Below are 119,520 nucleotides of genomic sequence, written 5' to 3'. Positions count from 1 at the left end.
CTCTAGTCTTCTCGAATGTTCTGTGCCAAAGCAAAATGTAATTTTCCCTTTCTTTGTTTCTTTAAAAAAATCCCTTTTGGAAATTTAAGAGGATCAAATTTGAGGGGAGCATTGTCCATTTTAGATTTTAATAGTCTCCGAACCAAAGATTGAATACTTAGATGATTGTAATATTGTCCAACGATTTTGTGTGAAAATGCATTAGGCATTTAATTATTTTCTATTCAGATTTCAGAAGGGGAATGACCCACAAATATGAAAATTATAACATCGATTTTTTGTTTAGCTAAATTGAGATTTTGAGATCACCTAGTTGGAATGATTTAACAGAAATTATTCCAACATTTCTTTGTTCAAATTAAATAGTCCCCTCATCAAACCAAAATTAAACTAGCAGCTGTTAAGATAAAAGACCAGTTGCTGAATAATTTTCTTAACAATAGCCCCTAATAAGGTTTAATTTTTTTTCTTTTATTATAAAAATATTAGAGAGAAAGGTAGTCTTTTTTTTTTTTTGAAATATAAATAGAGTAAATATTCCTAAATATCAGAAAGAGTTAAAATCTAAACAGCATTATATAAAATTAACTTTGATAATTTTTTTTATTATCAATATACTAATATTAGTTTAAATGAATTATGGTATGAGCAATAATATCATGTAATTAAAAAAAAAAAGACTACCTATTAGCGAATGTCGTTTGTGGGCTTTGAGCTGGCGCGTGGATGGGCAAGCGATTTCGTTTGTTAATCACTTGGGTTGGCTACATATCTTATAGCCATGTTTATCCCGCACGCACCAAAAAAAAAAAAAAAAAAAAAAAAAAAAAGCATTTTTTCAAAAAATCAAATGAACTTTTGTTTGGTGTGATTTTCTTCAAAAAGACAATTTGGTCATGTAGAATTAAAAATTGGGAGATGGAGAATTAGTTTGTATGAATAACAAGAGGAAATAAAATGCAAATAATTAAAAATCGTTATTTACGGGTTATGGGGTTTATTAGAAATAAGTAAAGAATAGAAAGAAAAAAGTAGAGGAATGTATATGAAGGGTACTTTTGGAATTAGATAGGTACTGTTAGAATTATTTTTATTTTTAAAATTTCTTAATGGGGAATTTTTAGAGGCCGGGTTTGTTAGGAAATTTGAGGAGTGTTAAAAGCTCAATACTCTTTGATTGCATTGACAAGAGTCATGAACGTTTATCTACATGCATATTAGCCCAAATATTTAATATTTGGGTTTACATTTTAGCCCAAAAATCTGAAAAGTACGCATTTTATGGCCCAGTTTTATTTTACATAAAAACACTCATAGCCCAGCACAGCAATGTCCAAAATATATGATCTGAAATTGTTCTTCTAGAAGCAGAATATATAAATCATTGTCAAAATCGACGCGTATTTTGCGGGATATTTAATCAAATATGTCGTAATAGTTGAATTATCATTAGATACGCTCTGATTTTGTGATGGTATTAAAAAACGTATGATTGATAGCTACAATAGACTGCAATAAATGTATGCGTTAGTAGATGATTATTATTCAAATTCATTCATTTTCTAAAAGGATTGGTAGTTAAAAAATAAAGAAAATAAATAAGTTAAATTATATCCATACATTATCATTTAAAGACACATGGCACAAAATCTTTAAAAGTTCACGAGATCTCAGATAAGGAGAGAATCTTTATCTTTTAAAGAATCAAAATAATTTAAAATATTTATACTCCCCTTTTTCATCAACATTCATCAAACTCCTATATCGGTATGTGTGTGTGTTTTTTAATTTATTTATCTTGTAAACGCACAATTTACTCAACATACATGACTCAGGCCCTGTTTGAGATTGCTTTTGGGAGGCTTAAAAGTGATTTTAAAAATTTAAAAGTTAATTTTAGTGTTTCGTAAAAAAAAAATCAAAATCACTTTTGTCAAAATCAGCTATAAGAAGGGTTAAATAGCTTTTAGATTCTAATTTTAAAAATTAATTTTATTCTTTAATACAATTTCATAAATATTTTTAATTATTATCTAAACCCAAAATTATCTTTATTCAAATTGAAAAGAAAATCAATATTTTAATAAATTTTTATAATAATTCATCAATATAAATTTATTAATATCAATTTGTTGGTCGAATTATTATTAAATTTGTTTCACTATATTATAAATTTAATTATTAATTGTTTTAAGATAAAAAGTAAAAAGTAAAATCAATATATTATAAATTTTATTTTTTAGTAAAAATTATTATAATACACAATTAAAAATATTATATGTACATGTTTTTATTTGTATAAGTAAATTTTATCTTACATTATGTACATTCTAATCATTTATTTTTTCTCAGCAATTTAATAGTAGAATTTACCAAATATCTATAACTGCTTTCAAAACTCACAGTATTTCTGAAAATAAAATTTACCACACACTTAACTATTTCTTTTCACAACTGATTATTTTATAGTACAATTAACAACAACTATTTTAAAAGGTATAATATTTCCAAACTAGCCCTTACTCAATTGTTTTTTAATGTATTTTTCATATAAATGAAAATGGCTCACAACTTGTACCAGGTATAAAGTATAAACAACTTAATCAATGGGTGACATTCGAGAATTAGTTTAAAACTTTTAACTTTCATCTAGATTCTGCATATGATATGTATTTGGTTTTTTTAATTAATTAATAAAAGTAATAATATATGCATATATAGATCAGGTTAATGTTCAATAAAGCTGGCATGTGCACACATACATTGAAAAACTGATCGTGCAACGCATGCAATGCTGCATTTTCAAAATCACCGACCACCAGTTGGATTAAATTAATCATTTTCGAATATATGGGAAACCTCCCCTAAACTATTAGGTCTTGATAATTTAGTGGCAAAGATTCCCTTAATATTAAGAGCGATGATAGAGCCACAAACGCTTATACAAACCGATGTGGTATTAATTTATTGGTTGAATGAAAATATAAAAAAAAAATAAATAAATCATGTGGGTTAAAAGATATTTAATTCAACCAATTTTATTATGCTACATCAGTTTTTATAAGATAAATTTATACAAGAGTTTGTAGTTGTATCATTACTCTAATATTAAAACCCTCTACCAAGGAGAATCAATGTTTGGAAGGCGCTAGTTTGTTTGGGGTACAAACGTAAATGTGCATTGAATTTGAACTATAATAACAATTCTTTTAAATTATTTTTGCCTTTATAATATGATTCATCGTTGTATATATATATATTTTTTATTCAAAGCTATATTGGTCTTTTACTACACTTCATGCATTAATCTTGACAAATTTTAAAATCTTTTTAAGGCTTCAGGGTCAGTTAACAACACTTAGAGTGCGTTTGGGAGTGATGTATTATAATTGGTCTACCAAGTTTTTGGTAACACCTTACAATTTTTTCCTCAATTCTACTCTACAGCTATAACTTTTATTCTATAACAGCTGCAACTTAAAAGTTATAATACCTCACTCCCAAACGTACTCTTAACAATCTATTATATATATAACGGCAATAGCCAGCGGTGGAGCTTTTTGATATTTAAAGACAACTTTGCGACCAAAGTGTCGCAACCCGATAGTCCAGGGAGGTTTATGAAAAATAACCCAATATTTTGCAGATGTCAGTAAATGCGGGGATTCGTATCCGGTATCCTCCCCAAATGCCACATTTATCGGGTACTACAAATTTACATCTATATTAATTTATGGTATATTAGACGATATATTTTAAAATTTTTCCCAAAAAACGAGTACAATAAACTATTGGCCATTATATTAATTAATGGATGCTCGTGTTAGATTTATTGAAACTAAAATAATAATAAATGCATACATTAATTAATCATTTAGCTGAGGTGCTTAGCTGGTCAAGTCCTTAATGGTTGCCTCGAATTTCAGTGTCTTCCAATTCTATATAAACCCTTGAGTACCTTGCTCATCTCCATCACAAACTCAGGAACAATCTCTTCTACCTCCAGTGCAGCAAAAATATATCCATTTCTTTCTCTTTAAGCTAATAAATTATTATCAACATGGGTGTCACTCGCTTTGAGAGAGAGTATCCGGCTGCTGTTGGTGCATCAAGAATGTTCAAGGCTTTTGTTGACTCTCCCAATTTGTTGCCGAAGGCCACACCGCAAGCATTCAAGAGCATCGAGGTTCTCGAAGGAGATGGAGGCGTTGGCACTGTCACGCTGTGGACCTTTCCTGATGGTAATTAAGGACCTTGTCGAATGGGGGGTCATCTTTACGTTCCTAATATTAATATTAATATGAATATAGAGCATTGCATTGCGCTTGTAATTAATCAAGTATATTAATTAGTTCGTTTCTTAATAAATGTGACTGACACAGGTGGTCATTACAAGCAAGTGAAGCAAAGAATCGACGCACTTGACAATGACAATTTCACATGCAAGTACACCATGTACGACGGAGATGGGATCTTGGCAGTTGCAGAGAAAGGGGTGTACGATGTTAAGATCGAGGCTTCTGGCAATGGGGGATGCGTTTACAAGTTTGCCGCGGAGGTCTACGTGAAGGATGGTGAAGAGCTCAAAGAAGAGCACGTCAAGGACGCCGAAGAGAGAGGAACGGGATTGTACAAGGTCCTGGAAGCCTATCTAGTGGCTAACCCTGATCTCTACGCCTAAATTAATTAATCAATCATCACCATGCTTTGGCTTTTCCAGTTTCGATCGTCTGCTGCTTGCTATTTGAATAAGTTTCGGTGACATAGTCATTGTAAGCTTTTAACTTGATTTGTTGTGTTGGCTCAGCTTTGGTCGAAGCTTGAATTTTTTTTATTTGTCTGTTTGTTCAATAATTGCGTGTGGTCAGTTAATGTCCAGTACCTGCTCGATGTATATCGATCGTGTGGGTACGATTCCCATTTCGAATTTATAAATGCATGAGAAGTTTTTTTTTCCCCCTATTTTTTTCTTATTACTAATTCATCACAGTTTTTAGCAAATCACATAAAAGTGAATAAAAATAATCAGTAATACATCACCACGGGGGCAAATATAAGGCCAAATTTATGAATGAGCATGACTCATACTCATCACCCACAATGAGATTTGAGATCATCTGATTGGAACGACTTAACGAAAATTATCCAAACTAAGTAGTTTCCTCATCTAATAATTAAAAACGGTAGTAAAAAGCATATATTAAGTTTGAACTTGCTCTCCCTAGACTAAACCTCTGGCTATATCCCAAAGTGAATACTGCTGTAATGTCTCTTCATATGTATAATAATATGTTTCAACTTAATGTCGTTCATGCATGGGGTAAAAGCTTATTTAGTCCCTATATTTTAAGATCAGTATCTATTTATTTCCTATATTTTTAAAAATGCCTTGAAACATCTCTGCCGTTAAAGTATTGATACCCCTACCGTTACTTTTTATTTTTTTGGCTTAATTTTACAATATTATCCTTTTATAATAATTTTTTTGTTTGGACATTAATAAAAAAATAATTAAATTACCAATTTAACCCTAAAAATTTATATTAATTTTTAATTGTCAAAAATTAAATTGTCAAAAATAGTATGCAAACTACCAAGTGTGCAAATGGTGCTTGCAAAAAAATTAATATAATTTATTTTTATTTTTTAGGGTTAAATTAGTAATTTAATTATTTTCTTTTTATTAATGTACAAAAAAAATTATTATAAAAGGGTAATATTGTAAAAGTAAGCCAAGAGAAATAAAAAGTAACGGTAAGGGGTATTAATACTTTAACAGCAGGGATGTTTTGAGTTATTTTTAAAAATATAGAGATTAAATGGACACTAATATTAAAATACATGGACTAAATGGGCATTTACCCTGCATGCATGTACAAATTAATTTAAGGGTGTCTTTGAAAGCATTGCTCTTGTAGATATGGATATGAAAACATGTACATGTATAAGTTTAAGATAATTATTGATGTCGAATGATACAATAAATTATACACACACACAATTTGCATTCAAAGGAAAGGAAGTATATACATATTTGGGTGGAAGAAGCAAAGAAGTAAGCCCATTAGTTTACATTTTTTTTTCTAATGTCAAATATTAATAGTGCACGTCTTTGATGTCATTTCCCAGGAGGATGAACACGGACTTTTTCTACCCGTTTCTAAAGTATGATGAAAACTGCATCTGAAAAGGATATATATGGATAGGATCAAGCAATCCCTTGTTTAATTATCTGACCAAATAATAATAATAATAATAATATATATTTAATTTGGAGTTGTTGACTTTTTTATTTTGGATCAAGCAATCCCTTGTTTATGTGACCCAAAAAAAAAAAAATCATTCTTATTTTTTTATTTGGAGTTGTCCAGAAAATCTCAAATAGATCAACTGGACCTTCCTATGCAGATATTCAATATACATATACTATCATAATTGCGAAATATAACACTAATTAGGGCAAATGAGAAAAAAAATTTATGAACACAAGTATGTTTTTATTAAAAGGAATTATTAGAATTGTACTACGGGGCAGGGCTGCCCTCAGACCAAAGGATGCTATTGCGCTCCCCAAGGAGTTTGACAAAATCCCTGAATTTTTAGATTAAAAAAATGTAATTTAGGTGTAAAATCTCTGTTTTGACCTGTACACTTCTTCCACTATATATTGAAGAATGACATACATCCCATTAATAAGCCCCATTTCAACCCCATCAAAACAAATTTTGGGGAGGTAAATTTACCATTAATTTGAAATTCTTCGCAACTTATTGAATTGTTTAATTTTTATAAACTCTTGTGTGAGATTAGAGTGAACTCTCTATCATTACTCTTTTTTTTTAACATTAAAATGGCCCTATTAATGCCACACATATATTGAAATAAGAAACCTCTTATTGTAAAATTACTCGCTCTCTATACAAGTAAGAGTATAGGATATCAAGACTTCCTCGTAAGTCTTAATTAATTAAAATCACTTACCAAAATAGAATAAAAATTTGGCGACAATTAATTCAATCTTGAAAAGCTTGGATTAGAGAGGAAGGCCACGACCTTCCGAAGAGTAAAAGCAAACCATATCCTACCTTTAGCACACCATTAATATTACGTAGAAGCAACCTTTAATCCAATATTTCTCTATTCCCTGCTTGCCAATAAAACTCATGCCCACTTGCCAATCCCCCAGTATCTCTCTCACTTCTTTTTATATCATCCCTATAAATACTTCTCAATATCTGTTGCAAGAAACACAAGAAGTAAGACTAGAAAACGAAAACACCTTTTCACAGCCAAAAAGCACTCACAAAAATGGTGGCCAAAGATAATTCCATGACAGGCAAAACATTATCAGGACTCGGCAACCTCCTCAGGCTCCTTCCAACAGGAACTGTCTTCGTGTATCAATTCCTCAATCCTGTCTTATCCAACAACGGCAAGTGCAGCACCGTTAACAAGTACTTAACAAGCTTTTTAATAGGCCTCTGCGGCTTGTCTTGCGGGTTCTCTTGCTTTACTGACAGCTACAAGGGAAGCGATGGAATAACTCATTACGGAATCGCCACGCTAAAGGGTCTTTGGCCGTCTTCTCGTTCTGCTTCGGCCTCAGTCGATTTGTCGAGTTACAAGATTAGGGTTGGTGATTTTGCTCACGCTTTCTTTTCCATCATTGTGTTTGCGGTTGTGTCGCTTTTGGATGGGAATACAGTCCAGTGCTTTTATCCTTCTTTTGAGTCTACTCAGAAGGCTCTGCTAATGGTGTTGCCTCCGGCTATTGGTGCAGTTTCTAGTGTCATCTTCGTGCTTTTTCCCAACAAACGCCATGGAATTGGGTACCCTGCTTCAAGTGATTCATCGGATAGTAAATCTTAGATGCTTGCTTGGAAAAGAAAAAATGAAGATGATGTTCTCTCTTCTTTAATTGTTACACTATTTTCCGAGAAAATTTGGCTTATTCAAATTTCAAAGCTTGTGTGAAAATTTGCCATCTCTTGTGATTATGTATTAAGCTGCATATTTGTGTATTAATTATTGAATGTTTAAGCTAAATTAAGATTCAAATGTTTGTCAAGTACATATTGATTATTTCTTTCTAGAGTCAATAGTATTTATATATGCTTGCACGCAACATAATTTAGTTAATTCAGTTTTGATCATTTCAATCTATCTACAGTGCAACCATAGGAAAATATATAATAAGCGGTTTGACATTGTATTTCATATAAGTTTAAAATATTGAATTGTCTAGTGAAACTAAATATGTATGTACTTAATGTTAAGACTCGTATATCTTTAATTTAACATCAATTAACTAATTAATGTTGAGCACTTACGTATCAACCTAAAATGTCAGGTCAAGTCATCATGACTTTTCTATCATTTTATGTTTAAGAGTCAAGTCTTGTATTTTCGTATTCACCAAGTGCAAACTCTAACTTCAATTTCAATTTCTTACCCAATCTCTGGCTATAGGAACTGTTGTCTCGCTCTGTAAATACACCTATTGAGACCGATTGTTTTTATTACTAACATTGGACGGAAGAAAGAAGACCATTTTTTATAATACAATCTGTTGATGCTGAAATCTACTTGCCCTTTGTCCGACCAGATCGTTTCACCAACGCTCGTATGTTCAATGGAGAGGATGCTGCCCTTTGTCTCCTTCAGCAGCTGCAATAGCTCCAGGGATTGGAATCACCCTCTTTTCCTTCTTTCTAATCCTGCACTCACAATAATAGATCAGAGACGCTGGTGGTTTTACCGGCGTAAACCCTCCGATGCTTAAGTTAGCACAAGGTGTTTACGGGAAAACTATGTAATTTAAATTGTCTGATCTCTTGTAATGTTATCAAAGATTTTGTATAGAATATAATCTGGTTTCAATTTGGCAGAATTTTCCCTTTACTCTCAATTTTTTCGTCCATTTTTTCATCGGTTTTCCGACTTCTTATAGCCGTTGTTCCACGTTTCTGCGCACTCTTAATGCCCCCCTTTTTCGGGTGATGGCAGACCCTCATGGGTCTCCAACCACTGGACTGTAGGTAAACGTGGGATGCCATGTTTCTCTCGACGGTTCGGAGCATAGCGAAACTGTCGCGACTTCGTGAGATTGTGTGCCCTTTCTTTGGGTGATGGGTATCTAGTCGGTATACGTCTCTGGTCGGTACATCTCTCTGGTTGGTATGTGTTTGTATAAGACGTTTTACCAGGATTGTTCTCGTGCCATTCAGCTGAGGAGATTCGCCCCAGAGTGAGAGATGAGGGCATGACCGAGCTGGTACTTTTTATTACTTAACACAATCTCTTTCTTATATACATAAATAAAACTCAATGTAGCATTTATATATTGTTATAGAATCTGTCATCAATTTTTCTTCAAGACAACATCGTTGAAGGGTTTTATTTAATTCTTGCTTACATTTTTAACGAACAAAATGGAGAACAAAGCAATTCGGGAAAAAAAGGGAAAACAAAAGATCGAATCAATTAAAAGGGTTTGAGTACATAATTCTTCCTACTCTTCTGAAATGGGAAAATAAACTTGCTGGTAGATTATATTTTCAATCTTAATGCACGTTACTCTCCTAATTAATAATCTTTTTTCTTAATATATAGAGATTTAGTCTTGATGTGTGTCATTATTCAACCTAATTAAAATTTCTTCTGAGTCACATATCCGTGATTAGACGATCATTCATAAGAAGTTAACGAAACGAAAATGAAATAATTGACTGAAGAGCCACATAATTAACTGCAAATAAAGTATGTCATTGCCTGCCTGATATAATTTGGAATATGTCTAATTTTCCTTTTTTTTTTCTCCCAAAGGATGGCCCGTATAGGTCAAAAATCCTCGTTGTTGTAGTTTTTCTAATTCCTAGCTTACGCGAGAGAACTAAATTATTTTACGTAAGCAATTCTTTCTTCCACGTGCAGAGAAATTCATGAACCAAACCGTACACTCAAAATTTTCAGACCTCCTCAAGCAATGAACCAAACCGTGCACTCAAAATTTTCAGACCTCCTCAAGCAACTTCCAATAGGAACAGCCTTCATGTTCCGCAGTTGCCAAACCATCAATAAGTAATCAACAACCTTGCTGCTGTGCTTTTGTGGCTGTTCTTGCTTTCTCTCTTGCTTCACTTACAGTTACAGAGATACCGACACTTGGGTTCAGTGAACTTATGGCTTTACAAGCCGCGATGTGCTGACTTTGTTCATGCTTTCTTGTAAGTCTTTGACTCTTTTTATATCACTCAACGTTCAAGTGTCTTTTATCCCTCGTTTCAGACCGTTTGGTTTGTGAAATGGTTTGCCTCTTGTTGTTGGTTTTCTTTGCTGTGCGTCTGCCTGTTTCCCTAGTTAACACCCCCCATGGAATTGGTTATCTTCGGAGTGATGACACTATACTTTGATCGGATGATTTGACTGAGAGGTTTCGGATAGTTTAGTTTTATATCTCTTCTTTTTCAGTGTCATGTTGGTTAAATAATTGCAACCTTCTTCCTAATTTGATCTTGATTTGGTTGATGAATTTTATTGTTTGTCAATTAGCATATCTTGAGTTTGTTTTTTTTTTTTTTTTTAACCACGAGGTGGTCCTGAGTAAGCTAGGAGACAACTTTAAACTACTTTACAAATATATAGATATGGACGAATTATCATGATTAAATTAATTATGATGAAACATGATATAGCTCACACATCAATAACTTCGAGGCATTCTTTGAGATTATAATGTGTATTACTATATCATACCAATGAAGCTTAATTTCATAATTTGTATGTCTAGACAAATTAAAAAAAAATTTGACGAGTAAAAATAATATTAACATCCCATCAAACTCTTTTTTTTTTTTGAGTGGTAATATATTATTTTATTTCTGAAATGTAATAGAACAACAGAAAGTAAATTTAGGTAATGCATCCACTACCTTATTACAATTCCTTCAGATGTGATCAAATCGAAAATCTTGTTTTGGCAACATCCCCTCAAACTTATGACGGCAAAGTGGACGTACTCTCGAGTTTGGTGACATGTGATAACTGGGTTTTAGAAAGAAAGAAACAAAAAAAGAATCATGTACTTATATTTAATATCTTCATGGTTAATAATGAAACTAAAATTACGTACTTATAATATTCAGCTTGATATCATTTTACCAAGAGGACGTTGGCTTAACCAACTAAAACAAAAAAGTTGATTTGAGGATAATGGCTGCCTTATTATATTTGAGGTGTTCAACAGTACGATGGAGGAGATTAGTTAGGTGAGTTAGTGTTTAATAAAAAGGGAGAGAAGATGAGATGAAAATGAAGATGATCACCACCAAACTTTAGCTAAATGAGTCCTGCAAAATAGAGTCAAAACTAGCATTAGAGATAGAATTGGCGGTGGCCCGCGACTACATCTGATGTCAAGTTAGATTTTGAGTGATAAGTGGTGGCCTAAAGGTTAAACTGGACCTTTGAGCTGCCAACAATGATGAATATACTCTAATGAAGAAGATGGGTGAGTAATTTTTGAGTAATGAAAATTGGTTAGTGTTTGAGAGAAACCTTTGAGCTTTTGTGGATTATGCATGAGGGTCATTTTGGTAATTTCAGATACGTGGCACTTAATTAGTGGTTAAGGGGGGACATTGGTGTAATTAGCTTTGGGTCCTAAGATGGTAACATTCATAAGTTTGGAAGGTAAAAAAACATTTGAACACCTTTTTGCCTCCAAGATGAGGCACGCTGCAGTCTCTTCAGCCTGTGGTCCTACTACTTTTTAGGGTGTTACAAAGGGTGGTTAACGTGGCATACTTTCATTACCCAACCAAAGAATCTCCTTTCCGACTAACCTCTTTTTATTAGCCAAAAGGAGATATTTTTTATTTCTCATACGATAGCGTGTACTATTCACGTGCGGCCTCTAACCACCAAAAATCTAGAATTTGAGAATGCCATTTGATATTGCATGTTTTATTGAAACTGTCCTTTCCTTAAGGGAGCTTACCTCCTAGTCCCTATGAGCTACCTTATACTTTGGTCAAAAGAAATACCTCTGCTTGGTTAACTCATCTTACCATGCGTGACTATGTTATTGGTCCACGTTTGCACCCATATTTCCCCAAATATGTACATTATTAATACAGAACAATCAATGCTTATTTATTTGACCAATTTGTTGAGATATTAACAATTCCTTTGTGGTAAATTAAAAATAATATATATGGGATTAAAGTCTCATTCTCTGCACAAGAAAATAATAACATTTAGCAGCAGTGGAGGAAGAGGAACTATGTGAAAACGTGGACCAATAACATAGTGAGTAAAGTGTGTAAGTAGACGTAATCTTGAGTTTGGTGAGATGTAAATTGTAATATCTAAGATTCAGAAAGAAAGAAGAGAGAAAACAAATCATGTACTTATATCTAATTTCTTCATGGATAGTGAAACTAAAATTATGTACTTATAATATTCGGATTTGATATCATTTTATCAAGAGGATGAACATATCAAAATACTAAATTGGTTTAAAAGAAAGATGAAAGCTGAGACCGAAAGGATAAATACTTAATACACAACAATCAATGCCTTATTTATCGGACCAATTTGTTGAGAAACTAAAAATATGACATTTAGCAGCAGGGGTGAAAGAGGAACGATGTGAAGAGTTAGAGATTTAAATGAAATTTTATCTATTTTATTTTACCTTAGTTTATAGATTTTCCATTATGACTCTGTCGAATCAAAATCTTATTTTTGCCTGGTCTGGGAAGTTAAAAGATTTTTCACAAATTACAAATGGAAAAACTACTCTTTAACGTAATCTTCCTTGATGGTTTTTTCTTATTGCACATTATTTTGCTCAATAGTGGAGTCTAGTTGCGTGTCATTGTTCTCCTAATTGAGATCACTTTACTCAATTATACTCTTACCTACTTCCACTATAAATTTGATTACGGATCTTTATTAAAGTCTGTCATCAAGCATTCATCTTATAATCTTTAACAACGAACAAAATACTCTTTTTTTTTTAAGATATTGTGGGCTTTTAGTTGCATTGCGATCGGAGGTTGAAGAAAATGAAAATGACACATTTGACTGATCGATCACATAATTGAATAACATTTGTATGTCATTCAATAGGTGGTCTACTAATATTAGGACGTATGTTAGCAAACTGCTATGTAGCTGGTTTGGTGGTCTGTGGTTAAGTGTCCCTGTTGTTAATATTAAAAGATGTAAACATTACCCATGTCAAAGATCTAAATTTTTATATAAAGTTAGTAGCTGTTGTTAATATCAAAAGATATATATAAACATTACTCAGGTCAAAGATATAAACTTTTATATAAAGTTAGTAGCAGTGGAGTCTCCCGTAAAGTTAGACATATTCATGTCATAAATAAATAGGGGATTTACCGGCAATGTAATTGTACAAATGCTCCATGAATTCATATGAAAACTTTGCCTAAGCAATTTTTTTGTTTAATTTCCATACACCTACCGTGGAACAAGGGTTGGTCAGTCTTATAACCTTTTGTTTTGGTCTTTGAAGCAGCCTAAACGCGTTCTCACTCACTTTTGTAATATCAACTTTGACTATGTGGTGATCGGATGTGCCTTTGGATGAGATGACAGAGTATGAGCCCGGAACAAACTTGTACGGTGAATCCGGTGATGCCAAAATGTAGTCCACACGCGTGCCGTACTTGCATGTTCCCTGCACATCTGGTCGAACAAAGTCCGTATTCAATCTTAACATCCGACAACAAGTAAATTTACTACACTGATTTAGGAAGAAATTTAATTAGGGGGAAAAGATCATTTACTTTGGCCTTTGGCAATAATGACTACTGGCTCACATTCCCCTGCAAATTCCTTTGAATCGACGTACTCTATTCCCTTCAGAAGCTTCATCACTTCAACCCTTGGGGTAGGCTTTCCTATGTCCTCATAATACTGAACATCATTAAGAAGAAGATACATGGACTTACTTTTGTATGCGGTTGGTAAATTTTGTTATGACTCTTCAGAGGAGAAAATTGAAAAGGTTGAAATTTTACCTTCACAATGTCCATCCATCTTTCGGCTGAGTAATCTGATCCATCTAAAGAATTTAAACCTCCGGCCAAGATGTGGGGAGAGTCATTTGATTGGATTATTGCACAAATTTGCTTCATCCTCCACTTCTCATTTAGATGGTCAAGTTGGGTGCAGTCCACATTTACTTCTCCTGCCCATGGCACATCAACCGTGGCCTTTAGCACATTCCTGCATCACACACAACAGGGTTGTGGGATATGCTAAGCAAATGCAATTTGATGAGGAGTTACAAATAAAGATATCCACTAGTACCTGAAATCCTTATCGTCGGCAATTTTTTGAACTTTCCATCTCTTAATAGGCCATTTTGACAAGATGGCATTTCCATACTCTGGAGCCCAGCTCTCAGCAAACACATACTTCATTCCCAAAGCAGCAGCCAAATCAGATAAAGGCTTCATATCATTCTCTTCCTCTGCCTTGACATCTTGCAAGGACAAAATATCAGCATCCACCTCTCTAAGCACTTCTGCGATGCTTCTACTGCATTTTGCGCTTTCTTCCATCCAAGTCATCATACTAGTAGGAAGGCACACAGGGGACCTCATCAAAACATTACTGTTTGCTAATGAGATCTCATTATCAGGAAGATTAATTGAAACCTTCAACTTTGATCTCGAGACCGTCTTTTGCTTGGAGAGATGCTCCGGACTAGTTAATGAAGTATGCAAAGGAGATTGCTTCAATATGCTCTTGGGACAATAACTTGCAGCTTTGGCCTGATTCTTCATCTCCACTGGACTCTTTAATGCGAGACAACCCTCCTTTTCATTCCTATACAGAGCTAACTCCTCAGTGCTTGAAATGGCAGGAGCAAGTGAGAACATGGCAACGTTGAATGTGGCAATTCGTATTGGTATTTTCGAGTTAGAACAACCCAATTTGCCATGCAAATGAACAGGGGATTTCTTGACGCTGGGGTCTCCGTTTGGCAGACCTTTTGAGTTCAACTTCCCAAATCTCCTGATGATAACTTTGTTCCTTGGACGCCTCCGTATCAGACATTGTATTCTCGAGCAAAAGCGCCACAATTTCCTTTTGAGGGCCCTTAAAACACGAGATGTCTGGCTGTTACAATATATAGCTTGAACCATTCTCATTTTCATTCTTCCGGGCAATGAGAAGTTTTAGGACTCACCAGTTTTGAGTTCCGATTAGCTTAGTCCAGAATTTCCTGCTTTTAAGGGCAGGACAAAAATATTGGTGAGAATTGGTAATGTCAAATTGTCAATAGAGAGAGAAAAGTAGTTATAGAGACAAAAATTGATCCCAACTGCTCCATTGGAGGTTGACAAAGTGGCAATATTGTTGAGCTCCTTTTCCTACACGCGAAAAATAACACCAACTGCTACAAATGCAAAGATTATTGCTAATATTTATTTAAATCCACAAACAGGAAAATAAGAAGCTAGGCTTCTGTCTCCAACACTATGATTAAACGATTATCAGTGAAATGCATTTACAAAGAAATACAGCTGGAGTTCACTTTTCCACAGTAGGTCTAAATGCTAGCCTCAAGAATTTCATCAGTACTTTGTTGACTATCAATTGGAAATGTGGAAATGGTCCAGACTTTGGTTCTCGTGTGATTGGATGGATACATGAAGCACTTAATAAACAAATGATTGGTTCCTTAAGTAGAATATAATCCATAATGCAAAAATGAAAGCCCAACTACAGGTACACAATAGTCAAAATGACAGTAATTGAGTATAATGATTTCTTGCTTTCGTGTGTTACATGGTTGAAAGTAAGTGTCTGGAGTCCTAGTGCAAGTTGGAACAAGACATCAGTACTAAGCGAAGAAACTCACGTCAGTTAATTAGTTTTTGGGTTCTTGGACAATCATTCTTAAAAGTTTTTCTGCAAGATGAAATCTACATGGAATGTGAGTGCCGGGAGACAAGCTTGAACAACACTCAACATTACAAGATACGAAAACCTATGATAATTTGATCCTTCCAAATGCTAATACAAGCAAGATTAGGGTAAATTCATTTGAATAATGAAATCTACATGGAATGTGAGTACCGGGAGACAAGCTTGAACAACACTCAACATTACAAGATACGAAAACCTATGATAATTTGATCCTTCCAAATGCTAATACAAGCAAGATTAGGGCAAATTCATTTGAATACCCTCAGACACTAATGGTGGTAGTTGCAAGGAATTCTCAATTGGCTAACTTGCAGCTTCCTCTACATTGTACTTGTTAGGGTTGTTGATTCCAATGACCTCATCTCTTTGCAGACTTGATAAGTTCAGAACCTTGACCAATGAAGCCTTCAATGTTAGTGGTGCCAAAAGTTGGTAACTGTCTCAGTCATTCATCAGCGAACAAAGCATCCAGGTAACTGTCCCAGTCATTCATCAGTAAACAGAGCATCCAGAAGGCTAGAAGATGAAACATCAGTTCCACTCCCATCAAAAAATCCATTAGAAGCATTTTCCCTTCTAGATCTTCTCATTTCAATGATAGACTCTGGTTTTTCAGCACAGAAACTTTGTCTCACCTGTCTCGCAGATCTTTCTGCCACAACATACTTGTTGCCATCTCGTGTTCTCTCAGAGAAGCCTGCCCAAACTGCAATAGACCATATCTGAGAAATTTCAAAAGTTGCAATGCTGAAAGAAATTCATGTATAACAGACTTTATTTCCTTTCTTTCCTATAAGGAGCTTCAAGTTTTAAGTCAAAGATCTTTTGGCATATATTAAAAGATACAAAACCCCCAACACACCCATATCTAGGGATATTATGCAGTAGCAACAAGCTCATTTAATTGCTTAATCAAAATAAGTACTTTAGGCAATGGCAAAACAAAACTCATACAAGAGTAACATACACTAGAAATAAAGCTCATTGAATTGATCAGTTAGAATTCCCTAGTTAGAGTTGTGTATATCATTGCCCATTTATCCCTAAGCACAGAGCTAAATCTCAACCACATTGGCCGTAGAAACTCAGAAGCAATTTGCAATAGTTGAGAACCAACTGATTGGAAGAATAAAGTTCAAGAATTTGAATAACATGTTAGAAGACAGAAGCTTGCAAACAGAATCATCTTGATAAGACAGACGAAATATCTCTTGAAAAGGAAAAAATAACCAAAAAAAAAAAACTGAAGAGACATATCTCTAAAAAGGCTTACACAGTCACAATATGCGTACAAGGGATTAGGGAATAAATTTTACACTCAATTATGGTTTAAACCTAATTAAAAAAAAATTAAGTATAATGGATCAATTACACACATATTATAATAAGTGAGTAAAGTGCATCTCCTGTATGGAATTCAAAGTAAAATTATTATCCCCAGTAATTACCTCCAAAATGATGCAGAACAATAGAAGCTGCAACTGTAACATTCAACGATGCAGTGCCACCCCCATATTGTGGAATGTAAACAAAGAAGTCACATATCTCACACTCCTTAGCTGAAAGCCCCATTCCCTGAAGAAGATTAAAAAATATGCTTGTAACACATAATGCATTCAAAAATTCTAATTGGGTCACTTCCGTTTCACTAGAATTGATAAATTTTCAAGCTTGCAACATTTCACTTCTCAAGTTCCAAACTTTCAAGCCAAAATAAAAAAACCCATAATCTGAAATCAACAACACAATATAAATTCATACAAAATATTTTTCTTAAAAAGGAAAAAGAAAAAGAAAACCTCGTTGCCAAGAAGAAAAGCTGTACTTTTCTTAAAAGGGTGTTGAGTAACATCGACGGCATTGTCAGTGATTTCGACTCCACAAATATCACAATCTTTGCTCTTGAGAAAGACCCGCGCGTCGGATAGAGAGTGAAAGTGCCTGAAATTGACGTGAGACGTGGAGCCATGGCTCCCAAATGCGTTGAAGTCTCTGCGGCCGACCAGTATCATTTCCGAGACGCCGAAGGCAGTGGCGCTTCGAGCCAACGTCCCCACGTTGTGCCGCTTCGCTATGTTGTGTACCACCACGTAGCTCTCGATCATCGCTTTTGCTTATCTCGCCACTAATGTGTTCTCTTTACTTCTTGGTAAAATAACGAGAGGGCTTTAAGTTTAGGGTTTTGTTGGTTCTTTTGAATTGCGATGTTTTTCTTCAACACAGAGATCGACCAAATATCAGCCCAGCTTCAAACGACGCCGTTGTCCTTTTTATTCATGCCAAACCGGTTCGGTTCGGATGTGGGTTCAAGCTAGTAACTTGAAAGATTGCACTGCATTTCTTTGAAATTCATCTGCAGAATCTCTATCTATCACCAATTCTAGAGAATACCATAAATTCACAATCATCTACACTTTAATTCCATTATTTTGCAACAAAAAATGAACATCTAATATTTGAAACAAACTGAAACAGAAATATTATATTACATTGACATTTGAAGATTGGAGAATATGAGCACATATTATTTTACAGAATCCATTGACTTTACAAACCACATTTTAAGAATTTTAGAAGTTTTTGTGTAATTTATACTAAATTTTGATGCCCTCTTCCCATTACGAGGAACAGACCCTTATTTACACTTCTATTATTCTACATTGAGGATCTTTTTTTTTTTTTTTAACTTTCTTTTAGCAATTCTTATATGCAGTTCTTTATAGTAGTTATTATTTGTATGTGCCGCCTGCGAAGCAAATTATTTACAAATGCAGCGAGTCAGCTGAAAATATCGTTCACACGGCGACTTGAGCAGCTGCTAGCCTTGCAATTGGAACCCTGTTAAGAGCATTTAGATTAGTGACGTATCAAATGTTATGATCTTTGGCATAGACTCTATATATTTTCATATTGAAAAGCATTTTTTAACCTGAATGGAGAACATGAAACATAGTCAAGTCCAGCTTCTGCAAAAAATGCAACTGAAGAAGGCTCTCCCCCATGCTCTCCACATATCCCCACCTGTTTATATCATCATCATCACCCATTAACACAAAGAAGATATCCGGAACCCGATGGTTACCTAAAGATGAGCGGTAACATGATTTGAGCAGTGTAATTGCAGCAAATACGGACTATATACCTTTAAGCTAGGCCTAGCCGCACGGCCCCTTTCTGTGGCAATCTTGATGAGTTGGCCTACGCCTTTCTGATCAAGAACCTGCAAGCAATTGCTTTAAGTGACTATCCTGGGAATCGAACATTTCTTCCTTCACTTTACCTTCAACTCGAGAGGGGTATGCCTAACCTCGAATGGGTCACTTTGCAGAATGCCTTTGGATAGGTATACAGGGAGGAACTTGCCAACGTCATCTCTACTGTACCCGAATGTCATTTGTGTTAGGTCATTGGTTCCAAAGGAGAAGAACTCTGCTTCCTTTGCAATCTATAATGTTTAGAAAAACAATATAAGAACTCAATTGGCAAAGAACATATGAAAAAAAGTTAATTCATCTGAGCATACCTCATCTGCCACCAGGGCAGCTCTTGGGATCTCAATCATGGTCCCGACCTTGTAGTCTAAGGAGGAACCCATCTCGGTGAACACTTTCGTTGCAACATTCCGTATTAAACTAATTTGATGTCCTAGTTCCTGCCAGTACAAAATGTCAAACTTCTGTATCATGTATCTTTCAGTGCTTAAGTCTTATAAATTTAGAAAGTAGCAAGAATTCCACCATTTCTCATTAAAAAAAAAAAGGATAAATTTTTGGCAACACTAAACTTGGTTTCACGGTAGAGCTAATTTGACAAACAAAAATAAGAGTCGACAGAAGAGCAGAAGTGTCCTTGGCAGCTTCAATGGATTGTTGTAATTTTCTACTGCGTATAAAGCATATCAGATTAACATAGCTTGAGAATGAATTAGGCACAAAAGCAAGAAGGAAATTCACACCTGAGGTGTTCCAACAAGGGGAACCATTATCTCTGGAAAAACTTTAAATCTATGGTTGCTCATAGAAACTGCAGCCTGAAAGATTGCACGCACTTGCATCTCTGTTAATTCTGGGTATGATATTCCAAGCCTGTTGACACATCAGATAAAGTTTCAAGTGGAAAAATTCAAGCGCACTGTTAAACAAGTATTGATTGTAACATTTTTGTTTGATTTTAAGCTCAGAATCTATTTTGTTGCTTTTTGTACCAATGGAAATTGACAAAACCACCCAAAAAGTACGTCTATTGCTGAAGCTACTAAGAACAAATATTTGAGCAAATACGAGAGTGAAAAGATCGTAAGATGGAAAGAAGACCTGCAGCCTCGGAAACCCAGCATGGGATTGACTTCTGATAATTTCTCAATTCTTGAGAAAACTTCATCTTCACTCATGCCCGTCTCTAAAGTTAATTCATTTACTATCTGCTCTAGGTCCCCTTCTGGCAGAAACTCGTGAAGTGGAGGGTCTAACAGTCTGATTGTTACTGGAAGGCCTGAATATTATAATGGACATGTTAGTTAACTGAAGCAAGTGAACTTGGAGGGAAATGATAAAATTTTATATGCATTCAGTATCAAGAATACTTTAGTACCAAGCAGTGCACCAATGTCACCAAAATTTGTAGTCTTAAAATCGGACAAATATTTAATTAATAAATGAAACAGAAGAAAAATACCATCCATTGCACGGAAAATTCCCTCAAAATCAGATCTTTGATAAGGAAGCAAGAGGTCCAATGCTGCCTTCCTTTGTTCGGGAGTAACTGCCATAATCATCTTTCTCACAGCCTTTATCCTCTCATCTGAAGCGAAGAACTGAAAGACCCCAAAAATGAAGAAAACAAACAACTTAACTAATCTATCAGGTGCAACATTTCAACATTTAATGAAACCCCAATAATTATTGAAAAAATGGTTACCATGTGCTCTGTTCTGCAAAGTCCAATTCCTTGAGCCCCATTATTTCTAGCCGTTAGTGCATCATCTGGTGTGTCAGCATTTGCCATAACCTATTCCAGCATCAGATTACTTAATCAGTCAAGAAACCTGCAACAGTTATTGTCAACATGAGGCCTTGAATGAAAAGAGATGTAACACCTTCAGACGCCTGATTTCATCAGCCCAAGACATAAAGATTTCTAGATCACCACTCATTGCAGGAGGAGCAAGTGGTTGTTTTCCCAATATCATTTCTCCTGTCGACCCATTGAGTGAAAGCCAGTCTCCTTCACTTATAACCATATCCCCAACAACAATACTCTGCATATTTTATGAGATTAACCCATTCAATGACAATATTTTCACTGAAACTCGTATGATATGGGGAAAGAAAGAATTGACACTTCACCTTCTCATTGTCATTTACTCGAATATCAGAGCAGCCGGAGACACAACACTTTCCCCATCCACGTGCTACGACAGCTGCGTGAGATGTCATGCCACCCCTAGCCGTCAAGATACCAGCAGCTGCATGCATACCACCAATATCCTCTGGACTGGTCTCTGTCCTTACCTTCAACCAATAACAATTGTGAAAGAGTTCAGTTCCCCAGCAGTATATGGGAAAAGGGAATTATGTAGCTATGGCGCTAGTCATTCAGATGGTTTGCAAACAATTTACATTTTCTTAAGCAACGCCATTCATCCATCAAAATTATATAAGGGACAAAAGGTGAGAACAGAAATATGAAAACTTTATATATACGGCGTTTAATTTATTTAAAACAAATGGCCTTTGTGAAAGAAGATGTGATTTTATCAGTCCGACAGAGTACATAACTTACTAATATGCAAAGTAACATTATAAAAGCTAATAATTTATAATGAATACAGATAAATCAAATCTCCAGGGTTTAGATCATGGAAAAAGAAGAAAAGTTTAAAGAGTTGATGAATATGTGGATACCAAGATGACACTCTTTCCTTGTGCATGCCATGCTTCAGCATCTTCAGCACTGAACACAACCTGTCCTACTGCTGCTCCTGGAGATGCGGGCAAGCCCGTGGCTACAACTTTGTCTTTGTAAGCAGATGGATCCTCAAACTAGTCAAACAAAATCTTAATTATAGAGAGAGCTTTAAACTGTATATATACAGAGAATTTTGTTGTTATCTTAAAACAATGGAAATAGAACATCTAAGCTCCAGTTTATGCCAGTTTATGCAGACTGCAGATAAAGAATACAAAATTCCTTTATCCACAATTGACCAATGTCCAAGTATATTTTGCATTTACTTGTATAGTTATTAGACCAGATTGTTGTACAGTTAGGAGATATACCTGTGGATGAAGAAGTTGGTCGAGATGCTGGGGTTCCACCATCTTGACTGCAGCACGAGTATCAACAAGCCCTTCATTAACCATGTCTACTGCTATCTTCACTGCAGCTTTACCTGTACGCTTTCCTGATCGACATTGCAACATCCACAGCCTATTTTCTTGAACAGTGAACTCAATATCCTGTATTGCCAGAAAAGTATCGCTATCTTTTAATTATTATAGGTCATAGATGCTAGATTGCTAGTAAAATTGGATAAAAAGTAGAAAACATCAACTTCAAAATTTAAAACGAGATCTTGCTGTGGGAATCAAAAGAATTACCATCATATCTTTGTAATGTCGCTCCAGAATTTCACAGTTTTCGACAAGTTCCTTGTAAGCTTCAGGCATATAACTTTTCATGGTGTTCAAATCTTCTGGTGTTCTAATTCCAGCAACTACATCCTCTCCCTGACCAAAGCCATTCATCAGCTACAATTGTAACACAATTGCAAACAACGACAGTGAACTAGAGATAGTTCTAGTATATGTATAGATCACCTGAGCGTTAATTAGAAATTCTCCATAGAGCTTGTTTTCACCAGTGCTTGGATTTCTAGTGAACAGAACACCTGTCCCTGAAGTATTTCCCATGTTCCCAAACACCATGCATTGAATGTTCACTGCAGTTCCCTTCAAGCCAGTTATCTGATTGATGCTTCGATACTTGATGGCCCTGGGGCTGTCCCAAGAATCAAACACTGCTTTAACAGATAACTGCAACTGCTTCTTTGGATCTGCGGATTGATACAGTTAAAACCATAGAATTTCAGAATTTTTGCACAGCTAGACATAAAAAAATATGCAGTAGCTGTTATGATGAACTTTGTACCTGAAGGAAACTCTTCACCCTTAGTTTCAATGTAGACATTTTTGTACTGTTTCACCAGTTCTTTAAGATCAGATGCTGATAGGTCAGTATCAAGTTTAACTCCTTTTGCTTCCTTCATGTGCTCCAATTTCTCCTCAAATAATGAGTGTGGAATGCCCATTACCTCCAATTAGACAGAAATTTAGTAAATTAATCGACGCCAGGATTAATAACTATGTGGAGCAAATTACTTGGGAAGCAAGTCATTAATCGTGAAGAAGTGCTGAAGTGCTAGTTAAGATAACTCAAATTTTAAAACCACTTACAACATCTCCAAACATGTCTAGAAAACGCCTGTAGGAATCATAAGCAAAACGTCCTCCACATTTTTCAGCCAAACCAGCAGCCACTTCGTCGTTTAGTCCAAGATTAAGGACCGTGTCCATCATGCCAGGCATTGATATCTACACATACGAAAAGAAAATATCGATTCAATATACAAGACAGAGCTAACCAATAAAAGCAAACACGAAAGAAGTTGACCCGACATATAAGTACCGCAGCACCAGAGCGAACAGAGAGGAGAAGAGGCTTGGAAGGGTCGCCGAGAAGAGCTCCCATTTCTTTCTCCACAGTCTCCAGGCCTTCCAATACCTCTTCCCACAAGCCTTCTGATAGCTTCTTTCCATTCTGCTGATACTCCTGGCATGCTTCTGTAGATATGGTGAGTCCCGGCGGCACAGATAGTCCAATGGTTGACATTTCCGCCAGGTTTGCTCCCTTGCCCCCCAGCTACATTGCACAGACACATTCATGCGTCCATCATAATGTAGGATTTTGTTTTAAGTTTGCAAAATAACAAGTTTAACGTGAAGATATATGCTTGCAGACACTAAAGTATAGAAGAATAAATGCTGACCAAGGACTTCATGCCCTTGTTGCCTTCACTCCTTCCTTTCCCGAAAGTAAACACCCGCTGCATAAACAAGAGAAAAGAATTATTAAGTACTAGAAATTTAATTAATCACCCCAAAAAAAAAAATGCTTCGTTCCTGTTTGTATTTGGGCTTGGGCCCATCAGCCAATTAAAGGTGCAGGCCATGGACTAATTTGGCTAAAGTCCGACATTACCTTTTCTGTAGTTGGCGATGTTGCGTCTGAAACAGGAGTGAGGATTGCTTTTGGTTTTATACGACAGCGTAGTGCTGGTACCGCTGCTGTTGCAGGCCGAGGCTGGTCATATCTTCCTGCCCCTGCCTTTGTTTCTAAGAAGCATTTGTTACCCGCATGTTCACAGCGAGTGCCTCTGCAAGAACGGCTCAAACGAAGTAGGCATAACGAATGGTTCTCTCTAAGACTGAGAAGATCGGCGTCGTCCGCATACTTCGCCTTCAACGTGTACAGCCTCCGAGTACTACTGCTGCTGCTGCTGCATACGTCTGGTGTACTTCTTATGACCGTTCCCTTCATATTCGTTATTGAACACATTTTTTTCTCTTCTACTACTGATATACTAAACAAAAGAATAATATAAAATAATTATACATAAAAAAAGAAAAGAAAAATTAAAAATATAAACCATATGTAAAAATCAAGCGTGTCAATGCCATCATGCAATTCTTAAGGTTTTAATTACCTGCAGAAGATTGAAGGAGAAAGGAAAGATATATGGGGACGTCTGTGTGCGTGTGTGGGTTGATGATGAAGTATATATTCAGAACAGAGAGCTGATTTCTGGAAACAGAAATGGCGCTTGGTGATTTCTTTTTCTTTTATTTTGTAAAATTTAACTGCAAGATTTCGTTATTGATATGAGTGGACGATATTTACAGTTACAATGCCGAGTTGAGTTACGTGACCACGGCAACATATGCATAGTATAGAAGTTTTGGCATGGTTCGTGTCCGGAAAACGACAGTGTTGAAACAACGTGAAGTGCCGAAAGTGCCCTGTTTTGCTGTAAGCTTGATTTACTGTTGTTTTGAGAATAACTGCCATTTTTTGTACCATCTGATGTTTGATATGGACTAGGGATGGCAAAATACTCTACGGGTTTGGGGTTTTATGGAGCCCCACCCCAAACGGAGAAAATTTTGAATAATTTTTGGGGAATGGGGTAGGGAATGGGAGAAAAATAATCCCTAAATTCTTAATGGGGTAGGGTTTAGTTTTGTACTCCTCACCCCACCCCCACCCCAATCCCTATTAAATATAAATATGTTTTTAATTCTTGTTTAATAATTTTAATTTTATCAATTATAATGTCAATTAATATTTTTTTTAATTTTTATGCAATATAATCAAGATATGAATGAAAGAAAATCTTATAATATTTTTCAACTCTGAAACATTGTTATATTTTATTTTCTCTTTTAAGGTGATACGCTCTTTAAATATTTTTCACTTTTAATATTATTTTAAGATATTGTTTTAAACTTTTAGATTTTTTTTTAAATAATTTAAATACTTTATAATATGATGATTATTTTATTTTAAGTTTCTAATTTTTAACTTACTAAAATAATATATTTATACATATTATAAAATAGATAAATGGAGAATGGGGTGGGGATGGGGAAATCATTCCCCACATGGGGATTCTCCATCCCCACCCCACTAAATTTATTGGGGAATGGAATGGGGAATGAAGGCAAAAATTTCTAACGGGGTGGGGAATGGGGTAGGCCTCCCCACCCCCACCCCACCCCATTGTCATCTCTAATATGGACATGTGGGGACCTTCCAGGCACGCAATTTTATGCCTTATCTCATTCCCTTTACAAAGATAACCTACGAGCTCCTTTGCTGCCCAACAATTTTGTTAATCTTCATTTTTAATATATGTATGTGAATATTAATTATTATTAAATACATGGCCGCCAGCCATAGTTTAAAACATATCATATTTAAGTAAATTTTTTCAATACCAACTAGTGAGAAGTTTCGATTTTTTGTGTGTTAGTTTGATCACCTTATTTTTGTCTATAACATTAACACTAAGATCATACAAGAATGAGCGAGAATGAAATGAAATATCACTCTTTAAATGTTAATAAATAAAGTTATTACGTTGTTCAATTAAATATGATGTCACATAAATTAGACTTTATAATTACTCTCACATAAATTAGCGCTAGCGTAGCGTTGAGATTCGATTCCCCTGTATAATAAAGATTTATTTGTCTTCTCACATTAAAATAGAATCAATCTCCTTCTAATATTAATTGTTAGAGTAAATTTTCCTCTAATTTTAAGTGAGGGTTGACATTAATTAGAGATTAGTTGAGACTCTCCTAAATAATTCTATTACAATAGAGTTCTGATTGTAATAGATCAATGAATATAAAAAAAAACCATAATCAGATTATACATAAACCTAAATATCCCAAAAATCACATTCAAAATATCCAATATCCAATATATTTCGGGGCAAAAAAGGTTATTGCGGAGACGGGATTTAACCTGGCACTACTAATAGGAAGTTAGAGGATAATTTAGAGATTTCAATTGCAATGTATAGCGGTCGGAATTGCTGATCATGACTGACCAAAATGCGGTTACGGTGGGGCCATTGCTCTTCTCTGGGAATCTACTTTGAATCCAAGACCTCGTGCCACATGGCAAAATCTTGGACACACAAGATGATGCAATCCAGCTCTCTCCCTTCTTATCCATGATTCCACATTATTGGTCAAATTTTCATTGCACTTAAAATTAAAGAAATTGCTATACAAATTGTCTATATTCAACAACTCTAGAAGTTAGAAAATTCAAGAAACTAAGAAGAACCAATTCGGGAAAAAAAAGAAAAAGAGTAAGTTTTTTAATTATGCTCAATGGACTTTTTGACTATATCATAATTCTAATGTTTAAACTTCTAATAAATCCCTAATTTTAAAAGAATACCTTCAATTGAAAGTTTTGATTCTTCAAGTATTTTAAAAAATAGTAACAAAAATCATCTTTTATAGCGACCCATCCCACGATTCTAAATCAACAGATTGGGTAAGCAATTCTTGAATCAACTAATATTAAAAAAATACTAAAAACTATGCCATGTAACTTTGAGGAATCGCTTCGATTTTGTATTTTAATTTTTTCTTTTTTATTGTATCAAATACATTTTCGACTAAAGAGTGACCATATTTTCATTTTTTTTAATAATATAATTTTCTTGAAAAAAAATGAAAAGGGAGTTTAGAAATTACCCCTTCTCTTTTTCTTTTTCTATTTTGTTTAGATTGTTTGTTTTTTCGTTCTTGTTTTTGTTTTTTTTTTTAAAACTCTTTGTAAACAAGGAAAGTGTAAAGCGGTTAGGTGGTTGTACAAGGCGGTCGTCAGTATAATAATATGATACATTTTAAGCAAACAAAGATTTATATTTGTATAAAAAATACTACTTTTATTCAAGGGTGATGGAACTTTCAATACATGCATAGCATTCCACCAAAGCTGATCTTGCAGTCCAGAAACAGAGACAACAAAATGGTGAGATGCCTCATAAATAAACAGAGAGTTCAAGCTTATATACTGCCAAAGCCCATTAAAAGATGGGAAGAGTACACCGACGCACCAACCTTGCAATGCAAGAAAGCTCAATTGTCTGAACTCTTTAGAGGGTATCTTAAATGGCATTATTCAATTCAAAGGAGTCTGACAACCATTATTATTCAAAACACTCAACTCAACAGAGAACTTGAACTAAGAGCGAGCATAACGTACAGGAATACGCCGCTGGATGGGACTCCTACACGAAGGGCAATCCTTCATCCCCTGTTTCTCGTGCAGCTCATTGCATGTCGTGCAAACAACTTGATGGGCACAGGGGAGAAAGACTACAGACATCTCCTCTGATAGGCACATCACACACTCACGTTCACGTTTCACACCACCTGTCCCAGAGAAGTCATGATAATCTTTCATTACTTCAGAGATTAGAGGGGTCTGGGATTCCTTGTGCACTGAACTACTTTTTATGTCTGTAAGTCTGCCTGCATAGCTTCCATCAATGCCCCTCCGAAGAGCAGCAATTTTTGAAGAGTCAGTCTTCAGTCTCAACTGGGAGATTTCTTTCTCAAGCCTGTGGATATCATCTTTGTACCTCATTAAATTCGTTTCTGCTTTTGATTTGATCATATCCTCCTTAGATTTTGCTGAAGCCTCAATCTGTTCTCTTTCTTTTCTTATCGAGCTGGCCTGCATAACTAGCTCTTCCTTTGCCTTCTCTTCCTGTCGCCATCTAGCCTGTGATATTTTTCCTTGTCAATGAGTAAAGGCCCAGCAGTAAAACCCATAATTTCTAGACGCACATGTTGGGACTGGAAAGGGCACTTTGTTGAAACCAGCAAGCATTATAATCATACCTCCAAGGGTCTGAAATAAGTGCAGTTTCATTCGACATTTCCTACTGATTCACAGTTTGCACACAAATAAATGTTCATATATACTTTCAGGCTAATGATAATGGCCCAAAACTTTTATTCAAACATAAATTTTGGTTGGCCAAAAAGAGAAAACATTCGTAAAACATTAAGAAGAAAAGGGCAACATTCTCGGAAGGAGTTTGAAAAGACGAAAAGACATAATTTTCAGTGCGACTGCAAACATTAGTAGATTTTCTTTTTAAAGAAAAAAGATACTGAAATGAGCTTCCTACTTCTGAAAAATATGACGACTCTTCAGCGGAAGTATATGGCATAGCTTAACGAGGAGAATCCCAACAGTATCCATAAATGTTAACATCTAAACCACCTGTCTCTTGTCAAATGAATATAGATAATTAAGTGCTCACATGACCATCGACAATATAATATTTCCTTCATGTAGGACTAGCCAACTGTTCCTGTTTTATTTATATGATGTGTGAGTGGCACAAGGAATGCATGTGAGACACAGCACATAGTTGTTATTGTGATTAGCGAATATTTATAAATTGAACTAGAAAAAGTCCTAATCCAGATACCGATATCGTTTAATGATTGGAATGACCCAATTTATATGCATGCTATGTTCAGAAAGTAGCTGGCAGAGAATCGATACAAAATATAGCGTGTCTGTCCTTAATGAAGGAAGATAGGAAACAAAAAGGAATGGAACTAGTTAAAAGAAAAAAAAATACCTCAAGTTGTTCCTGGAGAGCTTTAGCTTGATCTAGTTCCTGTAGCAGTTGTACAACTTTACGTTTTTCAGTCACAAGCTCTTCCTGAAACAAGGCTTTCTGCTTCTCCCATGACTGAAACTTCATCTGAGTCTTCTTCTCCCTCTTTGATACTTCCTGGCAGCTTGCAGCAGACTCTGCAGCTCGTAATTTAGCAGCTTCCATTTCTTGCCTAAGGGCAGTATTCTCCACCTCAAGCCTACGAACAGCAGAATTAGCTCGCTCCACCTGCCCACTGGCCTTACACAAAGCATTCTCCATCTCAGAAAGCTTCTTCATAGTGTTTTCCTCCAGAATTTGCTTCTCTTTCTTGAGCCGTTCAACTTCTTCTTTCTCTTGCCTAAGTGTTTTAAGTTCTGCCTTGTCCTTACTCAGCCTACGAGCAGCCTGCATAACTTTCTGATTAGCCCACTCAGTCCATTCATGAAGCTGATTGTGCAGTTCCCGAACTCTTGGAATGAGCTTAAGAATTATCTCATCCCTCTTGTCCTGAGGGACCAAATGCTCCAGAGACGTATCATCAGAAAGTATGCCAGCATATCCGCAATTAGGTGCCACAGAATTAATACCAGCAGGCATTTGAGTTGAATTGCTTTTGGTAGGCAGTGAAAGAGAAAGCTCAGTATCAGCAGCCGACAACACTGGCAGGGTATTGGCCAGAGGTAACACAGCTGGTGTACCACCAGGAGGGAATGTGGATGGCATACTGGTCTTAGGCAATGCAGAAATGGCATTAGCACCTTGTGAATGAAACGTTGCGGGTGAAGAGGTTCCAGGACTAGTTGAAAGATTATGACTTCCATTATCTTGATGCACCTCAATTGCCTTGCTTATCTTTGAGGATGCATTCTTTAAGTTTACAGAAGTAGTGTCGGACACAGATTTTAGTTTCTTGTCCAATATTAAACCACCCAAACCACTCAATTTCCCGGCTCTTGAAGAACCTTTAGATCCATACGTTCGGTAGTGTTTCTCCAGATGAAGAGACTTCTGACGAAGCATGTATTCTCTCTTAGAACTACCTGAATGAACCTTTCTGCTACCAACAAACTTTTCCTCCAATGCAGGCGATTGAGATGTTCCTGCAACACTAAAAGTTTTATCTACATTATCAGATATGGAATTAGTACCGTCCTTTTCTGATATCTCACTGCCAACATGAGAATTCTTTGATTTTGTTATATTAGGAATTCCTGCCACGGTAGGTGCCTCGGGTTGGGAACTATGGGAACAAGGGATTGAAGGAACAGGCTTAGAGGGATTTGGAAGATTCAATTCAGAACATTTTGCCTCTGTTTTCGTCTGAAGTTGAGTGGTAATGTGTGAGTTCCCATTTGAAGCTCCATCACCGGAGAAACTACTCAAGGGATCGCCATCCATTGCACATGCATGTGACACATTCATGTCACAAATCAATAAACACCACATTGCATCGCCAGTACTGAAGAAAGGCCTAACTTCACGCAAAACACAAACCAGTTCAGCCAGTATATACTTCTCTAGCTGCGGTAAATCCTGAAAATAGTGTTCCCTAGAAGAATTTATCTCTTGGCCACTTCTTAGGAATGCTAATGTGTTATCCACTATATTTGAAACAGTGTCCTTACTGCCATAACAAAGGCCAGACCTCAAAACAGCCTTTGTGGCTACTTCTTCCATGTAACCACAAGCAACAATCTTTTTTATTGCACTCTTGAAAATTGCATCCAGATTGCTCAAAACTAGTTCTTCCAGCTGACTTTCTGTAAGATCACTCCAATCTGCATCTTGAAACTCCTCCACCTCTAATTCTTCTCTAGGTCGGCTTGGCCCAACCTCAGACGAACCTACAGCACTAGACAATCCGAGGTCAAGTTTTAAACCATCAGAGTGGTCTTGGTTAACACCACACAAGTCACAGGCACCGGTTTGTCCATGACCAGGGGTGATATCAAATTTCTCAGCTGTGAATTCATAAGTTGGGCACTCATTCTGAGGCGAAGGAATAATCTTATTTGGTTCACCTAATGGCGGATCAGCTCGAAACTTCCTCTTATTTCTGCTTCCTTTTTCTTGTACTAACATCAGCGGGGACACTTGACAGCTACTACTACTCCCCTTAGCGACCAATGATGCCATTTTAAGCTGCACAAAACAATATCTCAATACACTTATCAAAACTGATCAACCATTTATCAATTCTCAAACGCAGCACCAAACACCAACCGAAATATTCCATCCAAAAAAAAATACAAAACCACATAAAACGCAAAATTCAATGCCAAACTGAAGCAACTCAAATATTACAAGAAATAAGCGTACCTTTATTTCTCACAACCAAACTTAAACGGATGACAGTCAAAATTCTGCATGAAAAACACCAAATCAATAAAAAAAACAAACACTTCCCGGAAACAAAAACTCAAAAACCAATGCGTTAACAACATACCCAGAAAACAAAAACACGTCACTTCTGTATAAACTTTGTGAATTCAAAGACAAATCAAAAATCAAAATCGACCCATTAGATCAACAAACCATGAGAGCAAAAATAAATTGAATTTCACAGAGAGTGTAGGTAAATAAAGATCGTTTAATTAAGCACACAAATAATAGATTTATGAAGAGAATCGAACGATCGAGAGGTCACCTGTATTTGAGCTATTGTTCGAGCAATCTAAGGTATGAGATGACCAATCTCACAAAATCGGTGAAACAGAGGCAAATATATAGCTCTCTTTTTTTTTTTTCTTTTTCTTTTTCCTTATTGATTTTTATTTTCTATTTTGCCACAACATGTCAACATTGAACGCTTTGTCACTCTCGCTCCATCCCCCTCTCTCCCTCTATTATTATTATTATTATTATTGTTTTTTTCTTTTTTGGCTTGGAGGAATTTTATTTTTATTTAGTTATTCATCAATGTCTTGACCAAAACCAAGTAACCATTGTTAGCGAAATTGCCTTTTCCAAACTAACTATGGTCAAGGAAAATCAGCCACTATATATATTTTTTAAAAAAAAAAATCAAGCACAATATTGACAAAAATTAAAAAGAAGAGGTAACGATTGGTTTTATAATAGAACTACCATTTTTCTTGTTTTTTTTTTTTCACAATAATATACTTACAAGAATAATGTAGCATATGATGTTAAATTATAAAAAATTATAATATCACATGACTGCCACATTCTGAACCATATAAAGGTTATATGTTTATTGCGTTTGTTAAGATATAAATTTTGTAACTCAACTTCATAAGTGCTATATTACATTTTTATTTTTAATTATTATTATGAAACTTTATTCCCATGAGTCAAAACAATATTTACTAAACTAAAATAAATAACCAATGAAACGATGAGCAAGAAAGGTTAACACCTCCAATTGTCAGCTTTCTACCACTACTTAGGGTTAGTGAAAGCATTCAAGCGATCCTTACCCAAAACATAACAGCAATGAAATGACATAATTAAGGTTCTGTCTTATATTAAGATACTGTAATTTTTAAACTATAATTGTTATAAAAAAATTATAACTATAAAATAAAAATTAATAGTATGTAGTAAATATAATTTTTAAATAATTATTTTGATAGAATTATTAAAGATAGAAAAGATTTTTCGTTTTATAAGTACAAATCAACTGAACTTTTAAACTACAGTAATTAGTGTTTATTAAACACTTTAGTACTATAACTTTTAAATCACAAATGTCAAATTTTAATATCAAATAAGACATGAGCATGAAAAGTTAATAAGATAAAATAAGAACACGTACCTCATCGAAAGATTATGTTAACCACCTAAATCAAGAAATACGTGTCTCAATCAATAATTTAAGAAGGGAACCTAATTTTCTTTTTTCTTTTTTCTTTTTAAGAATAATTATATGTAAATAGTGTGGCGTTCCAACTAAAACTATTTTTCTAGAAACCTCTAGATTTGTTCTCTTTTTCTCTTGAATTTTCTCTCTTTCTTACTCATTTTCATTCGAGCATGCTTACTTGATCATCACAGCGTCCTTTGTGGATAAACATAATACACCAAGCCCATGATACTAGGATTGAGAGAGAAGTCATGGTCAAATAGGTAATCCTTCCGAATTATGTTGGTTAATGACTTAATGTTCTTGGATTATGTTGTTTTTAGTAAAGCTCATTTCTCTAATGCAATCTCATCTAATTTAAAACATCCAATTCTCATTCATTTTGATGTTGAACCAAATGTCATGCACATTTAATAGAATATTTTGCAAGGGCATACCTAAGGATATTTCGGTTTCTTACAATAAAAGTAAGAGGTCCAAACATCAAATTACAAAAGCCTTGTGAGCTTATTTACTTTAAGAAAATGTAAGAGAAAAATAAGAAAAACAACAAAAATTTAGAAACTATTTTTTTTTTAATTTTTACAAATGAATTAATTCTATCACATTTGATTATCATTTTTTTTCAATTTTTACAAATTATTCTTTTATTGACAATTGTTGAGCTTTCAATAAATAGAAAAATGTCAATATTAAGTGTCTGCCTATTTTCTTATATATTCAACAAGATTCAACTTAAATAAAATTAACAAGATTGAAGCTTTATACATATTTAATTGGAAGAAATTAGAGGAAATGTGTAAATGCATTGTTTGATTGAATTAAATTACATCAATTTACGTATAAGCTTGTAGGTTTCAAATTTTTTCTTTAAATTTTTGACTTTTACTAAAGTCACGAATGATAATAACGGCCCACGATTGTTGGTTACATAATCTATGGGTCATGTCATGCTCCCACAAGCTCGAATCTGAACAAAAGAAAGTGAACCCATTTACGAAAACGACCCAAAATATGGACCGATCAAACACAAAATCCGACCCGAATCAATTCCGGGTTCCGTCATCGCCACCTCTTCATCAGTCCGACGCAGACGATGAGGACGAGAACGTGAAGCAGCTTCGAGAATGCTCTGCTCTTTACCTGTCTTTACAGGTGACCAAACATATTTTCTTCATTGATTTTATCTTTTTAACTTGAAAGACCTAAAACCCTAAACCCTAACTAATTTTAATTTTTTTTTGCAGGATTGTCTTGTTAACAACAACAGGAATTGGAAATCTTGTCAGATGGGTATAGTTTTAAGGGACAAAAATTTAAAAAAAAAACAAAAATTTTGTGTTGAAAATTCCAATGCACGAAATCAAATATACTCTCTCTCTTTTTTCTTTTCTTTTTTTTGGCTTTAACTAATATTCTGAAGTTTTTAAAATGCTGTTGTATTATTATTATTATGTTTGTTTGTTTATTTATTTGTTTGTTTTTAACTTTCGGATATTGATGAATAACAGAGGTTCGAGCTTTGAAGGCGTGCAACGAGAGGAGAAAGAATGACAAAGGGAAGTGAGAACGAAGCAAATCCGTAGTATGTGTTGAAGATTATCTTACTGTACACATGGAAATGTGATTCCTAATAATGCTCATGTAGGAAACAATTTTGGATAACAATAGGCTTCTATATATTATGCATTATGTTGCGATTAATCAAATGTTTCTTGCATTGCAAGGTCAAATTTAAGGTGGGTAAAGGGATTTTTTAAGAAATAAAACTCCCATGTAGTTGAACATGTTTGGTGTAAACCATTTTCTTGGTTAAATCCTGTTTGTGTTTTGCTTGGTTTATGCTTTTTTATTTTTCTTGGGTAGGATGCTTCGTCAATAATTTTATCAGGTTCTTTCTCTTGTCTTTTTAACAACTGGTCTAGCTGCAATTTTGAATAACTGGTCTAGCTGCAAGTTATAGACCCCATAATATAGTGTTTTTGAATTCAAACAAGTTATTGTCAACAGAATGACTTTGGATTTGGTTTTTATGAAGATGTTATTAGGTGAACGAGCAATGTACAGTTCTGTAAAGGATATGCATCTGAGTGCAACCATTTCTTGCTGATACACTGCCGTTTAATAGAAAGTCTTTGAGGAAAGCCATGACCATGCTTGGAAGTTGAAGGATTTTGCAGGGGAAAGTTCTTGGGATCCTTTCCGTTACTCATTAGACAACTTCTCCTTTCTCCTACAATAGGCTTTGGGATCTGTGATTGTAAATATTTGGCTACTAATCGAGTTTACCTAAATTCCGGTTTCCCACAGAGCAAGGACAGTGGCTTTTACAATAGCAAGTACAAATCACTTGTAAAGTTGTAGAGTTAAAACAATCAAGTATTTCACACTAATATGGCATAGCCCCACAAGCAGGCCAGCTTAAAGTACTAAACAACACCATGTTTAAGATATTAATGCTGAAGGTTTAATGGCGTTGAAACCACAATTAGTCAAAGTTGTTCAACAATCCCATCCCTTGAGTCCACGGTCCACCTAATGCTTGCATTGACATTGTGACAAGCTTAATGAGCTTCTCAGTGAAGAAGATTAGATCACCACATGAGGGGTTTCTATGAGAGGAGAGTCCAGAATTCTTATTGATGGAAGAAGATTGACTTTGATAGTCGACTCCATAATAGAAGAACAAAGAAACAGGGAAAGCAAGATAAGTTCATATATCTAGATGATGATGACTTTATTTGGATGAATGGTGCCATAAAGAAGATAACTCATCACAGAAGTTTTAAGGATTTTGCAGGGGCAAGTTTTCAGTATCTTTTCTGTTATCCATTGGGTAGCGTTCCTTTCCCATAAAATGGGTCCAGGCTTAGAGTAACGGTAAAGGTAAAGGTTTTGGCTACCAATCTTGTTACCTAAATTCTGTATCCCACAAGGGTAACAGCATCACAAAATTGAAGCAAAAGTGCAAACCAAACAAAGTGGTTTATACTATGGCATAGGCTAATATTGGCCGCGTAATAATTATACAAACAACACCATGTCTAGGACATTAAAGCCAAAAACAATTGGCAGAAGTGACAAACAGTCAAATCTTATTCAACAACCCCATGACAGTCTTACATTCTTCATGATGAAGCAGGAGCATCACCTGGAATAAACTTAATTGAAACACTATTGACACAGTGGCGTTCATCTGTAGGCGTTTTGAATCCCTCCCCTTTGAAGACGTGACCCAAGTGACCCCCGCAAGCAGCACAAGTTATCTCGGTTCTCCTTCCATCAGGATCAGGCTGAAACAAAATCATCAAATTTCAAAACTCATGGTCAAAGATCACGTTCACTGCCAAAAACATCTTGCAGCAAGAACGGAAATCACTATATGTTTACCACTACTTTGTATCAGAAAACACTTACGGAGCGATTTATGGCTCCAGGAAGACCTTCATAGAAAGCTGGCCACCCACATCCAGAATCGAATTTGGTAACAGACTTGTAAAGCGCAGTTCCACAGCCAGCACAGTTGTAAAACCCATCCGCATACAACTTGTTGTACTCCCCAGTTCCTCGCGGCCTGTGCATTATTTAGCATAAATGGGCATGATTGACACTGAAAACAAAATTCAAAACTTGCTTTCCGTATGTGTATACATAAGTGAAGTTGTATCATCTAGATTTATGAGTTCTAAAGTTTTATTAAATAAGAAATAGTTTATCCATTAATATTATAAGTTACATGTTCCAAACAGTTTTGGATATAATGTATTATGTACAAAACTGTAAAACTGGCAACGTATTAACTATTCTATATACTCTAAAACCCCATATAATCAGTAATTAACTTGAAATTGAATTGATGATGAATCCAATGCGTATAAGGATTGCATCCATTTTTAAAGGGGGGGAAAAAATCAAGAAAGGAACAAAATGAGGGAGGGATTGGTTACTCGGTTCCTTTCTGGCGTAGAATCCTAAACTGCTCGGGGGAGAGAATGGCCCGCCATTCTTCCTCGGTTTTCTGAACGGAATCTGCTGCTGCAGTCATGGGGTTTGGTTTCAATCTTTTTTTACCAGCGTGTGTTTGTTGTTGATAGATTCTGGAATTGATTTAAAAAGATTCGTTGGAGATGAAGGTGGACGGGAACTCGGTCAATGGGGGTGCTTCCTGTCACCTCTATTGCTTCAAGCTCAACTTTTTTGGCCCAAAATGAACTGACACTGGGCCTTAGAATGGTACTATCCAGCCCCACAATTTTTCTTCATCACACCCCTATTATTATTATTATTATTGTTATTGTTGTTTAACTTACATTTAAAATAATAGGGTTATAGATAGATTTACAACTCTTATACAAATTTATGTGACATAATTTAATTATTTATGTTTAATACTTCTTAACTCACATGATTTATTTTGATTGTCTTCTATTTTCATCGAAGCAATGAATTTATGTCATATAAGTTTGTACGAAATAAGTATGTATAAGAATTTGTATCATTATGAGACGCAAAAAAAAAAAATACATGAATAAATGTTATAAATGAAAAAAAGTAAATATGAGATGTAAAAAAAAAAGGGATCCAAATTCAAATAACAAATTTGTTTTTTAGTAAAATGAAAAACAAACACTATATCATAAGCATTTTTCCACTTTTAAAAGGAAATAAAAAGATACTGTTTTTCTGTCTTTTCATATTTAACATGGTGGATATTTTCAGGTTGGTTCGTTTCATTCAGATCCTCAAAAATTGAATCAAAATTAAAAAAAAAAAAACAAAGAATTGACGATGCATTCTATAAAATTCAAAGTGAACCCTGGGAATATGAATCACTGAAAACTTAAGGCAATGAACGTTGGAAGTGAGATTCAAAAATCACAAATCCAAACGACAAGCCTACTTTATAGTAAAATGTTATGTATCAAACTAGTATTTCTTCCACTTTCAAATTATCTTTTAATATTTGCAAAATAAAAAATGCCGGGAAGAAACAAGCATATGCACACCCTCTTTTTTGAATTTTTTCTACACACATGCAAGAAATAAGCTGATTTTTTTCGAATTCAAGATTGGGAAATGGTGTTGAAGGATGGGTGCTTTTGCACCAGGAAGATATGGCTAAGCCAGAATTTGATGAAGAGCTTCTTGCGTTTGCTACTATGGTTATAAGTCTCGTCTCTATGAAATAATGTGATTGTGTTTAATCAAAATAGTGCCCCCTTTTGGAGTCCGTCACTATAATGTATGTTATTAATATGGACAAAACCACATATTATTATTATTATTTTTATTTTACAGCCATCCCCTAGCTTTAAAAAATAAAATAAATTAAAAAATTATTATTATTTGTTTTTACAACTTACTTATTAGTTCGAGCTATTGCTAATAAGATCATTCTATAATGCTTTCAAATTTGCATTTTTTGAATATTAGTATAGCGAATTTACTTTAAATGAAAAAATAAAATAAAATACCATTGACACTAACAAGAATGCAACAATAAAAGAATTGCTTACCTCCACTTGAATGCGCATGCAACAACATCCGGGAGCCTATCGTACGCTGCCCATGGAACTAAATAATAAAGACTAATCGAGATCGTCAGCTTAGATATGTGCTTAGGCTCGACCTAGTGATTAGTGGGGCACGAAGAATGAGCGAATAAGCGCAACAAGAGCAATAAGACGGAAAAAAGAACGTCGGATAAGCTTATCAAGAGACTCCGTAGGAAGGTTTCGTTTGGGAGTGAGATTGAAATTCAATAAACTACTTATTTAATAATCTGTGATAAATATAGTACTTGATAAATTTTGTAAAAACTTCTTATTTCATAATTTTTTTCATTTTGACAATAACTTTTAAAAGCAGATAAGGGGATTGTTTTTTATAAGCAGTTTAAATAAGCTAACATATCTTTTTGATGTTCCTATTATAATCTTAATTAATATTTTAACAAAAAAAATTATGTTATTTTTTCTGTACACTCTAATATGTAAGCCATCAGATATCATATTACCACCACAACTACTACATATTCTCTCCAATATCAAAGTTTTAATCTAGTAAGTTCATTTTTTTTATATTATACTTGTATTTTCTATTATAAGATTAAAAAAGACTTGCATATAATTATACAAATTTTTTTGAACTATGAACAATTTCACATGAAAATTAACCACAACTTTTAAAATCAATTTCATAACCATGGATTTTAACATTCAATTTATTTATATTTTTTCTATAGTTATGGTATTTATTGCAACAAGTTTAATGTGAAAGTAGTGCATATTACTTTTCTATTTTTATCTAAATTATTAGTATGAATTTTTATCTTATTTTATATAATAAATTATTAAGTTTTTTTTACGTGGTTTAAAAAGAAAAAATATGTCTAAATATTATTAAACATACTTAAAAAAAAGAAGGTAATTTCAACTTATGTCGATTTTGATCATTATATGATAAAATAACACATTTATAATAAAATTTACCAAATACATGTACATTACTTTTCAAACTCACATCAATCGCAGCAACACAGTTCACTAAACACCAAATTACTTTTTTAATCAACTGCTTATTTTAAAATTGTTATTTTTAATCAACAACCGCAATCCCAAATTGACCCGAAGACTGTCTTTTATGCCAATCATATCCCAAAAAAAATTGATAATAGAAATAGTGATAATTCAGTGATAATTTATCTTTTTCTCAAATAACTACTAAGTGAGCGAATTAAAATGGTTATTTTGTAATGGCATTTTTTCACCTTTTTTTTTCGAATATCATTTGCACACTAGAAGAATTGATAGGCAGTGACACAGTTCAGCAAATTAAACCAATAAAATATAATAAAAATCTTTCCACTTAAAGGCCGGACAAAGAGTAGGCCTTTTGGCACCTCTTAAGTATTTTTTATAATCTCTCTTTTTAATTGAAATTACTTAAATAACCTAACACATATTAAATAATTTTTGTTTTAAATGAAAATTCAATTAAACACTTATATAAGTTATTCTTTTGACAAGATATTCTACACCCACCTATTTCATAATTTATATTTTAAATTTTAATTGAGAAATATTTTTTTTTGGGAGAAAGTGATTAGAGTTTAAAATTATGAAAATAGAAATTATATGATAAGAAGAAAAAATTTAAGATGAATTTAATATTTTAAAATAAATAATTATTTTTGAGTAAAATTTTATAGGAAGATGGTTAAATTTAATATATGAATTTATATTTTACCAAATTAACATGGGTATTATTATAGGATATAAATTGAAAAGGGGTGTTACAAGACATTTAGAGGGATGTTTAAAAGATCTATTCCTGGACAAAAGGTTAAGGCCCAGCTGGTGAGCCCAATTATTTTCAAAATTTAGCCTTGTTAAGCTTAGACTCAATTACATTATTTATACTTGAACCAAAAACAGGTAACTTATAAATAATTATTAAACAGACGCCGTTTATAATTTGAAAACGGTGTCTGGAGCTGATACTTCCGATCCGCAGTCGGTTCCCTCTCTCTCTCTCTCGCTCTTTCCCGATTCAATAGACGACGCAGTATTACCATCACTGAGATACACTGATGTAATGTCATAACTGATGCTGTAGACGAAGAAGAAAGAAATAATGGCGTCTAATAATAATTCAGGTGCAGGATTTGGGAAGGCATCAGGGCCATCAGCTCCACCAAAGCACGTACCTTCTTTTGGTCAGTTCACTAGTCGTTCTGCTTCTCCTCCTTTCCCCATTCTTGCGTCTGCTCCATCTCCCAGGTAACCCCTCTTCTTCTTCTTCTGTTTTCGCTCTGTCTTTCTATTTCTAAATTTGTAAACATCTGGTTCATTCTGTAAGTTAAAGATTGGTTTTTTTAATTTGTTGATTTGGAAGTTTGGTCTTTTCATTTAAGAGTTTTTGCAAAGTCATTGATTTTTGTATTTATGAATTCTATTCGTAGCTGATTTGTGTGATTTTGGTCTGATGATCATTAGGTTGCCTGAAGTTGTAGATATCACTCGTTCACCTCCTCTGGGTGGTTTTGGAAGCTCTGTCCCTGCAGCGAGACCTTTTCAAGCTTCCAATGCAAGGTAAGAAACCCACCCATCAAACTTTAGGGCTTTTCTTAACCTTTTTCTTCTATAATGAGAAGTTTAGTATGCTTCTAATTTATCTTGTATTGTGGTATTTGAGAACTGATCTCTCCCAAGCAGAAGACAGATGCACAAACAGTGTTATTATTCTGATTGTGGTTATCTCTTAACAATTGGGTACATGGGAATTCTTTGTTTCCAAAATTGGGCAACACTCATCTGTTGGTTGCCTAGGGAGCTCTGTATTTGAGGAATTGCAATTATACATACACTGCTGGGTCTAGCAAAGAATTCTGGTGCAATTGTGGCTACCTTCACAAATTGACAACTGGGTGTCCTTGTCGTTTTAACATTTGGACACTTGTTCATGTTAACATAAATGGCATGATTATGCATTGCAAGTTGTTCTTTTTATTCCTTGTGGGTGAGGGAAAAATTTATGATTATCATTCTGTTAATATAACAGACCTGAGGCTCTGCAGAGAGTGGCATCACCTCCTTACCCCTTTGACAATTACTCATCTGCAGGAGTCCACAGGTAACTGTCTAACAAAAAATTGTTTGGTTAGAAGAATTAATCATGTTCGGAGGCTTTATGGTTTATGTTTTAAATAAATGCATGTGTCAATATAGTGTTACCTAGCATTGCAATATGGCATGTGTGTGCAGGCATATATACATTCTTGCTATTGGTAGTTAATCCCTTCATGCGTTCATGCATAGATTTGCTTTGTGCCGGTGCATGTATGCTCTTTTGCTTCTGTCAGGCGTGAACTGCCAAAAGTTTCTAGAGAATTCTGGGCTAGATGGCATAAACAACAATCTCTTTGTAGGATTAGTTATGCAAAAAATGGAGAGCTGTCAGATAGTAAGATTAGATATGCCAAAATTTCAAGATCTATCTCATACTCAGTGAAAATCAAAATGTTATGTAGAGTTAACTCTGATCCCTCGATAGCTTCTTTTTGTATCATCTTAGTAGACCGTGAGATTAAGAAATAATGGTGATATTCCTCCTGTTGTAGTATTTTGCACCACCTTCTCAATAAATGGAGAGAAGTATTGCCATGTGCTTGTGGCACCAAACCGCTCTTACTATCAATTACTGCACAACATAATGAACTGGGTGTAGCAAATCTCAGTGCTGCCTATTATTTTGTTCAACAGGTAGCCTAGGATGACATCTCATTATTGCTTGATTGCCGTCATTGGCCTGGACCAGAGATTTTCATTCTGGCTGATGGAGGCTTTGAACCTTGCTTCTTTTTTCTCCTTTTTTCTCATGGAGTGATAATGTTGTGATAGTATCAAATAGTGAGATTTGCACATGCAACCATAAGCTACATAGCAGAGAATATCATTGTGTTTATCATCAGCGAGGTTTTACATCACATAGTCCCCTACTGATGACTCATTTTCACTCAGGCCTGTTGAACCACCTCAAAGACTGGATAATGGGCAAAGATCTCTCTTCAAAGATTATGATACCCCGCCTCATTGTAGGCCTTCTGCTGTCATGCCATTTGTTGCTTCAAGTAATTATGGAACCAGCAGTACAGCTAAGACTGCCGGACTTCAAGAACCAAAAAGAACTAGGTCACCTCCTTTGCTCTCTAGAGACGAGGAATTTTCAAGAAACTCTAGTCAAACTACCAATCCAAGGTATGTTGTCTCTCATTTTAATCTTTTTAGTTTTCCTTTTTTTTCCTACATGAATAGTACAAGCTAGGCTGCTAGGGGAATGCTTAAGCTTGATATATTTTTGAGAAAATTATTGAAGAAATATGTATCTCCTTTTCTTATCTTTACAATAGGGTTACACAATACATATATATAGATTCTAAACTACATAATGTGCTAGAGTAGGAAAGTAAACAACTAACTGCAGACCAAGAAACTAGGAAACAAACTCTATCTAAAAAACTGAAATTCTATCCCTATCTTTTTTTCCTTAAAAATAGGATAGAAAACAAGTGACTTTTCCACAATTTTTAAATTGCATTGGCCCCAAACTGCTTTTTCTTTAATATTGGTCGAGTTATTACCCAACAGTTTGGTCTGCTTGCAACTATACTACCATGTTAGTCTTTGTCTGTGCGTTTCATTTCCCACTGTCTCTTCCATGGTGGTATCCATGGTAATTGTATGTTCTGTTAACAGGCTTGGATTTTCTTCTTCCACACGGGATGATCATGGCAAGTTGCTTGGAAATTACCGCAACTCACTGGCTCTGCAAGATCAGTCCAGAGCCTTACCACTTGCAAATTCATTTGATGACGAAAGAAGATCCATGGGGCAAGTGGCTAATGTCCAAGTCCCAAAACGGACTAGGTCCCCACCTGTCACATCAGCCAATGGTCTTTCCTGGGATAATCCTCAGTTTGCTTCAAATGACTCCAAAAGGTTAAGTACATATGTGTTAGCAGCTTTTTCAGATTTTCCTACTGTCTATTCCACTGTGTTATCTTTGGTAATTGTATTTTCTGTTAACAGGCCTGCTTTATCGTCTTCCACATGGGACGATCATGCCAAGTTTCTTGGCAATTACACTAACTCACTGGCTCAGCAAGATCAGTCCAGAGCCTCACCTCATGCAAATTCTTATGATGATGAAAGAAGTTTTATGGGGCAAGTAGCTACTGTTGAAGGCCCAAAACAAACCAGTGCCCCGCCTATCACGTCAGCCAATGGTGTTTCCCCGGAGAATCCTCACTCCAAAAGGTTAGTTACATATATTATAGAAGATTTTTCAGTTTCTTATTCTTTTTCTCACCATCATCTTTCTTTATGTGTCTGTGAGCTCATTGTGTGCTTCTCTTGCGTGGCCTTCTGTTTCTTCTCTAGGCAGAGCAATAGGTCCAATGCGGTTTTCGGTGCCCCTAATTCTCAAGTATTGCAGAGGTCTGTGCCATCTTCGAAAAGTGCTGTTGGTGCAACCAGTTCCAATGTATACCCTGTTCCAAAAAGAACAAGGTCTCCTCCTTTGCCTTCAGTTGGTCAAGATTTGCAGGAAAACTCCAATTTTACTCAATATGATGCAGAACGGTAAAATGTTGGATGTCTTGGTTCCATACTAGTATTTGTTATGGATTACAGTTTTTTGCTTTTCCCTTACTTTTTCCTTGTAATTTATAGAGAAATGCAAGCCAAGGCAAAACGGTTGGCCCGCTTTAAGGTTGAGCTGATTGAAAATGTGCAAATCAGTCCTGAGATTACAGATAAAAAAGTTTCTAACAGTGGACGGGGGCAGTCTGTTGTAGAGAGACAAAAGTTTGTTGGGGGGCATTCTATAGAATCAGCAAAGGATTATCCCAATGAAAATACTTTATCAGATAATGAAGGCTTGGAGGCATCCAGTGTTATTATTGGGTCATGTCCTGATATGTGTCCTGGTATGTGTCTCTTTTCCTAGATCTGCGGTTAAGCATATAAATATACTGGTATTTAGTTGCAACCTGAGTCTTGAGTTCGTTCTTGTTTTATATTTTCCCAGTCAGATTAGAATATGAATGGAAGTGGGTTTCTTCTGTAATTTCTTGGCGATAAACAATACCAATACGGAGAACTAGAAAAGCGTCTTATTTTTGCTTTCAATACTATCAATTAAGGAGGTGGTTGTAATATTTTGTGAAAGTATCCTAAATATGAAATTATCCGAGAGTTAGATGTAATAGGATCTCACTTCATATTTCAGAGTCGGAAAGGGCAGAACGAGAAAGAAAAGGGGATCTTGACCGGTATGAACGATTGGATGGTGATAGAAATCAAACAACCGAATACCTTGCCGTTAAAAAGGTAATAGTTACTCTTGTATTTTCTTATTTAAACAGGAAATAAAATCAATTTAATTTAACCACAGTCGTTGCTCAAGAAGCTACTTCCGTCCATAATTCATTTATGACCTCGAACATGACCGATTTTTGTTCTCAGTATAACAGGACAGCAGAGAGGGAAGCAAATTTGATACGACCCATGCCAATCCTGCAGAAGACTGTTGGTTATTTGCTTGATTTGCTAGATCAGCCTTATGATGAAAGGTTTCTAGGCTTGTACAACTTCCTATGGGACAGGATGAGAGCAATTCGAATGGACCTGAGGATGCAGCACATTTTTAATCAAGAAGCTATTACTATGCTAGAGCAAATGGTTCGTCCTTGTTACCGCGTTTTCAGTTTTTGTTTACATAATGTGTATTAGTTTATGCATCTTGAATAAAGTTAATTAAACTTTTACATCCTGCAATATCTTGCATACAATGTTGTAAATTCTTTTATGCCATCACTTTTAATTGAAGTTGTAGTTTGCTGCCCCAAAGGATTTGTATGGCTGTGTAGATACAATGCTGTAGACTAAGTCTTGCTGTTTGCTGTGGGTGTCAGATAAGGCTGCACATTATTGCCATGCACGAATTATGCGAGTATACTAAGGGAGAGGGCTTTTCTGAGGGATTTGATGCTCACCTCAATATTGAGCAGATGAACAAAACATCAGTTGAATTGTTCCAGATGTATGATGATCACAGGAAGAGAGGATTGATTATTTCCACAGAAAAAGAGTTTCGAGGTTATTATGCGCTACTCAAACTTGACAAGCATCCTGGTTACAAAGTAAGTATCTGCACTGGCATCTCAACTGTAAATGTTTCACTTAAATTTTTCAGTGACAACAAGCAATTTCTACTAGGTTGAACCTGCAGAGCTCTCACTGGATCTTGCAAAGATGACTCCAGAAATAAGACAAACACCGGAGGTTCTATTTGCCCGCAGTGTTGCAAGGTCTTCACTCCCCCACTTTTCTTCTTAATTATTATTATTATTATTTTTCGGGATGGTTGATATGTTAAATTCGGTCTAATAATTGAAGTGATTGGCTTCTCCAGAGCTTGTAGAACGGGTAACTTTATTGCCTTTTTTCGGCTTGCAAGGAAAGCGAGTTACCTTCAAGCATGTTTAATGCATGCTCATTTTTCCAAGGTATGAGGAACTCTATGATTGAAAATGAGAATCAAACGATAGTTACTAGCCTTTCAGATATTGAAGAGCATAGCCCTTAATTATGTACCATTTATTTCAGTTGCTTATATAGTAATGAGTAATGTAGTACACCATCAGACTTTTTGTTTCAGATTGATAAAGTTCGACTGAAGGCAACACCATGTTATGATTTTTTCCTTTTACTTGTGCTATGATATGTGTAGTGGTTACTGATTCATACTTTAATTATAAGTTTTAATAATGCTTTTCTGATCAAACCAATAACGTACTTCTCTTTGTTTGTTATCTTTAGTGATCCATATTATTTGCATCTAGATTTCTTTTACTTTAGTATCGGTTTCTTTCTTATCTACATACTTCTCTTTGTTGTCTTACTGATCCATTATTATTTGCGTTTAGATTTTTGTTTAACTTTAGCTTTTTCCTTTTTTTTTTTTTGGCTGTACATTGAAGTATATATTTGAACAAATATTGAGATTCAAGTTGAGTTTCCTTATGTTAATATATGTATTTTTGAGGGAAGGCGTATGACGTTAGATTATTGCATGAATGTCCGGTGCAACTGACAATTCTGTTACTGTCAGCCTTTAATAGACGAGACTACACATCATTGAGTGGTGACCTAAGGTATCTTAGTTGCTGAGGGAGAAGTTATAACATCATCTCTAACTTGATTATGAAGTTATATTTTAGGCTGCTAAATAACTGGATATTTTCCTTTTCCATATTAATGCTGGAATTTGAAGGAGCGCAAGTATAAAATTGCAGAATAATGTTAGTAACGTTGTCTCTCCTTGCTATTTTGATCAGTTACGCACCCAGGCACTTGCTTCTTTATACTCTGGTCTGCAGAATAACCAAGGTCTCCCTGTTGCCCATGTTGGCCGATGGCTTGGGATGGAGGTACTTTTTTTGACTTTATTAAGTCAAAATTTTGTCTGTTTCGTTCAGGAATTTCCTACTTTTCTTAAATTTTGTGATTTCATTATTGAAATTAGGAAGAGGACATTGAAAGCCTCTTGGAGTATCATGGTTTTTCGATAAAGGAATTTGAGGAGCCATACATGGTGAAGGAAGGCCCATTTCTCAACAGTGACAAGGACTATCCTACCAAGTGTTCAAAACTAGTCCTTTTGAAAAGGTTAGGAAGGATGGTTGAAGATATTTCAGCTTCTAGTCAAGTCACACCTCCTGCAGAACCAACAAAAGCCATGCAGCTGGATAATAAATATAAGTCTGACATAGAAGCAATTCCTTCTGTTGATAGGAAGATCTGTGTTCCTGTAGTTGAGGAAGAAATGCCCGATTCTGTAGCCATTTCATCCCCGAAAAATAGCATAGCATTTCGGCCCATGATTGAAGCATCAATGGTTGATCAACAATGTCAAGATGACCATCAGAGAACTGGTGCCTCTGTTTTTCCCTGGGTTTTCTCAGCACCTCACAGTTCTCCTATATCCCGGCCAGCCAAATTTCTGACTGAAGAAAAACAAAATGGAGATGTTCTTTTCGGAATTTCTCCAGAGAAAAAGATGTTCTCTGACATGGAAGGTTCTCCCACGCAACTTGTGGCAAGAACAGAAGCTTTGCAAGACAGATCCCCCAGTTCTAAAAGATATGATTATTCTGTTGGAAGTTCGTTACAGCAAGGTGCAGCAATTAAGAGTGTTCAATATGAAGAGCCTCAAGATACACATCAAGAAGGCGAAAACATTAAAGTTGTGCAAGATGAAAACAATGAAGTTATGAAAAATTATGCTTCAGCAAAACTGAAGTTGATCTTAAGGTTTGATGGCTCTTTCAACTTTTTGACTTTAAGTTGAAGTTTAGCACTCTATCTTATCTCTCACTCATCTTGAATTTCTCTCATTTAAGGTTATGGAGGCGACGCTCGTTAAAGCAAAAGGAGTTACGCAAGCAAAGGCAGTTAGCAGCAAATACTGCTTTAAATTCATTGTCTTTAGGGCCCCCAATTCGACAGAACAGTGATGTAAGCTACCTTTTCATATCTTTACTTTCAGTAGCATGTATTTTTTGTTCCTTTTGTTCTAGTTTACTTTTTTATGTATATATGTCACAACAAAATGACCAGAGGAAAAAAATGCATCTAGGTTTTTGTGTTTCATTCTTCATCATTGCCATATAAGAATAGTGTGCATCAACCTCTCTTCTCTTGACAATATGTGACCTTAGGTAAGGGCTTCAGAAAAATAGCTATCATCTCCCTTGCCCTTTCTGTTACCCTGTAATCCAGCCCATTATCCATTATCAAATGCCTTTGTACCATGTAATAAAGAAGAAAGATGATCTCTATTCAATATTTTCTCCTTATCAGTTCCCTTGATGCAAATTGATAACTATATTTGCATTTTCTTGCTTCCATTGCAGTCTGAAGCGTCTGATAGATGCTTGTGTGTGTTTGTCATTACCCTGTAAAAGTGAGGTGACAATCTGTCGGAGTCTACAGTTGGGGATGGTCAAATCAAGATTTGCTTTCCCCCTTCCTGCTGTTGAGAAACATGCTTAATCTAGTTGCCAAGCAAATTTCTAGTTGATTATTTATTTTGAACATTGTTTTATTTTGTTTAAGCTTCCTTTTTCTCTTATGCAGCAACCAAGCACCTGTGGTGAGTTTGACATTGATCATGTAATGAGGGAGAGATCTGAGAAACATGACCGATCATGGTCTAGGCTGAATGTTTCAGATGCAATAGCTGGTATACTTGGCCGAAGAAACCCAAAAGCTAAATGCCTGTGCTGGAAAATAGTTCTGTGTTCTCATGCCTGTCTAGAAGGAGACAGACAGATGCAGAGGAAACAAATTTCCGATTTGGCTGCGGAGCTGTGGTTGTTTTCAAAACTTAAGCCTTCTGAAAAAGATGACGGTGATGTGGTTTTTGCATCTCCTGGCCTTTCGATATGGAAGAAATGGATTCCTAGCCAATCTGGTACCGATCTGACCTGCTGCTTTTCTTTTGTTAAGGAGATGGAATTCAACCATGTGAATGATGCTGTTTCTGGAGCAAGTGCTGTTCTATTCCTAGTATCTGAAAGCATCCCATGGAAGCTCCAAAAAGTTCAACTCAATAAACTTGTTATGTCAATACCTTCTGGTTCCTGTCTTCCCCTTCTGATCTTAAGTTGCTCATACGATAAAGAGGCATTAGATCCTTGTGCTGTTATAATTAATGAATTGGGTCTCTCTGAATTAGACAAGTCTAGGGTAAACAGGTTTTTGGTTAAATTTCTTGTCAGTGACCAACAATCTAGTCAGTCAGATGAATTTTTCAGTGATGAGCAACTAAGGGAAGGGTTGCGGTGGTTGGCAAGTGAGTCACCCCTTCAACCTGTTGTTTATTGTATGAGAACACGAGAACTCATTCTGACTTGCCTTAGTTCTGCACTGGAGGTACTTGGCAAGTCAAGTGATTATGAAGTTAGTCCAAACCATTGTATCTCAGCCTTCAATGAAGCATTGGATCAGTCCTTGGTGGAAATTGTGGCTGCTGCCAAAGCAAATCCTTCTAATTGGCCCTGTCCTGAGATTGCATTAGTGGAGGATTCTGGTGATGATAACTTCATGGAGGATTGGTGCTTCCCAAGTCTAGGATGGAATTCTGTAGGAAGAATCGAATCTCTTGAGCATGCATTAAGGGACTTGAAACTTCCTTCTTTTCCTGATGATATATCCTTTTTGGGCCGAGGTTGTAAGATGGGTAAGGAGATCGAGAACCAGAGATTGCAACTTGAGAATTTATTGATAAACTATTTAACACTTTCAAGCAAGATGATGGCAGTTCCACTGGCAAGAAAAGAAGCTTCCATAATGCTACAAAGAAGCGCAAGGCTTGAGCTGCACAATTCGTGCTACTATATTGTTCCAAAGTGGGTTATGATTTTCCGGCGAATTTTTAGTTGGCGATTGATGATTCTAAACAATGGAGCTGTATCTTCATCTTATGTTTTGGAGCAGCACCTTGTTTCTCACACTTCAGGTGACCTGGATAAGTTAGGACTTGAAGGTACCAGATCTTCACCCTATGTTCATCTGTCTCTAGATGAAATGATGGGAGTTGGTTGTACAAGTCATCCATTTCAACAAGAAATTACGGAAGCTGGCTGTGGTCCTATTTTGACTCAAGGGGCTCAGACACAGCCACAAGTTCATCAGCCAGCAATGGCCTCAAATAGTGATGATATTCAGGACCATGCTAATACGAATAGCATGGTGGAGGAGGGAGAAAGAAATCGATCAGAAAAAAATAAATGGACTGTTGCAAATGATATTTCTTATGTAACGAGTAAGTTAAACAATACAGCTGGAGAGATAACAGTGTCCCCAAATGTGACGAAGGAAACCGATAATTTAAGCAAGTTATTTGAGCAATGTCACTTAGTACAGAATACAAATGAAAGTAAGCTGTACTTTTACTTCTGATGTAGTATTTTTTGGGCAGAGTCAACTTTGTACTGTATGTAAATACATATTTATAAGAAATAGAGGGCATTGTCTCTGTAATGTTATTTCTTTGAATTTTGTGCAACATTTAACTCCTTCACAGCTGGACTTTCCAGCAAAGATTGAAACATCTGCTATTCCTAGCTGAAAGTTTGAGAAGAGTAATCAGAGGCCCACAGCACCAGCAGCTTCACCAATCGCAACGTCACTAGACTCACTGCATCACTCAAGGATGTTTATGTAAAACTAGAGCTCTCTCTTTCTCAAAAATGTATGTTCACTCCGCCAATGCAGCGATTCATTAGTATACATTTCTTGACGAGTGACGGTTGTTTCTGGCTTGACCATGCCAATAACTTTATTCATAAATCTGGGTTTATAGGATCATTGATGCTGTAAGTACCAATAGAATGGCCCCATCAGGCCCCAGCCACCCCACTGATATAGCAACTCGAATGGGGTGATTGGGATCAGAGAACCATATGACCAATAGACTTCACTTTATGCAAATGGCTAAATGATCTAAAATTTAGCCAACTTTTGGAGCCATAATGCTTGTAATAGTGAAATATCTCCATTTATTTATATGTCTGTACCAAGTGGGATTCAATGTCATATTTGGATTTAGATTAGATTAGATTTTATTTTGGCGTTTAGGTAATAAAACCGACAGTTATGTTTTCGATATGACTTATGCCCTCCCATATTTGTACCACTATCATATCATCAACAATATTTTTATTATAAAGTCGGTTCGATCCATGCTATTGTATATATTGCCAAGGAAATGCAGATAACAGCCCATTTAGCTATCCATCGGGGATCCTTTCTTCCAGAAAATATCGTTGAGATAGATGATCACAAGTAAGGTCTATACATAACTCGTGCCTTAAATCTAATATTGCAAACAAGTTTTCGGTCGAAATGAAGCATATATTTGATCATCCTCCCATGAATTAATCATCAAGAACCCAGATCTCTCCCAACTTTTGCATTTCCTTCCTCTTGATGCATGGCAGCAGGTTATAGGTAGCAGGAGAGCTTTTGTTCTCTTAAGGTACATTGTTGAGGTTGTGGTTACAGGTTAGAAAGAGTCTTAGCCCTTGGTAACATCAGCAAGAAGTCCTAGCCAGGAATAAGTGACCAATTATGCAATATAAATCGCTTTTGAAGCCTTTAGAATGCACCTGTATCCACATCCTGAGACCATCCAAAGATGCAAAGACATGTATCCTTCTCTAAGATTTGAATACAAATTTTATCTAGAAGCAGATCAGGATGAAGGAGATAGATACCTCTTCAGGAAATTAAAATATGCAGGATGTCAGGCACTTCTGAAGGCCTTCTACCACAATCACTGAAATGAATAGGGGAAAAAAATGCCTAGTCATCAAAACCAAAAAAGGAAAAAAAGGTAGTGAAAAAAGAGTAATTAAGGTAATTAAGAGAAATTTACCATTTCTAAAGATTTTTGATGAGATAGAGGTGGAACAAAAGTAGCTTGATTTCGGTTCACTGAAACTGAGTGCTGCAGATCTGAGCATTCACTTCTGACAGAACGAAATAATTCTGATCCCGAGGTAGCGGTGTCTGAAGTTCCTTTGCCATTCTTCAGCATAGATGGCCTAAAATTGACCCCACTGGTTGGATCAGTATAACCAGCTCCTGATGGTAGCTACCCAAAAAAAAAAAAAAAAAAAGGCAATTACCAGACAATCAATGGAGTAAAAAGTAAATATCAATGATTCAAGCATCGAATTCATGTTCTGCAAAGTGGTATCTGTGAAGGAAAATGTAGTAGGGTACAAATGAATCTCATTCTTCTGAAGCTCTTAATACAAGTTTCCAACTGTGTGACAATGACCATTTGCAGCGAAGCAAGTTTGCCTATGCATGAGGTTAATGTTTTCAATTAACCAAGTAGCAATTATCAGCCTCCTTACCAGACATCACTAACGGTTTACTTGTGATGAAAATAAATATGGGAATCTGACACAAGATTGAGCCTTCAGCAGAATTTTACAGAAGGTATAACGGATTAGCAGCCAAAACAAAATTTTTACACACTCACATTAGAAAAGTCTTTAATGTGCACAATGATGATGGTAATATCATCTGTCCGGTTTTCATTCTCCAACCACAGTTTATATGATTCTCCGGCGATGGCAGAACATGCATCCCGGGCATCTGTATACTTTGCCGCCTAAACAGAAATGAAATAAACTTAAGTGCAGAATATAGGGGCTACAGCAACTTAGAAATTCCGGAAATGAAGATAACTTCTAAGCAAATTATGCATCATGTTGGACAAATAGAAAAGCCAGCAGTTGGATAATGTGAATAGCATACTTCATAATAAAAAACACAAAGTTCGGATGATCTACATAGAGGGCAGGAATGGAACTGCTCATAGTTTGGCCTATGATACTGTTATCTATTTAAATACAACAGGTTGATGCATACTGCAAAACTGCAGTGGCAATAGATTGATGTGCTACTCTAAGCTCCAGAATACCCACACAAATGAACGTGCATAAACAATGAAAGTTGATTGATATGATACAAAAGAAAAATATCAGACGCTAACAGTAGGTAAAATTCCATGTGCTGTGACACAATTATCAACTGAATACAGGCAGATCTCAGAGTTCTTAAATATGTTTGAAAGCAAACAATAAACTCTAGTCCATTAAAAATTGAACATGTTAAACTTCTAGGCAACTTAATCAGTTTAATGATACGCATTTAATTGGGTTATTATCCATTTCTGCCATATGGTCAATTAAACCAAACAAAAGTCTTCTCAAATGCTATGAAAACAAACTTGAAAGCTACAGCCATCTCCTTTGAGCATCTGACACCCCTTGCATGCACTCACTGAGATGATACATTCTCACTGGTCATGGATGCTATGAATGAATGTGTGGAACCATACAATAGCTAGATTTTGTTAGTGGATTGACTGCTTTTGCAATAAAAGCAAATAAGGTTGCAAATAACAATTAATTGGAGTCCAGAATTAAGGTGTTAAAGTCAACTATAGGCAACATGCTAAAACCAGTTATGTGCTACTCTTGAATATTAAACAACAGAAAAGTTTTACATTTCTAAACATACAGGAATACAATTGTCCCACAACAGATAAAATAAGCATCAAGCAAATGAAAACTTCACCAAATCAACAATCATAGAATTATGACGACTGGTTAGTAATGCAATAAATCAGAAAGGAGATAAACAAAGATTATTGGTCCATCAAAAGATTAATCAGGTTTCATACCATATCGACAACAGCTTGGCTTGAAAGGAACTCAAAAACTCCATCACTAGCAACCACGAAGAACAAGTGATTAGGTGTTAGCTGAACCACTGACACCTCAGGAACTGCAACCACACCGATTTTCTCAGCAGTACTATCTCCAACACTTCTCGTAAAAGCAGTTCCTGGATACATCCCATTCTGAACCCACAACCTGGGAGGATCACCTCCTTGACTCTCTTCATCGCCCCACGTCTGAATATTTGGGTCCTTAAGCCCTTCAACCTGATCAACACTCAGAACCCTAGCCCCACAAACCTTCACTCTCTCGTACTCATCTTTCCTAAATGGCGTTTGATCATGAGACAAATCCTCAGCAATAATTCTATTCCCATCTTTAACAGCAATCACAGCCCTTGAATCACCCACGTTAGCAACATAAATCTTATCCCCGACAACAAGAACTGTAATCGCGGTAGTACCACTCATTGTATCATCAATTTCACTTGAATGCAGCTCAGCATTGACGGTTAAAAAAGCTGAATCATAAGCTTTAACAGGATCATCCAACAACATGGGATTATTTGCCAATTCCTCTACCAATCTTTGCTGAACAAAATTTGAACATTGCGTACCAAATTGACCGTGCCCATCAAATACACCAAAGAAATGAACATTTGGGTTACCCTGAACGTGCGTTTTGATACAATAACTATCTTGGTTTTCCTTATCTGGCGAGTCCGGATAGTAACCACGTTGCGTTAAAACAGAGTACTCTAAATTGAAGTTATATGAAGGAACAGAAGCGGATTCTAGTGATCTTTGTGTGAGTAAATGTTTGCCGTGGAGACTGTAAATTTCTTGAGGAGAATCAGCAGCTGATGAGGTTGGGTATCGGCTGCAACACTTCCCATGAACACAACCCATGCTTTTTTTTTTTTTTTTTATTTATGTTACAAGTGAAATCACAAGAAATAACAGAGAAGAACTAATTGAGCAGGGTGCTTGATAAAATTCCTAAAAGAAACTATAAGTACTTGGAAGGAAATAATTGAAGACATGCAATTGTTAGTGAAAATGGTGAAATGGGTATTCTTTCAATTTCAAAGTTGTGGCCGTCTACATAGTAATTTTGTAAAGAACCCATTTTTCCCCCTTTTTTGGGGAAAGATGCAAAATGGAGAAAGGTATTGTTTTTCAAAGAGAATTTTGCAAACCAACTAGCAAGCAAAGGTAGGATGATGATGATTCAAAGAATCTGCAAAACCCCAAATGAATCAACCCTAAAAGAGAAGCAAAAGTTTGGGACATTATGGACTGAACAAGAAGCTTCTTGTTTCTTTTCTTTTCGCTCGATGTGGGATTTTCAAAGAAATTTTTGTACCTTTTAAGGGCGCCAGATCAAGGCTCAAATCTGAAAAACGCTGTAAACAAAATTGGGGCTTGTTATTCGAGAGAGAGAGAGAGAGAGAGAGAGAAAGAGGGGAACCAAGAAAACAGAAACAAAAACAAAACCAAAAAGGGCTCAGGTCCCAAGAAAACCCACCACACAAGACATAGTAAAGTGAACGTGTGAGAGATTGGTCAGGCAAGATTTTATAAAAAACATTACATAGGACAAAGATTTTTTTTTAGCTGCCAAGATTTTGAGAGAGATCAGAGAGATTCATTAAAAGAATGCGATCAAATGTTAATAGATCATCGTCATCATCTTCAATTCTTCATTCAACTTGTTCGCATTTGGTAAATTAGATAGAATTGGAGGGTTCTTCTTGTAGAAGAAGACCCCCCCAATTCTGTGTTGATAAAATGAAAATTTTCTGTCTCTTAACGCAAAGTTTTAATTTTTTCTTTTTAACTAAAATTACCCAAAAAATGTAAGGAAATATTTCCATAATTCTTTCAAATGAATTATGTGTGAGATTTTCTAAGGTTTTGTTTGGTATAGTTTTTCAAATAGAACTTATTTAAATAGAGTTATTGTTAGTAGAATTTTTACAAATAGAGCTTTTATTAAAAAGAATTTAGTCAATAAGAGTTTTTATTAAAAATTTATGAAATTATTTTAATAAATAAATTTTTTAAAATTATGTTATGAAAAGAATAAAATAAAATAATTAAATAAGTAGAATATATTTTATATTTTTTAATATTTAAAAAAAACTTGTCAATATCTACTCCCAAAAGTCTAAAATTTGACCTTTTACTAATAGATACAAAATAATTTATTTAATCTTAAAAAGCTCTATTAAAAAAATAATCAAATAACAATAAAAATTATGATAAAAGTTTATAAGATTAAATAAACACTTATTTCTATTAAATAAGACATATCAAACAGACACTAATATCATGTTCAAAGCACATTAAATTTTTTATATTATATTAAGTACAAAAAAATAAAATTTAGAATAAAAAGTTTATATATTCACTCGGAATGAAATAATAAAATAAGTAGATATTCACACATGACAGTTTATAATAACATTATATTATGTGTCATCTCAGTTCGTAAGTATAATATCATTGCAGTTTCATTATAGGTTTTGATTTCAAATGTTACACAAACTACAATCTCTTGTTGAGCTCTTATTATGTTATATACAACTCGTTTCTTTCTTTGTAAGTTGACATTTCTCATTCCAAATAACATCAAGACAAACACTATACATGCACATGGCTCTTAACACCATAGCAACTTTGTTTTTAGCCTTTGTATTAGCTCTCCCCTTCTCTCAAAAGAAAATTTTATGCAAGTCCAAACTTCTTCCGTCTTTGCATCCACTAGCGAGGGAGAGGAGTTGCCTCTCTTTTTTGGTGTTTTATTTTTCTTTCATATTTGCAGTGAGAGATACTTTTATGTGCACTTATGGGCTAGTTCTCTCCACTCACATATAATGATTAATGGGTTATAATTTTTATTTTTTTTTTTGGTTTCTTTTTAGGCTGGGAATCTACATATTTTAGAATCGAAAAGTTTCAGATTGTAGATTAATTATTGCAATAAATTTACTATATCAATTAATAGAGGTAATTTTGATAGTAGAAAATACATTAAAAAAGTTGAAGGTCATCTCAAATAAAACTCAAAACTATTTTGTGCACATGGAGACATGGAGTGGAGGTATTTTTTTGTTAGACATCACGAATGGATAATTTTTGGAAAATTTTCTTATATAATCATTTTCAAAAACTTATTATCAAAAATAGCCATAGAAAAAAAATGTCTTAAAATAATAACCACACGCACTTATTATGGACTAATTTGTCCCACCCCAAAGATCATTGTCAAAATCGCCTAAATCACCTATATCCCACCATCGCTTAGCATCGCCCATCATTGCCCGTCACCTCAAAATTTTTTTTTACAGTCCCGTCATCACAATACTACCATCACAACCCCTATTATCACAGCCTCCATCAGCAAAAGGTTCTACATTGTCCACAGTGTTAGGATTCGACCTAAATGTATGACTCCCTTATACTTTTACAGTAATTTTTAATTGATTGGTAAATTATTATTGATAGAAAAGCACACTAGAATATGTATTGGTATGGACAATTCAAATATTTTTAAAGATTAATGTGTGCAAAATATAAGCACATTAGGTGTTTGTTAAAATGTCTCTAAGAAATTTTTTTCAATTATTTCAATAACTTTGTTGAACTAGTTCCTAGTGATCCACTCTTTAATACTAAAGGTACTTACTAGTATGAAGTTTATGCTTATTTCATAAGCTTTTTTTTTTGTTTATGTTGGGTTTAGGCACTCATCACTCGCCCATGTTGTGGGCGATGGCACTCATTGTCCGCAACTTGGCTGCGGGTGATGGCACCACATTGCTCGCAACATGGGCAAGCGGTAGTGGGTGATGGTCTAAGAGAATACTTCCATAGTTTCCCAAGATTCTTGAAATGTGACTTTAAATTACCTGCCAAATGATAAAAAAAAAGGTCGTGTAGTGTAGTAGGAAATATCTTATAAACTGCTCTACGGATAAATGTGCAATGATCAGATATAAATGCCAGCTCTGACATTTCTCCAATGACTTCATGCAACCCATCATGAATCATTCCCAAGAGACATTGTTTTTTGAATCTACAATCCCAATAGCTATAAGATACATTTGGTTATTCCCATCCAAGTATGTTGCAATCAACAAAGTTCCTTCATATTTACCTTTTAGATGAGACTCGTCTGTGATCACTCACTTGATTGACTGCATAAAACCTTTTATACAAGATCCAAGAGTAAGAAAATAATACAAAAAATTATTATCATCATCCATCGCAAGCCGAATTATTGTACCGTCATTTAGCTCTTGCAAGACATGAGAATATTTAGAAGTAAATTATATGACTCTTTTGGGTTGGTCTCTTTATATCAACTTCAAAGCATTTTCCTTATTCTGATATGCTTGCTGGTATGATAAATTAATTCTATAATCATTCTTTATATCCGAAATGATATCCTTTGGAGTATATATTCGCTTGGCATTAACAAACTTTTACTTGATAATTTTGCCAACAACCTGACTATTTGCTTGACGATGACCATTATGGAAAATATCATTTTGACAAGTATGCACAATGTTATATCTCTTCACTAACCATTGTACGTTCTCCTTGTCATTCGCCCTCGCTGCTCAAAGTCACCATTTACATGTTTTCACAGCACAACAAGCCTCCCAACGTATGTTTGTGGACCTATCCACCTTGAACTCAAACTTGTCTCTAATGGCAATAATGCTAAGCTCTGTGTATAACCGTTCCTTTATGCTGAATAGTTGTCCAACATAAATACCACTTGAACTACAACTGATGGCATAATTGGAACCTCCAATTGTAGTGGGTCAACTACAGTTGATACTAGGGGTCGACTTTGACTATATGACCTAGGGGTAATAGGCCGACTTTGACACAGATCATTATCTTCCTAAAACTGAGACATTATTTCTAGATCATCTAATGGACGATCACAATCTACGTCATCACAGTCACAGAATAGAAAGTAGCTTTATATAGTTAGAAATCTTTGTTCTTCAGTATCGGGGAATGAATCATTATCATAGTTTGACGTGAATTCATAGCCAAATGTGCTTTCCGTAGTTAGAAACCTTTGTTCTTTAGTATCGGGGAAGAAGTCATTACTATAGTTTGGCGTAGATCCATAGCCAAATATGCACTCAAAGGTTGAAGATTGGGTTGATGGCATCAAAGTAGCTGATTTTTGTTGAGATAACATTAAAGGAGCTTTGATTGTAACTTTAGGTGATGTAGTTACAAAAAATAGGAGTCTTACCATAGATTATTGGATCAGAGTTCATACGTATAATAATGTTTACCATTTCATCATCTAGTATGTTCATCAGTAAAGAAGCAGTGGGTTGCATAGAACAGTTTGTGCCCCAAACTATTTTCACTGTCATAGAATATTCGTATGAACTTAACTTTAGCACTTCATATATCCTAACAATAAATTATTCGAAAGTTGCATCATTTCGAAGTAAAAATGCTTTAATTTTTCCATTCTTGTATTCCACATGACCATCAACAAACGTTTCCCATAATCCATCATAACACATCTTAAGCACAATTGTTGATTCCATTAAACCTGAAGCAAATTAAAATAAATATAATTACATTACTAAAATAATAAATTTATTTTTATAAAAATATCATTAACAACAAACAATTAACATTAAAAATACAACAAGTGAGAAGTGCCGCCAAAGGCATTCATCGCTCACGAAAAAGTGTGGGCGAAGGGTGCCATGCCATCGCCCTGGCGATACCAATCTTCACCCGCGATCAGAGCTTCTTCTACAAATCATAGAAACACATAATTTACCAAATTTTTCTTAATTTTTAGATTCACACAAGCAAATATCTACTCACATTGTAATCAAAATTAATAAAAATATATGTTTTTACAAATATCTACAAAACTCAGATAAAACTTAATTAATCTTACAATCTAAATTTCAAAAAGTACTAACTTTAATTCCTCCTTGAGCTTTTTTTTTTTTTCTCTCTGTGTTGATTGGTTTTGTTTTCAGTGCTAGTTAACAATTGTTATTTGATGCATATGAAATCAGAGTAATTTTATGTTTAGTTGTTGGAGGGAGTTTGAGAAGTGAAATGGGAGGAGTTTTGTAGAGTTCGTGTTTAGTTATTGAGGTGAAATAATTTGTGTTTAGTTGTTGGCGTGAAATAAGAGAGGAGCTTTAGGGAAGGACAATTTAGTTTATAAAAAATGTGTGTGGTTATTATTTTAAGAACTTTTGTTCTATGACTAGTTTTAATATTTAGTTTTGAAAGTGGTTATATAAGAAAATTTCTCATAATTTTTCCTATCCGCACATCAATATATGAGTATGGTTTAATCAACTATAGTAATTTAACTGTACAACTATTATGTATGGACCCAGTATTGTTTATTATTATGCATTGGGTTATAAAGAAATCTCATTTTCTTTGTTAAGAGAAAAGAAAAAAAAAAAAAAAAGACGAAGAAGGGCCTCTTAACGCGATTAACTTTTGACAATTAATGAAGTAAATCGTTATCCACTTCATTTTCAATTTTGAAACTTTTAAAGCAAAGTGGGTCGACCTCAATCTCTCGCTTTCTCGAAAGTCTTCATCTTGTGTCGTGCGTTATGTAAGCAAATATTGAGTGTTTATAGCTTGTCTTTCGATCTATTTTGGAAGTTTCTCTTTTCGGTTTTAGAGTAACAACGACACACCATGTACCAACAAATTAATTGAAGTCTTCTTCAAAGAGAAAGCGAGAGAAGAGAGTTATTGAGAGAAGCAACCCAGTTGTGTTTCGTGTCTCTCCAAGCAATGCAAAATTCCAAATTTGCTTTCGGAAGAAATGCTTTTCAAGATGACGGGGGACCAGTAGTATCACATGACCCCTGAGACCCACATATTTTTTTGATTCATTTCTTGCTATGCTTCCTCTCGCTTTCTTTCTATCTTCATCAATCATCTCCAATATTTCAATTAATAAGCCGCCATAAGTTTATGCTTTATCTCACTGAAAAGCTCACAAAGTGCTTTTCAAATAAGCACTTGATACATATAATATTGGGGAAAATATGTGGTACATCCAGCCGTTGGATATTAGTAGACCCTATTTATTTAAGTGCATTCAACGGCTGGATGCAACTGTAACCGAACCCATAAGATTAAAGTAAATCTTGAACAGTATAAATTTTTACATCATACAGGATAAACGGTAGGTAAAGTATTAATTAGAATATTTAAAAGTAAAAAATAGTATGATCATGAACTTATCCTATGGATGGCTTTTGCTATTGCTAGTGGACTTCCAGCACCTTTTTCTTAAGTTACCATTTTAATCAAGAGTCAAAGCCGTAATAGCACATATCATTTTTGATGAATTTAATACTCATTAAAAGATCAAACAATTTCTTGTTTGATTAGCATTCATAAGGCCACATGTTGAGTTCCAACAGGTTCGGCTTTGTTCCCAACTAAACCACAATTTGCATTCAAGTTATTTAAACTTTATTAGGGGATCCAATTCTAAGTGACAAAACCACTTAGAATTGGTAACAAGTATTGCTTTAAATTTTCATTTTTCCTTTCTTTCCTCTGGGATTCTCTTTTATTTAGGATATCAAATTCATTTTGTTGTGATGCTGTAGGAAGCGTCAAGGCCACACAAGAGTTGGTTATTGACAGAAGCAGGGGCTCCTCTTGTTGCAGCAATTGGTAAACCCATATTTAGCTTAAATTTAAACCTGATCACAACAACATTATTTTTTGTCTAATACACATTTATATTTTCATGGAAAATGCTATGCTCTTTAGTTTTTAGACATACATGAGGCAAGAAACAGAAGCACAGATATCATCAAGATTGGGCTTTGACCCAAAGATTAAGTGGCAACTCACAGTGGCCTACATGAGTGGGCTTAAACTTTCTTTACTTTTTTAGGCTAAGAACCCACAATCCTTTTAGGCTAGTTATGCCTAAAGCTGAAGTCCGAAAACCCATGAGAGGGATTAAAACAAATGGAAGTGATGCAATTATTTGAATGCTAAGAGAAACAAAATGGAGAGTGTACAAACTTATGTTGTACAGATAAGAATAGATAGAGAAATGATTTTTTCCACGTACACTGTAAAATTTAAAATTGCCATTTCGGCTAATGGGTACGAGTCCATTGATAATCCATGCCTCCAAAGACTTTGAGGGTATGGATACGGGCCCTAGCATATTAGGATTTTATTTTCATTTTCATTTTAAAATTAAGTAATGGTAATCATCTCCTGACGCATGTAAATATATTTTTCTCTAATATTTACGATGGTAGAAATTTAGACTATGTTAAAATGGACTTAGACTTAAATTATCATAATAAATTTATGATTATAATACACGTATCAGTGTTAGAAAAAATAAAAAGTTGTCATTTTGTTGCTTTATTATTGTTCTTTGCGGCGGCCAAGCTAGTAGTAGTATTGGGTAGCATGGACCGTGCTTATCACAAGAATCCAAAAGGACAAAAGGCCAAATTCAGATAGTAGTATGTGCCGCTTTCGTTATTTCTACAATGAAGAGGAAATTTCTCCAATTTATTTTATTTTACTTTTTAAGGGAGAAAACTACTCTCACATGAGTCGCTTAAGGAGAGGTCGAGTCCTTGTAAAAAAAAAATAGAGCGAGTTGCTTACCATTAGACTAAAGACGCCCATCATTCAAAGGATTTTTAAGGCTTTACGTCAAATAGGTTTTGCGAGAGAAATTTCAGTTTAAAACAACAGAACTCAGGAGGGAGGTAAAATACTCATCAAATGAAAGATACGGTATAGGTAAAAATACCACAAACCTTAGGGGAGGTACATGATAATTTCTCAGAGCCCTTTTCTATTGGGGTTTCAGAGAGCCAGTATCCCTCTGCCATGTCACTAATCTGACGTGGACACACGTACCTACATTTGGAACCCCAATTATGCCATCGTGCACTTCGTGTTACTACCCGACAAACAATTTTAATTCCATTGGAAACCCAGGTGATTCCCACGTCATCTCCGTAATCATCCTCGAGAAATTAAAAAAAAAAAAGAAAGTAAAAAAATAAAACATTTTCAAAACCAAGGGTTACATTCATGCACCCCCACAGAAAAATCCCATGCAAATTAGATGATTTGATATCCCAATTCGAGAATTGGACTGACATCCAATTTTTTTTAATAATTGTGTTGAATCGTGTGTTATGTCTGCGAATGTGTATGGATGCTTTTTGTAAGAAAGAATAAAATAGAAAAAGCAAAGGAGATGAACAAGTAATTACAGAGAAAGACAATGAAACAAATATGATAGAAAAAGAAAAGAGATAAAACATGGGCATTTTCTTTTTAATCCCCCCCCCACCACTACTACACAAATCCCCTCAAAAATCTTAGGCGTGATAAGCCTAAGTGGGGTGCATTATCATGGTGATTCCAATTTCCCCAACCCTTTTTGTTACTTCCACGTCGTCTTTTTTTTTTTTTTTTTAAATCTTTCTACACTAGTCAATCCAACATTCATAAACCCATTTCACCCAATCACATTTCTCCACGTCATCTAACCTTTTTTCCCCAAAAAAAAAAAAAAAATTTCCCCTACTAAAAATCCTAACCCCCACGATCAATTTCACTTTCCCCTATTAATAGTAGTAGTAATAATAATAATAATATTATTAATATTAATAATAATGATAATAATAGTTATCCACTACTTCCGGCGAGTCGCCGTGAACGTTTGAAACACGACGCTTCCGGCAGCCGGGAACTCGTCCATTACGCAACTCCGGCACTTCAAACCCAGTGGCTCGATGGCATGCACGACACGTGTCCAAACCTCATGGCTTGTGCATGTGGTGGACACAGACATTGTAGCTGGCTTAAAAACTTGTACAACTCTCTTCAAAATTTGAGCAACCTCATCATGGTCGTCGTAGACGGACCCCAAGCACTCGAAGCTCGCGTAGCTGAAACCATCCTCCGGGGTGACGTGTATAGTAGAGTAACGGTCGCCGTCGACGCCGTTCATGGAGTACCCACATGGGTCGAATGCAAAATCACAGATGATGGAGTTGGGGTTGGGGTTGATACCGCCGATGCCGGTGAGTTCAGTCATTTCTTTACCTGCAGTGTCGCCGTTTTTGCCATCGTCTGGCCGCCGGAAGAACTTTCGTGCAATAACACGGTCGAGTTCGGTCATGCAAATCTCCAGAGTGAAGGTAGCATTAACATCGCCGGACACTAGCTGACGAGTGGTGGCTTGAGCATCACTGGCGGTGAAGACGTGCCACGAATGAGAGGCCAGTTTAGAAGGCATGACGGAGGCTTTACGATAGCAAAGATTAATGGGGAGATTTTCTTCCAAGTAAAAGACTTCTTCCTTGAAGCTAGTGTGAGGGAAGGGCTGTGATTTGGGGAAAATGAAGCTGCCTCTAGTGTATCTGCAGGCGCATAGAGTGAGATTGAGATCATGAGCATAGTCAACCAATGGACGGATGGATTTGAGGAGCTGGGTGGTCCCGCAGGTTTTGATTATGATCTTGGTGGGGTAGACAAACAGGCTTGATTCAGATAACACGTAGGCGTCGAAGTATTGGTTGCCCACAGCGGATACTACAGTGCATTGCACAGCGTCTAAAACTTCTTGTAATGACTCGAAATCAAGAAGCCTTAACCCCATTTCATTGTCAATAAGATTATTAAGAGGGTCGTCGCCAAAGAAGTGAAGCTCTAGGCGCTTCTCGAAACCCTCAAAGCCTGAAACAGCCATTTAACTTTAATTGAATGAAGAGGGGGCACTGAGTGTGTGTGTGTGATGCTGAAGGAAATTAAGCGGGAGATGAGAAAACTTATGGGAGGGTGAGAGTTGAGAGAGAGAGGGGGGGTGAAAATGAATTTATAGGGGGTGAGATAAGAGAGAGAGAGTGGGGAGGGAGGGGGAGAGGAGCATGCGGGTGTGAGGCAACCAAGAATCATGATTGTAGGCATAATGAAGTGAATAAGATGATGACGATGATGATGATGATGATGATATATATTTTTTGAGAGAAAGATAAAGAAAAGGGAAAGATTTTTCATTAGAGAGACAGGAACATCAAACGGATTTTATGCCCACGCGCATATGCATGATGCATGCTAGCTAGCTAGGTTGCTAATTCGTATTCCTTTTTTTGTTGATATGTTTTATTGTGTTACAGACTACTGATCAGTTTCTGCCAACCTCTTGTCTTGATCTCCAGCTAGCTACTTCCACATCCAATCACAATTTCTCTGTTACTCATGAGTGCCAATGAAACCAGTTTTGACAATATTTTGAGTAGGGAATGAAATTTACCAATATGGCCTCAAATTGAATATACAGGATCATATTTCTAAAAAAACTAGTACACAATTACCATTTTTCTTAGTTTAGTAACAAAAAATGGACCTCACATTTAGGATATAAATGTTTATAAACAATTTGTCGTATTAAAAAATAATTGGACTCTCGACAAGTTCATATATTGGATCTATTAGTGATCGACGTGTCGATTGCATGTCTGGTGCAATAAATTACTAGTGGATATTTTATGTCTGAAATGTCATTTTAAGCTGGTAATTAAAGTAAATAAAAATAGTAACTGGATTTCCTTTGTGACTAAATATTTTCAGATGCATATGCATATGCATTAAAATGACATGGACATACAAGAAAAGTTAGTTTTAAGTGTATACGAGGTAATTTTAGTCAAATAGTTTTGCCCTATTTAAATACTTTTGCTATTGAATCAATCTCGATTAGCTAGCCAATAAATTGGAAATAGTAGCAAATCATCAAATCATTGGAACTTTTAGTATTGTTTTAGCAAGACATTTGGCAACAGTTTAAAGTTAATTAACCCAACCCAAAAAAAAAAAGAAATAGAAAGCAAGTTAAACCACTAATTAAGACTAATAATTAAAGAAATCCCATCATATGGCTCATTCAAAATAATTTGAACTAGGACGTTGGGTGGTCAAACACATATTGAACATTAGCTATTGAAAGTGAACAATTAACAATGTACAAGACTCCCAAGTCATTCGCGTGACAGTTAAATTGAACACAAAAACATCATCATAAACCAGAGACCATATGTCTCACAGTATGACAACAAATTTTCATCAACTTTGCTATGAGAAGTGACTAATGAACTGATGTTTATAGGTGCTCTCAAGTAAATATAGGATAACAAAAACATATCATCAAGTTAACAGGAGAAAGGGGGGGGGGGGGGGGGGGGGAAATAAGGAACATAAAAGAAGCAGTGATACTAGATAATGACTGATGGAAAAATTTTCCTTAAATTTACACTGAAGGGATAGTTATTGGATAACGGGAAAGTTAAAATAATAGTATTAATTGCACTAAAGCACGATATGAAAACAACTGGTTAATAGGGACAGCTTGGTCCAAAACGAAGAAGGCATGTGTTAATTAACAAAAGCTAGACGTGCCCAAAAATCATCAATAAAATAGGGAAAAAATAATAATTATGCAGAACACATATGTTAGCAAAAACAAAATAGAGAAATTAAAATAACAGGAAGGAAAAAAAACAAAAAACAAAAGGAATGAGGCGTGGCGGATAAACAATGAGAATATATCCTTGAATTAGGGAGGCCCCGTACGTGAAATCAAAAGCATTTCGCATCATTTCAACTCTCCATGCAATTTCATGTAGGAGGCATTATCATCAACTCTCTTTTTTTCGCAATGAGCAATATGTGCACCTTGCTAAGCATATCCTTAATTCAAAATTGCAGTGGGTTTTCCCCACTTCCCCTAAAAATAATATTAGAGAATTAAAAAGGTTTTGAGTTTGAAAAGTTTATGCTATAATCACCATTTCATGTGTATGTACAAAGATTTATTGTGAATTGATCTTTTGTCTGTCTTAATGTCTTTCCGTTTGTATATAGTTTACATTACTCCTACGATACCTATACCCCACTTCTTTTTGGTGGTGTAGTAGTTATCAAGTTTAGATGCCCGACTAAGAAAAATATTAATTAAGTGAATATTCGTTAGTCGGAAAATTAAATCAAATTGTTACTTTATGCAGATGTTCTTTATTTTTTAAAAATATGATGATATATTACAAAAAATATAAAACATCACGCTATTTAGTCAATTTTATAGCTGACTATATCGAATAATTCAACCTATATTAAAAGAATTTTGTTGATCATTATGTTATTGGCATGTGAATACCGACTATTTTTTTATGGGTTTAGTTGTAAATTAGTAAAGTGCAAGGATTGATGATGATCTCTTTAAATTGCACAAATTAACTATTTTTAGCCTTTAGATTATTGGTGGGTTGTCTATGGGTTAAAATTAAATGAGACTAATGATATGGACTCTTGATACTAATTAACTGTCAAAATATTTCTCTCTCGAACACACTTGTCTTTCTTTTTAATGCCCCCCACACCCTAACCGTAAATAATTAGTTGTGTCTTGAATTTTCTAATTTGATCATTGTAATGCTTAAAAAGCTTCATTAATTTCTCATACAACTCTTATAGTTATGAAATTTGGAGGAAAATAAAATTGAAGAAATAGAGGCAAGAATAACTAGGGAGATTATATAGTAGATGTATAACTAGTGGTGGGTAGGTTGGATTTTGGTAGTAGTTTCGTAATTGACTTGAACTACCTCTATGATCACGTTTCCACTATTGTTGGCTGTAATTTAAGACTTTATGCACAAGATTATATCAATAATTAATTTGACCAACACAATAATGAACTCCAAGGAAACTTTGCTTAAGGAATTGTAAAAATAAATATATGGTAACAGTGTACGATAAGCTATGCATACAAAGGAAAATGCATGTGTTTAGAACAAATATGTGGTTTTAATTAAGGGCGGAAAATGAATGATTCAAAATGTATGCGTCATGAATAAATCCTATGGATGGCTGGCAGCCCCCATTATGACCACAATCCCACATCTTGTGCTGCACGCGCACGGCGCACCATCACCAAATTCAAGCAAACAACACAAAATACACACAAGCACAAGCACAAATAACGTTCAACAAAAAACAAAAAATTAAAAGCAAGCCCAATTATTCACAATAAGATACAAGTCTCAAACACTTTAATTTGTTGTTGTTTCTTTTTGCTTATGTTACTTTCAAAACAAAATTGGTCAACCACATCCAAATCTTACTTAAAAAGTCTCAAACACTAACTCTAAAAGCAAAATCTCTCCCACCTTTTACATGAAAAGATGTATCCAAAGTCCTAGTTTTTATTTTTGAAAAACTTAGTAATTTGAAGGGACAAAGGAAAGGATCTTTGATTGCTCTAAATTATTAAAACCCTAATTTTGGTCCCATATTAAGTCACCTTTGTGAACCCCTTTTAGCGATATCCTAGCCTAGCACGGCTACAATTACATTGTTTCCTTCTCACCACAAAACCCAAATCATATATATATATATATATGCAATGCCCTTATAAACTCTTATGATTGGTCCCACTAATCAGTTGAATGTGTCGTCCCGACAACCACCGTGGCAGCTGGCCCTACACAACTACAAATCATCTAGGGTTGTGCCCTAACTTCTTGGCACATAATTAAGTTCCCATTTGATGATTTAGGGTTTCATGTATTTTTGCAGACATCAAGTCCCCACGGGTGGGTCCTTTGTTGGGCGACATTTGCATTTGGTGGGCATGCATACAAGTGGCTTTAGCCGCCATTCATGCTTGTAGCACGCGGCAGATTTTGCACACATGTGGCAGAATTCCTTGCATAAATGGGATAGTAAAAATATTTTTGATGATCATCAGCCTCAGCAGCACTAATGAACATATCTGAGTGCTACTGTACCATGCGCACAAATTATATTGTACATAAATGTACCAAGGCCCACCACTCTGATTGTGCCACTGTTTTTAAGTTAGTGCTCATAAAAAATCTTTAGAACTCAAATCCATTAATTTCTTGCGATTCATTTCTCTCAGAATGAATGCTGTGTAATACGTTAAGTCTTTTTCTTTACAACTTGACCTTTCCTTATTTAAACAATCTGGATTAGGTGGGGCGCCTCAAATCTTACTCGTTCGACTACAATTTTGTCCATTTATCATTTATTAAATTCCAGAAATTGATGGACAATTTCTTGTTGTTGGCACAAGCATTATCGAGTAGTTCACATATATATGTGATGATAATGTATGCTACAAAGACGAGCGAATACATTCATGAATCTCTATTATGAGTTTGGTTGCTCTCAATAGTGTTTTTTTCTTCATAATGAATATTGTCTTTAGCCATAGTGTCTTATGAGTGGATGACAATGACATCCATTATATATATATATCTTTGTGTGGATCCAAAGGGGAAACCTATAAGATAATGTTCATGTAAATGTGTTCGAAATGAAGTGATTAATCAATTAGAGAGTTAATTAGAAGTGTAATTTGGATATTAATCTACTTGGATTAGTGATGGGCACCCACAAGAATTATACCTCGGAGAGGCTTGGATTTGGGAAGCAAATTAATTAAGATTGTGCATATTTGTTAGGCAGCTGCTTTTTAACCGGCCATAGAAGCATAGAATTAATTATGATCCTAATAAATAGTTGCTTATTGTTGCCCCCACAAAGTCACATAAACGAAACACAACCATATATGAAAATGAGTGTTTTGCCTCGAGCCCAGCAGCCAGAGGCGAAACTCAAATCTATCTCGATCGAAGGCATATGAGCATGATGAGCAAACACGCTACATCATTTCTCGTGCTGATGGGTGGAGTGATGAATTAATAACCATTTATAAATCTGTCTACATATTCTAAAATTAGTGTGTATATATATAAACAAAAGAAATATAATAAAATCAATAAGAATAAGAATCAAAATCTCTCTCGATTGCTCCACGCAAGCGATCATTTTACTGAGTGACCTATGACATTCATTGACACATGACACATCTTTTTCCTGACTCTTGCCCATTTGCCTTTACAATTCTATCTTCTCTACTGTCTGGTGTCTATTGTCCGTCTTTTGCTTCTTTGTTTGTTTCTTTCGTTTCCCGTACGTTTCAAGTCTGCTTCTGTACATCAGAGTCCCACTCAATCATGGCGTATTCCTACTCAGGGTCATGCTACAGTAGAACCGCATGTATGATTGCTCAAACATTTATAGTTTGTCCCAATGGCCAGCTGGAATTTACCGTTTCAAAATAGTTATCCAAACCCATCATTGACATACTCACTAAGACTAACGTACTATAACTCTACCAAGATTAATGTACTATAACGCCCTTAGTTCCATCCGAATAGATGTAATTCATTAATCGAAAAAAAAAATCTGGATGTTCATTTCTGATGCAGTGTAATTTAGCTATCCATTTCTGAAACTATAAGAGTTTATAATAAATAATTGAAATTAACTGTACGGTAGCCATACCCTCCAAGAGTCCAACTCACCCACTTAACCCGTATCCCAAAAACTCAACATTTTTATTGAATTTGCTATATCGTATATGTTGATGATGTTAACCTCACCAAAGATCAAAGGGACACATATTTTCACTTAGTCACAACGTTATGTAATTTAATTGCTTGGCAATTGTCATGCGTAACCAAAAACCAATGGTCCCCTTGTTGTGTATGCAAGTGATCTAGAGAGTGAGTGCTGTTGAGCTGACACGAACATGCGTCACTCACTCCTATTCTTTGGGCACAATGCAAACGCCAAAAAGTGGCTCCATTAACCATGAAATTGAAAAAGCGAACAAGTTTATGTTTGAGAGTTTCAAGAGATTTCATCAAATTGAGAGTGGAAGCAGAGAATTTACATCATATCTTCATTGGCCTCTTTTTGATGCCCTTCTTGATGATGATGTGGGAAGCTAAAGCTTAGGCATGGATATGTAAACATGGAGGCCATCATGTTTCCTCTTCTCCAAACTCTCTGTCCTCTTCAAAAGTTTTAATTAACTTATTAACCAACTTTCTACATAACCCATCAAATAAAATTTCAAGAACTAAAAAAAAATCACTAGCATTATCCATTCATTACGGTGGACAAAATCTCCTGTAGTAGGTGTTAAAAAGCTCCTACAAATTTTAAGCACTTTCTCCAGTGAGAATGAGTGGAAAGTGTTGTTAAGCTTTTTTGGGCTGAGAAGTGGAGTTATTTTAATTCAATTCAAAGATATTGCACTGCCGACATCTTGGAACTCTTAAATACTTAGTTTTAAATAAGTACTTTTTTGGAAGCAAATTAACAGTGTACTGCTCATGATTACTTGGACATTTTTTTTATGTATATATTTTATTAAGGATTTGTGATGAAGCATATCTTATAGTAAACCATATTCTGATTTTCTTGAGACCCAAACGAGCCACCAACAGGTTTCATTAGGAGCTCTAGGGGAAGCAATAATCTATAATTGCTTCTAGTAGTAGGGGAAAAGAGATAAGAACATATATGCTTTTTAGTGCACATATCACAGTGTAAATGTAACATAATGATTATAACGTTGATATGTTATGAGTAGATTAGATGCATAACGTGACATGAATAATACATGTATAAAGATTAATTAGTCCTAGTTTAATTAAAGATTAATTGATTAGGGCATGTCGGATAAGTTAGAACCTTCCCTTTCCTTTTTCTTCTTTGAGAGTAAAGAATAAGTTTTCTATATTTGATATGACTTAATGTTTTTATGAATGTTTTTGGTACCAGCAAAAGCCTTTCGAACACCCAAAAATATTTTCATTTAATATTGCACTATTTGCTTGACAAAGACAAAAATGAGTTTACAGCCAAATAAATATATTTGTACAAAGAAGTATTTGATTGTTATTTTTCGAGAAAGTACTTTTTCCAATAAAAAGACCATTTGAAGTATCTTTTAATATGTTTCAAAAAAAGGCTTATCTTTTAATGGAAGTGCCTAATAATGAGTACTTTTTTAAAAATACTTTCAAGTGTCATTGACTCATATACAAACCACTTTTATCCAAAAGTGCTTTTTGAAAAGATTGCTCCCAAACATACCTATTGATGTGAAAACTCAAACTGGGCTTTATTGAGTTGGGTCGGAAGCTCAGTTTCAATTTTATTTAGAGTGGAGCTATTAACAGGCCTATGAAGTTCTTTGTAAAACCCAAATATTTTTTTATAATATATTAACGAATAAAGAAAAATCATATTTCCCTTCAAATACAAGTTCGACGCACTTACATCCAAACTCAAGTGACTTGTGATACTTGTCCCCTTAAATTTAAAAACATTATACTTAATTTCTTTACAATATCAATTTGGGTGTGGATATTTCCACCACACTATTTTTATAAACCCACCCCACCTTCATAAAATAATTACAATAAGTTCACATTATTTTATAAAATTATAAATTAATAATGAATTTGAACAATTAATTAATTAAATCATTCTTACGATATTTTTTTTCTTACTTTGTCTTTTAACAATCTTTAACAATTTAAGGTTGCTTTTAATTTAACTAATTTACCCTTATAATATAAAATAACCAAATTATTCTAAGAAATATAAATTATTGTAACTAATTGTTTAGGCATTTAGTTTTATGTTTTATAATCTAATATGTTTATATAAAATTTAATAATTTTCAATACTCCAGATGTCCTAATTACATCTCGTTAGTTTAGTGGAATATTAATAATCATACTAAAAAAGTACTACTTATACATAATTAAAATATACAAATTTTATGTATAAAAATTTATTAAAGTTAAAGTAAATTTTTAGATATTCTTGGTACTTTTACCTTATGAGGTTAGAATAATTATATTAATTTATGTTAAAACAACCTTATTGATCAAATATAATAAAAAAAAAAGTCTCATAAAAAAATAATTAATGAATATGGATTTAATTGGTTAAATTTTTAAATTTCTTCTTAATTTGAATTTTTTAAAAATAATGTGTACTTGTTGTAATAATTTCTTAATATTGGGGTGCGTTAATAAAATTTATGGGGTCGAAATATCACCACCTAACAATTTAAGTTATTTTATAATAAAAAGTCCATAATACCCTTAATCAATTTAAATTATATTTACAAACCATGAACATCCATCAAAGTAATTTTTTTTGGGTGCAATGTGACAATATTGTCCATGATAAGTCAAGTTAATTATCCAATTTCTGTAATTTTATTTCGAATTTTGGCATAAACATAAGCTATTTGTATATGTGATTTTCTTTTAAAGTTTTATTTCATAATAAGATAATTTCATTTTTATCACATCGTGGATTCTATATTAATTTGATTTCTTACATAAGACTATATTCTCTCATTGATAATACATAAAATAAGCTTTACCAAACGTTTAAGTAATGTATTCCTCAATTTGTTTACATTTTTTAGTTTCTAAGCCAAGAAAATATAGAAAGATAAAAAAATTATAAAACTCGGTAATTAACACAGCCTATTAACTCATCAAAAGAAAAAAAATCAACTTATTAAAGACAATATTGTCATAACACATACATAATATTTCATTTTGATGGATGTTTACAATTTTTAAAATAATTTAAATTGATTAGGGGTATTAAGGACTTTTTATTTTAAAATAACTTAAATTGTTAGTGTACCGGAATTAAGTGTAGCACTTTTAAATTTGAAATAAATAAAGATCACGGCTTATTTAAGTTTTGAGCATAAATACTTCTAACTTATATTTGAAAGAGGAATATAATAAAATTTTAGTGGATCAAATTTGCAATCGTACGTAGTAGCCTTTTGAACTCACCAATGCCCCTGCCATGTTATGCATCCTCCTCTACAATGAGTTATTCTGCCTGGACTTAGATGACTGGTGGTATACTCTAATGATAGGCTATAACTATTCGTCAAACAACAATGTTAGCCACCTATGGAACATTTTAAAGAAAGAATCACCTCCATATTGTCACACATACAAATTGCTTGCAATAGGAAAAAAAAAACAAAAACAAAAAGAGCGAGCAATAAATAAGTTAATTCTCAGAAACCTAAACCTACAAGCAATAAATAGGTTAATTTTAGGGAACCTAAACCTTCATAAACATGTTTTTGATACTTCGAGGGACCAAATACCTCCCAGTACAACTACTCAGTTGCAAGATAAAATATATCAACCGATCATTATTGACATTGATATTAATTTAAATAGTAGTTTACATATAAAACTTAAAACCAAAGAATAAATGCCACAATCATAGGCTAATGCAAATAATTAGCTAATTAACTAACTACTAGTTTACTGAGTCCAAGTACATATTAATCACAATCAATAGGATAAATACAATTTAAAATTAAAAAAAAAAAGATTGGAGATCATAACATTTCTTCCCCCTTAAAAATACCCCTGTCCTCGAGGGTAGATTTTATTAAAAAGTGTCCTCTCTTTAACATATAACTCTGATATTAACCATGTTAATATCCTTGCCGATTGTGTTCATACTAGTCTTGTCTCTATCCAATCATAATGGTTGCTTTAAAAACTTTTGGAATTGTTTTAAAATCAAGCATGTATGAGCATATTCCTTGGCTTTTTTATTCCGAAAGGATGCATTAAATATTTCCCTATATGTGCGCCAAGGGTTGCTTCATTAGTAGGATTTGCTCCTTATTTGTTGCCTAGCTCTAATATCAAATGTTACAGCTACAAAGAATGAGTCGTGAAAAGGACCATTCGCTGCCTATGGTCGATGGTGTCATCTGACAAAAAAAGGGTAAGTTTAGGGCTCAGGGTGAAGACGAGGATAATCCTGAGCACTTATCCTTCAGAGATAAATTAATGGAATCACAGAAGTCAATTGAAAATGAGTTGGTAGGTTGTGAAGATTTATTAATTTTTGAATCAAAGGATATTATTACTGGCGGTACTGACAATATACCATCCATTGGTTTCTCTAAAAAAGTTCATGCTCAGTTGATCAGGCCATGGCAACACGCAGTGGTGGTTAAATTGTTGGGAAGACACATTGGGTACAAAGCTCTTTGCAATTGGCTTGAAACCCTTTGGAGTTCGACACTAGGGTTTTCAATCATTGATCTTGAAAATGACTATTTCATTTTTAGTTTTAAGGTAGAGGGGGATGTTGAGTTTGCCTTAACTCAAGGACCGTGGACGATTATGGGACACTATCTTATAGTACAGCCGTGGACTTTTCAATTTGACGCTTCCATGCAAGAAATTCATTTGATCATTGCCTGGATTCGACTACTTAGTATGGCCTTTCACTACTATTATAAACGTATGCTTCGTAAGTTAAGGCAGATCATCGGTATGGTAATTCAGATTCATTACAATACAAATTCATCATCTATGAGAGGTAGATTTGCTCGAATCGCTGTTGAGGTTGTGCTAAATAAACCAGTTGTGTCCCAATTTCTCTTAGATGGCAAACTTTAAAGTATGACTGTATGAATGGCTACCTAATGTCTGTTTCAATTATGGTAAATATGAGCATAATAGTGAAAAATGCCCTGATCGAATTATCATAGATGAAAAAACAAACAGGTTAGAGGCTGTTACTGGAGAAAACAAAATTGAAAAAACAGTAATAAAGGACGTTGAGGGCAATGTTGATCATATTCTGAAATTCAGCCCTTGGATGGTGGTGACCAGAAAAGGAAAAAACCAGCTTCAAAACAGAAAAGAGATTATGTGGGATCCAATATGTGGTCAGGGGAATAATTTTGGTTAGGAATCTCGTTTTGGAATTTTGGCTTCTGTTAATTAAGTAATGACAGAAGAAGATTTTAATCCGAAATCTTTTACCACTGTATTGACCAACCAGTTTCAAGCCAATTACAACTTTTGAAATGCCAAGTCCCAGAAGAAACAAGCTGCTATCAAGACGAGCCACAACGAGAACCAAAATTCAGAACTTGTGACAAGTAAGTTGAATAATATTGTAAAACCAAAAAATGACCCCATCACTAAAAATCCCAAGCCCACACCCATGCAAAAATTACGTACCCCTCCACCAGAACCATGCACACTTTGCACACAATCCTAACCCAAAAATTGTTGCCATTACCTTAAACCCTTTATTCCACTCTGCTGTCTCCTTTGACCCAGCTCTAACTACAATCACTAAGCCTACCACCAATATCAATTCTGTTTCACTTAAGGATATTTCTACTTCAAATTTTGACAGTCATAAGGCCCAGCCGCAAGAGGATCCTCGTAACCATGCAATTTTGGGTAAAACAATGAACATGGATGATGATGACGACAACAGCGAGTACATGGGTGAAAGCAAAAATGTAATGGAATCATTTGAGAAGGATATTTCGTTAGATGATGAAAATGCTATAGACGTGATTCATGAAGCCTCTTTGCTTATTTAGTAATACTCATCTCTCTTATTTGTTTTCATCATTTATGGCTGTCTCTATCATGTTTTGGAATGTTCAGAGAGCTGCTTTACAGAATTTTCGTCGATCATTTAAATCTTTGACCAATAATTATAAGCCGACTCTGGTTGTTATTCTGGAGTCTCAAATTAGTGGCATCAAAGCGGATGACTTCATTCAGAAGAATGGCTTTGATAAGTCTTATCGAGTAGAAGTTAATGGGTTTTCTAGAGGCATTTGGCTTTTGTGGAAGGGTTTCTTTGAGGTAGATATTGTTTTAAACCATAAACAATGTATTCACTTTAAAATTACAAAGAACCAGGGACTTGTATCGTGGATCACAACTATTTATGCTGGCCTTGTTCCTAGTCATAGTAAACATCTTTAGGAGAATCTTGGAAGGATTGTAAGTTCTATACAAGGTCTGTGGCTTGTTAGTGGTGATTTCAACTCCATTCTCTATGCCTCTGAGAAACAAGGGAGGTCTTCGCACAACAATGGTGTTTTTGAGCTTTTTAATAATTAGTTCCATTTTATCAAGATGTATGACCTCCAGTTTCGAGGTCCTAAATTCACTTGATCTCGCGGGTCTTTGTTTAAAAAGTTGGATAGAGCAGTTTGCCACGAGGAGTAGTTGTATAACTTTGTTGATAGTTTGGTTCTTCATCTTCTGAGAATTGATTTTGATCACAGACCTATTCTTGTTCGATTTCAGAAAAGTGATAAGAGGAAGAAAGGCCATATGCCGTTTAGGTTTTTGGCAGCATAGATCACAAATAAAGATTTTGGCAACTTTGCTATGTCAAACTGGAACTTGGAAGCCTTTTATCTCTAAGCGGCTCAGAATTTTACCCAAAATATGTCCCATTAGAATCAGAATTTGTTTGGTAATATTTACCACCGAAAGCGTAGACTCCTAGCTCCAATTGGAGGCATTCAAAAAGTGTTTGAAAGATATACTACTAAAGGCCTTATTGGCCTTGAATTGAAATTGAAAAGGGAACTAGAGGAAGTCCTTTCTTAGGAAGAAATACTTTAGTATCAGAACTCTGGGAAGGATTGGATAATGCATGGGGAAGAAATACAATGTTTTTTCACCAGAAAACCAGAAGACGGTGGAATCGGATTGATGCTATAACTAATGACTCTGGTCAGTGGTTGAATGATACTAAGTATATTAAGCAGTATGCAGTTGGTTGCTTTTCTGCCCTTTATACTGAGGAGAACAACAATCTCCAACCGTACCTTTCCAATTTTTTTTTCCCTGTGCTGGATGGTGCTAGTCTGTCCCTTGTTAATGGCCTTGTCAATGATATGGAGATTAAAAACGTTGTTTTCAGTATGAAGCCTTTAAAAGCTCCAAGGGTTGACGGCCTTAATGCTATTTTTTATCAATCTCAGTGGAGTGTTGTAGGCCCATCTATTTGCCACTTTGTGAAAGAGGTTTTTCGTAATGGCACCCTTCATGTTAAGATCAATAGAAGCCTATTTGTTCTAGTCCTAAAGAGTGATAATCTTCTGAGCTTGACAATATATCACCACATAAGCTTGTGCAATGTTGTGTACAAGACAGTGACAAAGATGATTGGGAATAGACTTACAAACTATTCTCCCCCACTTAATTGGCCCACAGCGAACAAGTTTTTTTCCCGGCAGACATATTATTAAAAACATAGTTGTTGCGCAGGAAGTTATGCCTTCGATGAGAAATAATAAGGGGACGAAAGGTCAAATGGCGATTAAAATGGACTTGAAAAAGTCTTATGACAGACTGAGTAGGAGTTTTATTCATGAGACTCTCTTGGAAGCAGGAATTCCCACTGATTTTGTACAAATCATTATGGAATGCGTTACCACTATTCAAATGAATTTACTTCGGAATGGCGAGCTCATAAATGAATTTAGGCCGTCAAAGGGAATAAGACAGGGGGATCCAATATCGGCTTATATTTTTGTTCTTTTCATTGAGAGACTTGGCCACGGCATTTGTCACACTGTGAACATGGGAAGGTGGAAACCAATACGACTGTCCCAACATTGCATTTTTCTTACCTATCTTTTCTTTGCTGATGACATTCTTTTATTAGCTGAGGCCTTGTGTGAGCAAGCTACCATTCTCTGCTCTGTCCTTGGTACCTACTGTAGCGGTTCAGGAGCCCGGGTAAATAAGGCAAAAACTCAAAATTTTTTTCCTCTAAGAATGTTAAGCAAGATGAGACTAAAAAGATTAGAGTATTCTAAGTATGCCCCTTTTTCACTCTCGGGTTATTAAGAGAACTTACCAGAGCATTATTGATAAGGTGAATAAGCGGCTCTTTGGATGGAATGCATCTCATTTATCATTGGCTGGAAAAATCACACTTGTTTAATCAGTTATCCAATCTATTCTCGTCTATGCTATGCAAACAATAAACCTGCTTATAAGTATCAAAGGTAAAATAGACCATGGATGCAAGAAGTTTTTTTAGAGTGGCATAAATACTCAGCAAAAGATAAGTCTTGTTCATTTGGGATATGGTTTGCCAACCTAAAAGCGGTGGTGGTTTAGGCTTCAAAAACTTGGATTTGATGAACAGAGCCTCGCTTATGAAGGTGGGATGGAACCTTATTGTGTCGCCAATTATTCTATGGTCTCAAGTGTTGCTTACTGAATATGGCATTGATAATGTAAATCGTCCCCATGCCCTGCCAATGAGTTACGGGTCTCACTTGTAAAAGTCTATTGGTTTCGTTTGGTAGGAAATTTTGACGGGCACCCGATGGAATGTAAGAGATGGCAGAACAGTTAGATTCTAGTGGGATATCTGGGCAACTAAAACTTGGCCTTTAATATCCTGTGCCCTCACTCTAGTACCTGAGACCATTATGAATAAGGTGGCATTTGAATTTGTATATGGAAATGGGAATTGGTAGTGGGATATTTTCGCCAAATTGCTTTCTAATAATATAATTCTGAGGATTGCTTCTTTGTAGCCTCCCGGTGATGTTAAAGGAGAAGATCAAGTGTTTTGGACTGAGTCTAATAACTGGGTCTTCACGATGAAGTGTGCTTATAATGTTATATCTATAGCCAAGCATAGAGATGAGGGTCAGATTTGGAAAATTATTTGGCAAACGGAGGGTCCTCAAAGCTTCCACATTGCCCTGACCCTTGATGCCAATTACCTCCGAGGCACAATAGCAGCAATATTCTTAATACTGCAGCACTCAACTTGCCCTCAAAGCCTCTCATTTCATTTCCTCTTAGCTCGTTTCGAGCCTGAGCTAATTTCCAGCATCAAATCCACCTTCCCTTATCTTAATTTCAAGATTTATGGCTTTGACTCCAAAAGGGTACACGGCAAAATATCAAGATCCATTAGACAAGGCCTTGATCAGCCTCTAAATTATGCAAAGAATCTATCTTGCTGACATTTTTCAACCAAATGTGAGGATGGTCATTTACTTAAGACTCAGACCTCGTTGTTGTTGATGAGATCGCAAAGTTATGGGAAGTTGATTTGGAGGAAAAAGTTTTGGCGGCGAAAAGGTGGGTACACACAGAGTTGAAGAGTGGATGGAAGTGCAATAAAAGAAAAGGATTTATGATTTGGGGTTATTGCCACTATTTTTGCTCGTGTTGGCTTGGAACATTAAGCCAGTTAATCATAGATGGAATCAACATGGATTGGAAGGTGATAATATCGAAGGGATATATAGGAATTTGCATCCGGGTCCTATTAGTTCACTCTCACTGGAGAGAGAGAGGGGAAGCCTTGGTTGAGATCAGAAGCTAGAAAGCCTTGTGCTTTGCTCATCCTTGGGCTCCTTATGATCTTTCCCGTTCATCAACGCATCCGTTATTTCTCTCTGGAAGCTTGAGTGCTGTGGAGTTGAAGATGAGCAGGGACATGTAGGAAGAAGCCTTTAGCCGTCCTCCATAACTTATGGGGTGAGGGACAGTTGTAATAAATGCATGAATTTTTATGTAGACAGACAAATGGCAGTGCATGCAGTACAAAGCATGTGTCCACACTGAGTTGAAAATATACTTAGAGATGTCAGCTAACTAAACTCAAATCCAATCGCGGAACAATGACAATCGGTAATTCTCAAATTTTAAGGTTTAAATCCAGGTCATTATATTCAACTACTTCTTCCTTAAACGGGCATCCTCCTTTCCATGGTAGTGATAGATTTATTCTGGATACACCAAGGCATCCATTATACTTCCACGTAGGCAAAGCTGTCCAAAACGGCGCAATCAAAGTTATGAGGTTCTTAGCTATATACTGTCTTAGCTGACACGTCCTTCCTCGACAATAGCAATGACTGAACAATACCATTACAAATCATTGTCGACTTAAAACCAGATCTATAACAACAACGATCAAAGAAACCTTCAGTTCCCGGGAAGCCTCCATTTCCTGGGCCAAAATTGACGCCAAACATATGTCAGCATAATCACCTGCCAGCAGCATACATAATGTTTCTACGCAATGGTTCATCAATAGTTGAATGGCCAAGAGAAACAACAGAAAGGATTCTTCTTTTATAATCACAGTGTGTTTTCCAAGTTGCCAACTTGCCATCAATCCTCCTATGTTTTTGCTGTGGCAACAGACGGGCATTTTCCTAATGTATTCCACAAAATATAATCACCAGAAGTAACCTGTATCCCATAGAAAATATGTCAGATCATATCAATTAGTACATTCAAAACTGGGGGAAAAAACTCCCAAATAAAGCACCAGTTTATGGCAGATTTCATCAAGATTGTAAGGGATCAAAAGAAGTTCATCCACTTGCTAACTTCAGCAAATATTTCATTGCCATTACTAGTACAGACAAGTTTTCCATACATCAAAGGGCAGTGGCAACAAAGACAAAAATATGCATCCAACTGCTAAAATAATGAAAATATTTCATGATGACAGATATCATGATGAACCAGTCACAGAGAAATTTAATCAATAATTAGTTCTGCTGGTGATCATTGCCAATTTTCGCATACTAGTGCAATGGTTTTTTCTGTTCTAGAAAACCAAAAAGTAGAAAATGAAATTCAACCAAAAATAATGAATGTTTTCCAGTGACTTCCCTACCTGAGCTGAGAATTCCACAGGTGCTTTTACAGCTGGATAGATGCTTACCTGCAAATGGCACAAACAACTTAAGCACCACTACTAATTGACATAGCAATAAGGCTAGGCTTCTTAAAGCTTACCATATCATGCCTGTTGATAGCATAAATTGACAAGGAAACATGGATGTGAAAGTTATGGAAATTTCTCAATGTAGAAGGTTTTTAAATTGAATACAGAGATAAAGATGCAAATGTAGTTAAGGGAATTAGCATGGATCGATCAAAAACTGCTACCATGTAAGAACAGAAACCGTCATCAAAGACAATCGTTTAATCAATTATGAAATCTTTATAAAGGCAAATGACAAAGGACGTAGTGGATAAGATATGCTGGAATGACTACTACTTCACTTGAGAATTCAGAAAGAGAATGTATTTTGCAAGAGTTGGAAGAAATATCTTTTTCTTGTTTTGTTCTTGTTTTCCGCGTCTCTGGTTACATATTCAAAATGATTGGAGTACTAAACAGATAAACTGGTTCTTGAAAAATTTTGTTAAAGCTTTGAGTAACTTTCACATAGAAAAATCAGATTATAACCTACACTACATCCGTAGAGCAGCTTTTGGAGAGGACTTTGAATGAATAAAATGCACACACAAGAACTCCCTCACTATACTCAAAAGTGTCCCACGTACGTATCACATTATGCAATAGCCATTTAACTTCAACATGATAGATAAGTTAAAAAACTTACAGATTTAGGGTCAATGGACATTCCCGATATTGAAGCACCAATAATCTTGAAAGAAACCTGTAATAGAGAGTCAAAAACTAAAAGTCTTAGCAAAAGGAAATTGTTAAGCGTATCTGAAAAACACATTACACTAATTGTAAAACACAGATTCATAGCATCCAAACAACAAAATAAAACTTTAATTGAATCATTTTTCAAATTGATCTCACAAAAAGTTTCGCTCTTGTTTATTTGAAAGGAACAAAGGTGTCCCTTAACTACCATAAAAAAATTAACGAGAATGTTGATAATCAAAGGCATAACCTTTTAAGCCAAAATTTAGGATCAAATACGATAGCCTTGATCAGATCTCAAACAAACAACTTCACACAGAGTAGTCCTCCAGCCGGTCATTGGTAACAGAGAAAAATGATGATTTATTGATTTCACAAGATTATGTGTAAGAATATTAAGAACTGTAAAAAGCCAATGAGACCTACTTTCCTTTTAGAAGAAAAGATACAACAGTTCCTACTTTGGAAAAATTAGAGGGAAAACCCAAAACTAATATTTCCCAGGATAGTTAAGTACTTGCATTTGATGTTGGCAAAAATCAAGTTGACAGTGGGTCCTAAAATATCTATTCCAAAGTTCCTTCGGTTTCTATTTGTTAAACAAATAAGTGCTATATAATTTGCAAATAGTGATCTCATTTAGACAAGTAATGTCATATATGGAAAAGAATAAATTCTGTAATTCATGAGAAATGAGTTTGAAAAGTTTTAGAATCAATTAACCAACTACTGTGAAAATAGAACAGCACATACTTTTGCGTAATTGTATGCTTGCCAGCAAAATGGCTCCTCTAGATCAACAGGAGGGAGATCCATATTCATTTTCTCCATTAAAAATTCCTCTATATTTACCACATTATTTGTATTATCAGTCTCAATATCACTATCTTCATCCACAGTTCCCCCAGATGACGATCTTTGGGTTTGCCATGGTGCAAATTTAACTGTTCCAGGGAAAGTCGCCTCAAGGCTTCTCCCTGTCAATGCTCGTCCACTTGTCATAATTTTCCATTCAACTGAGTGCTCATTATTTGAAACTGTTCCAATTGATGGTAACCCATCAAAAGAAACAACTCTTCTTCTTGGAAACAGCATTGTCACATTACAGAACTCCATTGTCAGAGGAGCCTTGTAGCTTTCCATCAGACACAACTTAAATAAAAATGCACCTTCATCTTCAGAGACCATTGACAATTGGTAAAATCCTTTCACAGGTGGTCCAAGGCCACAGATTGCCTGATAACGCATTAAAACGAAATTACCTAATGGTGGTGAAAACATCACAGCCTGCTTATCCACACCTTGCTCAGGAACTTGTGCAGAAGGATGAAATGATAAAACCTCTACATGAGCACTGTTCAACCCTGTCAAGGGAAATGACACATCGGGCATACCTTCCAGTTCTGCTCGGCAGTTTATTTGACCCGAGACTGATAAACTATCAGGAATCTCATCCCTGTCATACATTGCAGCATGAACTGTCTCATGAATTGTGAATAGCAATCTTTGCTTTCCTTTGTACAGATATGGTTTCCAAGCTGGTTGCTTAAGGTCTTGGGGTGGCAGTTCTGATGATGGAAAGCCATTAACCTTGATAGCAAAGATATTGGAATAGCTCAGGTCCACAGGTGTACCTATACAAAAAATGTCAAAAATCTCTATATTAGGGAAACACATATTGATCCACAAGCAAAAAATTGAAGATAAAGAAATCTGAGATGAGAAATACCATAATAAAAGGTACCAACCAAAGGGCATTGCGCTGCTTATGAAACTTCGAAGTGCATCCTTCTCTAAAGGCCTAGAACCAAGTTTCGGAGCATCTGATGCAACCGTTCCCACTGCAGCAGCACCAGAAGGTGCAGTAGAAGCAACAGGAGCAGCAACAGGCTTTGCTCTTGATGAGATGCCCGATATTCCAATACTGCCAGTCAGTGAATCCAACAACCCTCCAACTGATGGTGATGCACTTACCACCACTTCAGGTTCCACCACATCACCAGTAATTATATCACCAATAGCATGTGCTACCATGAATGCCCTACGATGGAAAATGGGAAAGCTCTAAGTTAACCATGTGTACTAACTAAATCATTTGAGAGGGTAAAAGCCAAGTTTGTACAAGGCCAGCTCCATTTTCCTTGTTTGGGAGGAACAAACAAACTAAGTCAAGGAAGCAAAAGGGAGAGATAATGATCGCATTTCATCATTATTGAGATTAAAACAAGAAATCCAGTCAAGCATGTTTATAAATGTACAAATACATATCATTACCTTAAAACAAATAACCAAGGAAAGAGCAGGAGAGACACTTATTATTTAATCAAGCTTTACAAAAAATTCATTTGGGAATGCTAAAAGTTCTGATGTTAGCCGATTCAAAGTTGGTGACTTTGGGCAGTGACCTTCTCATGCTATTCTTTTTAAAAAAACAATGCAAGTAACTTACCATACCCTGTGATGGACGGAAGATCAAGCAGGAGGGAAGATAAACTGTCATCCACTCCTACAGCATTTCCACAATCAGATTTTTTACATAATCTTGCATATGCTTTTAAATGCCTCGGTTCAACTTGAGGCAACACAAGGATGCAATAAGGGCCTTTTACATGCAATATCAATGGCCATAGAAGATGATTCTCTCCTCCTTCCTCTGTATCAATATAAAGGCCTATAACATGGCGAGTAATAGGATCATCAACCCATGAATCAGAACCTTCAGTTGACTGACTCACTCGTACACCAAATCCCCGCACAGATCCCTCCCTACATAAATTCAGATAAACTATTAATGATAATCCATGATATGTCAACGGAAAGTTACCACAAGCTACATGAAAAAACAACCACAATCACAATTAGAAAATAAACTGTAAAAATCTTTGCAAGAGAACCAGTAATCCAAGACAACATGATATAACCAGCATACATTCGCTTGACAATCTATCACATTGTAGTGAAACTGATGCAACTAAAGAAACTCATTTATCCAGTTGTGGTCCCAAAGTGAGCAATGCAGAACAAAAATACTATATTTTCGAACTAGGAAGGTCAATCTAGAAATGCAGTTAGCAAGTATTCTAAAATTAACAAGAACAGCAACTGCATCATTATTCAACACATCTATTACACATTTTGAATATTAATTTGAGAAGCAATGGAGTAAGTGAATCCGAACCTTCTTTTTCTCTCAGCAAATGCAGAAGCTAACTCCGAATCAGTCGGTACTAAAGGCAAAACATTGTACTTAATAGGATCCTCGATACAGCTCTCATTTTCGGTCTTGCAAGCTTCTCGCCACCGCCTCTCCACTACTGGAAACCTCCTAATATAATAAAAACGAAAATTTCAATTTAAAATCACAACCGAAATGATTTTACGCAAGGTCAATGTTTGGATTGGATGCACAGTAATTTAAATTGAAAGCAGTTCCTAGGCTTAGCTAAGGAAAAGAAACGACGGCGTAATTAGGTAGAGCAATAAAAGATTAAGAATAATGTACCGGGAGAAAACGACGGCGTCGAAATTGTTGAGGATCCATAGAGCTCTGATGCTGCATCCACCAGGCATGGCTTTGCTTTGCGCGTCTCTTGCTTGTCAATTAACAGTGCACAAGAGAAATGAAATGAAGATGCCTACAGATTTTACTGGCGATTGAGATTGGCGGTGTTACTGTTTCGGTAGATGTCGATTCTCTCCTCCCGTTGGAAAACGCTGCGTTTCTCGCGCTGGTTGAAAATGAAATAAGAGGGCGTAACTCCTGCTTATAAACTCTAAACATATGTAGTTATGCTGAAATTACGACACTACCCTTAAGACAATATCGACGATGACCCGTGCCTTAATTATGCTTTCGAGTTTCGATTTGTCGAAACGACACAACATTAAATTTACTCTCATCAGATTTCTAACAAATCCCTTTTTCTCGTATCCTTACCCTGAGATATTAAAAATAAAAATGTCGACGGCCCGCAGCGGTGACCTTCAATTACAGTGTGTTCTACTTCTTGTCAAGTACACATTTTACTAAACTTATAACAAAAAAGAGAATAAAGAATCCCAAAGAGGGTTCACACGAGTAGTTCTTATGCATTCTTTTGGGATGGTCTACAAGCTCCGCATTGGGTACATACACGGTTATGACTCAATGAGAGATCACCGTACCTTCCCCCTTTTGGTCCGTCCGCTTAATAGTTCCCTAGGTTGAGCTTGTAGAAAGCATAAAACATGAAAAGCAAATTATTTACAGCTTCATTTTTCTTTTCTTTGTTTTTCTATTCAATAACATTTGTCTATACATCAGCAACCACTATTTACTCCTCTGAACTGCCCAACATTCCTTATACTAGATAATTTAGATACAAACACTTGCAGACAGTTAAGCTTATACCCAGAAAAAAAATATATATATATTGAACCAAAAGCCAAAGATAACAGAAAACCCAAAAAAAAAAAAAAAAAAAAGGAGCGGATTGCTCTTCTGCATTCTCTTGTGATGAAATTATCTAAAGGTCCACGCATAGGTACGAGATGACAGTTCCTGCCCTCCTTTTTGTCCGTTCACTTACCTTCCACTTCTCAACCATGACCTTCTTTATGTTGGCACAACCAGAAACCACAGTGGCAACTCCTGCTGCAGTAATACCAGGACAATAAACCATGTGACAGGACTCGAGCATTCTGCAATTTTTAACAAGATGGGATAGACCGACATCAGTTATTTGACGACAGTGCGACAACACTACGTCCTTGAGTAGTGGACAGCCTTTTCCTAACTCAACCATTGCCTGATCTCCCAAATTCTGCCGATCAAGAAATTTAAATTTAATAACACTTTATGAAAAATAAATTGGAAGATGTACCAAGAAGAGACAGAAAAGGGCTTACCTGGAGAACGCTTACATCCAGGTAATTGAGTTCAGGGCATCCTTTTGCAATGGCCATTATTCCAGCATCACCTATTTGATGGCAGCCACTAACATTTAGATGTTGCAAGGAGCAACCCTGGCCTATGGAAATGAGGGCCTCATCCCCCACCCTGTTAATATGAAAGAGTGAATAAGGAAAGCTAGAGAACCAGAGAGGTTTAATCCACTAAGCTTCCCAAAAATATAAACAATTCTATCAGAAGTTTATCTACTGATACGAAATCAGCTAGAACATTATGGTAGAAGCCAACTTCAATGATTCACCAAATTTCCCCAAATGGTGTCGAGCAAACAAAGAAGGCTTTGCAGATCATGGATTATTGCGATCATATAACATGAAACTACACCATGACAACTACTGAATGAAAGAGAAACAATCAACCAAGTATCTATATGATACCAAACCAACATAAAATATCTCTCAAGTTAGCAAATTTAAATAATAAGCATCCCAGGTGGAAATGGGAATAACTATGAAGCTGAGGGGAAAAAAATTTACCGTACCTGTCACAGAACCTGAGGCTGAGTTCAGTCAGAGAATTGCAATGCTCACCCACAGCTACAATTCCATTGTTGCCAATCTATGAACAAGAACCATAAAAAGTTAATAGATCCTCAAAGGTAAAATAACATTTACATCATTTAAATTGATAACTAAAGAACATGAGCAGACTGGTTAGAGAAAATACCAGTTCTTCAGTAAAATAGGCAGATACAAACAAATGACTAAACAATAAACAACAGACAAATAAGAAAAAAAACTTTTATATTTCTGAATCGACTGTTTCTTACATTTCTTATAATCGTTTTGCCCATTTCTAATTGTCCCAAACCAACATTCAGGACAGCACTTAATGTCAAAAAACCAAAATTGATCTCTGAAACTGAAAGGATGTCCTAGATCATTAGCTTGGTACAGAGAATCATGCCAGAAGTCCAACATTTTGCACAGAATTATAGTAGAATAGTAAAAGCAAAAAATATGTTGCAAAACTTCTTCCGAGTTCAAGCAACAATCTGTTAACCATAAAATCAGTGCCAGGAACTTAGCAATATTTTTGTCATAGTATCATGTTAGTCGAAACAAACTGAGAAGGTAGTATCGGAACCACAAATAAACTGACAAAAGCAATGGTTTGAGAGAGAGAGAGAGAGAGAACCTTGTAGCATCGGCGAATATGAAGTTTCTTTAAATTCTGGCAACCCTCAGCTATACTACAAATGGCATCATCTCCAATACTGGAGCAATCTACCAAATGAAGAGCTTGCAGAGACTTACAGCCCCTTCCAACTTCAAGAAGAGCCAAATTACCAATTCTTTGGCAGTATAACAATGCTAACTCAGTAAGATTCCTGCAAATAGTCAACAGATCTGGAGATGACAACTTTGTAAAATTATTGCTAGTAAACAAAAAGAGAGTGAACAATTTTAACCATGAAATTGAAAACATGACTCTTGCAATTAATATGAAATATGGAATAAATTTCAGATTGACCAGCGTGCAAGCAGATATAACATCCTATATTAACAGTGAGAAACAAGTCAAAGAATACATTAACATTTGAGCAATTAAAGAGAAGATACATGGAAGGCTGTAGTTTGGTGATGACAGTTTTGCACCAATCTACTAAGGATTTGATCATCACTCATCAGTTATCCAAATGAGTTGAGGTCAAAACACTTCATAAACACTACAACCAAGAGAAAAAAATACAGATAACAAATAAAATATTTACTTTTTTTCTATAGAAAATAAAATGTTTAGTTAATCATGGACGTTTAAAAATAATAATAATAATCAAAGGTGATTCATTCTTTGCAGTTCCCTTACAATATGAAGCAGGAAGGACGTATATTTAAAAACTAAACGTACATTTTACAGGTTTTGAGAAATATTAAACTTTAATCAGCATATTCAGGGTATCATATGACGAGAAACTATAAAATCTTGAGATGGAAAAATTTATTCCCAAAAAGGATAATGGAAGACCTGCAGCCAGGCATTATCACTGCTTGATCTGCTAAAACAATTGATTGATATGTAAATAAGCTTGAAGTTTATTTCTTGCTTCTGCAGAAAGTAAAAAATGTAACACAAGCTGAAACACCAAAAGCATGTACAAGGATTTTTTCCGACAGCTTTAATGCTAGTTTATTAACAAGCTTTGCAAAAAAATAAATAAAAATTTACTTTCATAATTGGTTTCATGAAAATTTATTCCCAAGGAAAATAATGCTAGTTCCTGGCAATGCTTGCAAATCATACTACTACCTATTTATTTAAATTAAGACTACAAAAAGAAGCATACCGGCAAGATTTTCCAATGGACTCCAATCCCATAGTTCCAATATTATGGCAGCCATTTATTTCAAGATGTGTAAGTTCTTTGCAACCTGTGGCAATTGCTTCCAAGCCCATGTCACTCAGGAAATAGCAATCACTTAGAGTCAGATTTTTTAACTTCTTACACCCCTTTCCCACAGCATGTAGGCCCCTGAAATATAAGTTACACTAACTCAACATCATATATTACCTGGAAGAAGAAAGATAGTGATTTAAAATCACCAATAAAGGTTCAGATTTCTATGGAGTCTTAAACAATTGCAAGAATTTTCATCTTTTCTAATGCTTGTTCTATTTTGATACGGCCCATAATATAAAAAACAAGGATTTGAACCTAGATCTGATGTTTCATTCAATAACGAAGTTACTAAAAGATAATGACCAATTATGTTTGAAGTTCTTACAGTTTGTTTACAATTCGAATGATATGATTTTGTAACTTTGCATAACATAAGAATGAAAAGGAACTCACTTATCAGTAAATTGCTGGAAGCTGTATAAAGCCAATAACTCCAGAGACAGACACTGATTTCCCACAGCTACCAAAGCCTCATCCGTAACATTGATGCATTGTAGCTTCAAAACTCTCAAAAGTGGACAACCTTGGGCCACAGCATGCACTCCTTTGTTATGGATAAATTCTGAATCCAGTGACAAGGTTTCAAGAGATTTACAGTGAGACCCCACTGCTTCTAATGAAACATCAGTTATTTTCACACAGGCTGCAATACCAAGAGATTTTAATGATTTCCCACAACCATGAGCCAAGTCAACTAGACCTGTGTCGGTCAAGCCTTCACAAAAACGCAAGTTCAGATCTTCAAGTTGGTTACAAACTTTTCCTACTGCAGCTAGACCTTGATCACCAACATAGCAACCCTTGCAAAAACCAAAATTCAGGACCAATTTAAGCATTCAAATGGCAGGCAAGCTTGATGTGGAAAAGACACTGTCATTCAAACATCAATAAACAGAACTCACACACCGACAACCGAAACATTAACGACTCAGGAAAAGGGAGTAAAAATTACCTGCAAATCCAAAGATTTCAAGTGTATACACTTCTGGGCAAGGGACATCAATCCCAAACTTGAAATGTTTGAGCACCATATCAAGCTCAACTTCTCAAGCTTTGAAAATCCATCAGCAAGCGCATTCAACCCAGAATCTGATAAACAATACGACTCAGATTGAAATTGACCATCCTCAGACCCAGTTTTCTCGGTCAAGTAATGCAGCTGCAGAGCTGACAACTTCGACTGATCACCACGTCTTCGACCCTACATAACATATATATAAGAATATATATTATCTTACTAACTTCATTTCAGCTGCAGATCTCTCCTAAACTTAAAACATGAACAAAAAAGAAAATCAATAAAGAATTCGAAGAAAATCAATAAAGAGTTCGAAAATTTCAGCTATGTTGCACGTGAAGATTCAATTTCCCCCCCCCCAACTGAGTCCTTCATGAATAATTATTGACACGACAAAACAATTTTCAGTTCCAACCAAAATCTCAATTTGATTATAAATCATCTCCTCAGAATGTGAAGTCTTCTGAACAAAAATAATGAAAAAAATTCATAAATTGACAATCTATATAAAGATAACAAAAGGCATTAAACGGGGCGTGCTTACGTGCTGGACAGGGATCGAAACAGAGAGTCGTTCATCGATGTGAATACTTTTGACATTAGCAAAACGCCGAGAAAGCAGCTTGACGAAGAGGTCGGGGCTACCAGAGGCGCCGATGCGGAGGGTGGTGCGGCTGAGCCGCTCTAGCGTAAGCCAACGCCGGCAGACGAGTGAGCAGGCGTCGCGGCTAGCCTTGGAATCGAGGTGTCGGAATATCTCTAGAATCACCTCGTCCGGCAGACACGTGTTGATCCGATCGTGCCCTCGCATTATCAAATCTCAAATGATTGATTGACGATTGATGATTGAATTTTGTGAATTGTGATTTCTTCGCGCTTGTTCTGATTGTTGTCTTCTTATTACGTTGTGTCAGTCGGGTCGATTGGCGGAGTCGGCGGTTACAAGCTTCTATGGTGCTTTTAATTACCAGTAATGCCCCTACTTTTTGTCGTAATTACCATCACTGTCATAAAACGATAACACTAATTACAATTATTGGGTAATTTGTGACAAGGTTAAAATTTTATGACCTACTTATTTTACGACTTTTAACAAAAATTATAAAAATAAGTGGAAAATTATTTTTTATAATGAGCTCATTAAATAAGTCATCACACTTTTTTAAAGTCTCAACTTTATCGTTTTAATAAAAAGATAACTATAATATATAAACCATTAAATATTATATTACCGCTCTAACTATTATACATTTTCTTTAATATCAAAATTTTGATCTAATGAATTCACATTTTTTGTATTTTACGTTTATTTTCTATTATTAGAATTAATAAAACTTACATATGATTGCGTAAATATTCATTAAAATTATAACATTGTACAATACACAATGAGGCATGCACATTGTGATATTCATTTTGACAACATTAAAAATGATCCTACTTCGATTTTTGAGGAAGAAATAGAAAAAAACAATGGCACTTAAGAAGAGTATCACAATATTAATAACTCTAGATCACAAGAAACAGAAAGATTGAGAAAAATTGTTGTAACAAATTTAATGTAAATGTAATTCATATTATTTTTTTATTTTATTTGGATGTGTGTATAAATATGAATTTTTATTATATTTTATTTAATAGATTATAAAATTCGTTATATTTTATTTTAATTAAATTTTTTCACTTTTATGTAATTTTAAATGCTTTAAAAAGAAAAAAAGACATGTTTAAACAATTTTATTAAACTTATTTTAATAGACAATTTAAACTTATGTTTATTTTAGTTATTTTACAATAAAATAGTACTTTCATAATAAAATTTATAAACACATTTATTGTACTTTTTAAACTCACATCAACTACACTAATATAATTTATCAACTATCAAAATATTTTTTAAATTAACAACTTTTTTTATCGGCCCAACGGAAATAGCTTATATCTAATTCCAAATTGGCCCTAAATTGCTATATTTGTAATATTATTGAACTTGTTGAAGATTCTATAAAACTTGAGGGACTAAAGTCATAATTGATGTCTAGTTTCAACACAGCTTGTTCTGGTTGTTCTAATTTTTCCACATTTTCAATTTTGTAGAACTCTACGAAAAATCAACAAAAAAAACAGTGAAATGCATGATCAGGCGACCTAATAACAAAAGAGACTACAAAAACCAAACACGAGCAATAATAAAGCAAAGGTAAAGAAGATACAAAGAGAGTTTGAATTGATCAGATTCAAAACGACGATCGATCATGTCGTTCTCATTCTTCAAGCCGTCAAGGCCTAAAACGCCTCTGGAGGTGGTGAAGGCGACCAAGGTAAGCCTAATGGCTCTCGACATCAAGACCGTTGTTGAAGTCAAAGCCCTCGAAAAGGTATCATTTTGATTCAATTTCTCTGTTTTATGCTTGAATTTTCATCTGGGTTAGCCTTGAATTGTTGTTAATGAAGAAATTTTCATTTGGGTTCTGTGGATTGTGTCCGTAATATGATGATTTTCTATCAATTGCTTTTGCTTTACTGTGGACTGCTAAATTGAATAGTTATATTTGTTGGCATTACTGTACATTCATTGTTTTAGAGAATTTAATTTTTAAAAAAAAAAGAAAGAAAAGAAAAGAGAGAGACAGAGAAATCAAATACTTGAAATGGATGATTACAAATGCGATCACTGTGTTTTGCTTGCTTGGTGAGTGCATGATTTCAGTTTGTGGAAGTGTGAAGTCTGCTTTCTGCAGTAGCCATGTTACCCTAAAGAAGGAAGCAAATGCTACAATCTTGTGGAGCAGAGACTGACACAGTCACTTAGCTTACATGTTAATTCATACATAGACATATTCTTAAAGGAGTCCATAAGTGATATTGGACCGGATTTCTCTTTTGGCCAGTTATTTCTATGGATATTGATACCTTTCTTTCGTGTATTTACTGCAGGCAATGGAAGAAATTGAAAAGAATTTTGTAACAATGAGGTGTATGCTTTCTGGAGATGGGGAGGTTGAACCAAATGCAGACCAAGTTTTACAGTTGGCAACTGAAGTTTGTAAAGAGGATGTTCTCATCCTTCTAGTTCACAAGTTGCCAATACTGGGATGGGAAGTAAGTTATCACAACTATTTAAACATTTTCATGCATGTAGATTATGTATTTTCTCGCAATGATGTATATGTTGTTTGTTTGATATAGGCGAGAAAGGATTTAGTGCATTGCTGGTCCATATTGTTGAAGCAAAAAGTTGACTCCACATATTGCTGTGTACAATTCATTGAGAACCATTTCGAGTTACTGGATTTTCTTGTCGTCTGGTAATTTTATGCCATATTTTTCATTTGTACTTACGCTTTTGTGCCTTATTTCTATGTTTTTTGAGAATGGGTTGTTCACCATATCCGGTCATCCTATCTTGTGTAGATATGGCCAATTTAGTCACCTGGGGAGGCCCGAGTACTATCATTTGGAAAGATGATGATTCTGTTTATAGGCTTGAGGTTCTGTACATATGTTAATTGTTGCTGTTTTATTTCATAGATTGTTTAGTTGTACTCAGTGACTGTTCATTCAAGGAACTATCTTGACCCAAAAATGTAGTTGATTACCGTCTTCTTACACTTATCTATTGTTTTCAATATACAAATCAAGTATGGTAATACTGCGTGTGACACATTGTTTTTTGTACAAGCAGCTATGATAATAAGGAAGTTGCTTTACATTGTGGAATTATGTTGAGGGAGTGCATAAAATTTCCGTCACTTGCTAGGTAAGATATTTCTTTGCACCTTGTCTGTTTCTTTCTGGGTTGTTTATGGTGGACAGAAAGGACCATATTACTCATTTAAATGTGAAATGAACCCGACATGCAATATAGAGAACTGCATGTAGTTGGAGGAATAAGTGGTCAAGCTTTCAGAACTGAGATACTTAGATCTCATAAAAAATTTATGAAAACCCAGCGCTTTGTCAAAGCAATAAAATTTCCATAATGGAATCCGCTGTTTTGATATGTTTTTTTCTTGCAGAAAAATGTATGTGCCCCTTTATGTTTTCATCTTTTCATGCAGTTAAATTTATAGTGATTTTTCAGATACATTTTAGAGTCTGCAAGCTTTGAATTATTCTTCAAATTTGTGGAGTTACCTACCTTTGACGTTGCTTCAGATGCATTTTCTACCTTCAAGGTCAGACTTATTAGTTTGTTATCTGCCATATTTTTTTGACATTTACCTATTGAACTTTTATGCTTATGGTTCCTTTTGAATGACAGGATCTGCTTACAAAACATTTAACCGTAGTCTCTGAATATTTGACTGCTCATTATGATGAGGTATGCACTCACTTAATTTCTGTGTGATGGTATTCATGACAGATCTACATATGGCTGAAGTGTTGCTTCAGAACTCTTAATCAAGATTGAATGTGTTTCCACCTACTAATTTTCTTTGGCTTAAAGTTTATTAGAAAACAGTTTTAAAAGGTCTGAGTTTTTGTTGTTGTTTTTGAGACAATCAAGTGCACATGCCCTTGATTTTATGCATCTGCATGGTGCAGGGAGCGAAAATAGCATTTGTTTTTAAAATTTTATTCATAAATTTGATTTACATTTTATCCTTTCAGCGTATCTGATGAGATACTGTTGTTCCAGTTCTTTGATCTGTATGAGAAACTGTTGACGTCTTCTAATTACGTAACAAGAAGGCAATCTTTGAAGGTTAGTTCAGGCTAGAGTTTCCACTTTGGTCTCTTTCATTATTTAGATCTACAAGATTTACTAATTATGTAGTCTTCATGGATTTAGCTTCTCTCGGAGTTTCTTTTGGAGCCTCCAAATTCCCATATAATGAAGAGATACATTTTAGAAGTTCGATTTTTGAAAGTCATGATGACACTGCTGAAGGTATTTTAATTCTTTCCTTATGTGCTTTGTGGTTCTTCTGGTCATCTTTTGTCTGCATGACCAGTAGTGGTACTTTTCTGGGCAGCATTATGGTGATTCCCTATTATGATAAATCATGAATGTTCACTATCTTTTTTGCTGTCTTTTATTCAGCTTGGGCTGTCTTTTTCTTCTGGCGTACATGATTTTATTTGTTTCACTTCAATATTTTGTCAACAACATAAAGATGCTTCTATTCCCATGCTGGACTCTGTAATAGAATTTAACTGTTGGCTTTCTTTGGTCTGATGTCTTGAAGCATTTCATTCCTTTATCGTTTTTATAGTTATCCCAGAAGAATATCTTCTAAAATGCTTTCCACCATGATCAATCTTCTTTTTATGCAAATTAGAATGAGAATAAGAGCTGATAATGATCAAAGGCCATCTTAGACAACCCTCAGGAGTGGAGTTTCTGCTTGAAGGAAAGTAAAATGTTTTAGTAATTTTTGCTATGCTAGGGGCTATTATTATTATTTTTGTTCTTGGACTTTGTTTCACGAAGGACTGTGTTTCTTTTCATCTTTCTGATAAGATAAGATTTGGTTTACAGTTCGAAGGTTTGAATCGTGAGATGATAATGTTGGTTGTGAATGAATGGACTGCCAAATCTAAAATAGTCTAAAATCTCGTGTTCAGTAGATATTTGCAGCTTTTACCTTGTTCCTAACCATTTCTTCTCTGTTTACTTTTGGACTAACAGGATTCGAGCAAAAATATTCAGATCTCAGCTTTCCACATTTTCAAGGTGATGATATTCCATTTTCTTCATGCTTTCTCATTTTCCCTTCCTGTCTATATATCAACAAAGCTGTTAATGCCTTAGGCTCATCCACAATTGGGTTCAATGTCATGACTTGATCCCAATACGTTTCCCATGGGTGCAGTACCACTCATTCGGTAGAACTGGAGTCCATTTTATTTTAGCACATAAATTAATTGTCTTTGGTTTGGGATATCTATTGGGAAGACATCAATTCTACTTGCTCAGATGGATATATAAATTTTCTTAAAAGAAGAAATAAAACAAATGCTCTTTTTGAAAATTTTTCAATGGCATGAGTTGGTGGGCGATAGAGCACTTATCCCCAAATCCTGCCTTCTTGCTTCCCACCTGAAAGTAACAGGGAGTTTGTGCCATCCTTTGAATATTGAACAAGTTTATGGATGCATTTTGATATGTGAAGTGTTTCAACGATCTTGAAATATTCATTTCATGATCATCCTGAGCTGGTATTGACAGACAGTGAGAGCAAAAGCTAGTGGATCCACTTACTTCTTTTTTTGACAAGATTCCACGTGACAGAACAGTTGGGGAATTTATTCCAGATTTTGAATCCTCCTCAGTGTAATGAATATTTTTATCTGGTGTGGGAGAATCCAAATCACCCTTTAAATTTTAATACGTGAAAGGGGACCAATGAGTTGAAGAATGCATGTTAACTATTGTGACAGAGAATTAGTTGATGAAAATAATTCCACTTAAATTTGGTTCTCATTTGCTTTTATTCTCCTCCTTTCTAACATGTAGGTTTTTGTTGCTAATCCTAACAAGCCGCATGAAGTAAAGGTTATTCTGGCGAAAAACCATGAAAAATTGCTGGAGCTGCTTCGCAATCTCTCTGTTGGAAAAGGTAATTGCATGCTGCCTGGCACGAGACCTGAAATTTATACTTGAAAATGTCGTTTAGGAAAGCCCTCGGTGAAAATCTTACTTGTGCTTCAAGATCATCACTCCAAGAATACTTTGCAGGTGCGGATGACGACCAGTTTGAAGAGGAAAAGGAACTGATCATGAAGGAAATTGAAAGAGTGTCTGGTCTGCCTAATCATGACTGCTAGGTTCCAAATCCCGAGTCGTCTGTATCTCCTTTTGTAATGAGATTCTATCTATATTTAAAATTAAAATGATTTTTCTGCTGCTATGATTTGCCGAGTGGAAAGACAAGTCATAAATGCATAGTTGTAAATGCGGCACATCCTGTTCTTACAAGTTATGAAACAAAATCGATCTGGTTTTTATAGTTGGTGTTGTATCGTTTTCATCAAGCAAATCAAAGCAAATTGTTTGTAGATGGACAGAGCTGGTTTTGAGTGTTAGAAATGTTCATTTCACATTAGATCATTTTCATAATATTGACTTGAGAGGCCCGTTAACGTCAACCGTTAGTGGTACAACATCTGTCGATTTAGGGATTATGTTTGTTAAGCGTGACAGTTTATACAGTTAATAGCCGGACAGGTTAACTAACATCCTGTCAGTTTCTTTCCCTCTCAGATGTGGGCTGTAAATCCTTAAAACTGCTAAACAACCTTCAACTTTAACCCTTTTTTTTTCCCCGTATAATAATATTAATAATAATGCAAGATTTTAGAACTCTATAATTAATCAAATTAGTTATTTATATAATTACAATATCAGTAATTAGTGGAAACTCTATTAGCTGACAATTATATATTCTTGCACTTTCTCTCTGGCGTCTCCTGCTGGCATACCGAGATTCCTCTTCGAAACCCCTGAGAAACACCAAAAGAGGAAGGAAGAAAAAGGAAACCTTCGATGAATTTCTTCAAGTCCGTGTTCTCTAAAGATCCAGAACCCTCTGAGTCGGAAAACCCGGACCCGAATCCGAATTTGAACTCAGTATGGGGCTCGGTGATCGAATCCTACAAAAAGGACTTCGAGGATTTCCGATCCGGCCTGAAAAAGGAGACCGCTGTGATCCGCGAGGCCGCCTCGCGCGCCGTCAAGGACTTACCTGCGTCCTTCGAGATCGGCGCCTCCGTCGCGCAAGAGTCGCTGGAGTCTGTCGGCCAAGCCATCGACGACATCAGCTCCACCGTCTGGAAATCGACGGCTGATATTATCTCTCAGGGTAAGCGCAATCTCTTAACCGAATCACAAGATCAATACGATTCTGGTTCTGATAATAATATTAATAATAATAGTCGAAGTGGTAGCAGACGGTTGAGTGATGTTAAAATTTATAGTCGTTTTGAAATGCAATTGAATTCGCTTCAGAGCAATTACGATACGTATTGTAAGGAACCGGAGGATTTAGAAGAGTTTGGGAGTTGGAAATTAGGTTTTAAGTTGGATGGTGAGAGAATGGTTGAAATTGAGAAACTGCTCAAGGAAAATGGGGTTATTGGAGAGATTTATAGGGAGGTTGTGTTGAATAATGAAGTTGTTGATGAAGAAACATTTTGGAGTAGGTATTTTTATGGGGTGCATAAGTTGAAACAAGCGGAGGAGGCGAGAGCTAGGCTGGTGAACAGAGTCATTTCTATGGATGAGGATGAGGATTTGAGTTGGGATTTTGATGACGATGATGAGAGTGGTGTGTCTATGATTAAGGGTGAATCAAGTGGAAATTTGGAGCCGAAGGAGGGAGACTCGGCTGAGAATTTAGTCAATGAGAATGATGTTGAGAAGTCAGGGAATGGAAATTCTGGGAGCGAGGAAAATAGTAGTGAGAAATCTGTGGTTGTGAAGGAGAAGGCAGAGAATGTTGATTCGTGCAAAGATAGTGATGTGTCGGTGGTCTCAAGCCAACCGTCTATGCCTGAGGAGGAAGATCTTGGGTGGGATGAGATTGAGGATATTAGGAGCAATGATGAGAATAAGGGTGATGCTGTCAGCAGCGTGAGTAGAGCTGATTTGCGAAAGCAGTTGAATGCTGCTGAGGAAGATGAGGATTTGAGCTGGGATATTGAAGATGACGATCAACCAGTTAAATCATGATTAGTTATGACTCCAGGACAAAAGTGTTCTGAATTAATAACATGTGTTTTACTCTCAGAATAATGTGTATTTAGTTTGTCTTAAATAATTTATTTGATCATTGTAATTTATTTTGTAAATATTTTATTCAATAGAAAATTCCAAGTAACTGGATTCATATTAAAATCACATTTTATGATTTTTATTGATCAGAATTTCTTTTAATGCAAGTTTTTGCGGGAACCCACGATGATGCTATGGTAGAAACTTCCTTTTATATCTGTCTCTTTCCTTACAAAATTCTATCCTCATCTTAAGCCTTTAATGTTCCCAACCCTGCTGCTCTATATTTGTTTCTAAGAACTATTATCGGTATTTTATCGTTGCTAAGAATGATGCCTGCATTTGTGGTTATTTTGCTGTTAGTAATTGGATTGCTTCATACATGCTCATGTTGTTAATAAAGTTTTCGGATTTATTCTATGGTTTCCAGCCATGTATGGTTCAATCCCATTTTAAATTGAGTTGTTTCATCCTATCAACTCTCTTAATGATTTGTTGAAGTTATGGTTTAAAATTTTTTAAATTAGGTTATTATAGATTTTGCATCATTTGCTCTGCCACGGAAACGGACTAAAGGTTAGCATACATGTTGTTTTAGCGAAATTTAATGTATAGATAAAATCAGTTTTAATGAGGCTTTGAGACACTGAAACTGTGTTAGTGGTTTTCAACTTTCTTCTGATGTGCTCTGTCTATATATAATCAGCTCTGTTAAATCGGCATTGTTTCGGGTTGTTTTAGTATTAGAGTTTCAGTCTTGTGAATCCTAGAAGACATGTCCTGCATTCTTAAGTCAATCCTTTCCAAAACCTTGAAGGGATTCTTTATCATTTGAAGTTCAGATAAATTCAATGATGAATCTCTACTTTACTGCATTAGAAATTGTCAGTTTCAAAACAACTACTAGGAATACGCTCTCTTGAGTCTCAACTCAACCAGATGATTTAAGAGCAAAATTAACAGAAGGGAAGGCTGCCGCATGATTACATTTGTTCCCAAAATGTCTACTACAAAAGATTTGTCATTGCAAAGATATCTTTTACCGGATACTACCAATTAAAAAAAACGATGCCGCTGTTTAAACCTTCAGCCTCTGTAGCACGTCCATAGAATCTCCCATATCTTGACAAAGAGGCCAAATATGAAGAAGAAAAGATGAGCAGAGGCCCCTATATATTCATCATAGCCGAAACGCTTCAGCAGCTTGTGAGTGCGACAAATGACGAAGCCGGAGCAGATGAAAACATGCAGCACAGCAATAGCAGCAGCAGAATTGAACCAATGAACAAATGATCCAAGATTAAAATAAAGGGAAATTATTATTTGTATACCCTTAGTTTACTCCATTATCAAAAATACTACAACACTTTGAGGGTGTATCAATCGTCCACCCTAAGTTGACAAAATGTATCAGCTGACCATCAAACCGTTAGTTGCCGTTTAAGTATGATGACGTCAGAAGGGTAATTTGGTCTTTTCATATGATATAAGTGATAATTTAAGGGTATACAAGTGATAAAAAAAGAATTTAAGGGTATACAAGTGATAATTTTTAAAGGTAAAATCGTCAATTCACTGTAATTCCGTTAACTTTCAAACGGCAACTAACGGTTTGGTGGTCAGCTGATACATTTTATCAACTAAGGGTGGACGATTGATACACCCTCAAAGTATTGTAGTATTTTTGATAACAGAGCAAATATAGGGTATACGAATGATAATTTCCCTAAAATAAATTAAATGAAAAGACTAATTAGAACCGTGTGATGTGACTGTAGCTTTAAAAAGAAAAATCACCACCAACCTTCATAATACCATTGGTGAAAGTAAAAACAAGGGTAAATTGTACTAAAGGCTCAAGCTGGTTCAACGCTTTGTCCTTTCCCTTCTTAGAAGCCCAAAAAGTGAACTTGGTGAGTGAAGCAACCGTGGCCAAGGTAGAAAGCAACGCCGCAAGCACCATTCTTTCTGTGAGCATTACCCATTAAAAAATCAATCATACATATAGAGAAATAGGACAAGTCCTTAAATGGGTCAACAAAAGAATAAGAACACAAACCATTGAGCCCAACTAAAGGTCTATCAGGTATGCTTACAGCAACTGGAACAAGCATACCAACAGTGGAAAGCAAAAGCAAGGCAACATTCAGGAAGCTCTTTTTCCGAAAAAGCATCATGGGTATGCAGACTGCAAAAAGATTGTGGGTTTTATGTTAGTAAAGACTAAAGAACAAACATTAATAAAAGAAAACCAAAAGAGATATCGGGGTTATTGTTTTAGTTTTACATACAGAAGGTGCCAATGATCACAGGACCATATAAGTAGGTAAGTTTTTCTTGAAGAAAGCTGTGATTGGAGGGTGAATCTTGGCCACTGCATAGACAACAACACCAAACAACAACTGAGATACCAAGATACAGTACACTTTTTTGATAAGACCCCTCCTCAACCTCAGCTCAAGGTCTCTCCTTTTCATTTCTTCATCTTCATCTTTGCTCAAGGCTTCTTCATGGCCTTCACCGCAGGCAGCAGCAAGTGGGTACATTTTTGTTTGCTTTATGAGAAAAGGGTTGGTTTTTGTTGGAGTGAAAGTGAAAGAGACCGGGTTTGAAGTGAGAGTCTTGAGACCCCGACGCAGAGGGTTTGAAGAGGAAGTGATAAGGACTGGGCGGAGATCATCAGAGAGAGCATTTTGTTGGGTTTTTCTGTTGTGCTGCTTTAAGGTTTTGGTCTAAAAATGAAGAAGCATTGTCAAGAAAACTATGTTTGTATATGGTGGTGTCTCAGTCTGTGCATTCTGTAAGCTGATCGAATTTTTGTTGCGTTCGCACAATAAATGTTTTTTTAACTTTGGCCGACTTTTAGGAATTAGGATTGTATTGGTTTGTCACTTTTGCTTTCACTGTGCTGTTTTGTACTGTAGTCGTTTGGGTTATTTTTAGGGACCTCCATGCGATTTATCTTATTTCCACTTAGATAGAAAGTATGATCGTTATTACACTTACCTCCCCCACCTTTTCAATATTGTTTCGTAGACTATTAAACTATGAATGTTTGAGGGTAAATTCGTATTCAGACAATTTTAGTAAAAAAGAAAAGAAAAGCAAAAGCTGCTTAGTCACTGATGCAAAGCATAATCAAAGTCATGAACGACGAAAGATTAATTAGGTCGTGGCTCAAAGGTGGTAATGAGTGAGTTTTGCAGATGGCCAGTGTCAAAAATGACTGCTGTAGAACTATGTAAAATTTTGGGATCTCACATCAACTAAGTGGAAGACTAGTTGTTAGTTCATTAACCCCTAAGCACCCTTCTATTACAAGTCTATTTTTACGATTGAATTCTACCTTATGGGTTTGTAACAATTGATATTAGAGTTAGGTTGATCCTTTGAAGTTGGCCCTTGCGACAAGGGTCTTGCGTTCTTGACCTTGGGGGTGTCACCTAATCCTAGATCTAGTTGATGAGGGATCCTAACATAAAAGGTTGGTCTTTGGAAAAGCTCCTTACATGTTAGAAACTAATGATTGTTGTTTTTTTGGAAATCGGTTATTTATTGAAGAAACTGAGGGCATTTTTTGCTAATTGAAAATAAAAATGGCTTTGTTGATGTGTGTGACGAAGCTGATGCATTTGTCATTTGTCACTTTTACAATCTGATTTATGAAGTTGTGAGCTAATCAAACCTTATGATGCTAGAAATTTGGGGGGTTTTATGTGAGTTTGTTTGTTGAATAAAAATGGGATTTAGCACTGTTATGATATGAAGAATGTGGATGTTGTTGTTTATATCGAACTTCTTAAAATTTCCTCCAGCTAAATAAACCAATGCTTGCTAGAAATTAGTGATTTTATGTGTTTGTTTTGTGAGGAAAGATGGGTTTTCGGTGTTGTTTTGAAGAAGCTGAAAAGGGTGGTTGTCTGTGCTCCATAATATTGGTAATTCTTTTGCCATTTGATATAGATAGTGGTAGTGGCACTATTAACTTAGGGTTTATGCTTCTAATTTAGACATTCGTGGTAATGCACTCCTGTTTTGCTATTTTGCTGTCAATAAGAATGAAATTGTGGTTATTAATATTGTTACCGAAGCGTGGTTTAATTTTAAGATACCTTTTTCATGATTTTGCTGTGCCATTACCTTGGATACTGATGCATGATTTGCCTTTTTCACGTGCCATTACAAAGTTATTCCAACACTGCAAAGTTGATGCTAAGATACTTGTGCATGATTTAATTATTATTTTTTCTACAAATGGATATGTACAGTGCTGGTTTCATATTGGATAACTGTTGAACTAGCAAAAAGAAAAGCAAACAAAAAAAAATTAGTAATAAGTTTTAGCTCTTCCAGGCAGATGATTTTGGGGGTGGTGTGCGTAAAAGTTGTAGGTTATTTATGCTATAGGATTGCTGTTCCAAGATGATTTTTATGTCACACTGGTATCTTGAAGGTATTTTTGTCATCATTCTAATGAAGAAAAATTATCATTTGTATACCTTATATTTACTCTGTTATAAAAAATATTAAAACACTTTAAGCGTATATCAATTGTCCATCCTAAATTGACAAAAGTTATTTGCTGATCACCAAACCGTTAGCTGCCGTTTGAAAGTTAATGGAATTATAGCAAATTGACGATTTTACCTTTAAAACTTAAATTAAAGTAAATAAAAATTATCACTTGTATATCCTTAAATTCGCTTATTATCACTTGTATACCCTTAAATTATCACTTGTATCATATGAAAAGACTAAATTACCCCTATGATTTCATTCTATTTAAACGGCAAGTAACGGTTTGGTGGACGGCATATACATTTTGTCAACTTATGGTGGACGATTAATACACCCTTAAAGTGTTGTAGCATTTTTGATAATAGAGTAAATTAAGGATATACAAATGATAATTTTCCTTGTAATGAATCAACAATAACCGAAGCTGTAGCTATTATGTTATACATTATGGATCCTTATTCTTGTGTTAGGGGTAGTTTTGTCTTTGTACGAGTCACAGAACGGTCAAAGCATGGTCATACAAACGACAGGGGAGGCAAGTGTACTTGTGGTCATATTTTTGACGTTAAGTGTAAATATGGAAAATCTAAGGGATGCTCCCTAAAAATAACCCTAAATCAGTTGATTCAGAATTGAGCATTAAAACGGTGTGTCGATTCGATTCATACTAAAATAAAATAAATTACTGTTTTATGCTACATGTCTATAACATTTCTATTGTCTAGTACAGGGATTCTAAGTTTGGGAGCTTGGATAAATTGTGAAATTGGATTAGATTTTGAGATTAAGAAAATAATTTAATTTATAGTATGTTTAGTTGTCATGAACTATTAAGTAGGTTAAAATTTTATTTAAACTAATAAGATTATTAATCCATATTTTTATATGGGATTAAGTGGGAGAAAATTAAACGAAAAGTTTCTATCCTATTTATGACTAGTTTATTTTTTATTTAACCTAATATTTTAATAAAAATTAAACTTCAAAATTTGTTTTATAATTTTTATAACCTGTAAATTTATATTATTTACAATATAAAAAAAATTCAATAAATTTTTTAAAATTATTTTTAATTTAAGATTAAATATCAAAATTTTATTCTTTAATTTATTTAAATTAGTATAGTAATTTTCCAATCAGGAAACTCTGACTTTAATAAAGTTAGGAATCAACTAAAAGATAAAATAAACACAGACTCCAATGCAATGTATTTTGTCATATAGTGTATTAAAATCTAAATTTTTTTATCTATTAGCTGATTCCTGACTTTAATAAAGTCAAAAATCTCTGATTAGAAAACTACTCTAAACTAGTATTGAATATTAAAGATAAAAATAATCAAATATTTCTTTATAGTAGTATTGAATATTAAATATTAAAGTCCATAATCATCAATATAATTTAAAAATATTATAATATTCAAATAATTATTTAACTTTAATAAATTAAATTAACATAATCCTGTTTAATATTGTACCAAACAAAAGATAGCATTACATATAATTCAATTTAATCCAATTCAATCCTAAAAGCCAATTCAATCCAATTCTACCTTCCAAACATAGCCTTAAATCGTTATCGTTTGCCTAGAAGGCTGTTCTTGGTTTTTTGACTGAAACGTTCCTTCAATAGCAACGGATCAGAATTCATGCTGTAAAAATTTTCTAGAAACCAAGCAACTTCAGTCAATCAAAATATCTGCACTATTTAGCAGCAAGAAACCGGATATGCTTTAACTGCAAGAAAGACCCCGAAGCAAAGACACCAACAGCATTGCAAAATTAATCATAAGGGGAAAGATCAGACAACAAGTTCAAAGAGTAATGTGTTTATCTGGTACGTGCCCAGAAATATATTTGTCGAAAATACAGCTGACGATATAAATCCAAGGCTAAGCACAGAGTCAAAGGACATTCTTGGCCCCATATACATGAAGGTATAGTGAATGTAATACTGTAGTTTAATAAACAAACTGCTCAACCAAATAGCATCCCCGTAGCCTTGATAAAGAGGCCAGATAGCAATCCCAAAACTCCTACTTGAGATTATTAAGACGCAAGATAGCATCGCAAAAGCCTTGATTATGCAGATAAAGAGGCCGTACAATCCCCAGAAAAGATGAATGGACGCCACCATATAGTCGTCATCATTGTAAAAACCCTTGAAGACCATCGCGATGTTAGAAACTACTGGTACTGGAAATGGTATACAACTGAGTCCAGTGTCAACTGCAGCAGTAATAGGGCCTGGGTTGATAACCTGCATTGTGTAATGCACATAATGAACAAGATATGGCATGAGTAATTGACATGTGTCGCGAGGGGACCCATCAATAGTTTAATTAGTTCACCACAAATTGTTCTCAGAACAAACATTAACCAAAAGCAGCAGCATTAGTAGTCTTACAAGACAGTAATAAGAAGAACTAACCTGGATAAAATTATTGATGATAGCAGGAGTAGTTACAGAATAGTGAGCATTAATGTCTGATTCAAATTTGCTCAAGTCCTTGTTATTGAAAACCATCAGGGCGTAAGCGAGCGAAATTTGTAGAAGAAACAGAGCTAAAGTTGAATTTAATGCTCCCAGCATGATTAATGCGGTGATGATCGAGCAAATTAACGATTGAAAAAGATTAATTTGAAGTTACATGAAGAACCTAAGAAAAATTAAAAAAAATGGAGCTAGCAAGTAGCTGGAGTGCAAACCATTTGAGTTGGCAATGCGAACATCGGCCAAGACTACACCAAAGGCAGCAATAGCCACATTGAAAAGTGCAAGTCTGAGAGTGTTGAGGGTGCCACTTTCTAACTTTCTTCATTTTTTACTCTCTCTAGCCTTTTACGATCACCAAGTTTCTTATTGTCATCTTTGCTCAAGCAAGCAACAAGCTCATTAATATTCTGGATCCTCGTTCACTCTTTCCCTCCATAACCATACGAATTTTGTTCATTTCTTCTCTCACCAAGCACTCGGCAAAATCTTTTAATTTTCTTGATTTCCCTCTCGCTGAAGCTGAAGCGACCAAAAGGTTCGCTCTTGCTCTTCATGGCCTCATAAACATCTATAGCTTATACCCTTCGCCGAACCCCGCTGCATGCTTCATCTATATCTCTTGACAGAAGGCCTCCAAAAACCCAATCATTTTCTTCTTGTCTTCTTCACTGCTACGTACCCCCAAAATCTCACTAACTTCTCTTTCACTGTTATTATTTGAAGTTAATAACGATTTCCTATTTTCCTTTTTTCAAAGGACCAACAAAAATTTCCTTGGATATAGTAATAATTTTATTGACGCGAGGGGCCTGCAAGAAGGGTTGGTTGACGGAAACCAACTCGACCCCGTCGGAGATGTATCGGGTTGTCACCCACACCGGTGGCGGAGCCGGACCATGTGAGCACCAGAGAGTAGGGGTCGATCTAGATAGCATTAATTGGAGGATTTCTTGTTAGTATTTGAAGCACAAATACATTACGGTTTAGGATTTTAAAGAGAAGAAGAAATATTTCAAGGTTTTAGGATGTATCACATTTATGTTTGTAGATTCTTATTGGTTGAAATATATGCAATTCGTCAGATGTAAAAATTCTGGTCCACTACCAATACCATTTTTATTAATTTCTTTCATAGGTCTTTTACTGGGATATGAATTTTTTAAGCAAAATTCTTCTGCATAAAGAGGGATTGATAGATTAAAAAAAAAGTTAAATTCTAACCATATATTAATATTAATAATTTTTTTTATATTTTTATAAAGAATGAGATTATTTATATTCTATAATATACTTTGAACATTGTGTAATTATGTGCACTCATTCATAAACTTTTAAAAAATACAGTTATTAAAAGAAACAGCAGACAAGGATTTCATTTTTAAAAAACAATAAACAAGTACGGAAAAGAAAAAAAAAAATCTATGTGTAGAAGATAAAGATCATTAGTATTTGTTGCTTCGAGTGATATTGGTATATGGTGTACGAAAATTAAAAATAATATAAAGGAATGCAGTTGAAGAAGCCTAATTTCTTTTAACAAGAAGTAAGTTTAAAGTTTTGATACCTCAATTTCTGTTCTCGATTTTATAGTGAGCATTTAAGCTTATGCATTATTCCGAAACTACAATTTTATCAAAGGACAAAATTCAAGATAAAATTGCTGCTACAACGCTAGCATCATGGGGCAAATCCATTCATTACCTGCCGCCACAAAATTTCATCAATATATAACTCTAATTGGATTCAAGTAACCAAAATTTTAACAAAAGAAACCCACACCTGAACCACCTGCACTGATGATAAATCGTTTTTGAGAGGCATTGATGATACAAAGAGAAAGAGAAAGATTGTTAGAGCTTATTTTTTTAATGCAGATTTTTTAAGTTTTATAGGGTAGGGCGTTTACAAAAATGATAACAATTACAATAAGAGTAAAGTGGAGATTAAATGTGGGTATATTGAGAGATTAAGATTATTTTAAAATTTACAGTGAGGCTAACTGAGAAGTGGGGGTTGGTATGATAAAATGGTTTTATTTATTTACTATTAATACTAATACATTTGTGAGATAAGATAAATTAGAGTTGTTTGAAACTTTCTTTATATATTTAAAAATTAGAAATATCTTCACTAAAAGATAAATTTGTCATTTTTTTATATCAAAATTTAAAAATGTTTCGGGGGTGATATTTTTCCGTTTTAAAATAAAAATAAAAAACTTCTTACAAAGCAGTCAATTCAATGTCTTTCACTTAGTAATTAAGACAGCCACTGAGTGGTTGGGGTTGTCCCTCCCTTCACATTGGGGATGAGGGTTGAGTCATTATTGGGATCAATATCTCTCTTGTACAAATAGTATAATTCTAAGAATCCAGACCTTTAGTAAATCCCTAACTGTAATATAACTATGCTGCAAGGTACTCCATTTTCTTTGCAAAACTGAAAAAATAAAATCAAACAACTTGGAAAGGTACTTCCATTTGGTACCCCAAATCTGTGTGTTTATGAATGTAGCATAGATAGCATCTTGACTGAGCAGATGAAGAGGCCATACAAGTCCCAGTAAAGATGAGCAGACGCCTTGTGGTGGTCATCACTGTCAGAACGCTTCAAGATCTTCCCGGCATCATATAACGCAAACATGGTGAACACCAAAACACCGAATCCAGCGTCAATTGCAGTAATAAGAAGCCCTCGGTTGAAAATCTACAAAATCAATTTCAGATAAACAAAATTATAGCACACCGTAACATCCACTATACATATACATCATAAAAAGATATGTCGGTACGCATTAACATGGAGACGAGTACTTACTATACGACAAAAATATGTTCATTTTATATCACAAATTGTTCTTAAAACACAAGATAATTAAATTAATATTGTACTCTTACTAACAATGAATTAGAGTTATAATCGCTCGAAAGAGCAATACAACTGACCTGGAGAAAGCTAACAAGGAAGGCTATGGTCATAGAGAGGGAGTAATTGGATGGTCTAAAACAGCTCAGATCCCCGTCGTCCTTCACAACAACCTCAAAGACAGCTCCCAAACTTACATGAAAAAGGATATATGTGGCTGTAAGTAATGCCGCGAGCATGATCCTTCCTGTGAACAACCATTGATTGATATCAGGCAGTAATTAATTAATTATAGTTTTGGTTTGAATTAACATGAACTTGATATGAAGAAAATGTAAATCCAGCAGGAATACAAAACCATTCGAATTAGCAAGGTGTACATCGGCCCAGAATACACCAAAAGCAGTGTGAACCGCACTCACGAGAAGCCCGGCCGTGGAATCATATTTTTGCTTGGATATTTCTTTCTTGAAAGCCTTGCATGTTGGTATGACTGACAAAATACACAATCAAATGTAAACATACTAACGGCATATATAACAAATCTGATGAAAACGTATATAAAAAAAAGGCGTTACAAATAGTTTACTTACGAAAAAGCAGAGGAGATAGAAAATGAGAGTAATTTTTCTTGAAGGCCGCAGCTTTTGGGGGACACATCTTCATGGATGCGTAAGCAACAATACCCGATAAGAGATGAACCCCTAAATGAACAGAAACCTTTTTGATAAATTCTAGCCTCGGCGAAAGATTCAAGGAGGCCTTCTTAATATACTTCTCAAGATCTTTGTTTAAGAAGCCGTTGGCCAAATCCTTAAGCTTTAAAATCTTAGCGGCTTCTTCCTCTAAGCTCTCAAGGAACTTTCTCGAATTCACTCTGCTGCCCTCACTCAATCCATCCACTAACTCTAAAGCGGGCTTCATATCTTTCTCGCTCAAGCCCCATCTCTTCAGAATCTTTTTAATTTTCACGGTTTCACCATCTCGGGACCCTTCCACAGAATCTTTATTACTTTTCTTTTTTTCTTTTTCCGTAGACTCTTTAAGTTTTACCAAGGACTCTCTAATTTCTCTTACTTCATCTTGATAATCTACTTCCAATGACTTCAGGAATTTAGCAATTGTGTTATTTTCTCCCTCCCAAAAATGTCTAATATCCTTCACCAACTCTTCTTTGCTGATTCCATCATCAACCTTAACAATTTCACGCAGGCACAACAAAATCTTGAAAATGGCCACGCTACATGCAAAATTTCTAACTCTTTTCCTATCTTCTTTGCTTAATCCATCTATAAGCAGCAACTCAAATGCATTGTTGCTTTCAACTCCGCCGCTCGCCAACACATGCTTACTGACTCTCTTCAATCCTTCTTCGCTCAAGCTCTCTACAAGCTCGATTAGCTTCCTCGTTTGTTTTTCGTTCAATCTCTCCAATAACTCTGTTATCTTTTCTTTATCCCCGTCGCTCAAATCCTTCAAGACCCCGCAAAGTTTCCTTTTCCCTTCTCTGCTCAAACCCTCCACAAGCTCACCAATTTTCCCGTCTTCCCCTCCAGAATTCCATTCCTCCACTATCTCACTAAGTTTCCTCTTCTCTTCTTCGCTCAATCCCATCAAAATCTCAAAAATTCTTATCTTCTCTTCCTCACCCAATCTCTCCGCAAACTCACAAATTTTCTTTTTTTCTTCTTCACTCAACCGATCCTCCACTGGCTCACCACTTTCCTTCTTTTCTTCTTCTTCCTCTTCATCTTCACCAGCGCCGGCAGCCGCTCCGGCTACTTCACTCTGTTTGATATTTGGTGGCCGTATTCCTCTCTTTCGGGTAGTGGCGATTATTTTCTCCGGAAAATTATAACTTTCATGGCCGTGAGAAAGTTTGCAAGAAAAATCTGTTCTTGGAGTAAAACCTGCTGCCCGAACTCGTCGGAGAAGTAACGGACTGTGAGCCAGCTGCCTGGTGGCTGAGGATGTTGGCAGCGGAGAGGGACGGATGCGGGTCTGGTTAGATATCATTTTAGGTTTTTTTTTCCTTCTTCTTCTTCTTCTTCTTTTCTTCACGTATACTCTAGGGTTTGGTTTTATGTGTGTGTATATATATTGTTATATTACTGGCTTCTCTGCTTTTGTTATTATATATTTTTTTAATATATGTATTTTCTTATACTACTCGCTTCTTTACTTTTGTTATTATAATTTTTTAATTGTTTTATTTCCTTTTTCGTAAATTATAAAGACAAGTAATTTTCTTACAACAGAATCCTCTCTTGATTTAAAGGATGACAAAATCCTTCGCGGGTTTGGGGTCCCACAGAGCCCCACCCTAAATGGAGAAAATTTTAAATAATTTTTAGGGAATGAGAGAAAAATAATCCTCAAATTCTTAACGGAGAAGGGTTTGGTTTTGTACTCCCCACCCCACCTCAATCCTGATTATATATAAATATTTTTTAATTTTATTTAATAATTTTTGTTTTATAAAATATAATGTCAATTAATAAATTTTATTTTTATTTTTATGTAATATAAATAGGATATAACTAAAAGAAAACCCTACGATATAATTCTTTTTCGACTCTAAAATATTGTTATGTTTTTTTTTCTATTTTATGGTGCTGCTCTCTTCGAACATTTTTTAATTTTGATATCATTTTAAGATATTATTTTAAACTTTTAGTTTTTTTAAATAATTTAAATACTTTATAATATGGTGATAATTTTATTTTAAGTCTCTAATTTTTAATTTATTGAAATTATGTATCTATACCTACTATAAAATTGATAAATGAGAAATGTGGTGGGGATAGAGAAATCATTCTCCACATGGGGATTCCCCATTCCCACCCAACTAAATTTACTGGGGAATGGGGTGGGAAATGGAAGCAAAAAAATTTAGTGGGGTGGAGAATGTGGTAGGCCTCCCTACCCCCACCCCACCCCATTGTCATCCCTAGATTTAAGTTCTACTAAGCTTTTGAATACGCTTTTAAATACTTTTGTCACGTGTATTTTAGTAATAGAGTATAAATAAAATATTAATTTCTTTATTATTTTATTTATTAACTTCTAATTAGCAGTCAAGTTATTTGCTCTAATCTTATTAAAATCCTAATTTTTCCTTACTTGTTTTATGCTATTTCTATAACATGTAGATGCCATTTGAATAGTGACCACTTTTGGTTATTTTCATCTTTATGTAAATATTTTCTATTTGTCATGCACTGCTTGTGCATTAAGAGGCCGCTCATGGCTTGTTGACTTGAAAACAGCCAGCTGCTGCTTCGTAAGTTCACGTGCATGCTTCACCTGCTTGCTTGGATTCGACGGGCCAGTGGCTATACAACTGAGAAATATTGTGAGCTACTTCATTTTATCAAGTTGAAAATTGAGATTGCTGGACAATTAGATATCATTTCCAACTGAGATCGAAACAAAGACAATGAGAAAATAAAAGAGAAAGAGAGAAAGAAAAGAAAAAGGAAATAAGAAGAAAGAAGGAAAACCCGAGAGTGAAAAAGAATTTAAAAACTGGAATTGAGGGACATATTACGGGAAATAGAATTGGACAGTTAGATCTATATTAAGTGAGTCAGTGAGTAATAGATTTATGAAATTTAAGTAGTTATGATTTTTATACGTATAAGTTTTTATATTAGTTCTAATTGTTAATTTTTAAATCCTGTATTTTAGGAGAAATCCGAGAATTTAGGAACCCCAACGAACCTTGGAGTGAAACATAATTTGTGAGTTGATACTATTATTACTATTATGTTTTCTATGAATCATTTATGTTTCATAGTATGATTTAATATTATGTTATGATTACATGTACGCATATTATATGTTTGATTGAGTCATGAGATGTGATTGCCAATCACTATATGTTTCATAACAACTTTTCCACATGCGTATTGAGAGTTAAATTATTTTACCCATGTGATGTAGTTAAATTCTGTAGGGTATTAAGAGGTTTTTCGCTCATTGTACTCGTGTAATAATGATCCTGGCAAGTATTGAGAGTTATTTTCTTTGGGTACTATTTGGTGAGTTTTGGTTATGCATGTATAATTCCCATGTTTGCTGATGCATTACACTTAGTGTGGAGTTATATCACGTGATTATGTATAAACCCTAGTACGCAATTTTATTTTTTATATATAAATTTATATCCATTCACTGAACCGCATGCTCATTATTTTCCTATTTATCTTAGGATTCTGCAGGATTTCGTGCAGATCAATTGAGGTTGGACCACAAGACGCATTGCTGAATGACTTACATTTTGTGCACATTTATGTTGCTAATGTTTTTATGTATATATTTGTAATGTAAGTATGTATAGTGAGATATGAACTGTGCAATTTTTTAATGTATTTTTTCAGATGAGGCACAAAAGTTATTATGTGTTTATGGTAGGGGCCATTTTTTATATGTTCATGAATTAAATTTGTGCCATGAGTTTTAGTGATTAGACCACATGATTTGCCTCATATTTAACATATAAGTTAGAGCGGGTCGTGTCACTATCACTTATTTTTAATATTATGTAAATGGTTATAAATAACACTAATACTATATTATTTTCACCAAGTTTAATAGTACCAAAACATATTTGTTTTCTAGACAAATACAAACTTTTAGTCACACACACACACACATATATATATAAATGATAAATCTAAGTTGTAGTTCATAACTAATAGAACGTATGGATTTGAGTTGAATAATGTTCGTAATATTTAGAAATCGATTCGTTTCCTAATTAATATGATATTCATCTATACAATAACAATTTTAATAGTTTTGAAAGTCGTTATATAGATGAGTAACAGTATAGCTGGATATAAATTGTGATTTTAATATTAGGATCCACTGGCTTAGATTATCTATTGGCAGATTAAACAAGAAAAATCTGAGGAAGAGTTCACAAACCATTCGAATTGGCTAGGAGCATATCGGCCAAGATTACACCAATGGCAGCAAAACCCCACATTGAGAAGTCCAAGAACATGTCAAACGTCAACAAATTATCAATATAAATTTTTTCTTTCAACGATCATTTTTAGAAAAATCGGATGAGGTTGAATAATAAACACCAACTCTTTTGCCCCTTGTAACTCGAAATTCACGAGCAACGGAGCCACCATAAGGTGTTGCACCACGCGCACACAACAAAGCATTTAAAAAAAAAAAATTCTCTCACTCATTGTTGGTAGACTCTTTTCTCTTTTATGCCACGTCTTATCGTCTTATGCATGCCTGTATTTGTTAATTCACTTTTGTTCCATCTATTTTTAGCTTAAAATTTGGATATAATGCTCGGCTACCGATGTTTTGAAATTAGAACTACAATAAAACCAACAGGAGATGCAGTTTCTATGCAAAATTACTCTGGAGAAAGGTAACAAATATAATATATAATTTTTTTTTATAGAAACAAATATAATATTTAGTACCAAAATATATGCTTAATTTCAAGTGAGTTGCCAAGGCAACCAATAAGTTCAGGACAATCTTACAGGCATATGATCAACAAAAATGCAGTGCTTTAATCAGCCAACTACCTTCAGTAACAATAGCATCCATATAGACTTGACTGAGGGGACAATGAAAGCCAGACAGCAAACCAAAAACCTTTTTGGAGCACATAATCAGATCAGACAGCATCCAGAAAACCTTGATTGAGAAGATAGATGTCAAGTAAGTCCAATAAAAGATTGGAGGACACCATCATATATTTATCATAGTCATAACATTTCAAGATTATCCAGGTATGACACATGAGAAACATTGAGAATATCACAGCATAATGTCTCATTTCAATTGCAGCTGCAACAGGGGTTGGGATGACAATCTGCAATGTGACACACATAATTAAATTCAGATAGCCATCAAATTGTCCCTTAAGATAGCAAACATAGCCAATATTGAAAACTGATGCTCCGAGCAAAATTGTTTCTGTGAAAAACAGTTGCAAAAAAGCTTTATATATCAGTCACATGAAAAGTCTAGCTAAATGGAGAAAGATTACATACCATTTGAATTGGCTAGTCTGATATCAGCCAAGATTACACCAAGTGGAACAATAGCCATATTGACAAGTCCAACAAACATAGAGCTCTTCACTAAGCTCTTTTTAGGAAAAATGCCTGTCTTTGGAAGAGGGGATAATGGCAAGAAACCGACAAATGTCAAATGTAATAATTGTTGAACCAAAAAGACAAAAAAAGGGCACAAAGAAAATTGAAAATTAACCAAATTTAGTTGTAATGTTACAATTACAAACAGCCAGTGAACAGAAAAGAGAATAAGCAAAAACAATCTTGCTTCAGTGAGACAAAGGACAGAAAGTCAGAACTTGAACTCTGCCTCAAACTTTAAGAGCAAATTTTTCTAACTTCAACTGACATAACTAGAATAAATGAGCTAATCCAAATATCTTGCCCAAAACTTTACAGATTTTCCCATATTTTTCAAACTTTTTTAAATTTTCCACTTGGAATTCTCAAGTACAAGTACTCTAAATAAATTTTAACTCCAGAATACATACTTCTAGAACCTCATGTTCTCTCAAATCCCATCAAACAATACTATGTCACTTATTCAAGATCTCAAGCTTAAATTTTGTTTTATAAAAACTAAATATCAACGTCTTATGTTAATATTGCATGAATGCATCAATTAAGTAAATAGCTCTTAGCCTCACTATATAACACAGCCTTTAATCAAATCGCAACTAACTTGTCTAATTGTCTGTGTCTAGAATACAACCATACAAGTGAGTCATATAAACGTAAGGCTGAGCACTGATAAAAAGGCCAGATAGCATAGCTAAGAGCTTGATTGAGCAGATAAAGATTTCACACAAGTTCCCAAAAAGGTGAGTAGAGGCCGCATAATAGTCATCATGATCAACACTTCAAGATCTTTCCGGCATCATAGAATGCAAAAATGCTGAATACCAAAGCAGTGAATCCAGTTTCAATTGCAGTAGTACTTGGCCCTCAGTTAAAATCTGCATAATAATGCACATAATTAATTGCAGAGGAACATAATTATATGTGGTATACATTACTAGCAACATGTACTACCCCATCACAAAAAGATACATAGGTATGCATTGGCATGTAGATGATTACTTATGACGCAACTAAGATTTTCATTTCATATTGTAAATTGTTCGTAAAACAAGAGAGTCTAACAACAAGTTACAGCTATAATTGCCCGGAAAAGTAAGACAACTGACCTGGAGAAAATCAGCAAGGATGGCCGTGGTCATAGAGAGGAGTACTTGGATGGTTCAAAACAGCTCAAGTCCCCGTCCTGCACAACAACCTCGAAGGTAGCACTGAACCTTAATAGAACAAACATTGCTTAGATTGGAATTAATGTTGGGAGCAAGATCATTCCTGTCACGACCATTGAATATCACATCAGGCAATAGGAAGTAATTATGGTTAATTTGAATAGACCTTAGGTTATAACTGAACTTAAAGAAAATGTAAATATAGCAAGAAAAAAAGCCTCGGTTCAATTTCTCCAATAACTCTAGTTTTTGTCTTTTCTCTTATTCGTGAATCCAGTGTTTTACTTTGATTAACCACTTGGCACAATTAAATCTATCTTATGAATTTAATGAAGACTCGTTGGTTGGCATTGACCTCGGCAGTTCTTTCAGGTTTTTCATCAAACATATTAAGTGCCGATTATCAAGGACAAAATTTACCAAAAAGAGTCAATCAAATCAGCACCCGCAAACAATTATATTCAATTGAAGTTAGCTTCCGACCTGCTTCTATATTTATACTCTTTCCTTTTTTTTGGAATGAATAACAAAAAATTTAAAAAAAAAAAAAAAAACAAAGAACGGGACGTTACTCATTAGAAAAACAGCAAAAGATAACTAAGCAAACTTGAAATACAAGTGAAATCTGTAATTAGGAAACCGCATATTCATCATCTAAAGACATGTCTCTTAACACAACAGTGATATGACAAGTGGGTCTTTTGATCATATGAACCCTCCCTTGAGCTTTAGGTCTCGGTCTTTTAGCAGAAGAAGCCTCGTTCACTTCCGCTTTGACGATGACTAAACTGGCCTCGTTGAAACCCAGATTGTGAATACCATTTGCTGCTGCAGAATAAACCAATTTTAAAATGGGATAACATGCTCGATAAGGCATGAGTTCGAGTATCATAAGGGTTTCCTCGTAAGAACGTCCACGAATCTGATCAATTACCCTTCGGGCTTTGTGAGCAGACATGTGCAGATATCGAGCTGAAGCAGACACTTCTGCCTTCTTGTTGGTCTTGTTTCTGTTGTTCGGCGGCGATATTCCTCTCTTTTGGGCACTGCTGATTATTTTCTTGGAATTAAAAATTTCATTGTGGGTGTGAGAAAGTTTGCGAGAAAAATCTGTTCTTGAAGTAAAACCAGCCTGATCCCGGCGGAGAATTAATGGGTTGTGACCCAGTTGCCTGGTGGCCAAACATGTTGGCGGCGGAGAGGGGAGGAGGATACGAGTCGTGCTGGATATCATCATTTTACGGTTTTTTCTGTATTTTTTTTGCCCCCTCTTTTTCTTATGGTAATTTAATGCGAAACGATGAGCGGCTGAGCGCAAGGATCACGTTAGCCGAGAATCCAAGTCTCAACCTTACAATAGTTATATTTACATTTAAGTCCTTGGGGTTTGTAGAAAAATGAATTAAACTGGTGGTTCCCAAAAATCTTTTTTTTTTTTGTCAATAAAGTCCTTTGTAATTTAAATATATGGATAGCCAGAAAGGGGATTATATTCTCCTAAGCTCCTACCCCATTCCCATTCTCGATACTAAACTTCTATCTTCGCACTAGTGAAGAAAGCAAGAATTATAAATGTGAAATTGATCTGAAGAAAACTAAAGGAACCTATGTGTTTTTAGTACCAAAATATGTATATAATCTGCCAATGCAGTAACTTAGCTAGCTCTATTTAACTAATAGCATAAATATAGACTCAAATTGAGCTTATAAAGAAGCTGGACGGCATCCCAGAGACCTTCGTATGGCACATAATGGGACTAGCAAGCATCTTAATCATAAGGCTTCAAGACGGTCCAGCTGTGACACACCAGAAACATTGAGAATATCTCAACACAAAGTCCCATTTCAATTGCAGATGTAATAGGACATGGGGTGACAATCTGCAATTTGTCACACGTAATTAAATTTAGATATATATTACCCATCAATTCCCCATTGCAACGAAACGTGACTCTACGCTCCATATATTTGAAATCATTATTAACACATTAGTAAAAAAGGTTAGATAACTGACTTGGATAATGCTAGCCATGAGAAGAAAATTAGGCATTGTTTGGGAAGATGTGGGCGGGCTCAAGTAATTGCGCTTCATAACAAATTTGTAGAAAGTGACTCCCATTACAATTGCAGACATAGCTAAGGTTAAAATTAATGCTCCAAGCAAAATTATTCATATATATATATATATGAAATCATTCAATACATGAAAAATTTAGTCAAATGGAGCAAGAATGCATACCATATGAATGGGTTAGTCTTATATCAGCCAAGATTAGACCAAGTGCAACAATAGCCACTTTGACAAGTTCAACAGATATAGTGCTCTCCATTATGCTCGTTTTACAAATGATGCCACGTCCTTGGAAGCGGGGGATATTGGCGAGAAGCATCAAATTTAATTATCTTAGACAATCTTTTAACTTTCTTACTGCATTCTCTGATGACGAGATGTCGTAAGAGAATAAACTGTTATATATGACCTAGGACACTTATATGGATAATTGTTCCTATTATTTTTAGGTATTCATATTTTAACATATCATAAAAATAGAAATTATCCTTAAGTATCTATATATTAAAAGTTCACACTCCATTAGATACATTAAAGTTCAAATTACTGAAAACCTTAATAGATCACTTTTAATTGAGTTTAACCTTATATGACAGCCTGCAACACATAATTATTCACATATAATCCCAATGTTGGATTAAAAATCCAACAATCTCTCATTTGGATTATATGTGTAACCTTATAATCATATTTTATGAAAATATCTTTATGAGCTCAATCTTATTGTCATTATCGAAATGTATCTATACCATCAATCATACTAATATATGATCAAAGCGGCCTTTGTTACAACTGTCGTAACTCGACCCATTAATGGCCATTATGTCAATCCAACTTAATGACATGGATAATGATGTAGATGTGTAACATAAATATTTTATCCAATATGATCTTAACATGCCTAGTTCTAACTAGTCCACCTTAAATCTTAGTAATATTAAACCATATCAAAATCAAAGTATGAATAAACCAAAACCTTATTTATGTAGAAAAT

The 119,520-nt window shown here is 35.1% G+C and overlaps 17 protein-coding genes across 24 annotated transcripts; 7 read left to right on the top strand and 10 right to left on the bottom strand.

Annotated features, from left to right (window-relative positions):
- The first annotated feature begins 3,961 nt into the window (after positions 1 to 3,961).
- Positions 3,962 to 4,960, top strand: LOC107178394 (major allergen Pru ar 1-like). Its single transcript, XM_015533526.3, has 2 exons — positions 3,962 to 4,241; positions 4,383 to 4,960. Exons 1-2 carry the CDS (start codon positions 4,061 to 4,063, stop codon positions 4,679 to 4,681), a joined length of 480 nt encoding a protein of 159 aa, XP_015389012.1. The 5' UTR covers positions 3,962 to 4,060; the 3' UTR covers positions 4,682 to 4,960.
- Positions 4,961 to 7,193: 2,233 nt separating this feature from the next.
- On the top strand, positions 7,194 to 8,071 carry LOC102626738 (protein DMP2-like). Its single transcript, XM_006489146.4, has one exon. The coding sequence runs from the start codon at positions 7,309 to 7,311 to the stop codon at positions 7,867 to 7,869; it is 561 nt and encodes a 186-aa protein (XP_006489209.1). The 5' UTR covers positions 7,194 to 7,308; the 3' UTR covers positions 7,870 to 8,071.
- A 5,172-nt stretch (positions 8,072 to 13,243) lies between these two features.
- LOC102620958 (uncharacterized) lies at positions 13,244 to 15,801 on the bottom strand. The gene is made up of 4 exons (XM_006489209.4): positions 14,347 to 15,801; positions 14,055 to 14,262; positions 13,821 to 13,950; positions 13,244 to 13,719 (listed from the first exon to the last, which is right to left on the bottom strand). The coding sequence occupies exons 1-4, from the start codon at positions 15,198 to 15,200 to the stop codon at positions 13,460 to 13,462; spliced, it is 1,452 nt and encodes a 483-aa protein (XP_006489272.1). The 5' UTR covers positions 15,201 to 15,801; the 3' UTR covers positions 13,244 to 13,459.
- A 276-nt stretch (positions 15,802 to 16,077) lies between these two features.
- On the bottom strand, positions 16,078 to 18,307 carry LOC102627025 (uncharacterized). The gene is made up of 3 exons (XM_006489147.4): positions 17,775 to 18,307; positions 17,424 to 17,550; positions 16,078 to 16,681 (listed from the first exon to the last, which is right to left on the bottom strand). The coding sequence occupies exons 1-3, from the start codon at positions 18,078 to 18,080 to the stop codon at positions 16,461 to 16,463; spliced, it is 654 nt and encodes a 217-aa protein (XP_006489210.1). The 5' UTR covers positions 18,081 to 18,307; the 3' UTR covers positions 16,078 to 16,460.
- A 135-nt stretch (positions 18,308 to 18,442) lies between these two features.
- On the bottom strand, positions 18,443 to 24,951 carry LOC102627315 (pyruvate, phosphate dikinase, chloroplastic). Of its 5 annotated transcripts, none has more exons than XM_006489148.4 (21): positions 24,740 to 24,949; positions 24,235 to 24,616; positions 24,023 to 24,079; positions 23,662 to 23,895; positions 23,430 to 23,567; positions 23,125 to 23,287; positions 22,794 to 23,029; positions 22,575 to 22,703; positions 22,254 to 22,433; positions 21,879 to 22,016; positions 21,321 to 21,485; positions 21,071 to 21,232; positions 20,893 to 20,982; positions 20,650 to 20,788; positions 20,289 to 20,466; positions 19,931 to 20,060; positions 19,499 to 19,627; positions 19,283 to 19,420; positions 19,118 to 19,195; positions 18,905 to 18,996; positions 18,443 to 18,813 (listed from the first exon to the last, which is right to left on the bottom strand). In XM_006489148.4, exons 2-21 carry the CDS (start codon positions 24,589 to 24,591, stop codon positions 18,771 to 18,773), a joined length of 2,976 nt encoding a protein of 991 aa, XP_006489211.1. In that variant the 5' UTR covers positions 24,592 to 24,616; positions 24,740 to 24,949; the 3' UTR covers positions 18,443 to 18,770. The 5 variants fall into 5 exon arrangements, 4 of the variants coding, with proteins under 4 accessions (XP_006489211.1, XP_006489212.1, XP_006489213.1 ...); XM_006489149.4 differs by having other exon boundaries at positions 24,235 to 24,608; XM_006489150.4 differs by having other exon boundaries at positions 24,235 to 24,605.
- A 2,653-nt stretch (positions 24,952 to 27,604) lies between these two features.
- On the bottom strand, positions 27,605 to 32,062 carry LOC102627994 (putative E3 ubiquitin-protein ligase RF298). 3 transcript variants are annotated; one of them, XM_006489152.4, is made up of 5 exons: positions 31,890 to 32,059; positions 31,689 to 31,721; positions 31,562 to 31,605; positions 29,222 to 31,384; positions 27,605 to 28,347 (listed from the first exon to the last, which is right to left on the bottom strand). In XM_006489152.4, the coding sequence occupies exons 4-5, from the start codon at positions 31,376 to 31,378 to the stop codon at positions 27,805 to 27,807; spliced, it is 2,700 nt and encodes an 899-aa protein (XP_006489215.1). In that variant the 5' UTR covers positions 31,379 to 31,384; positions 31,562 to 31,605; positions 31,689 to 31,721; positions 31,890 to 32,059; the 3' UTR covers positions 27,605 to 27,804. The 3 variants fall into 3 exon arrangements, with proteins under 3 accessions (XP_006489215.1, XP_006489214.1, XP_052292068.1); XM_006489151.4 differs by lacking the exon at positions 31,689 to 31,721 and having other exon boundaries at positions 31,890 to 32,062; XM_052436108.1 differs by lacking the exon at positions 31,890 to 32,059 and having other exon boundaries at positions 31,689 to 31,880.
- A 1,938-nt stretch (positions 32,063 to 34,000) lies between these two features.
- Positions 34,001 to 36,289, top strand: LOC102628677 (uncharacterized). The gene is made up of 4 exons (XM_006489154.4): positions 34,001 to 34,223; positions 34,316 to 34,361; positions 34,580 to 34,653; positions 35,107 to 36,289. The coding sequence occupies exons 1-3, from the start codon at positions 34,014 to 34,016 to the stop codon at positions 34,633 to 34,635; spliced, it is 312 nt and encodes a 103-aa protein (XP_006489217.2). The 5' UTR covers positions 34,001 to 34,013; the 3' UTR covers positions 34,636 to 34,653; positions 35,107 to 36,289.
- On the bottom strand, positions 36,035 to 37,183 carry LOC102628950 (peptide methionine sulfoxide reductase B5-like). The gene is made up of 3 exons (XM_006489155.4): positions 37,016 to 37,183; positions 36,486 to 36,642; positions 36,035 to 36,361 (listed from the first exon to the last, which is right to left on the bottom strand). The coding sequence occupies exons 1-3, from the start codon at positions 37,111 to 37,113 to the stop codon at positions 36,197 to 36,199; spliced, it is 420 nt and encodes a 139-aa protein (XP_006489218.1). The 5' UTR covers positions 37,114 to 37,183; the 3' UTR covers positions 36,035 to 36,196.
- A 3,335-nt stretch (positions 37,184 to 40,518) lies between these two features.
- LOC102629228 (SAC3 family protein B) lies at positions 40,519 to 50,692 on the top strand. 2 transcript variants are annotated; one of them, XM_006489156.4, is made up of 17 exons: positions 40,519 to 40,849; positions 41,066 to 41,161; positions 41,631 to 41,702; positions 42,590 to 42,826; positions 43,325 to 43,567; positions 43,658 to 43,885; positions 44,009 to 44,209; positions 44,300 to 44,556; positions 44,859 to 44,959; positions 45,095 to 45,310; positions 45,544 to 45,771; positions 45,848 to 45,939; positions 46,044 to 46,137; positions 46,969 to 47,061; positions 47,157 to 47,944; positions 48,034 to 48,148; positions 48,770 to 50,692. In XM_006489156.4, the coding sequence occupies exons 1-17, from the start codon at positions 40,704 to 40,706 to the stop codon at positions 50,594 to 50,596; spliced, it is 5,034 nt and encodes a 1,677-aa protein (XP_006489219.1). In that variant the 5' UTR covers positions 40,519 to 40,703; the 3' UTR covers positions 50,597 to 50,692. The 2 variants fall into 2 exon arrangements, with proteins under 2 accessions (XP_006489219.1, XP_006489220.1); XM_006489157.4 differs by lacking the exon at positions 41,631 to 41,702.
- Positions 50,693 to 51,338: 646 nt separating this feature from the next.
- Positions 51,339 to 55,678, bottom strand: LOC102629904 (probable protein phosphatase 2C 35). The gene is made up of 5 exons (XM_006489159.4): positions 53,898 to 55,678; positions 52,689 to 52,820; positions 52,074 to 52,292; positions 51,913 to 51,974; positions 51,339 to 51,817 (listed from the first exon to the last, which is right to left on the bottom strand). Exons 1-4 carry the CDS (start codon positions 54,801 to 54,803, stop codon positions 51,972 to 51,974), a joined length of 1,260 nt encoding a protein of 419 aa, XP_006489222.1. The 5' UTR covers positions 54,804 to 55,678; the 3' UTR covers positions 51,339 to 51,817; positions 51,913 to 51,971.
- A 7,523-nt stretch (positions 55,679 to 63,201) lies between these two features.
- On the bottom strand, positions 63,202 to 65,156 carry LOC102621523 (S-adenosylmethionine decarboxylase proenzyme 4). Its single transcript, XM_006489211.4, has one exon. The coding sequence runs from the start codon at positions 64,687 to 64,689 to the stop codon at positions 63,631 to 63,633; it is 1,059 nt and encodes a 352-aa protein (XP_006489274.1). The 5' UTR covers positions 64,690 to 65,156; the 3' UTR covers positions 63,202 to 63,630.
- Positions 65,157 to 78,033: 12,877 nt separating this feature from the next.
- Positions 78,034 to 80,204, top strand: LOC127903729 (probable galacturonosyltransferase-like 4). Its single transcript, XM_052444391.1, is given in 6 exon segments — positions 78,034 to 79,701; positions 79,703 to 79,756; positions 79,758 to 79,839; positions 79,842 to 80,032; positions 80,035 to 80,098; positions 80,101 to 80,204. Coding segments are annotated over 6 exon segments (849 nt in total). The 5' UTR covers positions 78,034 to 79,347.
- LOC102630193 (AP-5 complex subunit mu) lies at positions 80,202 to 86,269 on the bottom strand. The gene is made up of 8 exons (XM_006489160.4): positions 85,684 to 86,269; positions 85,360 to 85,506; positions 84,636 to 84,947; positions 83,930 to 84,222; positions 82,935 to 83,815; positions 82,129 to 82,185; positions 81,393 to 81,440; positions 80,202 to 80,959 (listed from the first exon to the last, which is right to left on the bottom strand). The coding sequence occupies exons 1-8, from the start codon at positions 85,749 to 85,751 to the stop codon at positions 80,888 to 80,890; spliced, it is 1,878 nt and encodes a 625-aa protein (XP_006489223.1). The 5' UTR covers positions 85,752 to 86,269; the 3' UTR covers positions 80,202 to 80,887.
- A 140-nt stretch (positions 86,270 to 86,409) lies between these two features.
- On the bottom strand, positions 86,410 to 91,480 carry LOC102630803 (F-box/LRR-repeat protein 4). Its single transcript, XM_006489162.4, has 8 exons — positions 91,096 to 91,480; positions 90,486 to 90,734; positions 89,927 to 90,333; positions 89,420 to 89,605; positions 88,270 to 88,462; positions 87,614 to 87,690; positions 87,069 to 87,219; positions 86,410 to 86,983 (listed from the first exon to the last, which is right to left on the bottom strand). The coding sequence occupies exons 1-8, from the start codon at positions 91,360 to 91,362 to the stop codon at positions 86,687 to 86,689; spliced, it is 1,827 nt and encodes a 608-aa protein (XP_006489225.1). The 5' UTR covers positions 91,363 to 91,480; the 3' UTR covers positions 86,410 to 86,686.
- Positions 91,481 to 92,626: 1,146 nt separating this feature from the next.
- On the top strand, positions 92,627 to 97,558 carry LOC102631103 (uncharacterized). Its single transcript, XM_006489163.4, has 11 exons — positions 92,627 to 92,929; positions 93,489 to 93,653; positions 93,741 to 93,859; positions 94,237 to 94,311; positions 94,636 to 94,729; positions 94,816 to 94,875; positions 95,194 to 95,259; positions 95,347 to 95,445; positions 96,187 to 96,231; positions 97,015 to 97,117; positions 97,237 to 97,558. Exons 1-11 carry the CDS (start codon positions 92,807 to 92,809, stop codon positions 97,323 to 97,325), a joined length of 1,038 nt encoding a protein of 345 aa, XP_006489226.1. The 5' UTR covers positions 92,627 to 92,806; the 3' UTR covers positions 97,326 to 97,558.
- A 358-nt stretch (positions 97,559 to 97,916) lies between these two features.
- LOC102631419 (uncharacterized) lies at positions 97,917 to 99,398 on the top strand. Its single transcript, XM_006489164.4, has one exon. It carries the CDS (start codon positions 98,044 to 98,046, stop codon positions 99,226 to 99,228), a length of 1,185 nt encoding a protein of 394 aa, XP_006489227.1. The 5' UTR covers positions 97,917 to 98,043; the 3' UTR covers positions 99,229 to 99,398.
- A 17,603-nt stretch (positions 99,399 to 117,001) lies between these two features.
- Positions 117,002 to 117,789, bottom strand: LOC102606814 (50S ribosomal protein L22, chloroplastic-like). Its single transcript, XM_025092209.2, has one exon. The coding sequence runs from the start codon at positions 117,690 to 117,692 to the stop codon at positions 117,087 to 117,089; it is 606 nt and encodes a 201-aa protein (XP_024947977.2). The 5' UTR covers positions 117,693 to 117,789; the 3' UTR covers positions 117,002 to 117,086.
- Between the last annotated feature and the right edge of the window lie 1,731 nt (positions 117,790 to 119,520).

The sequence above is a fragment of the Citrus sinensis genome, chromosome 1, assembly GCF_022201045.2.
Source record: "Citrus sinensis cultivar Valencia sweet orange chromosome 1, DVS_A1.0, whole genome shotgun sequence".
NCBI classification, from domain to species: Eukaryota; Viridiplantae; Streptophyta; class Magnoliopsida; order Sapindales; family Rutaceae; genus Citrus; species Citrus sinensis.
This window is presented reverse-complemented; position numbering and strand designations above follow the sequence as displayed.

Bases quoted from the DNA above. Each gene is read 5' to 3' on its own strand.
- LOC102629228 (XM_006489156.4), top strand. From the start codon at position 40,704: ATGGCGTCTAATAATAATTCAGGTGCAGGATTTGGGAAGGCATCAGGG. The intron at 41,162-41,630 runs GTAAGAAACCCA...TTAATATAACAG, and splicing joins TTTCAAGCTTCCAATGCAAG to ACCTGAGGCTCTGCAGAGAG. The intron at 44,210-44,299 runs GTAAAATGTTGG...TGTAATTTATAG, and splicing joins ACTCAATATGATGCAGAACG to AGAAATGCAAGCCAAGGCAA.
- LOC102628950 (XM_006489155.4), bottom strand. From the start codon at position 37,113: ATGACTGCAGCAGCAGATTCCGTTCAGAAAACCGAGGAAGAATGGCGG. The intron at 36,643-37,015 runs GTAACCAATCCC...AATAATGCACAG, and splicing joins CTACGCCAGAAAGGAACCGA to GCCGCGAGGAACTGGGGAGT. The intron at 36,362-36,485 runs GTAAGTGTTTTC...ATTTTGTTTCAG, and splicing joins CTGGAGCCATAAATCGCTCC to CCTGATCCTGATGGAAGGAG.
- LOC107178394 (XM_015533526.3), top strand. From the start codon at position 4,061: ATGGGTGTCACTCGCTTTGAGAGAGAGTATCCGGCTGCTGTTGGTGCA. The intron at 4,242-4,382 runs GTAATTAAGGAC...TGACTGACACAG, and splicing joins GCTGTGGACCTTTCCTGATG to GTGGTCATTACAAGCAAGTG.
- LOC102627994 (XM_006489151.4), bottom strand. From the start codon at position 31,378: ATGGCATCATTGGTCGCTAAGGGGAGTAGTAGTAGCTGTCAAGTGTCC. The intron at 28,348-29,221 runs GTATTTTTTTTT...AAAATATCACAG, and splicing joins CTCTCCAGGAACAACTTGAG to GCTAGATGGCGACAGGAAGA.
- LOC102628677 (XM_006489154.4), top strand. From the start codon at position 34,014: ATGTCATGCTCCCACAAGCTCGAATCTGAACAAAAGAAAGTGAACCCA. The intron at 34,224-34,315 runs GTGACCAAACAT...TTTTTTTTGCAG, and splicing joins CTCTTTACCTGTCTTTACAG to GATTGTCTTGTTAACAACAA. The intron at 34,362-34,579 runs GTATAGTTTTAA...GATGAATAACAG, and splicing joins TTGGAAATCTTGTCAGATGG to AGGTTCGAGCTTTGAAGGCG.
- LOC102627315 (XM_006489148.4), bottom strand. From the start codon at position 24,591: ATGTGTTCAATAACGAATATGAAGGGAACGGTCATAAGAAGTACACCA. The intron at 23,030-23,124 runs GTACAAAGTTCA...ATCAATCCGCAG, and splicing joins GGGTGAAGAGTTTCCTTCAG to ATCCAAAGAAGCAGTTGCAG. The intron at 18,997-19,117 runs GTATATAGTCCG...TGATATAAACAG, and splicing joins CGGCTAGGCCTAGCTTAAAG to GTGGGGATATGTGGAGAGCA.
- LOC102631419 (XM_006489164.4), top strand. From the start codon at position 98,044: ATGAATTTCTTCAAGTCCGTGTTCTCTAAAGATCCAGAACCCTCTGAG.
- LOC102626738 (XM_006489146.4), top strand. From the start codon at position 7,309: ATGGTGGCCAAAGATAATTCCATGACAGGCAAAACATTATCAGGACTC.
- LOC102620958 (XM_006489209.4), bottom strand. From the start codon at position 15,200: ATGAAAATGAGAATGGTTCAAGCTATATATTGTAACAGCCAGACATCT. The intron at 13,951-14,054 runs GTAAAATTTCAA...AATGATGTTCAG, and splicing joins GATGGATGGACATTGTGAAG to TATTATGAGGACATAGGAAA. The intron at 13,720-13,820 runs GTAAATGATCTT...TTGTTCGACCAG, and splicing joins CATTATTGCCAAAGGCCAAA to ATGTGCAGGGAACATGCAAG.
- LOC102630803 (XM_006489162.4), bottom strand. From the start codon at position 91,362: ATGCGAGGGCACGATCGGATCAACACGTGTCTGCCGGACGAGGTGATT. The intron at 87,691-88,269 runs GTTCTCTCTCTC...TCTTGTTCATAG, and splicing joins ATATTCGCCGATGCTACAAG to ATTGGCAACAATGGAATTGT. The intron at 87,220-87,613 runs GTACGGTAAATT...TCATATTAACAG, and splicing joins AGCCTCAGGTTCTGTGACAG to GGTGGGGGATGAGGCCCTCA.
- LOC102621523 (XM_006489211.4), bottom strand. From the start codon at position 64,689: ATGGCTGTTTCAGGCTTTGAGGGTTTCGAGAAGCGCCTAGAGCTTCAC.
- LOC102629904 (XM_006489159.4), bottom strand. From the start codon at position 54,803: ATGGGTTGTGTTCATGGGAAGTGTTGCAGCCGATACCCAACCTCATCA. The intron at 52,821-53,897 runs GTATGAAACCTG...ATTTCTGTTTAG, and splicing joins GCCAAGCTGTTGTCGATATG to GCGGCAAAGTATACAGATGC. The intron at 52,293-52,688 runs GTGAGTGTGTAA...TTTTTTGGGTAG, and splicing joins ACATTAAAGACTTTTCTAAT to CTACCATCAGGAGCTGGTTA.
- LOC102630193 (XM_006489160.4), bottom strand. From the start codon at position 85,751: ATGCCTGGTGGATGCAGCATCAGAGCTCTATGGATCCTCAACAATTTC. The intron at 84,223-84,635 runs GTATGGTAAGTT...TTTCCATCGTAG, and splicing joins GATCTTCCGTCCATCACAGG to GGCATTCATGGTAGCACATG. The intron at 82,186-82,934 runs GTATGTGCTGTT...TCTCTATTACAG, and splicing joins AAGCATACAATTACGCAAAA to GTTTCTTTCAAGATTATTGG.
- LOC102631103 (XM_006489163.4), top strand. From the start codon at position 92,807: ATGTCGTTCTCATTCTTCAAGCCGTCAAGGCCTAAAACGCCTCTGGAG. The intron at 94,312-94,635 runs GTAAGATATTTC...GTGATTTTTCAG, and splicing joins AAATTTCCGTCACTTGCTAG to ATACATTTTAGAGTCTGCAA. The intron at 94,730-94,815 runs GTCAGACTTATT...TTTGAATGACAG, and splicing joins ATGCATTTTCTACCTTCAAG to GATCTGCTTACAAAACATTT.
- LOC102627025 (XM_006489147.4), bottom strand. From the start codon at position 18,080: ATGATCGAGAGCTACGTGGTGGTACACAACATAGCGAAGCGGCACAAC. The intron at 17,551-17,774 runs GTTTTCTTTTTC...AATCTTCTTCAG, and splicing joins CTTTTCTTCTTGGCAACGAG to GGAATGGGGCTTTCAGCTAA. The intron at 16,682-17,423 runs GTAATTACTGGG...GGTCTATTGCAG, and splicing joins TGTTCTGCATCATTTTGGAG to TTTGGGCAGGCTTCTCTGAG.
- LOC102606814 (XM_025092209.2), bottom strand. From the start codon at position 117,692: ATGATGATATCCAGCACGACTCGTATCCTCCTCCCCTCTCCGCCGCCA.